Consider the following 144,179-nt stretch of genomic DNA (forward strand, 5'->3'; position numbering starts at 1 on the left):
CCAAAAATCGATTTTTATGAAGAAAACTAATAAAATCTAAAATCGTTAATAACTCCGTAAATAAGCGTTTATTTGAGAAAATAAGCTCGATCTGTGATCACTCATACTACTGACCAAAAATCCATTTTTACTAAGAAAACTCATAAAATCTAAAATCGTTAATAACTCCGTAAATAAGCGTTTATTTAAGAAAATAAGCTCGATCTGTGATCACTCATACTTCTGACCAAAAATCCATTTTTACTAAGAAAACTCATAAAATCTAAAATCGTTAATAACTCCGTAAATAAGCGTTTATTTGAGAAAATAAGCTCGATCTGTGATCACTCATACTACTGACCAAAAATCAATTTTTACTAAGAAAACTCATAAAATCTAAAATCGTTAATAACTCCGTAATTAAGCGTTTATTTGAGGAAATAAGCTCGATCTGTGATCACTCATACTTCTGACCAAAAATCCATTTTTACTAAGAAAACTAATAAAAACTAAAATCGTTAATAACTCCGTAAATAAGTGTTTATTTAAGAAAATAAGCTCGATCTGTGATCACTCATACTACTGACCAAAAATACATTTTTACTAAGAAAACTAATAAAAACTAAAATCGTTAATAACTTCGTAAATAAGCGTTTATTTAAGAAAATAAGCTCCATCTGTGATCACTCATACTACTGACCAAAAATAAATTTTTACTAAGAAAACTCATAAAATCTAATAACTCCGTAAATAAGCGTTTATTTGAGAAAATAAGCTCGATCTGTGATCACTCATACTACTGACCAAAAATCAATTTTTACTAAGAAAACTCATAAAATCTAAAATCGTTAATAACTCCGTAATTAAGCGCTTATTTGAGAAAATAAGCTCCATCTGTGATCACTCATACTTCTGACCAAAAATCCATTTTCATAAAGAAAACTAATAAAAACTAAAATCGTTAATAACTCCGTAGATAAGCGTTTATTTGAGAAAATAAGCTCGATCTGTGATCACTCATACTACTGACCAAAAATCCATTTTTACTAAGAAAACTCATAGAAACTAAAATCGTTAATAACTCCGTAAATAAGCGTTTATTTGAGAAAATAAGCTCGATCTGTGATCACTCATACTACTGACCAAAAATCCATTTTTACTAAGAAAACTCATAAAATCTAAAATCGTTAATAACTCCGTAAATAAGCGTTTATTTAAGAAAATAAGTTCGATCTGTGATCACTCAGACTTCTGACCAAAAATCGATTTTTACTAAGAAAACTCATAAAAACTAAAATCGTTAATAACTCCGCAAATAAGCGTTTATTTAAGAAAATAATCTCGATATGTGATCACTCATACTTCTGACCAAAAATCCATTTTTACTAAGAAAACTCATAAAATCTAAAATCGTTAATAACTACGTATATAAGCGTTTACTTAAGAAAATAAGCTCGATCTGTGATCACCCATACTTCTGGCTAAAAATCCATTTTTACTAAGAAAACTCAAAAAATCTAAAATCGTTAATAACTCTGTAAATAAGCATTTATTTAAGAAAATAAGCTCGGTATGTGATCACTCTTACTACTGACCAAAAATCCATTTTTACTAAGAAAACTCATAAAATCTAAAATCGTTAATAACTCCGCAAATAAGCGTTTATTTAATAAAATAAGCTCGATCTGTGATCACTAATACTTCTGAACAAAAATCGATTTTTATGAAGAAAACTCATAAAATCTAAAAACGTTAATAACTCCGTAAATAAGCGTTTATTTGAAAAAATAAGCTCGATCTGTGATCACTCGGACTTCTGACCAAAAATCGATTTTTACTAAGAAAACACATGAAATCTAAAATCGTTAATAACTCCGTAAATAAGCGCTTATTTGAGAAAATAAGCCTGATTTTTGATCCTAACACTTCCGAACAAAAATCTTTGTTTACAAAGAAAACTCATAGAGTCTAAAATCGTTAAAACTCGGTAAAAAAGAGTTTATTTGGAAAAATAATATGTATGAGGTTTTCCTACCTTTTAATTAGTCGTTGTTATTTGTTAATATTAGACTCCTTTAAATCTACATTTTCTTGCTAGTTGATGAAATTCTTAAATATTTTTTTAACACATTTCTTTAATATTTAAACACTTTTATTTTTTCGCATTTTATTACATTAATTGCCCATTATTTTTATTACACTTTCTTTTTTATTTTGAATAAAGAGCTTTTTCTTATTTAGACGATTTGATTTTTTACATTTTAATTTATATTTTTTATTTGGCATTTTAGCATATTTGTATTTGAATTAAATTAAATTTTATAAAAAATATCAACAACTATACAAAATTGGTAGTAATTTCATTGCTTGTAACAATTGTTAAAAAGAACTTAAAAATTGGAAAATGATAACATGCAAATGTAATATTAAATGGTTGGTTTACGTGGTAAATCACTACACGCGAACTGTCAAGTAGAGTCGAAGAGACTCCGTTTTGACCTATTAATAATAATAAGTAATATTAAATACTCTCTTTATTTGAATTATTTAATAATTTCTCTTTAGCTTGCTTGCACTATTTCCTTTTCCTCTATAAAATGAAAAAGAAGTGTTTTAAATAATAATAAACAACAGCCCAATAACCATTTCCTTATTATTCTCAATAAACAAAACAAACGCTTTTTGACAACCGTCACAACAATTTTCAATATGGTAACACTTCTTTATAATACTTTACATTAAATTTTTTACTATTATTTTGGAAAAGAAATTTTTGTTGTCGATATTTAGTTATATTGAATTTAATTACTTTACTTGACATAATAATATACATATTTGCATTATTTTTTACACCTACACATTTTATACACATACATTATTTACTTTACATTAATGACATTTCTCTATTTATTATCAAGTTGTGCTCTTTTAGCTTATTGGCAAATGCATTGTCAAATTTACTACTTGTTGCTTCACATTTACAACAACACAATAACAAACATCAAACAAACAAACATCAAAAACCAAAACAACATACATATGTACATTTGTATGTGCGATTGTGTACACACTTGTACGAATGGCCACAACAAAAGAAAATAAACGACCATCAATCACATTTGCTAAAAATTGCAATGCATTTTTCTCTAATTTACACTAAACTTTTCATAAATATTTTTTTTAGAATATGATTAAGCAACAATTAAATTATATTTTTCCGCAAAAATATTTTTAAAAACTCAATTTTTTAATAATTTAATTTTCAATTTATTAGCACAATTAACGAAAACACAACCGAACTGTTTAAAAATGATGCGGGAACTAAAATGCATAAAGAACAAGTGATAGAATTTGCTTATGTTTGTTGTTGTTATTTTTGGAAGTTTATTAAAAGAGAGAGGATTAACTTGTAAAGAGATTAATACAAATGAGATTAAAGAAAAATAAAACGAGTTTAATAGCAAAGAAGTTAACAAGATGGCGGCTTAGATGAAATTGCAATTTGTTTAATATTTAAACGCTTTTTTCAGTTATTTATATAAAACTTTTTGAAAATATTTTTTTGGATTATGATTAAGCACTATTTAAATTATATTTTTCCGCAAAAATATTTACACAAGCTTAATTTTTTACTAATAAAATTTAAGATTTATTAAGACCATATACTAAAACACAACCGAAACGTTTGAAAATTACGCGAAAACTAAAATGTAATATCATTTGGACATGTTTGTTGTTGTTATTTTTGGAAGTAGAATAGAGAATTGATTAACAAGTGAGAAAATGTAATTGAGTAAATGAAAGTGTAAAAAGCTGAGTAAGTTAATAAAATGGTGGCTTAAAGAAACTGCATTGAATTTAATAATTTTGTAACACTTTTTTCACAAGTTTGCATTAAACTTTTTGCAAATATTTTTTTGAAATATCTTTAGGAACTATTTAGATTATGTTTTTTTCCAAAAATGTTTAAACAAGCTGAATTTTATGTTTATAAAATTAAACATTTATTGAGACAATTGTGTGTAAAGAGAAATTGTTTTCGTATTGTGTTTGCTGTTTGCTGTAATGTTAACAAGAAATTAGATTTTCCTTTTAAATTTAAATAAAAGAAAGTTTGATAATTTATTTAAATTTTTGTCAGGTTCCTTAAGCATAGCACTTCAGAAATATGTCTGACAGCATCTAATTTATTCCACAATTCATACTGGAAAATGCTATCATTTAGAAATCCTGTAAAGTCTTTCGTACTTTATGATAAATTCTACATATTCTCCAATGTATGATCACTCATACTTCAGGCCAAAAAATGAATTTTTACGAAGAGAACTTATAAAATCTAAAATCGTTAATAACTCCGTAAATAAGCGTTTATTTGAGAAAATAAGCTCGATCTGTGATCTCTCAGACTTCCAACCAAAAATCGATTTTCATAAAGAAAACTCATTAAATCTAAAATCGTTAATAACTCCGTACATAAGCGTTTATTTGAGAAAGTAAGCTCGATCAGTGAACACTCATACTTCTGACCAAAAATCGATAATTATAAAGAAAACTCATAAAATCTAAAATCGTTAATAACTCTGTAAGTAAGCGTTTATTTGAGAAAGTAGGTTGTTTTGTGATAATGATGACTAGAATGTAATATGAGTTTAACTTACCTTTTTGATAATCGTGGTTATTTCTTAATATTAGACTCCTTTAAATCCTCATTTGCTTGATTGTTGATGAAATTTTTGAATAATTTTTAAAATACTTTTTTTATAAATTTAACCACTTTTATTTTTTACATTTTATTAGATTTATTGCCCATTGCTCTTTTTTATTTCTGAAAATATTGACACTTAAGAGCTTTTTCTTATTTAGCTGATTTGCTTTTTATTATATTTTTATTTATTTTTTAACTCACTTTCATTTTTTATTTATTTTTAAGCTCAACTATTTAAATTAAATTTATTAAGAATATCGACAACAATAATAATTGGTCTGTAGTCTATTCTAGTCTCTAGTATAGTCTAGTCAAGCCTCTGGTCTAAGTTTATAATTAGTGTATAGTCAAGCGGAAAATTAGTTTAGTATTTTAAAACCAACAGAAGGATTTGTTTTTTATGAGTTAGCACTAAGTACCTCTTACAACATTTAAATTGTCCATGTCTGTCCTCTATAAGAGGAAACAGAAGTGTCTTAAACAATATCATGTGTTGCAACAACAACAACTATTTCCTTACCATTCCCTAAAAAAAACAAAGCAATTGCTTTTTGATAACCGGCACTGTGCCGGCAGCACAACAATATCGAAACACTTTTATTAAAACTTTATATTAAAATTTTTACTATGATTTAGGAAAAGAAATTCTTTTTGTCGATATTCAATAATAAATTTAACTTAATTTACAAGCCATATTTATTTTACTTGATATTATAATAATATATTTATTTTACTTGATATTATAATAATATAATTATTTTACTTTTTCCACATACACTATTTACATTTCTCAATATATTATCAACTTGTGCTCTTTTACCTTTCTGACAAATGCATTGTCAAATTTACTATTTCTTTACTCACTTGTTGCTTCTTATTTGAACTTACAATGTCATAACAACAACAAAAATAACTTCAAACAAACAAACATGAAAAATCAAAACAACTTACATACATACATTTTTATGTGCGAATGTTTGTACATTTATACGAACGGCCACAACAAAAGAAAATAAACGACCATCACATTTGCTAAAAATTGCAATGCATTTTTCTCTAATTTACACTAAACTTTTCATAAATATTTTTTTAGAATATGATTAAGCAACAATTAAATTATATTTTTTTGCAAAAATATTTTCAAAAACTCAATTTTTTAATAATTTAATTTTCAATTTATTAGCACAATTAACGAAAACACAACCGAACTGTTTAAAAATGATGCGGGAACTAAAATGCATAAAGAACAAGTGATAGAATTTGCTTATGTTTGTTGTTGTTATTTTTGGAAGTTTATTAAAAGAGAGAGTATTAACTTGTAAAGAGATTAATGCAAATGAGATTATAGAAAAAAAGAGTTTAAAAGCAAACAAGTTAACAAGATGGCGGCTTAGATGAAATTGCAATTTGTTTAATATTTAAACACTTTTTTCACTAATTTATATAAAACTTTTTGAAAATATTTTTTTGGATTATGATTAAGCACTATTTATATTATATTTTTCTGCAAAAATATTTACAAAAGCTTAATTTTTTACTAATAAAATTTAAGATTTATTAAGACCATATACTAAAACACAACCGAAACGTTTGAAAATTACGCGAAAACTAAAAAGTAATAGCATTTCGATATGTTTGTTGTTGTTATTTTTGGAAGATGAATAGAGAATTGATTAACAAATGAGAAAATTTAATTGAGTAAATGAAAGTGTAAAAAAGTGAGAAAGTTAATAAAATGGTGGCTTAAAGAAACAGCATTGAATTAAATAATTTTGTAACACTTTTTTCACAAATTTGCATTAAACTTTTTGCAAATATTTTTTTGAAATATGTTTAGGAACTATTTAGATTATGTTTTTTCCAAAAATGTTTAAACAAGCTGAATTTTATGTTTATAAAATTAAACATTTATTGAGACAATTTATCAAAACAGAACCGAAACGTTTGAAAATAACGAGTTAACTAAAGTGTGTAAGGAGTAATTGGTATCGTAATTTGTTTGCTATTTATTGTTTTTGGAAAGTTTAAAGAGAAATTAAAATGAGAAATGGAAGTTTTATATGTAAAACAACATTGTTTTAATTTTCACAAATATTTTTTTTTTTTGGAATATGATTATAAACTATTTAAATTATATTTTTATGCAAAAATATTATCATATTATACATTTTTAGAAAAATTCACTGAAACACTACCGTACCGTTTGCAAATGCCTCATAAAAAAGTAATTGAAATTGCATTGTAATTGTTATTGTTTTATTTGAAGTTTGAGAGTTTAGGTGATAACAACTTGAGAAGTTAGTGAAAAGGAATTAAAGAAACGTTATGTATAAAAGGACTTTTTATTATTTAACATTATTAATTCATTTAGAAATAAACCAGAATTTTTTACTTATTACTTGTATGACTACAGAAATCGATTTAGTTTAGTTTCAAGCTTTTCTGAGATTCTTATTTTTGTTTCAACAATGTTCTTACAGAAACCAAAGCAGATCTGCGTAAACATTTTAATAGAGTTCTTAAAATGTTAACGAGAAATTAGATTTTCCTTTAAAAATGTAAATAAAAGAAAGTTTGATAATTTATTTAAATTTTTGTCAGGTTCCTTAAGCATAGCACTTCAGAAATATGTCTGACAGCATCTAATTTATTCCACAATTCATACTGGAAAATTCTATCGTTTAGAAATCCTGTAAAGTCTTTCGTACTTTATGATAAATTCTACATGTTTTTCAATGTATGATCACTCATATTTCAGGCCAAAAAATGGATTTTTACGAAGAAAACTTATAAAATCTAAAATCGTTAATAACTCCTCGACCTGTGATCACTCATACTTCTGGAAAAAAAAATCCATTTTCATAAAGAAAACTAATCAGAACTGAAATCGTTAATAACTCCGTAAAAAAGCGTTTATTTGAGAAAAAAAAGCTCGATCTGTGATCACTCATACTTCCAACCAAAAATCAATTTTTATGAAGAAAACTCAAAAAATCGAAAATCGTTAACAACTCCTTAAATAAGCGTTTATTTGAGAAAATAAGCTCGATCTGTGATCACTCATACTTCGGACCAAAAACCCATTTTTCCTTAGAGAACTCATAAAATCTTAAATCATTAATAATTCCTTAAATAAGCGTTAATTTGAGAAAATAAGCTCGAACTGTGGTCACTCATTTTTCCTTAGAAAACTCATAAAATCTAAAATCGTCAATAACTCATTACTCATTCTTCAAACCAAAAATCGATAATTATAAAGAAAACTCATAAAATCTAAAATCGTTAATAACTCTGTAAGTAAGCGTTTATTTGAGAAAATAGGTCGTTTTGTGATAATGATGACTAGAATGTAATATGAGTTTAACTTACCTTTTTATTAATCGTTGTTATTTCTTAATATTTGACTCATTTAAATCCTCATTTGCTTGATTGTTGATGAAATTTTTGAATATTTTTTAAAACACTTTTTTTATAAATTTAACCACTTTTATTTTTTACATTTTATTAGATTTATTGCCCATTGCTCTTTTTTATTTCTGAAAATATTGACACTTAAGAGCTTTTTCTTATTTAGCTGATTTGCTTTTTATTATATTTTTATTTATTTTTTAACTCACTTTCATTTTTTATTTATTTTTAAGCTCAACTATTTAAATTAAATTTATTAAGAATATCGACAACAATAATAATTGGTAGTGATTTAATAGTCTGTAGTCTAGTATAGTCTAGTCAAGCCTCTGGTTGTTTTAGTCTAGTCAAGCAAAAGGATTTGTTTTTTATGAGTTAGCACTAAGTACCTCTTACAACATTTAAATTTTCCATGTCTGTCCTCTATAACAGGAAACAGAAGTTTCTTAAACAATATCATGTGTTGCAACAACAACAACTATTTCCTTACCATTCCGTAAAAAACAAAGCAATTGCTTTTGATAGCCGGCACTGTGCCGGCAGCACAACAATATCGAAACACTTTTATTAAAACTTTATATTAAAATTTTTACTATGATTTAGGAAAAGAAATTCTTTTTGTCGATATTCAATAATAAATTTAACTTAATTTACAAGCCTTATTTATTTTACTTGATATTATAATAATATATTTATTTAACTTTTTCCACATACACTATTTACATTTCTCAATTTATTATCAACTTGTGCTCTTTTACCTTTCTGACAAATGCATTGTCAAATTTACTATTTCTTTACTCACTTGTTGCTTCTTATTTGAACTTACAATGTCACAACAACAACAAAAATAACTTCAAACAAACAAACATGAAAAATCAAAACAACATACATTTATACATTTGTATGTGCGAATGTTTGTACATTTATACGAACGGCCACAACAAAAGAAAATAAACTACCAGCACATTTGCTAAAAATTGCAATGCATTTTTCTCTAATTTCCATTAAACTTTTCATAAATATTTTTTTAGAATATGATTAAGCAACAATTAAATTATATTTTTCTGCAAAAATATTTTCAAAAACTCAATTTTTTAATAATTTAATTTTCAATTTATTAGCACAATTAACGAAAACACAACCGAACTATTTAAAAATGATGCGGGAACTAAAATGCATAAAGAACAAGTGATAGAATTTGCTTATGTTTGTTGTTGTTATTTTTGGAAGTTTATTAAAAGAGAGAGGATTAACTTGTAAAGAGATTAATGCAAATGAGATTAAAGAAAAATAAAACGAGTTTAATAGCAAAGAAGTTAACAAGATGGCGGCTTAGATGAAATTGCAATTTGTTTAATATTTAAACACTTTTTTCACTAATTTATATAAAACTTTTTGAAAATATTGTTTTGGAATATGATTAAGCACTATTTAAATTATATTTTTCTGCAAAAATATTTACACAAGCTTAATTTTTTACTAATAAAATTTAAGATTTATTAAGACCACAAACTAAAACACAACCGAAACGTTTGAAAATTATGCGAAAACTAAAAAGTAATAGCATGTCGATATGTTTGTTGTTGTTATTTTTGGAAGTTTATTAAAAGAGAGAGGATTAACTTGTAAAGAGATTATGTAAATGAGATTATAGAAAAAAAGAGTTTAAAAGCAAACAAGTTAACAAGATGGCGGCTTAGATGAAATTGCAATTTGTTTAATATTTAAACACTTTTTTCACTAATTTATATAAAACTTTTTGAAAATATTTTTTTGGATTATGATTAAGCACTAATTATATTATATTTTTCTGCAAAAATATTTACAAAAGCTTAATTTTTTACTAATAAAATTTAAGATTTATTAAGACCATATACTAAAACACAACCGAAACGTTTGAAAATTTCGCGAGAACTAAAAAGTAATATCATTTGGATATGTTTGTTGTTGTTATTTTTGGAAGTTTATTAAAAGAGAGAGAATTAACTTGTAAAGAGATTAATGTAAATGAGATTAAAGAAATAAATTAAAAGCAAAGAAGTTAACAAGATGGCGACTTAGATGAAATTGCAATTTGTTTAATATTTAAACACTTTTTTCACTAATTTATATAAAACTTTTTGATAATATTTTTTTGGATTATGATTAAGCACTATTTATATTATATTTTTCTGCAAAAATATTTACACAAGCTTAATTTTTTACTAATAAAATTTAAGATTTATTAAGACCATATACTAAAACACAACCGAAACGTTTGAAAATTACACGAAAACTAAATTGCCTAAAATGTAATATCATTTGGACATGTTGTTGTTGTTATTTTTGGAAGTTGAATAGAGAATTGATTAACAAGTGAGAAAATGTAATTGAGTAAATGAAAGTGTAAAAAGGTGAGAAAGTTAATAAAATGGTGGCTTAAAGAAACTGCATTGAATTTAATAATTTTATAACACTTTTTTCACAAATTTACATTAAACTTTTTGCAAATATTTTTTTGAAATATGTTTAGAAACTATTTAAATTATGTTTTTCTGTAAAAATATTTGTACAAACATAATTTTTAAATTAAGAAATTAAAGATTTATTAAGACAATTTTAACAAAAAACACAACCGAAACGTTTAAAAATCATGCGACGACTAAAGTACATAAAGTGTAGTCGGGTTTTTATTGTGTTTGCTGTTTGTTGATTTTGGAAAGTTTAAAGAGAACTTAAGAAAATGCAGTTTTATATGTGAAGTTTGTTTTAGTTTTGTTGCACTTTTTGTCCTAATTTATATTAAACTTTTCGCAAGTATTTTTTTGAAATGTGATTAAAAACTATTTAAATTATATATTTCTGCAAAAATATTATCATAAACTTTATTTTTTCATTATATATTTACAAATTTACTACGACACAGTCGTACACCATATGAAAGTGATGCAATAACTTAAGTTCATAATTTGTTTTATATTTTCACTATGTTAGATTAAACATTTCACTAATATCTTTTTAGATTATGAATAAGCAACATTTTAATTATGTTTTTATGCAAAAATATGTTCATAAACTTTATTTTATAATTATTTAATTTATAAATTATTAGGACAATTCACTGAAACACAACCGTACCGTTTGCAAATGACGCAATAACTAAAATGCTTGATAAAAAGAGTAATTGAATTTACATTGTAATTGTTATTGTTTTATTGGAAGTTTGAGAATTTAATAAATATGTGAGATTTAGTGATAACTTGTTAAGAAAATGGCGATCTAAGGTATTGAAAGGGAATTAAGAAAATATGTATAATATTTATCAATATTAAATGCTAAAGGATCAGAGATATAATATGTTATTAAATAAAAAAAAAAAATTATAAAATGGGTGATCAAGAGGCCTAGATATCTTGAAAAGCTAATATGAGGTCAGATTCAGCGTATTCTTTAGAAAAGTATAATTCAGCCCCTGGTTTTACTATATTGATCATATTCCGGAGTGTATTTTATTAAGAGCGTCATCTTTGCGGACCTTCTGCTAATTTTGATTAAGATTTTCAATGTTTTGATAGATATATAGATATATAGAGAGATAGATAGATAGATAGATAGATAGATAGATAGATAGATAGAATAGATAGATAGATAGATAGATAGATAGATAGATAGATAGATAGATAGATAGATAGATAGATAGATAGATAGATAGATAGATAGATAGATAGATAGATAGCTAGATAGATAGATAGATAGATAGATAGATAGATAGATAGATAGATAGATAGATAGATAGATAGATAGATAGATAGATAGATAGATAGATAGATAGATAGATAGTTAGATAGATAGATAGATAGATAGATAGATAGATAGATAGATAGATAGATAGATAGATAGATAGATAGATAGATAGATAGATAGATAGATAGATAGATAGATAGATAGATAGATAGATAGATAGATAGATAGATAGATAGATAGATAGATAGATAGATAGATAGTAGATAGATCACAAAATGATGTATTTTCCTTTTTTTTCTTCTATTACCTAAGTGTTGGTACAGTATTTTTCTTCTGATCCAACAACATAACCTCATTGTTGCACTTTTCTTAAAGAAACCACATATAGGATACATTTTTTACAATAAATCTAAACCTCTTATCAAAATGAGTATGGAGACCCTCAAAACTTCTTCCGCAAGCAAAAAAAATATTCGAATCACTACTGCAAAAGTGTAAAAAGAATAGCCCTGACTTTTTTTTAAATAAAAACACAAATTTTTTATTTATTTTTTTTAATATTTTTCATTTTGAATTTATTTTCTAATAATTTCTTTTTTTCTTTATTATTTTTATATTCAGATTTGTTTTTTTTTTTTTATTTATTTTCATTTTACTTCGTCACCTTAAGGTTGTGGTTTTTTTATATTTTGTTTTATATAACCAACATTATATTGTTTAATTATTAATTATATGTTTTAAGTTATTATTTATTTAAATTTCTTTTGTTTGTATATGGATTGGTTTTAAATTTTGTTTTTTTTTTTTTTTTTTTTTTGTTTTGTTACCAATAAAATGTTTATTTTTATGGTAATAATTTGTGTAATTTGTGGTTGGTTTACTGGTTTTTATTTATTATTATTAAAGTTAATATTTATTAATATTTTTTTATGTATTATATTTTTTTATATATAAATATTTGTGTTTAGGCTTTTTATTAAATAAAAATAAAAAAAAGTTTTGAGGGGGAAAATGAAATTTTGAAAATAGTGGTTTGTTTTTTTTAAGGATTTATTTATTTATTAGGAAAAAAACTTAAGAAAAATAACAATTTTATTTATAAGTTTTTATAATTATAAAAAAATTTGTTGTTGGTTAAACTTAAAGCAACTTAAAGAAGAAACAATTGCTACTTAGGTAGGTACAAAAAAAAAAAAAAAAAAATTACAATTAAATTTAGTTTCCATTAAAGATTATTTGTTTATATTTAAAAAAAAAAAAAAAATAATTATAAATTAGATTAAAAAGAAAAATTGAATGATTTTTATTTTCAAATAATTATTTTGTTTAATTATTTATATGTTTAATATTTAGTTATATTTAGGGAGGAGTGTTTTATTAATAATAATAATTACAAAATTTTATTTTATATTTTAGTTTTTTTAAATACATATTTTTTATAGATTTTTTTTTTGTGGTTTGTTGGTTGTTTTATTTTTATTACAAAAAGTTATTGAAATTTGTTTTTTTTTTATGTTTAGAAAATAATATTTAAATATATTTAAATATAGTTAAAGAAATAATAATAATAATAAAATTATATTAAGCTAAAAAGTTTATTTGTTTTATTTTTTATTTACTTTTTTTATAATATATTTTATTTATAAACTAAATAACTATTCATTTTGTTTTTTTTTTTTTTTGTGGTATATTTTTACAATGATCAAATTGTTTTTTGTTTATAACTATTTTACTTTTTTTAAATTTTTTTTTTGTATTTTTTTTTAATTTTTTATGTTTATTTATATATTAAATTAAAGAATTTTTTGTTAAGCTTAGAACTTAAGGCAAAATTACCAACTATTTTTTTTATTTTTTTTTTTTTTTGTTTTTTTTATATATATTTTTTATATTTAAATAATTATTCATAATTTGTTGTAGTTATTTTTTAATTTATTTTTTAATTTATTGAAAAAAAAAGAACTTAAAAAAATGTGTTTTGTATTTGTTGAATTTTTAATAATTATAAATATTTTTTATATTTATATTTAAGGTTTATTATATTTAAATAAAAAACATAATTATTTATTTTCTTTTTTTTTTAAATATAATGCAGTTTAAATTGTTTGCAGCATAAAATAGTTCAGTATTTGTTTTTATATTTATATTTTACAAAGTGTTGTGTCGCCTATAATTTGTTGTCTTGTAAATTTATAAGAATAATTTCCAATTTAAATTATTTTATTTGTTATTTAATAATAATTTTATAAATTATTTATTTTTATTTAAATTTTATATATTTGAAAATTTCTGTTACATATTGTTTTCTTTTCAAAATCTTTTTCTTTTTTTTTTCTTTAAAAAAAAAGTTGTCTGTGTATGTTTCCGGGGTTTTGTATTGGTTTTTAGTCTTCTCTTTCTATTTATAACCTTTATTAACAGGTTTTTTTTTTTTTTTTTTGTTGTGTGTTTATTAAGTTTTAAAACTTTTTAAATTTTTATTTTCTTTATATAAATAATCATATAATTTGTTATAATTTTTTATATTTTATATAAATTAGTTAGTGTTTTTGTTTAGTTTTATCTATAATTTTGTAATAATTTTTACAAAATGTTTATTTTCCATGAATTTTGTTTAAATGTTTTAAGTTTTAGGTTTAATAATAGAAAACAGCCAACAGTTGTTTATACATTTAATTTTTTGTTTGTTTTTTTTTTAACAAAATTAATATTTTTACATGATGTTATTGAAAAGTTAATGGTAAATGAAAGCAACTCAAAATTGATAAAAAGAAAATTTGTTTTAACTGGAACTGTAAAAAAATTAAAAATTTTTTATTAAAATCAGACCCGCAGGATTAATTTCTCAATAATTTATAACAAATTTATATAAATTTTTCTCTTTTTTCTTAACAAAAATACTTTTTTCATGAATTTAACAAAAAAAAAAAAAAAAAAAAAAAAAAAAAAAATGGGTTCGCAGGACCATTTTTTGTTTAACACATGGGTTCGCAGGACCATTTTTTTTCAACACTTTAGTTTTTAAGAAGAAAAAATATACTAAACTGTTTTATAAACAAAAAGTTATCTTTTCAAAAAAATCTTGAAATATTTTTTCTTAAAAAAATAAAATTTTTAAAATTTTCAAACTATTTGCTGAAATATTGAGTTTATTTTTTAAATTTCTGAAAAAAATGTATCACATTCTGAAAGATTACTTTTGGAAAAGTATGCAAATTCCTAAATAATTTCTTAACAAAAGTGGTTTGTTTTTAAATTGACAAAGAAATTCATTCGAAGGAGCACTTTATGTCTTCCGAAGGACCCTTTTTTTTTGTTAAAAACTTATGTTTTTTATAATTCAAACGAAAATCTATTAATTTAAAAAGAAATTGTTACGGAAAGACCATTTTTTGTCAATAAAATTCTATACAATCCAAAATTTCTTAATCTTTTCAAATAAAACGGCTTTAGTAGGACCGAAGGACCAATTTTGTTTTGTAAATTCTTTGAAGATATCTTAACAAAAGTAGTTTGTTCTTAAATTTAAAAAGAAATTCTTTCGAAGGATTATTTTTCTATGAAAAAAAAAGAGTTTTTTTTTCATAGATTAAAAGAAAATCTTTTAATTTAAAAAGAAGTTCTTACGAAGGACCATTTTTTGTCAAACACTTTAGTTTTTCATAAAAACTCTATCGTTTTTTCATAATTTAAAAGAAAATCTACTAATTTATAAAGACATTTTTTCGAAATATAATTTTTTCTCCATAAAATTCTATAAAATCTAAAATTTTTTATCTTTTTTCAAACAAATCGGGTTCAGTAGGGAAGTTAAACCTGTTTCACTTAAATAGTGAAAATTTTTGAATAAAACTTGTCAAATTTCTTGCAAAAAACTTTACTTTTTGTTTAAAATCTATAAAATCTTTCGTTTTTTCTTATTATTTAACAAAATTACATTCCGAAGGACCATTTTTGTTTTTGTCAAACCGTTAAGCGAGTGAATTTTATTGAATTCTTGTATTTTTATCAATAATACTTTTATTGTTATTTAGGAAAGTAATCCAACTGCTTAAACCTATAAAATCAAAACATTTTTCTTATTTTTTTTGAATACCACTGTAATCCGAAGGACCATTTTTATGTCAATTGTATAAGTCTTGTTCAGAAATTAGAGATCAGTTTATATTAAATTATGAAAATTACTTTTATCTGTTTAGGCACAAACTAGTTTTGGTTTTAATGACCTTTTTTGGGAAATAAAAGGGTTCGAAGGACCATTTTCTAGCAATGAAAACTGCTGACATAAAACTTTCTAGTTATAAAACCATGGATTTCTTTTACTTTATTCTTTTGTCTTTAAAAACCAAGCAAGTTTTACCCAATTACTTTTGCTTGCTCTAGAAAATATTAAACCCTTATTGTTCCGAAGAACCATTTTCTTAAAAAGTCTTAAAAGAACTTTAACTCCTTGTCTCAAAGTCTAGAAATATATATTTCAAATGTGAAAATAATGGCTATTTGTTTAAGCACAAACAAGTTTTTAATAAAATTTAATTTTGTAATGAAATAAAAGGGATCGAAGGACCATGTGAAAAAACGTTTTAGTTTTAAATGATGGATTTCTTTTACTTTCTACTTTTGTCTTTTAAAACTAAAAAAGTTTAACCTAATTTATATTAAGCTGGTTTTCCTGAACAAAAACTGATCCGAAGGACCTTTAAGTTGCTCTTAAAATTTCTTATTTTTAAAGGTTTTGTTCTAATTTGAAATTCTATTCCAGTTAAAGCAAAAATCAAGTTTAATTATGTTTTAACCCAAAAAAAAAGCAAAGTATTTTAATGTACAATGAGATCAGCTAATAAAATGAAAGAACAGCAACAAATTATTTTAAATTATAAATAAAAAAAAGGGAATGAAATTATAAAGTAAAAAAATCATTCTTTAAAACATAATTTCTTATACAAAACACTTTAAATGAGAACGCAATATCCCTTTAGCCAAGTATAAATGTTTGACAGTGTATTAGATAGAGAGAGAGAGAGAGAGAGTGAGGATAGTTTAGTAATTAGAAATTTAAGAAGTTTAAAGAGTAAAAACATGTTCTTTTTTTATTTTTTCTTTGTTGTAATATATATAGTGTTTTTTTTTTGTTTGTTTATAAATATATTATTTATTTGTTAAATTATTTTAATATATAATTTTTGTTTTGTTTATGTTTCATTTCAAAATTTTATTATTAATAATTTTTACAGTTTTCATTTTGTTTGTCTAAGTTTAAGAGAGGCGAGTAATGAGTGAAAATATATATAGAGAGAGAGCTAGGAGTAGCACTCGTAAATAAGCTTGTTTTTTCTTTTTCTCTTCTTTTACAAATTTCCCTTTTTTTTAATAACAAATAAATGCTCGCTATTTTTTTTTTTTCTTGGAATAAGAATAATTTAGAAAGTGAGTGGGGGAAAAAGTTTTCTACTATTTGTCTTAAAAATAACGATTGTTATTATTGTTTGTATTGAGGTTGTTGTTATTTTTCATATTACCATTAAATGAAAGTTGTTGTTGTTGTTGTTGCTGTTGGCGTTGTAAGTGCTGTTGTTGTTGCTGCTGCTGATGATGATGCTGTTGCTGATAATGTGTTGTTGTTTGCATTGTTTGCTGAGTTTGTGGCGTTTGCTGCTGATGTTCTATCGTTAAATCGTGAGTTTTATAAACATTACGTGCATAATTGTATTGTGGTTGTTGCTGTTGTTGTAGGTTCATATGTTGCTGATTAGTTTGATAATGTTGTTGCTGAGAATTAGAGTGCTTAGAGTGACTTCGTATACTTGTTCTTGTTTGTTCTTCAGCTGATGACAAACGATTAACAGCAGCAACTTGATATTGATGATGTGTTTGATTGTGGTGCTGTTGTTGTTGCTGTGTATTATGATGCTGCTGCTGATGTTGTTGCTGTTGTGTCTGTTGCTGAGTATGTATGGCATGCGTCTGGGTTTGTGCTTGATAGCGATGCTGCACCCCAGACGCTTGAAGTCACAACTAATCTTCATCACTTAATGCCTCATATTGAGCCGACAGCAGAGGTTTAGGTTCATTAGCCGAACCCGCTTGACCACCCGGACCACCACCCGATGTAGTGCTTACCACCGAATTGGGACCACCATCATGACCCATACTGCCACTGCCGCCGCCACCATGCAACACATGTGTGGGTTGTTTATGAGCCGAAGAACCCGAAGTGGGTGGCATTTGATGGGCTACATTTAAGCTCATTTGTGGAGGTGGCGGTAGACCAGCCACCGAACTGGGTACATTCAAAGCGCTATAGGGATAAGCATAAGTGGTGGCAGCAAATGTTGTAACGGGGGCCGGCTGATAGGAGCCACCACCCATACTAGAAGGATGCGAATGTGAGGAATCACTGCTGGCAGAGCGGCGACCACCATCGCGATCATCATATTGATTGGGTGTTTTGCGCGGTTCATGAGGATCTTTCATGCGATGATCGTTGTGATGATCATGATGATCATTGGAAGGACCTGGACCGGCACCGCTGGCAGCACGATGATCATCCTCGGTGCGCATTACCTCTACAATACGATTTTGTACATATTTCATGGTATCGAAAGTGTGATTTGGTACCACTGGTGGCCCTGAGCCACCACCACTGCCTCCTGCCGAACTAGAGGAACCCCCCGGACCCGGATTAGAGTCATAGGCTGAGCCTCCTCTCATAATAGAACTGCCTGCTTGCTGTTGATGTTGTTGCTGCTGCTGTTGCTGATAATGATAGTCCTGGGCTTGTATCATAAACTCCTGCATGTATTTACTGCGCGGACTATGAGACTGGGGCATTCTTATTATGTTGCGTTCATCACCGGGCGTTGTAGATCTACCGCCCTGGCTGTTGGGAGTGCCCGGATTGGAATTTGAATTCACACCCTGTTGTTGAGCAGACGATGGTACACCTTTTGGTCCGGCTGCCGCAGCTGCTGCTGCCGCTTCTGCCTCTTTTTGTACACGCCTACTCATTTTCCACACATCGGTGGCTATAATGCCCTGAGGATCTTGCATATAGGGCATAAAGTTGGTTGGGTGTGGTGGCGGTGCCCGTAAATGCATTGGATTGTGATAGTCATTCGATATAATTTTATCGGTTAATTCTCCGAATGTAATGTTTTTCGTACGCATTTGTGATGACTGGGATTGGGGTGGTGGTGGCTGTGATGATGTTGGCGGCATGCCACTATGTCCGCCACCGCGTGAGTTACGTGATGAGGGTGGCTCGTGATGACCTCCACTGGACGAAGACGATGATGATGCCACAGTGCTACGATCATTGTCTAGATCAATATTAATGACATTGGGCGATGATGATTTGCCATTGTTTTCAGCCGCTTGTAGAGATGAAATTGTGGCGTTTGTAGGATGACGCGGTGGTCCAATATCTCGGGCATTATACTGTACAAGAGAGTTGTATATTAGTGTTTTGTAAACTATTTTAACACTTACAAAAATAACTAAGAAATTATCAATTATCTCATTATTTCATTTAATTACTTCAATATCTATTTCATAATTTCATTTTTTTTTTAAATTAAAAATCTACTTACAAATCCAGTTCTGGTTAAATCTCTGTTGGGTTCAGTGCTGGTTTGACTAATTTGATGTTTGATTATAGCATCGATTAGATTCTGGGCGGAAAATGTACCCTCTGTGGGTGGTTGGCCAGGATGAGTCCTATGATAGCTGTATTAATTAGTAAGCAAATACAAAATACATACAAAATAAATGAGAAAAACGATCACACAACGAGAACGAGAGAAAATACACAAGAAGCAAACAAAAAAGCTCTAATTACACAGGCCAAACATTTTTTGACCAGAGATCAAAGTATACGTTTCTAAAGGATTAAGTTTCGCTAATCCAAATTTAATAACGTCTCAAATGTGACACACAGCTCAATCATTTTGAAATGTATACATTGGTCTATGGGTTTCGACTTTTTCAAATTATGTTGGTCTGTGTTATGAATGAAATGTTTTAAACGAAATATAATAAACAAACAACAAAACACAAAATGAAGAATAAAGTCTCCTACGTGACTGAAACAAAATGCTAGCAGCAGTCTTTTACACAACTTCTCCCAATACATATTATGAGTGAGAAACGCAAAAAAATAACGAAAAACTACAAATACTTACGGATCTCGTTCGCGATCTGGTATCGTACGTGGTGGTCCTGTCTCTGGTGGGGGAGGTCCACGTATATAATGTGGTTGTCCCGTTGCCGCTGCCACTGCTGCCGCTGTTGCAGCATTACCCGCATAGATACGCTCCATACGCCTGCCATCACGCTCTCGCTCTTCAGCAGCACGCTCTTGCTCACGCCTCTCACGATCTCTTTCACGATCTCTCTCGCGATCCCTTTCGCGTTGTTCTCTCTCACGATCTAAACGTTCGGCATGCATACGTTCCATACGATCTCTCTCTTGACGTTTCGCGTCACGATCTCTCTCAATGGCCGCATTATGCATGCGCTGGTCTCGCTTCTGTTGTTCCAGACGTCGTTGCATATCGGCATGCTGCTGACGGTACTGATGCTGTTGAGCGGCTACAGCGGCCTGATGCTGTTGTTGTGCGACTGCTGCGGCCGCCTGTTGATGGTGATGTTGCATTTGTAAAGCGGCCATATGTTGATCACGATTCATTTGATAGCGTATGGAATCGTGGTGAGAGGGAGGTGGCGGTTGTGGTTGACCGGCATTAGGTGGTGGTGGACCACCACCTGCAGAGCCTCCTGGCGGTCCAGAGGGAGCGGATGATTTGTCATCTTTTTGGGAGGGCACTGGCAATTGGGGTTGCTGCACAGCAACGTCAACGAATGACGAAAAGGCATCGTGACCGGCTAAAGAAAGAAAAGGATCCAAATGAGCATTCCATCGACCACCTGAATCTCTTTCTAATTGTTCTCCGGCATTCTTACCTGGCGGAAAATTGTGCGCCATCACTACATGCATACGATTTTGGGGTGGCGCAGCAGGTGAGGGTGGTTTAGAGCCTGTATTGTGGCGTTGGATAACACCTTGCCTTGGTGGTGGCGGTGTACGATGAGGGCTGGGAGTACTTCACAAACAAGTGATAAGATATTTAGTAAAAAAGAAGACAATTCTAAATAAATATAAAACTTACCTATTGGCATGTTCTGCCGGTGAGGCTCGACTCGAGTATTCGGTGCGTCCTCTTTCCTTGTCGTAATATACCAGTCCACTGGCTGAGTTACGGGGTGAAGGTGATTCCTTGCCTGAAGCAGGAGTACCAGCTGAGTTTGCACTACCACTGCGTGGCACATTTCTTTGCTGTTGTCCCTGCATTTGTTGCGATGTTATATAATCGTGCATTACAATTTGCCGAGTGCTCAAGACAGGCGGTTGTTCCACTGCATAGGGGGCTCTAGAGAAGGGTCCCACCGAGTAGGTATTTTGGGGTGGACCTTGTGGTGATGACTGTTGCGGTGGTGGGGGATGATGCTGCATTTGAGCTGGACTTTGACGTTGTGAGGATTTGTAGGCATATTCATAGGCTCGTTTACTGTCCAAATGCGAGGGCAGGTGTATGGGCGTGCCCTGAGTTATCGAGCCCAATTTATTACTTTCAGCGCCCGAAGCACCCGAAGGGGGTGTCTGTCTTAGTAGATTATCAAACTTAGGACTTAAGGTTGCTCCAGCGGGGGCGGAGTGCACAATTATCTGTTGAGCGGCATTATTGACGGGGGTGCCATGGGTTATGGAACCTTTAGGTCCCACCAGTAATTGCTGTTGTTGCTGCTGCTGGGAAGGTGAGGGAGCCTGATGCGAATGCGGCGGTGGTGGATGTATTAATTGTGGACTTAATTTCGGCGGCATCTTATTGACACTGCCACCCATAGATTTGCTGTGTTGACCCGACAATTGCATGTGCGATGGTGGTGGTTGTGAGGGAGGTGGTGGCTGCTGTGAGGATTGTCCTCGTTGCGAGGAACTACCCAATCCTGGACCACCAGGCTGTTGAGTTATAGACATGGGAACAGGTACTTGTGACACATAAAGGGAACCCGGTGGTGGTACTTTACCTACTCCCACAGTGGCTGGGTGAGGATGATAAAGGTACGCATGATTAGGCGGAGCTGCAATAAGAGGTGATGGTTCTGAACCACGATACATGCTGGGAGCATTGCCCACGTGTTTAACACCCGAACTGCTGCCAGGCTGCTGATGACGTGATACACCAACACTGCCACTATCACTGCCAACTCCCGACGCGGCCGACGAGGAGTTATTAGATGAATTGTGTGGTGAGGGTCCATCTCTGGAGGGTTTCTTAATCGACAAGTCCAGAGTCTGAGGCTCAGGTTCGTTGTTACGTGATGCACCATAGATTATGCTGTCAGGGGAGGGTGCCACCACATGGGGTGGAGTCGATGTTTTGCCCGACTTCATGACGGGTGTAATGGTGGCCTTGATATCATGCTGCTGATGATGCAGCATGCCATGCGAAGGTGGAGGTAAATGTTGACCTGGCATATACGTATTCACCACCGATAAGGTGGCTAAATTTTCCGGATGACCCGGAGCCGTACTAGCAGTGGAGCCCATTTGTGTACTAGTTGGTGGTGGCTGTTGCTGGACTATTTGTGATTGTCGTACATTTAGATTTTGTACGCTATTGCCCGAAGAAGCTGAACCACTGCCGCCCACAATCAAGGGCTGGCCATGAGCCTGTTGTTGATGTTTGATCGAGCCATCATTGCGATATTCCCGTACAATGGTGACATCGTTATTGGAATTATTGTTGCTGTTATTGTTTTTATTACTGCTGATGTTGAGGCTGTTGTTGTTGGCTGTGCTGCTGCTGCTAATTACCTCATTGCGTCTGTTATTGTTGCTGACACTGCCGCTGTTTGGCGCTGAATCCAAGGTCAGTTGTATGGGCGGTTTGCTCATATTTACCATGTGTGGATTGGAAAGTTGATTTGTTTGTGTAGGTGGCTGGGCTGGTGGTTTGGAAGGTGGAGGACCCTTTTGCTTGAGGGAATGTTCAATTACCTTGTAAAGATAGTCTTGCAAATCACGCGACATAGCATGGCCCTGTTTATTGGCATCCGGTCCTGCGTTGGGCGATGAAGACGGAGCAGACGATGGTGGCATTGGACCATTTATGGATGAGGTTGGAGGTGGTGGTCCTAAACCTGAGGCGGCTGACACTACCACAGAACTACTGCTGCTGCATGTAACAACACCACCACTGCCACCACTACTCGTACTGTTTAGTATAACCTTGGGACTTTGACGATTGGCAGGAGAATTCTCATTCTCTTCATCGGCGGTTTCTGTAGCCGAGGAGTCATATTCCTCGGAAGTCTTTTGTTTCTTAGGCGCATGACCGAGTGGTGGCAATAAGCGTTCATCTGCTTTGGTAATGGAAACAGTATTATTACTAATACTACCAACCCCACTGACTGCGGCTGTCGCCGCTGAAGTAGTGTCGGGAGTAGAAGAACTATTGATGATTTCCATATTTTTATTAGCCACCAATTGGCCAGAAGGTTTTTGTACGAGATCCTTGCTTAGCGAATTATGACGCTGACTTTCGGGACTTTCCACCGAAGCAGTATCACTGCCACCCGGCTCACGTTCATCACATGACGATGTACTAACATCCGATTCATCACCATCCGTACGACGCTCTTCATCAGTCAGATTAACATGCGGATCCAATTTTCTTCGTATACGCATAAGACAAGCCGAACAGCAACGAGTTGCCTGTGCAGGTATTTGAAATTCTTGCATTATGGGATCACGCACTTCGGGCGCCAGTTCATAAAGGCGTGCCGGTATATTGCGCAGACGTTTGGCACGATCTTTGGGATTTGGACAAGTGGGTAGAGGACAGTTGGGATAACGTGTTCGTACCGATTTACATTGACACGTATTACAAACTCTAGCACCGGCTGGTATGGTATCATCGGGTATGCCATATTGTTGACCACGACCCTTTTTCAGGGGGCGGGTACGAGGGCAATTTTCCGCTTTACAAACAAAACAGGTGGCAAGTTTATCTGGAAATAGTAAGAGAATGAGAAATAAATAAATATTTATTTTACTTTTAAAAAATGTATGAACAATTTCTTTAAGAAATCATTATATTAGCCTCAATAAATAAAAAAAAAACTTAAGGGAATTAACTTTGTGGTTACTTTCTTTTTATAAACTTCCTATTATGATGAGAAGAAGGAAAATATTAAAGATTCCTTTATTATATAGTATTTTTTCAAAATTTTCCTTAGAGAATTTGTTTACTTTTAACGCTGACTTTGATCTCTTTTGGACAAAGGAGAACAACATTCATATTTTCAAATTAAATTTGTTGTAATAAAAAGTGAAAAAATTAAATTAATTAAAATAAAACATTACAATAAAATGAATTTTTAAATATGTTTGTTCGCCATTCGGGGGATGGATGGATGGATGGATGGCTGGACGCTTGGTTGATTGTTAACAATGTGAGTTAAATGCTTTGTATGAAAGATGTGCTATGGCAGATAGTAATCTGAGAGTTCGTTATACCAAAAAAAAGGTCCTGAATATATAAATGTAAGTATGATAGATATGTTATGTCCTCCATGGCCAGCAACAGCATTCAAAATGAAAATTGCAAATAATTGTGAGTGGTTTATTAAAAATTAAACCATTTTTATATGATGGCAACAAAAATATGCAAAGATGAAAAAATAAAAGGTCTAAAAATAGACAACGGTCAGGCAGGCAGTTAAGGAAAAAAGCAGGGAAGTTTTTACGTGAGGTCATCTTTGGAAGAGAATGAGCTGGAAAGATTTATCTACATTTTAGTAGGAGTAAGCTATAGTCTTAAGGTTTGCAGAATGGAAATGAAATAGCAATTGCAAAATCTATGGAAATATTTTTATACCCTTCACCTTCGTGAGAAGGGTATATACATATAAGTTTGTCATTCCGTTTTTAATTTCTATAATATAATTTTCACACCCTATAAAGTATATATATTCTGGATCCTTATAGATAGCGGAGTCGATTAATCCATGTCCGTCTGTCTGTCTGTTGAAATCAGTATTTAGAGGACCCCAGATATCGGCGAGATTCGAATCTTCAATAATTCTGTTAGACATGCTTTCGAGAAGATCGCTATTTAAAATCAGCAAAATCGGTCCATAAATGACGGAGATATAAGCAAAAATCCGAGACAACCTCTGAAAATTTCATGAAAATAGACAATTTTTTTCATGTTTTGATTAATAAGCAACAACAACAACACTGCTTATTCATTGAGTATTTCGTTTCACATGTTTGGATGGCTGTGTGTTTCATTGGCATGTGTATATTGTTTTTGTTTCTTGGTGTATTCAGTTTCGTATGTTTGGATGTCTGTTGGTTTGATTGCGTTGTGTATTTTGTTTTTGTTTTTTTTTTCGAGTATTTCGTTTCGTATGTTTGGATGGCTGTGTGTTTCATTGCCTTGTGTATATTGTTTTTGTTTCTTGGTGTATTCAGTTTTGTATGTTTGGATGGCTGTGTGTTTCATTGGCTTGTGTATATTGTTTTTGTTTGTTGGTGTACAGTTTCGTATGTTTGATGTCTGTTGGTTTTACTGCCTTGTGTATTTTGTTTTTTGAGTGTTTATTTCGTTTAGCGTTGTTGTTGTTCATTTTGTTTTGCTATTGCTATAATAATGATATAATCGGGAAAATTAAATATGTACATAGGTACATAAATTTAAATTTAATAAAATTTATATTTTTTAAATACACTATGGTGAAGGGTATATAAGATTCGGCACAGCCGAATATAGCACTCTTACTTGTTTATATTTAAAACCCTCCAGTAATTAAACATTCCCTTGTATATTATAGAGTTCGTCCTACACATTGTCTGGAGTTAAATGTGTTGCTGACAGTAATACATTATCATGTTACCAATAGTCAGCTATCAGTTTAAATGTAGAAATTTGTTCGGTTGACAAATTTTATATAAATTTAGTTATAAAATTGGTAATTTTTTTCTTTTGTTTACATTGCATTGTTAACTTTTTTTCTAGAGGTTTTTACCAACACATCTGTTTTTGTTTACATTTTTTATTTTGAAGGTTGCCAGAAATTTAACAATGTTGCCATGTAAACACGGCAAATTAAACAATAGAAATTTCTAATTATTTTGTCTAGATTTGATAAATTTTTGTTATGCTTACACAGAAAAAACTGAAAAACGATTTCAATTACCAAAACCTCGTTTTCAATTATTTTATTTATTGAAGTTCAACCTATAACAAAAATTGTATATTCAATTACTACTTATAATTGATTTCGTATACAAAATTTTTATTTTTTTATATTTTTGTTGTTGTTAAATACGTATTTGATTATACATTTTTATGATTCAAATACAAAATGAATTGAACCCTTTTAAAATTTTTAATTAATCGTTTAATTGAAAATTTTTTAAAATTATTTTTTACTGTGTAACATTAAATTCTTATCATAATAAAAAATTATCAGGTGTAGTCACAATTTATTAGCGTTATACGATTATGATAAAGTTGTCAAAATAATGGTTTAAATTACTAATTAATAAACAAAAATACATTAAATTTAATTGTTTAATATTTGCCCTCAACTGCAAAAAATCTTTACTTTTTAATTAAAAAAATACCAGCTCTTTTCAAGCTTGAAAAAATCTCCTCCTGCCCACACTTCAGCAAAGTAAATAAAACCCCCCCAGCCTCAGCACATGCAACAGTTTACTTTAAAAAAGTCTATTAGCTTTATAAGTAACCACCACTTACTTACACTGACTTGTGCAGACACTGTGGTGGTAAGTTAACAGTTTTTTTTTTTTTTTTCATTTTAATTTTCATTGAAATCAGAGTTTTTATTAAAATTTTAATGATATTCAAATAAAAAAAGAAGAAAGACACAAGTAAAAGAGAATTTCTTGGCCAGAAGAAATAAAAAAAAAAAACGAAAAATACACACAATATGTTAAGTGCTAATGGTAAGAAAATTAAACACAGAGAAAAATGATGAATTACTAATAAGTATGTAAAAGAAGAAAATGTAAAAAGCCAGAGTTATAGCGATTTAAAATTACGCTTCTAATTAGAATGTTTTCAAACATAAACACATTTTTGTAATGTAATTGAAAGATTTGAGTAAATACACTTTAAAAAGGCAATTAATAGAATTTTATGGTTTATATTTATATGACAGGACATTAATCGGTTTATTTTTAATCGTTATTTTCTATTAATTAAAAAAAATCGACTTTTCTTTCATATGTATTCTTTGGCATCACTATTAATTCTTCTTTCATAATATAAACAATAGTGTTGCCAAAAAGCTAAAAACATACATAAACATTAAAAAAGGTTGCCCAATCAATCAATAATAAAAGCAGTAATACCAGCAGCTACTTTAAGCTGCTATTTAATTGACCATCTCTATATATACAATTGTGTATTCCTTTTATAAATACCTTAATTTTCATAATCAATTATAGAAATTTTATTTATTTAATGATTACGATAAGAAAAACTCCGTAACATTAACACCCCTAATCAACTTTTTTTTTTTTTCGTAATAAATGTAAGTGTCATGTAATTTAATAATAACTACACACAAATCTACACAAATATTTTGTTTTATTTACATACAACTATCATATGTAGAGTATATATACATATTAAAAGTAAACCAATCTTAAATATGATGATGATTAAAATCTCTTGACAAATGGACAAATATACAAATTGAATTGACATTAACATGACACAAACAAACAACCAAGCATATGCGAGCAAAAAGAACAACATGTATAAAATGGGTAATATTTACTTGAAAACATATGTATTTACATAATGATTTACATGAAAAATTTTGTTTTTGTTTTGTATTTTTATTATTTACTCAACTGTCAAATAAACTGCCAATATAAAAATTGATTAACTCAGAAAAAAAAATGGTAGGTATGCCACAATCAGGAGAAAGAGTTTAATGAAAAAAATTGCGTTAAAAAAAGTTTGTTTAATATAAAAAGGGAGTGAGAGGAGAGTATAAACATGAAAATGAGTAATTGTAATTAATTATCAGTTTAATAATGGGAAAGTTTGTTTGCTTTTTAATGCAGAGTGTAAGTATTAGAGTTGCCAGAAAAACTGAAAAATAACTTTATTCCCTAAACTTTTAAATGAATTTAAAGGTAAAAATTTTGATTATTTCAATATTTGGTCGCACTTGTCAAAAATCATGACAATTTTCTGCTGTGTTGCCAATTGCATTAGTCAAAGTAAGATTGATTTTTATTAAAATAAAAACAAATTGAAAAAAGTTTTAATATTTAAGATTTTAAGTGAAGAACTAGAAAAATATTGTGTATTATATTTATATAGTAGACAACTGAAAACAAGAATTATGGACTAAATATAGAAAATCTATACCCTTTTCCATATAAATGAAATTTTTCTTAAAAATTTCGAGAAAACGGGACTTTTTCCATTAGCTTGGCAACACTACTGCTGGTAGTTTTTTCTTCTTTTATATTTTATTTTGAAAAACCATAATTTTCAATTATTTTTGATTAAAAAATATATGTAACGTATAAAAAATAAATAAAATTATTGGTTAAGAGAAAGAATTTAAACCGGTGGAGCAAGGGAAATTTGTACATCAGATCGTATGCTTTATATATATATATTTAAAAATCACTCATACCACCCGTATATATTAATAAAATGGTCTACTAATTCTAATAGACTTTTCGATTTCTTAAAATTTAAGGAAAGGCAATTTTCATTGGTAAGAGAAAGAATTTAAAGCAAAGGAAGAGAAGTCGATTACAAACGTGCCCATCAAGACGTATACTTCTGATATATGTATGTACATATATTTAAAAATCACTCATACTACCTGTACATTTTCATAAAATGGTCTACAACTAGTAGGGTGCTATAGTTGAATTGAAAGTCGACTATTCGACTTTTTTAATTTTTAAAAAGTCTACTTCTTCTAGTTTATAAAAACATGACTTTTCAATTTCTGGCTAAATTTCGAAGCTTTTTAAATTTTTTTTTAATAATTTTTCTACAAAAAGTCGATTGTTGGAATGTTGATTTATAAAAATTTAGATTTTTTCAGTAAACTTACTTCAGTAAACCCGAAGAAATTGGACATTTTCACGATATTTCCTTTTTCTGTATTTTTTTTTACAAATTTCCCTATAACCTCTTAATTTATCAAAGAAACAATTTTCTCCCTTTGCCAATGTCTACCTACATATTTATATTTCTGCTGTGGTTGTCATTTTAAATATCATTTAATTAACACGATTTTCCATTAATACACATTATTTACACATAAATGATTTTTCTCTTTGCTTTTTTTCATGTTTAAAAAAAAGTAAAGAAATACCACCACCAACCACCCATTTTATACTCCTGCTTAAAAAAACATTGATGGACATTTATAAACCCATATCGGAATAAAACAATAACAACAATATTGTCAATATCAGCAAATTTGTCATAATATGCTAGAGTGTGAAAAATAAGAGCAAGTGAGTAAAAGAGTGAGGCTAAAGAGAAAGGAAACTATAAATGTGTGAACTCAAAAAAGTGCAATATTTTGCTTGAGGTTAAAAGGTTGAAATTGAAATCTCTTTGGTTTAATGGATAGAAATAAAAAAAAAATAAAATTAATTTGATTGAGAACGATTAAAAAAAGCGCTATATTATAGAAATAGTTTAAAATTTCAAAAATTTAAAAACCATTAAGAAATTTAATATAAATTATTTAAAACTAAATGTTAATGAAAAAATTAAGGAAAGTAAAAAAATGTTTAAAATTCGTTATTTTCCTAATATAGGGTATTTTTAAATAATAAATAGAAATATGTATTGTTTTTTTATTTATATTCTAAATAAATAGAAAATATGTTTTTTGTTATCCTATATGTTAGAGTTTATATTTGTCTATATAGAATATTTGTTTAGACTACAAATAAATGGATACAAAAAATATTTCTAATTAAATTTATAGTTTGTTAAATTGGATATTGTTTTTTTAATAAAAACAATATCAGACAAATATTAGAAAATAAATAGAAAATAATTTAGTTGAAATGTTAGAATAAAAAATGCAGGAAAATATGATTTATTTTAAGAATATACAGACCATTCTTTAGTCAGATTAGTCAGATTTTTTTTTTAGTTTTAAAATCTGGCAAGTGTGATAACAAATTAAAGTTGACATTACTGCATAAAGTGTTGCCATGATATTGTTTTTTAAGTAATATTGCCACGAGAAATGTTTAGAAAAATGTACCTTTCAAAATAAAACTATTTTAACTAAACAATTAAAAAAAAATAATAATTTAAATTATATGTATGTCCACTTGATTGAAAAAATTTCAATAAATTATAAATTTTCTATTAAAAAAACATAGCAAATTAACTTTAATATCCCCCTTTATCACAAAAAAAAAAAAAAGTATGTTAATGCTAATATAAATAATTTGTTTATTAATTGATTTTAATATGTATTTACAACAACAACAAAAAACCCTTCAATTATATTAATATCACGATTATAATTAATTAATTTTCATATTATAATAACTGACCTATGTATAGTTTATTTTTTTTTTATAAATATTTTTTACAAAATATTCATTGTCCATTCACTGTGAAAAATAATATTTTGTGTCAACATCATCAATGTCATCGTCATCATCATTGACGTTTTCTATGTGATGACGAAGCGAGAGAGAGAGAGAGAGAGATAAGTATCATACACAGTTTCCAATATTTATATATTGACACATAAATTTTCAGTTTATAAACATAAAGGGTGCTTCATTAAAAGTTAGAACTGTTTCAATTGGCAACATTGTTTAATGTTGCTGTTATTATAATTAGAGACAAATCAATTGTGTGTAAGCTTCTTTAAATGATTATAATTAAAAGTTTTAAATATCTTTCAGGGACTAAAAATTTATCTCATCTAGGCCGGTGTGTATCATGGGTGATTAACCGCATCAGGTTGCAACAGATAGTCAAAATTGAACCAACTAATTGTTGTGAATCGTAGAAAAACTTGACATTAAGTTTTCACTATTTTAAGGTTTTAGACTTTTCAAGACATCACCCTTTATGTGTTTATACAGTTGTATGTCTATAAATATATATAACGTTTAATTCAATTTTGTATCTCCAATCTGCTGATTACATTGTATTGTTATTTGTTTTATTGATGAATTACATTTTAATTTGATATTAAATACAAACATATGAATTTCCCGCCTGCCACCCCAAACCTACAACCTCTTCTCAACTCTTGTGCATATTTAAGGAGTAGGAGTGTGAAATATTAGGTAGAAGCATTAATTTTTGGATGATTTAGTTTAGGTAGCAACTAAATCAGATAGATTTGCCGTTTTCTTCTATCTATCTATCTATCTATCTATCTATCTATCTATCTATCTATCTATCTATCTATCTATCTATCTATCTATCTATCTATCTATCTATCTATCTATCTATCTATCTATCTATCTATCTATCCCAATTGTAACAAACTGGCATCACTGCTGTAACGAGTGATGCCACCTAAGCGTTTCCATAGGTAAAACATTTAAAGGAATATTGGAGTATTTGCGAATGTATTATTTTTAAGAAAAGAAAACTTTCTTTATAAATTTATTTTAAAATTTTCTTATTTTAACTCACAAAATGTTAAGAAACTTTTGCTAACCCCCAATATTATCATAAATATGTAAAATTTTAATTGTAATTGCAAATTTATAATTATAAATTTTGTTATTATTTGTAAACAATAGATATTGATAATGTTATACATTTATCCAAACATACATAAACTATAGTCATATTGATTTTTAATTTAATTTTAAATTGATTTTGCTTATTATTTTAATAATAAACAATAACATGATGTTTTTTGTTTCAATGTAGCAAATAATTAAATTAAAAATTTTAAAATGTTAATTTAAATAAAAGCAAACAATAATTATTTTTTAATAATATATTTTTTTTATATTCCCTTAACAAAAAACAAACACTTTATTTAAAGTACTAAGGGGGAGAGAAATTAAAAAAAAAGAAGATAAATAAAATATATATATGGCAAGTGAAAATATGTATTAATGTATTTTTATTATAATTAATTAAAATGAAGCAATTTTCATTATATTTTTCCCATAATAAAATAGAATAAATATAAAAAAATAAAGCAGAAATGAAATCATGAGGAATGGGCAGAGGTTACTCTTGTTGTTGATGATGAGCATAAGGCTACAAATGAAATTATAATGATGGCCTTAACTTCAAGCTCTTAAAATTTATATGAAAAATATACTAAAAATATTTTTTTATATTAAATAAAGAACCCTTTTAAAAAAAAAAAAAACAAATGAAAATAAAATCAACAGCAGTAGAAGCAACAACTACAGGGTGAAACTCATTAAAAATTTAAATATGCGTTACTAAATTAACCAAATTAAATTAAGTGAAATGTGAAACAAACTCAAACACAACGAAAAAAGAAGCAAAGATATTGTTTTGGGGTGTATATACAAATTCATGTGAAATAATATAAAGCATACATATATTTTATTTATTTATTAAACCAAACAATTTAAAAATTGTAATACTTTTGTTAATTAATTAACTTAAAGAAAAAGAGTAAACAATTAATAAGTGTATTGTCTGTGATTTCATTACTCCTATTAACCATCTAATTAAGCTTTTTCTTATGTTCTGTCTCACTCCATCTTATGCTTATTTTTTGGGGGGCAGTTGTCTTGTTCTTTTTTTTCTGTTTTATTTATTTTATTTAATTTTATGAATACAAATTGTTTGCAGTTTTTCTTTATTATTTTAATGTATTTTTTTTCAACTTCCTTTAGCATTTCTCTAAGTAGTCTTTTTAAAAAGTATGTGTGTGTATTAAGTCCTTATTTGTGGTTTTTGATATTTTATCAATTTTGGCCGTTTTTTATTAATAATTCAATCAAGAAAATTTGTTTGATTTTTTTTCTGGTTGCTGCTGGTTTGGCTAGCAGTGTATTAAACCACCAACAATAATGGGCGAAGAAAAAAAAATCAAAAGACAAATTTGAAATTTTCTTTATTTAACTTTGGGATTTTTTTTCTCCTGGCGCTGGCCTTGTATAAAGTATAATACTGAAAGGACCAACCTTAAATGAAAATTTTCGGAATTTATAAGAAATATGTAAAATTTCTTGTGAATTTTCCTTTTTACTTAATATTTTAAAATAAGATGTTTTTTGCCATTATCTCTCTATTCAAATTCACTTTTTGCATTAAATCGCTGCGATTAAACTAAACATGATCATTTTGTTGATAACTTATTGAAATAAATACAAAAAACAAATGAAAATGTTGCTTAAATGAAATATTTTCGATATATTTTTACATTAATCTTGATAGATTTTAGAAATTACGATTTTCTTACTTTCTTCTTCATAATTCTTAATTTTTTTCGCAATAAAGCGTTGCCATGTGTACAGCTCTCTTTTTCAACTGTAATCAAACTGGTAACACTGCATTATCTAGCGTTTGTCACAAAACTGTGATGCCAAATTATTGCTGCATTTAAAAATGCGTTTAATGGTTTATTTGGAAAAAGAATCTTGCGAAATGAAATGTAAGGGAAAGTAAAGCTAACGTAAATAGTTCAGAGATGGAATATTCAGAACATTTTGACATTAAGGAATAAAAGTTAAAGTAAGAAGTACTTTATCTAAACTAGTTTATAGATTATTCAATCGACTAGTTCATAGATGAGTTAACAGACTAGTCCATATACTAGCCCACAGAATAGTTAATAGACTAGTGTATCGATTGGTGCATAGAATATTTAAATGACTAGACAGCAGACTGGTTCACAGAATATGCAATCGACTAGTCTACAAAAAATTCCATAGAATAGTCGATAGACTAGTTCATAGAATAGTCCATAAACTACTCCATAGAATAATCAATTCTCTAGTCCATAGCATACTAGACTAGTTCATAGAATAGCCCATAAACTACTCCATAGAATAATCGATGCACTAGTCCATAGAATACTCCATAAACTAGTCCATTGAACAGTCGATAGTCTAGTTTAGAGAATAGTCGATGGAGTAGCCCAAAGAATACTTACTTGATAGACTAGACCATATAATAGTCGAATAGTCAGTGGACTAATCCCTACGTTAGTCCATATCTACAGACCATTAAAAAATGTCTGCTGAATATAGAATTTTTAAAAGGTTGACCATTTCTGTTTGCCTTAAAGAACTCCCCCCGTAAAAGTAAATATCCTGACCTACCCCTGCGGATCTCACAAAAAAAGCAGCTGTTGAGTTTATACGTAAAAAAAATTATTAAATAATTCCATTAGCTCTAAATTTCTTTTACAAGAACAAAGAACAAATAAAGTCGAAAAAATAAATAAAGAAAAAATCAAGCAAAAAGAAATTTATATATTTTTAATAATATTAAACTCAAAAAAAAATGCTAAAAAAAATTATAAGAAAAGTACTTAAGAAAAAAAGTTTTGCTTTAAACAAATATTAAGCAAAAGAAAAAACAAATTATAAAAATTATTACTTAAAAAAACACATAACAAAACTAAAATGTCAAAGTCAACCAAGTTTAGAAACTAACATACACACATACTCAACATAAACTAAGATGTGACAATATAAGAAAAAAAAACCCCAAGATGAAAATAGTAGTAACTATCCAAGTGTAAATAATCTCACTACTAACAATTTAAACAACTCTGAGTGAAAGATTTGTTTACATTTACTTACAACAGCTGATAAAAAAAAATCAACGTATGCTAATTAGTACCTTGGGGAAATGTAAAAAAGTAAGCAAAATAACTTGCTAAATTCTAAAAAATTCACATAAAAAGTAATAAAAAGAAAAAGGCAGCCAAAGAAGAAGAAAAAAGCGGAAAACTCCCTTAACACAACAAGTAAGTGTTTAGAGAATTTTATTTAATTTAGTAAATGGTGTTGATTTTTCATCATCAAGTCTTTAGAAATTTTTGGTGGAAGAAAAAACAAAATATATAATGATTAAATAGTAATAAAAAAGAAATTTTATTAAACCAAAAATTATGTTTATAAAACAAAAATTCATAATTTATTGAGAAGAAGAAAAAAACAAACGGGAGTTATCTGTTTAATTGCTAATAATAAAACAAATGTTGATATAAGATTCCAGCAATATTAAAAGCTTTTGAAAAATTTGCTGCTGATTTGATGGCTATGTTGTTGTTATTGCTGTTGTTGTTGTGATAATCAAAAGAGTGTGCAATTTTAATTGGTAACAATTTAATTACAAATGTAAGCAAAACTCAATAAAAATCCTACAACAACAAAAAAACTTACAACATGTAGCTGTATTATAGTCAGGAATAAAGCGAGAATTAGAGAGTTGAGGTTCTTTCTGCAATAGACAGCAAAAATTTTGAAACTGGCAAATAGATAGACAGACAAACCAAACCAGCAAGACAACTCTACATCTGTAACATCAGTTTGTTATGGAAAGCAAGCAGTTGTAGTTGTTCGTTTTAACAACATTATCCATGAAAAGTAAACACATAAGGATAACTAGACGTTTAGAGTTTATAACAAAATATGGCAGAGAATTGTTAAGGGTGTTTTGAATTTGAAATGGATTTTCTAAAAGTTGTTCATAATACCCTACATTCTAAAAATATAGCAATAAGTTTCAAATATTTCCAGACCCATCCTTGTACTTTCTTTAGTATGTACTCTTGTGTTTTACCAGTCCATTTATTTAACAAGCCTATTAAATGATCGATTCATATTCGACCAAGTCAATAGCTCCAATATAAGACGTACTTCAGTTTAATTAAATTAGTTTATATCTTCATAGCTCATCATCAAGTCGTCGTTAACCCATAATGCAAGAAATAAGGAAAAATCCATTTTATAATTAGTTAAATGCTTTAGGTTTATGAATGAATGTATGAGAAAATGTGAGTGCAAACATATGCAGAGAAGTTATTTGTTTTACAGTTTAACAACATTTTCACAGCAGCAACAGTCAGAAGTAGTTTAAATAGCATTTATTAACAATATTTTAGTTACAAATTGTAGAGTAGTTTTCCATATATTGTAGTAAATATAGAGTAAAAGGATAATCATATATTTGAGCTAACATGTGCAAATGGGAGAAGGGAAGGGAGAAAGGTTTTCAATATGTTAAGAGGTTATAGTTTCAATTATAAATTGTGGTAATTTTAATAATTGCTTATGTTATTGAGCGTAAGATAAACTAATGTTTTGAAAATAATAAAAATTAAAAGAAAATTATACAAAGTAAAATTTTAAAATAAATATGAAGAACAATTAGGTAAAGTAAATAAAGTGAGAGAAAAAGGATTTTCTTTTCGATTTATTTTTCTCCATAAAGTTGCTATCGCCATATTGAAATAGAGAGAGATCTAATATAGTCTAGTCTATAGTCTAGTCTATAGTCTAGTCTATAGTCTAGTCTATAGTCTAGTCTATAGTCTAGTCTATAGTCTAGTCTATAGTCTAGTCTATAGTCTAGTCTATAGTCTAGTCTATAGTCTAGTCTATAGTCTAGTCTATAGTCTAGTCTATAGTCTAGTCTATAGTCTAGTCTATAGTCTAGTCTATAGTCTAGTCTATAGTCTAGTCTATAGTCTAGTCTATAGTCTAGTCTATAGTCTAGTCTATAGTCTAGTCTAGTCTAGTCTATAGTCTATAGTCTAGTCTATAGTCTATAGTCTAGTCTAGTCTAGTCTAGTCTAGTCTAGTCTATAGTCTAGTCTAGTCTAGTCTAGTCTATAGTCTAGTCTAGTCTATAGTCTAGTCTAGTCTATAGTCTATAGTCTATAGTCTATAGTCTATAGTCTATAGTCTATAGTCTAGTCTAGTCTATAGTCTATAGTCTATAGTCTATAGTCTAGTCTAGTCTATAGTCTAGTCTATAGTCTAGTCTATAGTCTAGTCTAGTCTATAGTCTAGTCTATAGTCTAGTCTAGTCTATAGTCTAGTCTAGTCTATAGTCTAGTCTAGTCTATATTCTAGTCTATAGTCTAGTCTAGTCTATAGTCTAGTCTATAGTCTAGTCTATAGTCTAGTCTATAGTCTAGTCTATAGTCTAGTCTATAGTCTAGTCTATAGTCTAGTCTATAGTCTAGTCTATAGTCTAGTCTATAGTCTAGTCTATAGTCTAGTCTATAGTCTAGTCTATAGTCTAGTCTATAGTCTAGTCTATAGTCTAGTCTATAGTCTAGTCTATAGTCTAGTCTATAGTCTAGTCTATAGTCTAGTCTATAGTCTAGTCTATAGTCTAGTCTATAGTCTAGTCTATAGTCTAGTCTATAGTCTAGTCTATAGTCTAGTCTATAGTCTAGTCTATAGTCTAGTCTATAGTCTAGTCTATAGTCTAGTCTATAGTCTAGTCTATAGTCTAGTCTATAGTCTAGTCTATAGTCTAGTCTATAGTCTAGTCTATAGTCTAGTCTATAGTCTAGTCTATAGTCTAGTCTATAGTCTAGTCTATAGTCTAGTCTATAGTCTAGTCTAGTCTATAGTCTAGTCTATAGTCTAGTCTATAGTCTAGTCTATAGTCTAGTCTATAGTCTAGTCTATAGTCTAGTCTATAGTCTAGTCTATAGTCTAGTCTATAGTCTAGTCTATAGTCTAGTCTATAGTCTAGTCTATAGTCTAGTCTATAGTCTAGTCTATAGTCTAGTCTATAGTCTAGTCTATAGTCTAGTCTATAGTCTAGTCTATAGTCTAGTCTATAGTCTAGTCTATAGTCTAGTCTATAGTCTAGTCTATAGTCTAGTCTATAGTCTAGTCTATAGTCTAGTCTATAGTCTAGTCTATAGTCTAGTCTATAGTTAGTCTAGTCTATAGTCTAGTCTATAGTCTAGTCTATAGTCTATAGTCTAGTCTATAGTCTAGTCTATAGTCTTGTCTATAGTCTAGTCTATAGTCTAGTCTATAGTCTAGTCTATAGTCTTGTCTATAGTCTAGTCTATAGTCTAGTCTATAGTCTAGTCTATAGTCTAGTCTATAGTCTAGTCTATAGTCTAGTCTATAGTCTAGTCTATACTCTAGTCTATAGTCTAGTCTATGGTCTAGTCTATAGTCTAGTCTATAGTCTAGTCTATAGTCTAGTCTATAGTCTAGTCTATAGTCTAGTCTATAGTCTAGTATATAGTCTAGTATATAGTCTAGTCTATAGTCTAGTCTATAGTCTAGTCTATAGTCTAGTCTATAGTCTAGTCTATAGTCTAGTCTAAAGTCTAGTCTATATTATAGTCTATAGTCTAGTCAATAGTATAGTCTATAGTCTAGTCTATAGTCTATTCTATATTATAGTCTATAGTCTAGTCTATAGTATAGTCTATTCTATAGTCTAGTCTAGTCTATAGTCCAGTCAATAGTCTAGCCTATAGTGTAGTCTTTAGTCTAGTCTTTAGTCTATGCTATAGTCTAGTCTATAGTCTTGTCTGATTTAGAAAAAAAAAACGGAATTTTCCCAAAATTTAATTATAACAAAAAATTTAACAAATTAATTTAAAATTCCCAGCCCAACTCCCTTTTCTAATTATGTAAATGTTTTCAAACTAATAGATTTCTTTGTCTAGAACCGTTTAGGTGAAACAGAAATTTCCTTTGACTATAGCTTTTTGACATTTAACATTGTAAAAGATTTTCTATAAATAATTTCAATAAAAAATTCTTTATGCGGTTTATTTTGTCAATTATTTAGTTTAGTTGTATTTTTGGCAACCCCCTCCAAATACACCACTTTATACAATTTCTTGTCTGTCTGCTCTTTGAGTTTTATAGGAAAACACTTTTTTTATTTGTAATGATTTTTATCAGCTTGAGTTGATTTTAATTACTGGTCAAAAAGGAAAAAACATATTTTCGGTTACACATTTAAAATACAATCGTCGTTTGAGCATTTTTGATATGCATGTCATACAAATGTATATTGAATAAAAACCTCTTTGTGAAACTAAAAAAAAACATACATATAAAACAACATTTAATTTAAAAGATAATCGTATAATAACTAAATAATTAAGTTAAAAGATAGTGTGGTTATATTGGTTAAATAAATTATAGTAATTGAATAAAATGTTGCAAGGTAGTAGTAGTGTATTGGGAAAAATATTTAATTGAAAATTAAAATCAATAAAATAAATATGAAATAATTTTTATTGTCAAACAAAAATGCTGCCAATTTGTAGACTAACGACAACATTATTACGGTCATTTAAGGCGAGAGTATGTGGCATCTCTGTTTTATAAAAAAAGTAGTGCCAATTAAGCATTTTAATCTTAAGTAACAATATTTGTTAAATTTTTAAGTATATTAGCTGTAGCATTAATAAAATTTAAAAAAATTTAGAATATTTCTTCCCTTATTATATTACTCTCCCTTCTAAATACATTTTACCCCTTTCAATTCAATTTATACATTTATAAAATTCATTTAAATTAGATTTTATACAATATGTTTCTGCTAATAACACAGTACAATTCCCTGGAGGAGAAAATTAAATAAAAAAGCATTTTTATTTTGAATGTCTGTCCAAAATAACATAATGCCACTTATGAGGTTTTTTTTTTGTTTCCCAAACAATATAAATGTACAAAATGTTCATGCATTCGCCAACTCCTTATTTCACAAAAAAAAATCTATCTGCTGTTTGCTCTGCATCCATTATAAAAGGATTCATATTCATGGTAATTGTTTCATTTCATTTGACCAATGATGTGATGCTACTGCTGCACACACATGAAATTAATATTGCAAGGATTTGGGAAGGAGGATGAGATGAGAAGGTGTGGGGAGAGGAGGAATGTATAACTGAGTTGGTGGCAACAATTAGCGTAATTTGAATTTTGTTAAAAATTTTATGAAATTACAAACATGACCAAAAAAAAAACTACAACAGTTTTAATGATAATGGTGTTTTGGGGTAAGAGGACTGGCCGAATAGTTCAGGAGTTGGGACAAAATATTCGACTTAACTTTTGAAATCGATGAAATCTATAAGATATAATTGATATGTAAATGATTAAACTAAACTAATTCTAAAACTGAGATAGGCATAGAGCTCTCTTAAGGGCGCTTCTGCTTAAAAACATATATCGGTAGAGTAACGAATAAGCTCTTCGACTGATTTTGTTTTTTTTTAACATGTATAATTTTACGTACGTGTTAAATCAAGAAAGATTTTAAGGGAGCCCTATGCCTACCTCTATTTTAAAAACTTTTTTCCTAAACCGAATTATTCGGTTGGTCTCTTTACTTAATAACAAGGACACTATATGCAATTACCTATAATTACGTTCAAAAACCAAAGCTAATTTTCACTTTATAAACTTTGAGCATAAAAAATACACCGTTATAACAAGAAAGAAAGCCAAATCGGTCAGCATCGACTATATAATAACCTATAGATTTCTATGGCAGAAAATATGAATAGATCGTGAAATTCGTAACTAAAAAATCATGAGGAAGATGGGAAGCCAAATCTTTCCAAATCGACAGTGGGGGAAAAGCGAACTAGATCTAAAGGGGACAAAAGTGTGAGAACTGTCACAATAAAGTGACACACTCAACCCGACCACAAGAATGTTGCGAAATTTATTCGACTTCGACTCTTTCTGCTTAAATTTCCAGCGAAAATGAGATCGGACGAGAAGCGGAATTTGATTCAAAGACAGTCATCGATAAAACTCATATTTCTATGCATTACAAACTCTACTCTCTTCAAACTTTATAGGTATAAGGTGTAAACAAAGTTCTTATTGTTTGGTTTTTTCATTACCACCATGAACTAGAATGGGGGAAGGGAGTGCATACATATGTTCATTATAATTTGCTAGATGTGTGTGCAAATGCAATTTTTGTTTATTATAACGTTAAAAGTTCCTTTTAACAAAGATGCCAACTACGTCAAAACAAATTGTAAAGAGCTAATATAATGTAAAAGTGTATAATTGTAAGCTAGAAAAAAGCCTGTTTGTCAACACTGATTATTTCGCAATATTGTTATTGTTTTGTACATCACAATACTCTGGCCCGCCATTATTGTGGTATTATTTTCGCGTATTGTGTAAAGTAACCATCACTCCTCATTCCCTACACCCTTATTTGCCCAGACCATTTTTGCAAAAACAATAAGGTTTTTACCGTTACTTCGCTTTACAAAAGCTGCAGTTGGAGAGCCAATGATGGCGTGTGTGTGTGTGGGAGTCTATGAATTTGTTTGGTGTTGTTACTAATACCATTGATATTTCAATCACTTAACAAGTTAGAGCTATATTACAATAGCAACAACAACCAAATATAAGCTATTTTTGTTGGTGTCAGCAGCAGCATCATAGTATGTAGTGTAGTTCATAAAAGAAGTCCTTTTTTGCATTTAAGCAAAAAAGCCACGCTTTTATCATATTTACCCACGATTTTTTTCGAGTTTTTTTTTTGTTATTGTTTGTCGTATTAAACGTTTTACTGTTTCGCGTTGATTGTTTGTAATTTTGTCTAATTGCTTCGGGAAGAATTTGCAAAATTCAAAAGTTAATACATAAAGAGTATGACAACTACTACAACAGCAGCTACAGGAGGAGCAATGTAAAAGTTATGGTTTGAGTTGAGCACGAGTTTGTGTTTGTTGCCAGCATCAAAAAGAATAACTAAATATGAAAATAACAATTTATTTTAATTGATATTTTGTTTGTTAGCCACGAAAAGGAATGAAAGAAAAAAAGTAATACCAAGTCAAATAAAACAAAATTTTTTTCACCCATGGTTGGTGGTAATAAAATAATTCATAATTATTGTTTGTATAAAATTTTTAATTTATTTAATCAATTAATTAAATTAATTGTAAAGAAAAAATTCTAAAGAAATTTGTAAAAAAAAAATAAACAAAATTCTGTAGAAAATTGTTTTCAAAATTTCCAAGGATATTAAAAAAAAAAATAAAAAATAATCTAATTTTTATAAAATTTCTCAAAGAGAAAAGGTATTGCCGAGTATAGGTAAGGATCTGGCGCTTATGATATTCACTGGTGGTAGGTTCAAAAAGTCCCAAATAAGTTGCCAGTATTAGTTCAAACATTTAAATCTATTCAGTCTACTTGGTAACCCAGTTTATAACCCATTTTTTACTAGTTTTCACTTTGAAATATTTAGCTAAAATTCTATATTTTTGGTTTTACAGCCTCCTTTCCTTTTCCCCTTTAAAAGTGTAAATAGTTTAACTGTATTTTTCCAACTAATTTAATTGCTTCTCCTAAGCCTACCGAATATTATTTAACACAGTTTACTATCATATTTATTTTTAGCAGATTTGTTTTTCTCTCTTTCTCTTTTTTATTATGTTTAACATGCATAACAATTTTCCTGTCATCTTTACTGGGGGATTTATTATGGTTTTTTTAACATCAACGGGACCTTTGCTGTTGTATCCCTGCAAACATTTTCTATCGTGAAAGTAATCTGATCTTCTTTTTGTCTGTTGCCCGTAAAAACTGACTCTATAAAACACGATAAAGTGATTTCCTAAACTTTTTAAGTGTTTACAATCTTTTAATTGTCTCGGAAGTCTGTTAAAAGAATCTTCAACTGATCTAAATGTTCTGGTCTTCTTTTCCTCACGGAAACATCCTCCATAAGACACGAGAAAATTATTTCTAAAAGTTTATTAAATGTTTATTAGAATCTTCAAATTTTAATCCAGAAGTGACAAAATGGTTGTGGATGTTTGCCTACAAATATTATATATCGCAAAGTCACTTAAAAGTATCATAATCAGGCGATCAAATTACTCGCGCATTTAATCGCTAAATGATCATTATTCTGTCTTTTATTTCCTCATTCAAGCGTTGTCTATTAGATACGAGGAATGTAACTTCTAATAGGAACTCAAAAGCTTTTTTATGTTTACAATCTTCTAACCTGTCATCCAGAAACTTTGATAATGAAACAAAATATTTTGTTTTTTTAATGTATACTATCTTCCAACTGTCATCCAGAAGTGATATAAATTAACGCATCAAGAAGATCAATGTATTTTGTTTTTCTCTTCCAACTATCATCCTAAAGAATTTTAAACAAATACTTTCAGTTGTTGAAGATCTTAGGCAATTTGGTATAATCTTTAAACTATCGTCCAGAAGATTAAAATGCTTTAGTATTAAGTTATTGTAAAATGTAAAATCTATAGTCTCTTCCAATTATTACCATACAATCTTCCAACTATCGCCCAAAAGTGACTTATACTTAAACATCCAGAAGATTACAATTATTTTGCAAATTAATTTGTTTTTGTGTAACTACTCTCATTTAACTATCATCTGGAAGTGTTTTTAACGCAAATTCTTCAAAAATTCCAAAAATTTTTATTTTCCAAATGTTTGTAGGGTTTAAGGTGAGTGGGTTGTATAGTTTATTTACACTTGTTTGTCTTGTGTCATAAATTTTTTGCTTCTTCTTCTTGCTGTATTTTTTTTATTCTTATTTGTCAATTATATTTCAATTGTGTTAAAAGCTGTAATTTACTTTATCCCAATGTTGTAGTTTTTCTCCTCTTTTAACCACACACACACACACGCACATACTCACATGCATACAAATGTTTACATATGAAATCCAATTGTATTGTGTTGTTGTTAAATCTTGTTTTTACTGTTATAATAGTTCGTGTATAAAAGAGCTTTGGTCTGGTAGCCTTAATACAGAGTGTAAAGAAATTAAGTGGCATTACTATTATTACTAGAGATGGTAGTAAGAAAATGTAAACAAGGTAAAGACAAGAGCTGTCATAGGACATTTTGAAATAAAATATGGGGAAAATTATAACAAAAAACTTAGAAAACCAAAAAAAAAATTTATATTTATTTTAAATTATAAATTTTTTAAATAAAATTCTTAAATTTTTATAAAATTTCTTGTTGAATACTTTTAAATTTCATTGATGTTGTTTACAACATATTTCAGCACCCTGTTGTTGGTGTGTCTGTATAGTAATGAAAGGATAACATACAATTAAAAACACTTTACACCAACGCAAACATAATCCTTTTGCAGAGAAGGGTTTTTTCCTTTTTTTTTTTTTGCAGTATGTCCTTTTTTTAAATACAAAATTGTGCATTTTATTTGCCTGTAGTAAAAAAAGGATCTACAATTTGGATTAACTTAACAATTTTTTAAAGGATTTTTTTTTGTATTTTAATGATAATGGATTTTGTGGCAATGTGGAGTTAAAATGTTGGAAAAAAAAACATGAACAACACACAACTAAACCTCAAAGCCAAAGGTCATCAATTTAAATGCAACAATAAAAATTAAAAGCAGCAGCAGTATAAAGCTAAAATAGACAAATTAAGCTAGTAATAGAAAGGGTAAATAGCCAGCTAAATCCTAGGTCGTATGAAAGATGTTTTAGAATAAACATGAAAAATATTAATCATACGACACGATGTCCCTTTTCAAATAATGCTCAGACATCTATAATGCAAGGATTTTAGAAGAAATTGGACTCTTAATCTAAAGGACAGGAATGGTTTCCATAGTTCTTCTTAAATCTAAAATATTTAAATACATGAAAGGTTTGTCCAAATACTAAACAATCCTCTCTCTAAATATCCCTTTGAATTCTAAAATCGATCCTCTTTTCCCTTTATTAGAGTTAAAATATTAAAATTCCTTTTAAAACTATTAAATTTTCATAATTTTTCTGTAAATTAAACCCTTCTTTTAACCTTAAATTCCATAAAAATATTATATTTTTAAAATTCTGCCACAAATACCCATAATTTTCTTTAGCTAATTAAAATTTATATCGAAATAAAATGTTCCCTTAACCCCGCCGCAACAAAAACAAGTTACACAATATAATCCGACAACAATTATTGTGTCAAAATAACAATCAACAAATCAAAGGCACAATAAATTGACTCTAGAGAGGTTGGTTGATTTTCTTCTTTTGTCAGAAATGACAACAAACATAAAAAACAACAACAACAAACAAAACAATTTGAAATCAAAAGGATAAAAATAACAGGAATAACAAGAGGAAAAAAACGCTAATAATAAAAAAATAACTGTAGGTGGTTAAATGTGTGTGCAACCACAACAAATAAACTCAAATGTAAACAAAACAGAGAGCAAGTACAAAAAATATAAAAAAAGAGAGTTAATTTACTGTTATGTTTGTGGAATTACGAAAACCTGGTGTAGCGGGTGGTATGAGTGATGTTAAAAACAAAAAGCACGTGCTTGTTGGCAAAAAGAGAGCCATGAACACTTAAAATTTAAGAGAATTTGTTTCAGCAATACAAGGGGAATTTAATGGAAATGAAACATTATAATAAAAAAGTATGAGGTTTGCTAATTAAACTCTTTAAATTAAAAGAAATTTTAATATAATTGAACAATTTAGGGAAAAATTTCTTAAAACCATTTGCTACTTTGTTATTCCTCTAAGGACTTATAAAGTTTATTTAAGAGAGAGATAGCTTAATATTGCAAATGTTCTTCAAAAAAAAGAGTAAAATTGTTCTAAAGAGAAACCAAATATATATGGGAGTAATTGTTATTGCTGTACAATTAGTTATGCACATTTACAACCGCCAAAAAACGACGACAGGCAATGGGTTTTTTTTTTCAACAAAAACAGAATCGTAAAGTACAACTAAAGTGCTGTGAACAGGATATAAAGTCCTGTGTAACAAGAGGGGGACGGTAAACATAAAAATGTATAAATAGACAACAGATATGATGGACTGCCAACAGTTTTAAACGAATTATCAAGGCGTAAGCACAAAACTAACGAGATAAATTATAACAATTTATAAAAATTATAACGAAAATATATTTTACTTCAAAAAAATAAAGTGTTAAAAAAAATAAATAATAAAATTAATAACTAAAAAAAAAATTAACAAAAATGTTTACCAACTGGTTAACGGGTACTACGGGTTTGACAAATTCGTCCTCCTCCTCTAACACAAACTCAAATTTAACCTCAAATCGTCTTACGGAAACTAATAATCATCTTGCCAACTCCTCTAGCAGTAGTACTAGTGCTACTGTTCCTACTGCCTCTTTAAATCTATTAAATAGTCATAATTTATCTAGTTTAAATGCAAATATAATGTCTACTCCTCCTGATATTATCTTGGAAGTGGGTCCTGCTCCTTCTACTGTACGTTTTATGGCCCACGGTTTAGTTTTGGGCATGCATAGCGGTTATTTACGTTCAGCCATACGTTTAGATGAACGTGGAGCAGGACCCTCATCTGCTGGTGCTGGTGGTGGCTCTAATGTTTCGGATATTATAGTTTATTTAACTAATGTTACTCCTGAACAATTTGCTCCTTTATTGACTTATATGTATACCGGATATTTGGATTTAAATGTGGAGAATATTTTTGGTGTTTTATTGGCCACGCATGTTTTACATATGCCGCGGGCTTTGGAAATTTGTAGGTGGGTGTTGTTTTGGAAAAAAAAAAACTTTTTGATTCATTTTTAAATTAATGGATTTATTGCAAAATTTTTGGTTTATTCTTCGGCTATAGTTAGTAAAAATCAGATTTTTTTCAATAGACTAGACTTGTTGAAAGAATCTGGTATAGCAATAGAATGGAAAAAGGCGTTTTTTCTCATTCTCGAATTAATATAAAATATTTACAATGAAGAAAGTTAATTTTAGTTTAAAAATACTTTCGAATTCCTGATTTCGTGGAATACTACCAAAAAACTAAATTGAAATATTTTAAGAGAACACCAAATGGTATATTTTGGAATCTAAACAATGGCAAATTATTCGAATACAACTTCAAGGACTACTGCAAAAGAATACTAAAACAAATTTAACTTTTGTACAAAATTTAAGAAACAAAAAGTTTCCGCTTTTGAAAAATTAAACCAAAAGTCTATATAATTGCGTTAAATTTAAAGAAAATTTAACATAACTATTTTAAATTAACAAATATGTAATAATATTTTAGTTAATTTTAATTAAATATTTTTGAAATTTTTTATAATTTTTCAAAGAAAATTTAAATATTTTCTAATTTGATATCTGATAAAAGAACATAACCTCAAAATCAGTAGTTAACACCTTAAATGAAACAAACTCTACCCATAACTACTTCAAATCAAAAAATAATGTTGTTTAAGTCAATTTCAATTTAAAAAAATATAATTTTGCATAATTTTTTCTTTAAAAATGCAATCTTAATGCAAATGAAAATAATAACCTCAAAAACTTTAGTTTAAATACGAAAATACCTTTATTCAACAACAAAATATAACAATTTAAATTTATTCCTTTAAAATAAATAATATTTTCAAGAAATTTTCTTCAAAAACTTAAAAATTATTGCAATTTAAATGAAAATATAAATCAAAACCTTAAAAAAGTATATTTTAATATTAAGTCGTTAACTTTGTTTACTTTTGATATTGAGTTGCCACCACAGTTTATTTCGCTTTACGATATTGCCACAGTACAAGTATAAAGCAATGATGCCAGATGATTGTTATAAAAAATTGTGCAATTCTGATTACAAATTTCTTTAGAATGAAGATAAGTGTGTTAATCATTTAAACAATCCGAAAAACTATTTCAATTTACATTGTTTTTGTTAATACCAATTAAAATTTCAATATTTTAACCAAATTCTATTAAAAAGTTTAAAAAATATCCAATCACGAAACAAAATATGATTTTAAACTCAAAAATTTTAGTTTATCCTAGAAATTAAGTTGCAAGATGTGTTTTTCATAAGTTAAAGAAACAAATACAATAACAGCTCAAAGACCCCGATAATTTTGAACTGAAATATCAAATTTCTTTAAAAACAATTTTGTTCTGCAGCTATTAATTCCTTATAAATTTACATTACAGATCCTATTTAGCTCGTGCCCAAACCGAAGGATACTTTGGAACCAATAACCCTTCGCTAAACACCACAAACACACATCCCTCTCTAACTTCAACAGCCGCAGCCACAACCAGTGGTAAAATAATACGCCCCATTCCCAGTAAACCAACATTAACAAATTTTGGATTTTTACCCATAAGTCATCAGACGTTAAATCTAAATCCTTTAGCACACACAACATCAAACATAACATCAAATCCTGCAGAACAAGAACTTAAAACTACAACCCCCGAAGCTGTACAACAAAAAGATGAGGAAGATGATATCGAAGTAGATGAAATAGATAAACAATCGTTAAATAATGAAAATCAAATACCCACAACAATAGAGGATGAAGACGAGGATGTAGAGGTGTTTATAGATTCCAATTCAGAGGCCGAGGTAGTGGTGGAAACACAAATACACAAATTATCCTTTAAAAAATTAATGGAAAATAAGAAATCTTCACAAGAAAAGGAAACAAAAGTGAGACATCATGAAAGAACCACGCATCATAGAAAATCCTCGCATCATAGTAAATCGGAAAGACGTAGAAAGGGTTCTTCGGGTTTACAGGTGGCTAAAGCACCCATACCCGCCTCTCAACTAGACACATCAGAGGCTAATAAGGTTATAATAGATGTGGCCAGTTGTGATGGTCCGGTACGTTTTAAACGCATTCTAAATACTGCCTATGGTCATAAACCAGATGCTTGCAATACTAGCAATCACCATTCAGGCGCTGGCCTTACAGCACCCTCAATACCCGAACGTTCTTTACAAAGTGTTTCTCTATCATTTCATCAACAAATGGCTAAAACCATTAGTCAGCAGCAGCAATTGCAACAGGCTGAGGAATCGGAAAATAGTGAAACTTCCAATGGTAGTTTAGGAGCTACTGTAAGAAATTCCGATAAGGCTAGTGGTAGTCGTAAGATACAAAGTGAAGTATTTGTTTGTGTTTACTGTAAACATACATTTAAATCACAATATTGTTATCAAAAACATGCTAAACGTCATTTAAATCCCTTAACCCTACAAGCCACTTGTGTGCCCGAGGGCAAAATGACGGCAAAAGAAGAATCTTCTGTAAATGGTGAATTACAAATAACTAAACATCAGAATATAACAGCAACGAGACCGTTTTATGTACGCAACTCTATGCAATATTCCTCAAATGCATCAACTTCTTTATCTAATGGTAATTCAACACTTCAGACATCCTCCTCCGCCTCAGCGGCTACTACCTCGGATTACTTGAGACGCGAAGTTAGACCCTTAGATATGAATGTTCAATATTATCCTTGTAAAACATGTGGCTGTAAGTTTCCTAGTTATTATTTTGTTCATAAACATCGTAAAATGTGTCATGCTGAGGAAGAGGCGGCAGCAGCATCGGCCGCTCAACAGCAGGGTGATAATGAGGCAAATGCTTCTAACAATAGTGTTGGATTGGTGGGGTCGGCGGATAAGTTAAGTACTCAAACTAGTGATTAAATTATTTATAAATTTTAAGAAAATTTTTAAAAATTTTAAAGAAAAACATATCGAGCTTTAGCATTTAATGTTAAAACATTTTAAAATCAAATTTAAATATTATTATAAGAAATGCACGAATTTATGGAAATTATGATCAAAAAATTAAAAAAAATAATAAATTAAACTTTCTTTTAAAAAAAAGTGATAAATTTCTGTTTAAAAGTGGGGTAGAAAGACTTCTGGTAACATGGTTCCATCAAATCAGAACAATAAAACAAAACTACAAACGCGGAAGCTGCTCGACAAAAAGATAAGGAAGATGACATCGAATGGAAGTTTCGTAAATAAACGAACAAAACTTTACTACTCAGTTAAACTAGGCTTAACTTGCTGTTAGATTAAACTCGAAACAAATATAGGCGGACTTTAACCGATGATTGTGTTTTTCAGTTATGGATATAAGTTCAGTTAACTGTGTTAGTATTGCCAACTTTTCACTCAAAAACATAAACAATGAACAGCTGTTTTTTGCAAATAATACTTTTGTAAAATGAAAAATTATGGAAAAATGTTAAATAAACATTTAAAACAATAATAAATAAAACAAAACAAATCAGAAAATTGCAATTTACTTAAAACCTTTCGACGTTTAAAGTTTCTTTTAAGAAATCTTTTGATGTTTAAAGTTTTGTATAGAAAATCATTGACGTTTATAGTCTCGTAGGGAACATCTTCAGTCCTTGAAAGTTTCATATAGAAAATCCTCAGACGTTTAAAATTTTGTATAGAAAACCTTTCAGAAAATTGCAATTTACTTAAAACCTTTCGACATTTAAAGTTTCTTTTAAGAAATCTTTTTATGTTTAAAGTTTTGTATAGAAAATCATTGACGTTTATAGACTCGTAGGGAACATCTTCAGTCCTTGAAAGTTTCATATAGAAAATCCTCAGACGTTTAAAATTTTGTATAGAAAACCTTTCGACGTTAAAAGATTCGTAAGGAAAATCTTTGGACGTTTACAGTTTTTCATAGAAAATCTTTGGACGTTTAAAGTTTTTCATAGAAAATCTTTGGATTAAAGTTTCGATGTTTTAGTCTCGATGTTTTAGTCTCGCAGTGAAAATCCTTTAAAGTTTCTTATAGGAAATCATTGGAAGTTTTAAGTTTTGTTTAGAAAATTTTCTTTAACAAAAGTCTTTGAACGTTATGAGTTTGTTTGGGAAAATCTTGAGATGTTTAAAGTTGCAGAAAGAAAATCTTTGAGCGTTTAGGAAATCTTTGGACGTTTAAAGTTTTGGACCTTTAAAGTCTCGCATATCAAAAATTTCTGGACGTTTACAGTTTCATATAGCACATGTGTAGCCTTTTAAAGCTTCGTATACACAAACTTTAGACGTTTTAAAGTTTTGTCTAGGACATCACTGGACGTTTAAAGTTTTGCATAGAAAAAAGTTGAATGTTTAAAGTATCGCATAAAAAGTCTCTGGATGTTTAGCGTTCCATGCAGAAAATCTTTAGAAGCTTAAGATTTTATTCCGAAAAATTTTATTCTTAAATATTTTAATAAACTGATCATTTATTGTCAATTTTAAAAATCCCTTGGTTTTTGCCACAAAAAAACCAAAAATAAATTGCCTTTATCTTTAAATATCTTCAGTTGTTATAAACTTCTCTACAAAGCAAAAAAAAAGCAAAGAATACTTTTTAAAAATCCTACCATGTGGAAACACTTAAACCAAATATTTGCAGCTATTTTCAAAGTAGAATTACAAAAACAAAGTACGTTAGCAATTATCTTAATATAAATGAAAATTTCATTTAAATAACGAAAAATAAAATAAGAAAGAATGAACGAAACAAGCGGTAAATAGCAGCAGCTATAGCCACAGGGGCAGTATGAGAATATACACAATGTGATAAAATAAAAATTACGTTAAAAATGCCTTAAATTATGCAACAGATTTTTTTTTTTTTTTTTTTTTTTGAGACAGCAAAAGAAATATGTAATGGGTTATTGATAGCCCCGGCCAGTAAACAACAGTCAGGTATAAATATATAAATAAGGGGACGAACACACACAAGTTAAAAAATTAAATAGCATTGCACTTTTTTTTTGGAGAAACATTGGCGGAAACGGTTATAATATGTATGTTTATACATATATGCAAGCTTTTATTATTTAATGTCATTTTTTGGTTGATATTTAATAATAAAAAAAAACAACGTAACAACTCATCTTTTTCCCCCTTTAATTTTAACGGTTGAACGATTGGTTGCTTCGTGGGACTGACCCGGAACATGATGGTACTGTCATCTTTTGAATGTCTCAATGAATAATTAATGCTTGACAAAAAAAAAAAAAGTAAAATAAAAGAAGAAAACTACAACGCCAACAAGTATGCTTTATGTATAACAGAGAATTGAACCCCTTTAAGCTATGCTATACTTTTTTACTTGTTTTTTTTTTTGCATCCTTCGCATGCATGCGTTTTTTATGGTTTAACTCTTTTTTTGGTTAAATTGTATTTATTTTTTTTTATTTTTTTAATTTTAACAAGTACAATTAAGCGCAAAAAAATATTAAAAGGGAGATTTTTGTAGAACTCAAACTGCTGCAATGCGTTGATTTTTATTTTCTTCTTTTATATTATTTGTAAATTTTGATTTGTGTGTGTTTTTTTCGGGGTTTATTCTGTATGCAACACAATCCTTATATTGTACAGTCATTCGGACACATTTATATCCCCTGTGAGTTAATTAAACTCAATTAAATTAATTTTTTTCATTGTTGTTGTTGCTGGTTTTTGTATTGTGTGCCAGCAGCGGTAGTTTATTGTAGATGTCTGTCATTTAGTTGATGTTATTTTTTACACTTCTTTTTTTCTTTCTTGTATGAGTTTGTGTGTCCTCTATGGAACGATTTTTTTTTGTTATTATTATTTTCTGCTGATTTTGTTATGATTTTTTAATTTATATAAAAATATATAAAATAAACACTTAATATTTGAAGCTTATACACTTCATGGCAAATGTACCCATAGCTGGGGTGTTTCCCTTGCTTTGTAAAGGTCATTTTGGAAGGTTTGATAATATGAATTAGTTGAAAGGTTAAACAAGTTCTTTATGAGAATTGTAGTAGTTCGAGAGTAAAACTATAATTTCAATGAGAGAAACTAATTTCGATTAGTAAATCTTTAGTCTTTGGAAGTTTCATTTAGGAAATTTTTGGACGTTTAAAGTTTTCTAGAGAAAATCTTCATAACTTCTGTAGTGTATACCTGATCATTTGGTTAAGACCTTGGACTTTGCAGTTACACCTTCAATAGTGTTTCCTAGTAGAGAGGAGTAGATCTAAAAGAATCTGAAGAAAGTTCAGAGGGTATACCTGATCATTTGGTTACAACCTTATACTTCCGAATTATACCTACAATAGTGTTTCCTAATAGAGATGAGTATTTTCTAATCGAATCAGGCACAGGTACCGGAGTTTATCTAGTTGATAGCAATATAAACTTATAGACATCCAGACGAATGAAGAGTTTTTTTTAAACCCATTGTTAAACTCTATAACAAAATTAATATTTAAATCATTTTAAACTAGAAAACTACTGTAGGTCATTTTCAATTCGTTTTTGTTTTAAAAATTTCCATAAAAGGTTTTTTATTAAAAGTAAATTTTTTTAAATGAAATTATTATATTAATTTATATGCATTGTATGAGTTTTTTTTTGCTAACAATTTTTATAGAAATTAATATGTCAACATTGATAGGATCACGTAGTTTTTTTTATTAAAAATTTGATTAATTAAATTTTACTTTTGTTTTTTTTTTTACAGTCATTAGCATTTTAATGACAATTGACACCATTAGCGTTATAATTTGGTTTTTAAATCAAGAAGAAAAAAACTAGTATAATTTAAGGAAAAACTATTATTAATGAGGAAAACCAGTGAGATTTTCTTATAAAGTGTTTAAAATAACAAAAGAATTAAATATTTTATGAATTACCAAGAAATTAATAAATTAAACTTTCTTTTTAAAAAAAGTGATAAATTTCTGTTTAAAAGTGGGGAAGAAAGACTTCTGGTAACATGGTTCCATCAAATCAGAACAATAAAACAAAACTACAACCGCGGAAGCTGCTCGACAAAAAGATGAGGAAGATCGAATAGAAGTTTCGTAAATAAACTCTCTGGTCGTTTAAAGTTTCATGTAGAAAATCTTTGGACGTTTAATGTTTCGTTAAGAAAGCCAACTGACGTTTAAATTTTCGTTTTTAAATCCTTATGACGCTCAAAGTTTTGTATATATATATATATAATCCTTCAATGTTTTGCATAGAAAACCTTTGGACGTATAAAATAGAAGCTAATGAAAATATCTGGGGAATTGTTTTGTAATTTGTTAAGAAAAGAAATTCTTTCGAAATTGTGCCCTTACTGCAATGAAACTTTTCTATTTAATTCATTCGCGAGTAAATTAATTAATTAAATGGAGTACATGATCCATTATCCCAATACTAATAATGATCCGTTTAGTACTCCTATGTAATGAAGGTATAGATCATGTTTATTTTTTTGGAAACAACACGATCTATACAAATCATGTATTCCCATAATTTTAGCAAGGTATTAGTTTTGGGATTACATTACATGGGATCACGTATTCTCATACTTTTAGCAAGAGAGTAGTTTTAGGATAACTGCGATGTAATGCATGGATGGATTACGTGGTCCTTACCCAGGTGCTTAATTGCGTATGTTTTTTATCCATATATTTCGATTAGTTTTGGACCAGTTCTAGTCCTTTAAGGAGTACTCTTTACACGCGTGTGTAGAGTAGACTCAGTTTTTGCAGGGGTGTTAAATATAATTTAGAATATGATTAAACTTTAAAGGAATAATAAAATTGTCTCGAATACTTAAACTTTTCAATTCATTTGGAATATTTTTGCATTCATTTCATTCGGATTAAATCGGTGCTGACTAACAACTATTCAATTTATTTATCTCTATCTATCTATTTATCTATCTATCTATCTATCTATCTATCTATCTATCTATCTATCTATCTATCTATCTATCTACCTATCTATCTATCTATCTATCTATCTATCTATCTATCTATCTATCTATCTATCTATCTACCTATCTATCTATCTATCTATCTATCTATCTATCTATCTATCTATCTATCTATCTATCTATCTATCTATCTATCTATCTATCTATCTATCTATCTATCTATCTATCTATCTATCTATCTATCTATCTATCTATCTATCTATCTATCTATCTATCTATCTATCTATCTATCTATCTATCTATCTATCTATCTATCTATCTATCTATCTATCTATCTATCTATCTATCTATCTATCTATCTATCTATCTATCTATCTATCTATCTATCTATCTATCTATCTATCTATCTATCTATCTATCTATCTATCTATCTATCTATCCATTTATCTATCAAAACTTCTTCCATGTGTATAAATTCAAAGAGATATTTCCAACTTATGAAGAAAACATTGAAAAAAAAAACTTACCTTTACCATCGATCGCATTCTGATCAACTGTGGATAATGATGATGAAGACGATGTCGTTGTTGTTATTGATGCAGCTACTGCAGCAGAAGAGACTGCTGTTGCAATAGTTGTGGCAGATGAAGAAGCGGCTACCGTTGATGATGTACAGGTTGATGTTATAGTTGCTATTGAGGATATATGAGCCGTAGATACAGCATTTGGTTTGGTAGTAGTAATGGCTGCAGTAGCATTGCTAGTTGCTGACAGATTAGCATTACCACCAACACCACCACCACCAGCTGCAGCAGTGGCTGCAGTAGCAACAATATCATTTGCATTCAAGTTATTATTGTTGCTATTAATATTGGCAGGAATGCTATTTGCTGCTGACGTTGCCGAGGCAGCTTTCAAATTAAGATTATTTGTATTAGAATTAGAAGCAGGAGGAGGTTGTTGTTGGTTATTAATGTTGGTTATATTGGTGGTGTTGGAATTATTGTTGCTGCTGTTAAGGCTACTCGTTAAATTATGCGAATTATCCGTATCAGCAACACGTTTCTTTTTGGGATCACTAAAATGAAAAAGTAATTGTATAAATTATTTAAATTCTCTTAAATAACTCAAGAAAACTTACCTAACATCTGAGTTACAGTCTGTATTGTTATTATTATTATTATTGTTATTTGCCCCCATAAGGCCTTCAACTTGTGCCACTTTAAGTTTTTGACCCAAGAAATTACCAGCCGTAGTTGAGGTAGTCGGCGTTGTAACATTATTACTATTATTGGCCGTTTGTTTCGTCGCCGTGCTACTGGTGGCAGCTATATTACTGCTATTGGAATTGTTGTTGTTGTTATTGGTAGAAGCATTGTCCTTAGTAGCACTTGCGGACGAGTTATTGTTGTTGCTATTGGCCAGTAGTTTATCATTGCTACTGCTGTTGGCTGGTGATTTGTTGTTGTCATTAGAGGAGGCTGTGGCGTTTGCTGCAGCATTAACGGCTTGTTGGGCCATAGCTGCCGCATACGAGGATTTAATGCCATTTGGCGTTGTAGTTGTTGTTAAGGGCGGATGTGTAGTTGTTGCATTTGTTACCACAGATGATGACGATGTTGTTGAAGTTGAAGACGTAGTCGAGAGAACTGTAGTAGATGTTGCAGTTGTGCCTGTTATAGATGTTGTTGATATAGCTAAAGGATCTTCCTCTTTTGTAAAGCTGCTGTTGCTACTACTACTACTACTGCTGGTACTACTTGTTGTTGTGGCTTCAGTTTTACTTCCACCACCACTATTTTTATCACTTGTCGTTGTTGTTGTTGTTGAATTATTAGGATCGTTGGATTTTTTCTTAGTGTTGTTCTCTTTGGAATCCTCTTTATTAGGTTCTTCCACTTTGCTCGAGGTGTTATCTCCCGCTTTCGTTTTGGCAGCTGTTCCGGTGGAAGCAGCATCTGTACTCGATGTGGTTTCACTTTTATCGCCCTTGGAGGCGGAAGTTGTTGACGCTGCAGACGTTGTTGTGGCGGTGGCTGTGGTTGTTGAAGAGGCAGATGTTGTGTTAGTCGTTGCTGTTGTTGTTTTGCTGCCACCACTATGGGACGTTACTTTAGACGCTTCAGTAGTAGTGGTATCAGCTGTTGTTGTGGACACCGATTCAGCCGCAGAAGCAGCAGCTTCTGCTTTAAGGGCTTTTGCACTGGCCGCCGCTTTGGCTGCTTCTGCTGCCGCCTTTTCTGCAGCCTTTTCACGTTCTGCTCTCTCACGTTCTCTTTCCGCCGCTGCTGAACGTCCTCCAGACTTTTGCTGTTGTTCTCTTTGCAATCGCGTAGTTACACCTGTCGTCAGCGAATCAATAATGCACTGAGTCTGTTGTTGCTGAGACTTTTGCAGTGTTTTCGAGGCTCTTGTTCTCTGACGGGATTTTCTTAGCAGCTGCTTGTAGTTCTCTGTCTTCTTGCTGAGGTAGTAGTAACGTACACAGTCCTGTGCGGATTTTCGATCCAAACTGGCAGCAATGGCGCCAAAGTTCTTGGGATGCTGCAGGAATTTCTCTTTGAAAATCTCCTTTTCGCCTGCTGTCCATACGTTAAGTTTGGCCTTTTCTTTATGCACCGCCACCATGTCCTCGACCAGACCATTTTCATTATGATAGACGCATTTTCGTTGATGGGCATCGTACATTAGCGGTGGTATAATGGCATAGGAGCGCATCTTCCGCACCTCCATGGCTTGTTCTTGTAGACCATCCATAATCTCCTCATAGTCTGCTTCGGACTTGATACGTGAACCCACACGATTGAAGCGCTCTTTGTCTTCACGTTGTTTACGTAATTCGGTGAAGACTTTCTCAAAGAATTCGCGATTTTTGGCCTCACGTGCACGGCGCTTAGCGCTCGCTTCAGACTTATCGACACGTTTTTGCCACTCCGCAGACATTTGAGCGTAAGTCTCCGCCACCTTAGTGTGGTGTGCCCAACGATCGTTCTTTATCTTACGTATGTGCTCCAGCAGGGGACCTTTAATGATGGATTGGTGGCGTTGTAAAAGTGTTGCTAGATGTTCTACATCTAGAGGTTGGTTGTACAACGGCAGCAAGTAGCGTTCACCACAGCTGTCCAGTATGGAATGTTGGGAGGCGGCCGTTTTACGGTTCGCCAAATAGATTTTCTGAGCCAGCGTTTTAGAACGCCACGAATTGGCGGCATCTTCCTCGGCATCAGCTTCAGCCTTTAACCTGGCAGCCTCGGCCTGTTCCTTTTGCTTTTTAGCTACAGCCACCACATCCAGCAGGCTCTTTTCCTTTTTGCGCAGTGCTGTTAGGGCATCGTCGGCGCTAGAGAGTTCCGTGTCCACTTCTTGGATTTGCATTAACAGCTTCTCTTTGGCAGTGGGACCTCGCTCTTCGGCATTGTCTGCGGGCAGCGTGGGCGATATAGCCTCCACCTGGGGATGATAGGCTTCTGTGGACGACGACGATGACGTAGTTGACGCTGTAGCTGTAACAGTAGTCGTTGAAACGGAGGACGAGGTATTTGAGGTGACTGCCGATGAGGGCAATGAGGAGGCATTGGCCTTAAGTGTAGAACTTGTAGAAGAATTTGTTATGACATTTAGGGCCGTATTAACACCCGCCAGTGAAGTGGGCGTAGCACGATTTATAGGCGGTGTATTGGCATTTGGTGGTGGCGGTAGTTGCTGCGTCTCAACTTTCAGTTGATGCATCGTCACTGGTTGTGGTTGAGTTTGTTGCTGTTGTTGCTGCTGCATGGTTGGCAGCGCCTGTTGTTGTTGCGGGGGTAAATGAGTGGGCGGCAGGACCGTTAAATGCGTGTGTGGAGGCAATGACGAGTGACCATGGACTGCAGCAGCATTAGCTGATCTTAGGGCATTTGCTTGTGCCTGTGTTAAACCTACAGCCGGTGAAGGTTGTCTCTGTTGTTGTTGTTGTTGCTGCTGCTGCTGCTGCTGATGATGATGTTGTTGCTGCTGCTGGAGATGAAGCTGCTGCTGTTGTTGCTGGTGGTGCTGTTGCTGCTGCTGTTGTTGCTGCTGACTAGGCGGAGGTGGTTGGACATTTTGTAGTTGATGTGTTGTTGGCAGGTGATTGGTAGTGTTTGAGGAATTGGTGACAACATTATTTGCATCACTCAGTCGTAACTTTTTAAAGGGCTGTTGCCCACCTGGATCGGGTGGACCTTGAGGTGGCCCATGTCGATTTAAAGATGCCGCCGCTGCAGCTGCCGAAACAGCATTTGTCAGATACTCGTTGGAATATTGTGGTTGTGGTTGCTGACGATGTGTGGGTGGCAAAAGTATACGTTTGCCACCAATTATGCTACCACTACTGCCACTACCTGGCATTGGAGGTGCTGTATTGTTGATGTTATGTGGGGAACTGGTGCCACCGCTTGTATTCGCTCCCGTTGCTGAATTGGGCGCATTGCTAAGCAATTGCGTCGATCCAGTCGATACGGTTTGATGTGTGGCAGGTGGATGGGCAAAATGCAGCGAGTCCAGACCATGTGGAGCACTAATGCTAACACTGGAGGGAGGAGGTGGTCCTTGCACCACACCAGCTGAGCCAGGCGGTGGTGCAGCAGCTGCCAGAGCAGCAGCCACTCTATAGTCCTGTATCGGTTGTATTCTCGTATAAGGATTTTCACGATACTGGGCTCCAGGACCGGGTATACCGTATGCACTCTGTAGTATGAAACGTTGGGGTGCTTCGCGTACTGCATTGACATCGGTAAATTTGGCATAAACATTTGCAGCAGCTTGTGAACCAGGACCGGGTCGTGGTGGTGATAGAGGACTAGCTGCCGAACGTGACGATTGTTGTTGCTGCTGTTGTTGTTGTTGTTGATGATGATGCTGCTGTTGTTGCTGTTGATGATGTTGTTGTTGCTGCTGTTGTTGTTGATGCTGTTGCTGTTGTTGCTGATGATGTTGTTGTTGTTGCTGCTGCTGCTGATGTTGTTGCTGCTGTTGTTGTTGTTGTTGCTGCTGATGTTGCTGATGCAACTGCTGCTGGTGATGATGATGCATTTGTTGTGCATGCAATTGTTGCTGCTGTTGCTGTAGTGTTTGTTGATGTGGTGGTGGCGGCCCCAGGCCACCACTAATTCCCTTCGTATACGATGACGTTGTATCGGCAACAGGCCTGTAAAATCAAAAGAAGAAGAATAACAGCCGATTATTAGATTTTTTATGAATAACAAGCAGATGAAGATTTTTTATAAATATTTGAAAAAGACAGACAGATTAGATTATTGGGTTTTAAAAATCTTCCGATAACCTAGAAATTTTTATGTTTATAAACCGCCAACCTAAAGATAATAAATAATAATTTTTCGCATAAAGTTTGCAATTTTTGGTAATATAACAGAGATTTTGTTTTATTTGTAGATTCTTACCATTTGCCAATAAGCACGTTATTTCCTTATTGCATTTAGCCTTTTTTCAGAAGTTTTTATTTAATATTTACCATTAATTATAGTTTTCCTTTTCCCCAAGTACAAACTAAAACATTTCCTTGAATACACCATACAGCTGTGATGTTGTTTGTGTGAAATATCATAATACACATTGTCAATATAGCGTTTTTAATAAAAGTGTGTATTTATTTTAGCGGTTTCGCTTAAATTTTTTTATTGTTTTTACATAAAATGTTTATAATGTAAAGTTTTAAAACAATAATACAAATACTAAATGCTTTTTTATTAACTGTAAATATATATTACTTTAAAAATTTAATCAATTTATCAATTTTGCTTTTAAGATTTATCAGCGACTTTTATTTTAACCAAATGGGCAATACTAATCAAGCCATTGTTTGTAAACAAAAATTTGACAGCTTTTTATTTACCACATTCATATGCGCGCAAAGTAAAAATACAGGTTTATTTTTTTCTTTCTAAAATTTTTGGATTTTTTGTAAAAGAAGGAAAATGCCTTACAGAAATTCAGAACCCTTCAACAATTTTAATATTTTTTGCTGCCCTTGAAATTTATTTTTTCTTTAAGATGAAATATGTAACTGGGAAATTGCTGTTTATTCTTAGGTCTTTGAAAGAAAATACTGCCACAATCGTGTCATTTTTAGAACAAGGCTGAGAGATATTGTCTGGAAATTAAATAATCTGACTTAATACGTGTTCTATAATTATATCTATTGATGGTGACATTTTAACAGCGACAATAGTCTTCGCTAGCTTAATTCACTCAAACATTATACCACTATAATGCATAGGTAGGAACAATGTCCTGAAAGCAGTAGCCGACATCACTAAGGGTATGGATAAAGAAAGCTTTTTGTATACCTATAAATCAATTGGTCGGTAAGTGTTTACGCTGTTCCAGTATGGTCTTCTAAGTGGAGAAATATTCAAAGCTGCCAAAATGCTACCTGAATGCAGACCCGTAATCGAAATGTTTAATTGGAGAGAATATTTCTACGTTGTACTGAAGTTAAATAAACGTTTCGCCAAGGCTTAAAAGAATATTTACTCTGTGATACGAATTTGTCTGTTAAATAAATTGAATTTGGAAAGTTTTCTCCTTTATATCGTATTACCTGAAAAATGCAAAATTTTTAGTGTTACAGTTTTAATAACTTATTAGAAATTTCTCATAAACTATTAAATTGTTAAGGATCTATTAGGAAATTTTTAAATCATTCGCGTTTTTTTATAAAAGCAAGCATTTTTCATAAAATATAGAAAATTTATTTGTAATAAAAATAAAGAATTCCAAATTCTTTCTTTTTTATAAAAATATTGTATTTTACATGAGAATTATAAATATTATAATTTGAATTATAACTGTTTTTCCTTTACTTGCCACATTTACAAATATTAATGTAAAACTTTTCTCTAAATATAATTTCAACATACTTTGGTAAAATTAAAGAAAAATCTCATTATTTCTAATTAAAATTTGCAAATGCGACAATTACAAAAACAAATCAATATTTTTTTCTGTAAAAATAACATAACATGTCTTTAAAAAGTATTATTAAAAAAAATGGAATAAAATTAAACATACTCCATCAAATATAAAGTCAAAACATTAAAAAAAACTAAACTAATTTGGGTAAAGATATTCTGGGACGTTTGGCAACTTTAGAAGTAGCCGGTTGTTGTTGTTGATTTTTTGCTTGAGCTTCGGCCAGCATAGCAACGGTACGTCTTAAATCATTGATTTCCTCTTGCATTTTATCATATGTGGGTCTAATGAAACAAAAGGAAGAAAATATGTTAGAAATGTATATTAAAGGCTTAAACATTTAACTTACTTGTCTACCGTATCGATGTTAGTAACAGGTGCAGCAACTAAAGGAGCTGCCGTAGCCTGTAAATTGTTTAAGGGCACCGCCTGTATATAAGGAGCCGTCATTTGGGTAGTTGAACTAACATTTGCCGACATTGTAGGAGGTGTATTAACCGCCTCACCACTGGTTACAGCAGTAATTTTTAAATTAGGATGCATTCTTACGGGTAATTTGATAGAATTCTTTTGAGCTGCAACAGCTGATGGAGCAGGGACTACTGGATTGGTAATATTAGCAGCCACAGAAGGTGCTGCTGGTAAATTACTGGTATTATTTATGGTGGATACCACAGTGGTCATGGCTGCAGTGGCCGAGGAACCCTGTCCTGACATTATTTTCTTTAACATTTGATCGGCACTTTCTTTCTGTGAAGTCAACAACTTCTGCATAGTAGCTGGATCATTTTCGGTGATTTTCTTTAGATACGTTTCATCGGTATCTACCACCACATAGTTGACTACATGTACATGGGAATTTGGTATAATACGGTAAATAGTTTTTGTTTGTCCTTCACCATTGGGATTTTTAATGTCCATAAGACGAGCAGAACTGCCATCCACTTGAAAGACTGCAGTGAAACCATTAACCAACATGGGTTTTTCTATGACCACAGGATCGGCTACAAATTGGGTGGTTTTACGTTTTGGTACCATGGATATCAGTTTATTGACATTACAGTCGGGATTTTCACAACGTCTGTCGGACGTTTGCATGTTTGGGGCGGTGGTGGATGCTGTTTCTGATGCAGACATCATGATTTTTGTTGATTTATTATTAATTTATAATTTATAAATTTTCCTTTTAGTTTAATCAAACAGCTGTTGAGGTGTGTTCGTTTTTATAAAAGGTAAACAATTGCTGCTTCTTGTTTACTTACACAAGTGGTGAGTAAATGTTTACAGTTTGAAAAGCATTGCTGAATCAAAGAGCAAAATGCAAAGGTAGAGAAACAATTAACAATAATTAGGAAATTATGGCAATTGTTTTCCTAATTTTAAAATTTTATTAAATTTCTTGTTAAAACACAAAATTCTTAATTGTTTTTGTTTAATTTGTGGTATTTTTGTTGTGAAAGTACTTTAGATTAAGAAATTCTGTCCGCCTCATCCGCTCACACCGGCAATGTGTTTTTTATAATTTCTCTGCGCCTTTTTTATTTGTTGTTGTAAATTAATGTTTATTTTATTTAAAATATTTGTTTTATTTTCATTTAAAGTATAATTTCTTAGTTTAATTTAGTTTTCTTGTATTAATCTTACTTCTTTCCACGTTTATTAGTTTTTTGCAACTAAATTTCTGTGTTGTTTTTTCTTGTCAAACCGATAGAATACAAACACAAAAGAAAATCAAACAATTGCTGCTCTTCTTCTAAAAGTGAGGTGAGTTTTTTCCGTTATATAGATAACACGAAAGAGTAAAAGGGATAACTATAGTTAAGCTAAAACCGTTTCGCCTAAAATCCATGATGGCTGCCACAAAAGCAACAATTACGTTTGAATGTATACGTTAAAAAGAGAGGTATATATAAAATTTAATTATTTCTATATGTTTAGCTCTTTCAGTTTCGTGTCTAGTTTCATGATGGCTGCAATTTTTGAAACGGTTTATTTAACAACCTGTATGATGTTGCTGGTTGTTAGTGGTGAATTTTTCATTGTGGACATGTTCGTTGAGGTCTTAAATGATGTTGTAATATAACTAGGTTGTGTTGTTAGTTTGATGTTGTTGTGCTTATGCTGGTATGACCGGTTTTTGTTTGACGAGGTTGTGGTTTGATGATTTTAAATTTGTTGCGGGAATTATATGAATTTGGCTTAAAGATTTATTTTTAGTCATTTGGTTTATAGGTTTTTTTTTGCGATTTTTAATTGAAAAGAGATTTTTTGTCAAATTGTTTTATAAGATTACACATCTTAAATATTTGACTAAAACCCCAATTTTTTTTAAATTTTGTTATGAAAAACTCTTAACAAATCATTTCTCTACAATGATTTTTATCAAAAAATTTAATAATCATGTTTTTTAAAAAAACATTTTCAAAATTTATTATTTTATCTTCTTGTTGCTAACGCTGCAATTAGAATACTTCAAAATCATTTTAAGTTTAATTAATTTCCATCAGTTACCAATCAAGATTGATACGAAAACATAGAAAATAATATTTCGATACTTTTTTCAAGTTTATCTGAATAAACAGAAAAATATTGAAATTATTGGTAATTGTAGAATATTATTTTTCTTTTTACCTTTTCACCACTTTGTAAAAGAATTTTTTCTTGACCTTAAACTTCCAAAAAGGAATTTTCTTCAATTTCAGCTTTAAAAACTTTATTACGCAAAATAAAAGTATTTCTAAATTGAAACCCTTTTAAATTACTGCCCTCAAACTAAATTTCTAATAAAATATAAGAAAAATAACTTTAATATCCTAAAAAACCTTTAAATTTCACAATATTCTCAAACAATTTACTACTTTAAAGAAAGTAGTAAAAAAAACAACACCACCAAAAGTACAAAACAATGAAATACGCCCAAAATTTACGACCCTGGGCACGACATCAACTCATAAAGTTAGTAAACAGCAACAAAAAACTAAATAAAAACAAAACACGAGAAAGAAAAAAATTATTACAAAAGTTCCACAAAAAGAAATGAGAACATTAATATAAAGAACAAAAACAACAATGAGGAGAGAAATAAAAAAACATCTAAGGAACGCAAAAAGAAATAAAAGGAAAAAATAACAACAAAAAATAATTGCGACGTTGCGCAAATGAAAAAAATCCTGCTAAAGTAAAAATATACCAAAAAAGAAGGATAAAAACAACAACCAACACCGTCATGTATAGAATCGGTTTGCATGGATGGTTGAATAAAACATACAAATAAACAAGAGGCAAAAGATATACGGTTAGAGAAAGGGAGGGAATAAGGAAGAGAGTTGATATAATAAAATAGGATATGATTGAGTACCAGGGACGGTAAATGAAATTATCAAATAGTATTAAACAAAATTAGATAATTGTATATTTTCATTCCGTTTCAATCCGTCTTCTAGACTGGTCCATAAAGTAGACAATATAATTTTATAGGCTAGACTATTAACTAGTCCTTAGACTAAACAAACGGCTAGTCTATAAACTAGAGAATCGACTAGTCTATAGTCTACACAATAGATTAGGATATAAACTAGACAAGAGACTAATCCATAGAGTAGACAACTGACTAGTTCATAGACTAGACGAAAGACTAATAACTAACTAACAAGTCCATAGACTGGGCAAAAGACAAGTCTATGAACTAGACAAAATACTAGTCCATAGATTAGATCGAATTTTACTAAAAATGTACAATTGTACCAACCCTGTTGAGTAGATATACTAAGCACAGTGGGAGAGTTTTATTGAGGAAATAAAAAAACTAGAACTTTCGAAAGGATCATATAATTTTAATACCATTTCGGAAAGAATATTAAGATTTTTAATAGATAATTTATTCTAAAATTAAGAATAATAATAATTTATTTACCTAAATTTACTTTAAATATGTACATCTCCCACTGTGCCTTGAGTGGGTGTTTGGTGTATAGGCCTTGTGAGTAAGCTTTTACACACACATATTCACACGCACGCATCTCCACTAAACACTTGATTTTAAATGGGTTAGTCTAAGACCATTTTTTTCGTATTTTTTTTTCTTTGCAAGTGAGAACAAAAACAAAACCCAATAGAATAAAAGAATAAGGAGTAAACAACACACACAACTTCAACTAGAAGAAGAATTACATTAAAAAAATAACAACAAGCTCAAAAAAAATATAAAAGCAAATGGCAAAAAATCCATTAAAATACCAAATGGAAACTTTTTAAGTTATTAACAAACATAAAAAAGTACGTAGAAAAGAAATAGAATAAATTAAAAGTCTTGTTATTGAAGCAAAAAAAAAATGTTAAAGAATTTATTTTGTCATTTCTTCTTTTTACCATTTTTCTCAGCATATGTTTAGTTAGAAAAAGGGTCCTGAGAGAGAAGAGGAGTAGACTAAAAGGGAATTCATTAATAATTAAAAACAAAAACAAAAGATGAAAAAATTAAAACAATCTGAGTAAAAGGCAAACATTTTAAATTTATATTTTTTTTGGCAAATAAATTGATCAAACTTGATAATCTCACATATTATAGATTAAAATGATGATAGTTCTATTAATAATCTTAGAAGTTTTGAAAAAAGGCTTTGCTCTCTGATGTGGCTAGAAGAAACGAACGGCAAAAGGTCATCGGAGCTACGGACGTTAATCTTTAATAGATTATAGCCCAGATTATAGACTAGGCAATAGTTCAGACTATAGAGTGGACTATAGTCAAGACTATAGACTAAATTATAGACTAGACTACAGTAACCTCGACTATAGACGATTAGATTACTATAGACAGGAATATACCTGGATTATAGTATAGACTTTACAATGGACTATTGTCTACAGACTATAAACTAGACTGTAATCCAGATTGTTGGTTATACTAAAGACTAGACAATAGTCCTAACTATAGGTGTGTCTGTCAGTTAGACCGGAGGTTTAGGATTCGATTACAACCCGAGATACTTATAAAGGACCACAACTTTCACGATAGGGGCCTCAGAGTATTCCTTCAGATTTAATGTAACATTTGTTTGTACATCCTCCTGTCAAATTAACTAACTATAGATTAGACAAAAGTCAAGTCTATAGACTTGACACTATATTATAGTGTAAACTATAGATTAAAGATTAGACTATAGACTGAACTATAGATTGAAATACAGATTATAAACAAGACTGTATCCAGACTACATATTAAACTTTAGTCTAGACATAGACTATATTCCAAACAATAGTCTAAACTATAGTCAAGACTATAGACTAGACAATAGACTTTATAATAGATATTATTCGAGACTATAGTCCAGATTATATTCTGGTCTATATCGTAAACTATAGGCTAGACTGTACCCCAAATTACAGAATAAATTATGTTGGGCCTTTTCAGGTCGTACCTGGTACCAGAGTTAAAAAGAGTAAGAACGGTCATGCATCCGGCTTTGTGACAATACGCTTTATCGCCATACAATAACTGGCGATAATATAGATCTCTACCTTTTTTTCTGATTTATACGAGTTATACCTACAAACTTTATTACCTACAATAAAATCAATACCAGTATAGAGAACCTTCTGTGGCGATATTTCGAACACAGTTTCATTTTTTACAGCAGGACAGGCTGATATTATTGTATCGCTATTTTGCCTCCATATGGACCATGATATTGTTTTTCTCATAAAAGAAAACAATATATGAAATGTGTTTTTTGTTATTATTTCGTATATTCTCCCTTCTTCTTGTTATTATGAATGTTTTGACTATGTTTTTTTTTGTATTTCTGTTGCCTTGTTAGTACGTAAGAGGACGTGCGTACTTTTTTCCCCAATTGCCAGTACTTTGGTCTGGTTGTTATTGTTTTGTTGTGTACGAGTGAAATTTGGCAACATGATAGGAAAAAGTATTATTTTCTTTTATCTTACATTATTGCATGCAGCAACTTGCATCATCATGCTGGATTTTAAGTGTGTCTATTTTTCAAGTCCTATAAGATTTTTCTTTTAGGAAAATTAATAAAAACAGCAACAATATATACCAACAATATACTTTCAAAATCTTAATTTGTAACGATAGAACTTATCAATTTATGTAAATACCATTTTAACAAAGTTCAATGTATGATATTTGTTAAATTGATTACAAAAAATTGTTCATTATTTGTTTTTTAATATTTATTTTAACATTGCCTTATTTATTTTCCTTAATTATAATTCTATTTTTATAACAAACCCCAAAAACCATTATGATTCCAATATTTCACATACACTAAATAGATGAGTGTAGCTGTCTGTTTATTTAATCAGTCGCAGGCCAAAGTAAATGTCTTACCTGAAAAGAAAAAGAAAATAAAAACATACACAAATTAATTAGAATTCATTAATAAAATATAAATGAACTTAAACAAGAAAAAAGTAAAATAAAAAATTTTAAAAAGAAAAACATGTGAGCCAATTAAAAGTAAATCAACAATGGCAAAATATTATTAATGCCAGCAACAACGACGACAATAATAAACAATAAAAAAAACGCAACAATAACAACAACAACGACGACGACGACAATAAACCCCATCAACCTATAAATGCCAACAACTGATAAAATTTTATAAAAAAAAAATATAAAATTAAATAAACAAACGTTCAAAAAAAAAAAAAACTAGAACATTCAAACATGTGTATTATAGCAACAACAACAATACTAATAATACAAAAAAATCATCTGTATAAAAATAAAATACGTTGATGACAAATGTCATTTAAAAAACATGACGTTATCATTAAATAAATAAAAATACTCTCCCCTTACTATAAACACTCATACATTGTAGGTACTCATAATCTGTTAAACACCCCAAGTCCGCACCCCCCTTACACACACTCTTTTAACAGTTAGAAATATAATAATTACACTAATAACTATAAATAAATTAACTATAAATTAGAGAGCTAGGAAAGTTTTACGTTTATCTTTCTAATTTCTAGTTAATAATGAAACGTGGTGGTAATTATTTAGATTATTAGGGATTTTATTTTAAATTGCAGTTAAATTTGATATAAGTTATTAAATTTAATCAGTTAAGAAAACATAAAAGTCCAGGCTATAGTCCAGATTTTAGACCAGATTATAAACTTGATAAAAGTCCACACAAGTCCTGACTATAGCCCAAGCTATATCATTCTGATTATAAATATTCCATACTTTAAAATAAACTATATCTCCGACTATGGACTAGTCTATAGTCCATACCATAGACTACACTATAGTCCAGATTATAGACTATATATCAGGCTATAGTCCAGACTATAGATTAGGCTATAGTCCCGACTATAGATTAGGCTATAGTCCCGACTATAGATTAGGCTACAGTCCAGACTATAGACTAGACTACAAACCAAACTATAGCCTAAACTACAATCTAAGATAAGACTAATGTCTAGAGGAGACTGTAGACCAGACTATAGATTTGATTGTATACCGTAATATATACTACACTATTGTCCACACTATAGACTGCATTATCGACCAGTCTATAGACTAGACTATAGTCCAAACTATAAACTAGAATATAGTCCAAACTGTCGAGTAGACTATATTCCAGACTATAGACTACACTGCAGACTACCCTATAGTCCAGACTATAAGCAAAACTACAATTCAGACTAGACTACTGTTCCGGGTAGACTGTAGTCCAGACTATAGACTAGATTGTATTCCAGAATATACTATCGACCAGACTATAGACTTAACAATAGTGCAGACTATAAAGTAGAATATAGTACAAATTTTAGACTAGACTATAGTTCAAACTATATACCAGACTATAGTCCAGATTACATTATAGTACAGAATATAGGATATAGTTAGACTATAGACTATAATATAGTCCGCACTATACTATAATCCAGTATAAAGGGGATTATAGTAGTAAAATGCCGGGCATTTTACGAGTAAAAAGGTGGCAACAATAACAAAGTACTCAAATAACAGACAATAAGATGAAAGTGTTTTACTTCTATCTTAACTGCTGCTACTTTTTCTTTAACTACTTTGCTTCATTTATATAGTTGCTGTTTTTTGTTGTTGTATTTTAAAATGACACACAAAGTTTAAAAAGTTTAGGTGCAAAAGTGCAAAGTGTGAAGGAGTTACAATTACATTGTCTGAATGTTGAGCATGTATAGAGAGAGGTAAGTAAGTGTATAGAAAATTTGGCAACATAGCTTATTACATTTTCCTTTTATTTTTAGTTTTTATTTTTTTTACAAAAGCTTTAAATGTAATTCATGTTACATATAATTTTTTTTTACTACTACACATTTTTTCTACTTGACTCAACATAATTTAGTATAGTTTTACTTTTTTTGTTTTCTTTTCTATGGACATTTTTTTTTAGATTTTACAATGAAGGGAAGAGAGGGGTGTAAAAGGAAGAAAAACATTTTTGTAGTAAAATGCAGTGAAAAAAATGTTTAGTGTTATTTTTTTCTTTAAATACCACTTTTGTTAGTAATTTTTTATTTTGTAAAGAAAGCATTTTTTATGCTGTTCTAGTTGGATTTTTTTTTTTTTATAAAGAATTTTTATATTGGCAATTTTAAACACGTGTGCTGGCAACGTTGCATATTTTGGTAAAGTGTTTAGAGGTTTTTGTAATTTTTTTGGGAATTTCTTTGTATTAAGGGATTAGGGAGTTTTTGATAACTTTATGAACAATTACCTATCTAGAGTTACGAATTATTGAAATTTTGGCAAAATCTGCTATTAATTTTAAAAATAATTAAAAAATTAGAGTTTTTCAAAAATGTCAAAATTTGTTTTTTTTTTTTTTAATTACATCCTCTACCTTATTCATAAACATTTATCAAAGGTTTATAGAACAAATTTTGTATGAAAATTTGATTTATAAACCTTTGGTAAAAGTTTATGAATAAGACCCCCTATGTATAAATATATCTCAACTTTTTTAAGAATTTTCCCGGGAAATTTGTTCCTTAAACATCTAGTATGCTAACCCTACAAGTGTCTGGTACAGAAAACAAAAAGTGCAATTTAAGATATTTTTTCGTTAACAATTTGGAATATTTCTTTTTTTGGCAATATAAAATTTCATCATAGGTCATGTGTTGTAAATGGCTTTAGATTGTTAAGTAGAGTTTAAATATTTAAGTATAAAATTTATTATTACTTTCGTTATTTTAGCAGAGTTTTAAATGAATTCAAATATTAAAAATTCTTTTTGAAAACAAACACTTGGCAATCTGTCTTAATCATTTTCTAAGCTCTCCTCTTATCTCAGTAATTGTTATGTTGTTGTCCTGTCAACAGCTGTTTTTGGATAGTACCGTTAGAGCTTGATTACAATTGCGACCACTAACGGCAAACGGCAAGAGAAAAGTAAAAAAACATACTAAAATTAGAAGAATAACGGTAATTTAGAACTAGGTCTCCAAGATTTTGATTTTTACCTAAAAATGTACGACTTGGGTTACGTAACATACCATTGTATTGTCAAAATCTCTTATTTTGTCATAATTTTTTTACATTTTTCTTTGAATTTATCTGTTAGTTCCTAATTTCGTTATCCCCAAAACAAATTTTGTTCGTAGTGGTCTCAATTGTAATATCAAACTTTTATTTCTCTGTTTTGAAATCTTAAATAAAATCACTACAACATTTATGTATAAATAGGGTATTTACATTTAATCTTTTCTTTTTTTCTCTTTTTTTTCAAAATTTTTTTTGTTCTATTATTGCACATTTTTATGTCATGTTTAAGGTTCTTAGTCATTGTCATTAGAAAGAAAATTTCTTTTATGTTTTAGCGGATTTTTTTTTTTTTTTGCAAAGTATTTACATGATATGTATTTAATTTGGTTTAGAAGCCATTTATTGTAAGCGCTTTGCCAAACACGTAAAAGTGCAATTAAATTTTAAAATTTTAATATTTATGTACATATTTGTGTTCTTTTTTCTTCTGAAAACATATAATAAAAATATTAAATTTAAGTAAATAAGCGGAAATATTTTTCGTATTTTTATACAAAAAGGTCATTAAAATTTTGCAGATTTCATTAAATTAAAGTAGAAAGTTAAATTTAAAGACTAAATTATTTAAAATGTTAATAAAATATACAAAACAATTCTCCCGCTATCTCTTCATTCAATATTAAAATACTTTTTACTAATAAAAATCTTTATTTTTAGTTAATATTTGCAATTTCTTACATTTCATTCCCAAAAGCCACTATTATTCCCAATATACGCAACACTAATACAAAATAAGACAACTGTGTATAGCGTTGCCATCCCATTGCATTTTCTTCTTAAAAAAACAGTTGCAACTCTGTTTTTGTTTATATTTTTCAAGAATTTTGTTTAATCTTTTTCTTATTTTTGTTGTTTTTCTGTTAATCTTTTACTGCAAAATTCAATTTAGTTATTGCAAGTAAACTTTTCTATTCAAGACAAGATAAGACAGGATTACTTAAAGAGCATAAAATATAAAACAGATACAAAAATAATGAACTATTAGTATTTTTTACAAATTCTCTTCAGAATCTAGTAATAAAAAGATTTGAAAAGATTATAAAAAATTTTCTCTTCATAACACTATAGGATTTAAAGAAAATTTCAATAAATTAAGAAAATTATTTCAAAAAATAATTTTAACTTAAGGTTACTTATATATTTTTTTTTAATAATCATTTTTCTTGGAATTATTTTTCTAAAAATTTTATAAAAATTCCCCCTTTTTGCCAATATAATTAATAAAAATATTCCTTTGAAATTCTTAAAAATTAATACGCAATTTCTAAAGAATAATAAATATATTTCTTATCAATTTAACAAGATTCATCATTGCCAATTTATTAATAAATAATGAATGACTGACTTTTTGTATATACTATATTTTTTCTTTTTTTGCTAATTTTTAAAATAAATATTTAATGAACTTTTTCTTCCGTATTAGAACAAATACACATTTAACAAAAAATAATAATTTTGCCCCATTAAATAAATATTAAACAATAAAATTCAAAGGAATTTTGTGGCGAAAAAAGTACAATAATATTCATTAATAAAAAAAACTACATATAGAATAACAACAAATAGAAAGTAAAATTTATCAGATGTGTATAGTATTTTAATATAAAAAGCATTTGAAATATAAATAAAAAATCTAAAATATTGTAATTTTTTTTATATTAAAAGAGTTGCCAGAGGACTGCAGAAGTTTTCTTAATAGTCCAGTATATAGTCCAGACTACAGTCCCAACCATAGTAAAGATTATAGTCTAGCCTAAAGTCCCAACTATAGTTTAGCATATAGTCCAGGATATAGTCAAAAAGTAAACTTAATCCGGTCTAGTCTATAGTTGGAATGGTCTAGTCTATAGTCCCAAATATGGTGTAGTCCCAACTATGGTCTAGCCAGTAGACCAAATTATAGTCTATAGTGCCAACTAGAGGCTAGTCTATAGGTCCAACTATAGCATAGTCTGTAGTCTAGCCTACAGTCAAAACTGTAGTCTATTTTATAGTTCCAACTTTAGTCTTAATATCCTATAGTGCAGGCTATAATTTATAGTTCAAATTATAGTCTATATACTATGGACTAGTCTGTAATACAGACTATAGTCTAGTCTATAGTTTAGACTACAGTGTAGTTTAGATTATAGTCTAGTCTTTAGTCCAGACAATAGTCTAATCAATAGTGTAGACAAGAGACAAGTCTAAACTCCAAATTATATTCTAGTCTATAGTCTGGCCTATAGTACACAAGAATAAAATCTTGCCTATGGTTCAGACTATAATCTCGACTATAGTGGATACTATAGTCTACAGTCCAGACAACAGTTTAATCTATAGTATATTCTATATTCTATTTTATCCAAAGTCAACAGTATAGACTAGTTTCTATACCATAGTATTGTGTAGTCTATTATCCAGAGTCTAGTCTATAGTCCAGGCTTAAGTTTTGTATTTTTTTTTTTTTCATAATCTATAGATAAAAATAACATATGGCAACTCCTGATAATTACCAGAAGCGTAAACAATGAAAAAAGGAAAAATCCAGTCCATCATTCATATTACAAATAATTGTATTATCTGTCAGTCAATGTAACTGTCATTTAAAATATAAAAAGTATATATGTAAGTGTGTATATAAAGTAAATATGTAAATAAGTCGTTATAAACCAGCAAACATTTGGATTTGAAAATAAAAGTCAAATTCTTAAAAAACAAGAAATAACACTATAGCGATAGGTAGATTTCCTCTCGAATTGGTACCATATAGTATTCTAAAAAACAGTCTTGACTTTGGTTCAGATTCTAGTCTGGTAAATGAGATCTCTAAAACTTTTAAATCAAAAAATTTTCAAACTCAATAAATCCTGAATTGATTTGAATCAACATTTTTTTAAATTTTCCTAAAAATTTTTACTTAATTTGATAAAAACGATACCAAAACTTAATGCTTTAAACATCTGCAGCTACAAAAAAAGTGTATGTATGTAAATAAAGAACAATAATGAAAAAAGAATATTAAAACAAAAAAAAAATATATAATGAAAAAACGTTGCTGCCTTGCTACTACTACTTCCACTATTATAATCAACTACTAACTATTTATAAAAGTTTGTTTTTTTTTTCTTCTTTTTAATGAATAAACGTATACGTCTGTATGTGGAAAACAACAAGAAGAAAAAAAAATAAACATTAAGAAAGAAAAATCGATAAAAACAATATAAAACAGAAAATTGCTGTTGCTGACATTTTAAATATCAGTAGCAGCAGCAGCAACAACGAACATTTGCTTATCGTATTTTCTATTTTATCATTGTTGCTGCTGTTGTTGTAAGTATATGGCAAAGGCAGACATAATGGAGATATATTCGTATACAAACAGATTTACATACATTTTCACACAAATCCTGACTACAGAATGATTTTGTTATTCATGTTACAGACAACAACAATTTGCTATACATTTGTTATATATTGTTGTATATGTCCATATGTAAGTACATAAAATTTCATTTATATAGTAAATATATACAACACACACACCTTATACATTCATACATACAACAAACATACTCTCTTCTTCTTTCTACAAATTACTAAAACCATAGGGAATAGAATATTCTATAAATTTGTATGTACTATATGTACATATGTATGCATGTGTAAGTATGTGCTTATATCCTTTATATAAAACCGGCTTGTGGGAGGCTCATTCCACCTCTCCCTATGTTTTTATGTAGATGTTGCTGATTGCTGTTGTTGTTGCTGCTGTATAACAAGGTCTGTTGACGTTGTCTTTGTTGTTTTCCATTTTTGTTTGATTGAGAGTAATATGGAAAAAAATAGCAGCACAACAATAACAAAACTATACTGTATAGAGTAAAATTAGTTGTCATTTAGAGCGCATGTGCGAAAATAGGGAGAAGGATGTCAATAGTGAGGAAGTGTTCATAATTTAAAAGATTTAGGTGACAATGATGTATACTGTAGGATAGACTTAAGTCTAAATTGTAGTCTGTAGTCTACAGATTAGATCAGATTATAGTCTAGCTTATACACCAGAAATTAGTCTGGTCTATAATCTGGTCTATTGTCTAGACAATAGTCTAGACTAGAGTCTATTCTAGAGTGTAGTCTATAGCATAGTCTATAGTCTAGTCTATAGTCTAGTCTATAGTCTAGTCTATAGTCTAGTCTATAGTCTAGTCTATAGTCTAGTCTATAGTCTAGTCTATAGTCTAGTCTATAGTCTAGTCTATAGTCTAGTCTATAGTCTAGTCTATAGTCTAGTCTATAGTCTAGTCTATAGTCTAGTCTATAGTCTAGTCTATAGTCTAGTCTATAGTCTAATCTATAGTCTAGTCTATAGTCTAATCTATAGTCTAGTCTATAGTCTAGCCTATAGTCTTGTCTATAGTCTAGTCTATAGTCTAGTCTATAGTCTAGTCTATAGTCTAGTCTATAGTCTAGTCTAGTCTAGTCTAGTCTATAGTATAGTCTATAGTCTAGTCTATAGTCTAGTCTATAGTCTAGTCTATAGTCTAGTCTATAGTCTAGTCTATAGTCTAGTCTATAGTCTAGTCTATAGTCTAGTCTATAGTCTAGTCTATAGTCTAGTCTATAGTCTAGGCTATAGTCTACTCTATAGTCCAGACTATAGTCTACCATATAGTCCAGACTATAGTCTACCATATAGTCCAGTATATAGTCTACGCTATAGTTCAGACTATAGTCTACTCTATAGTCCAGGCTATAGTATACTCTATATTCCAGACTATAGTCTACTCTACAGTCCTGACTATAGTCTACTCTATAGCCTGGAGTATAGTCTACAATATAGTCTGGACCATAGTCTACTCTATAGTCCAGACTATAGTCTACTCTATAGCACAGACTATAATCTACTCCATAGTCCAGACTATAGTCTACTCTATAGTCCGGACTATAATCTACTCCATAGTCCATAGTACCAGTCTATAGTATACTCTATATACCAGTCTATAGTATACTCTATAGTCCAGTCTATAGTCTACTCTATAGTCCAGACTATAGTCTACTCTATAGTCCTGACTATTGTCTACTCTATAGTCCTGACTATAGTCTACTCTATAGTTAAAAAGCAAATCGATAGTCTTTTGTCCAGGCAAGAGTTTAATCTACAGTCCAGACTATAGTCCTGCTACAGTCCAGACTATAATCAACTCTATACACAAACTATACTTTAGACTATTTTATAGTCTATAGTTCCAACTATAATCTAATCTATACTACTGACTATATTCTAGCTTTAAGTTTACTATACAGTCTTGACTACCGTCTTTTCGATACTTCAGGAAATATTTCCAAATAAATTACTACGCCTACTTCCCCAACAAATTCTTTAAATAATGAAAAGTACCACGTTGTTTTAAATTTCTATATATAAATACATTTTATATACACATAATCGTACATTTATATTATATACAAAAAAACCCATCAACTACATCGAGAAATACGATAAAAATCCATTATATACTTTATACTTTTTTCTTCATTTTAACGTCCTTTAATATATACAAAATACATTTAAGCCCTGGGAATTTCTCTTCATTTAAGTTGTAGTGTTTTTTTTTTACAAAATCATCATGCTTTCTTTCTTTTAGACTTTTTGCCAGAAATAAATAAATCAACATACCATAAGCTTCTTAAAGTTGGAAATGAAATAAAATACGAAAAAATAAGTTAAATAGTTAAAAATATTTTCAATATTAAATAAAGAAAGTTTTGAACAGGGGGCTGCAAGTAGTTAGCGGGTGTAGTGTAATACAAATGAAATTGTTAAGAATGTCAAATATTTTGTAAAGCAGCAGAAAAAAAAATAAGTTTTCAAGACTTATTTTCTAGAAACTTTTTTAACCAACCAATACATGAATATATCGAATTTTTCATACAATAAAGTTAGTTAGTGAAACTTTACATGTTTTCAAAGTTTTCTGTACAAAAGAGGAAAAGAAAAGGAACAAAGTTTCTTTTAATATATTATTATTAATTATTTTAGAAAAGAAACGTCGTGCCAGAGAAATTATATGGAAGGAAAGAAGTTTAGCTGTTTTTAAGTAAAAAACATATGCTGTTGGAAAATTATAAATATTTTCGAAGAAAAGAAGTGAAAACTAATAATATGAAGTTGAGAGTGTAAAGAAAGTCTAATTAGTTGTGAGTGTTAAAAACTTCCATTTAAAATACCTAAATTCCTTTAAGTTTTATAAAATAGCAAGACATTTTCCTACGGAAGTGAATTTCATTGCAAAACGCCATAAAATAGGTTTTGTAGGCGATTTTGTGTATCAGGCAACATCTTAATCGTTACAAACAAATGGCAGCACTGTTTTAGGGAATGTTTATGTTTACAAAAAACTGTCTGTAATAAAAGAGAGTGTTACAAGGAGTGACAATAGAATTATGAATAAAAATTATGAAAACTTATTAGTTTCATCAAATTTTAAATTAAATTAACTTCCACTTGTCAAAATTCAACAAAAAATTATTTGAATTTCCTGATACTAACTATTTTTTCCCAAAAATTTTAATTGACATTGTACAGTATTAAAACTTTCAGCGGTTTTGGCAATTTCATTGACAACAACAAGAAGCAGTCGTAGATAAAAACTTTATATACTTTTAAGTTATTCCTGTTTATTTGTACAAGAGTTTGTATATAAATGAGAGTTCGTAGAAAAACAAACATTTTCAATGCAAACAAATTTCAATAAATTTTATTTGCGGACATGTTATTTGTTGTTGTCTTTATATACAATATAAATTTGTGTACATAAATATTTATGTATATATGTATGTATATGTATAAATAAACCAGCTGAGAATTATGGCTTTAAAAGTCTTTGTTGTTGTTATTTTGTTAAATTTAAGCTCTTTAATGAAAATTTAACACAATATGAAAAAGGCAATGTTGTCAATTTTCTCTTTATGTATGAAGATGTAAACGTTAAATTAAGCAAAATTACTAATTTTTTAAAAAATAACTAAATCATATACCATTTTTAACAGTTTTTGCACTAACACCAAGAAATTTCTTTTAATGGCAGCCGTTTGTCGTCGCGTGGTTGCAATTGTAATTAAGCAGCAAAAGCAATGTGAAGTTAGAAAAAATATCCATATGGCATCATTACTCTCAAAACAGTGATGCTTATTACACTGAGCTTTAAAAAATGGAAATTTCTTGTATTCTTTTAAAATAACTGATTTATAAAATGCTCGTTTAGTTTTTTTTTTTTTTGTTAAATATTAAACAAAACATGTGTTTCAATAAGATTTCTCGTTTTTTTTTTGTTTACTTTTCTCATCATTTCTTCTTAAATAAACAAAGTTCTTTTTCAACTTAATTGCTATTATTATCTTTCGTCAGAAAACTACACATTTTAAACAAATTGTTGTGATTCCAGAAATTTTTAACTTGTAAAAAGTACGAAACACATGTTTATTTTTCGCATAAAAACTACAACGCATATTATCGGTTGTTATGCAAAAATGATTATGTACATGTTGAAACAAAGAAGAGAATTCCATAGAATTCAGGGGTCATGCACAGTATGGAAGATTTAATAATAATATTGAAACACAGTCAGTCGGAACTTGGTTGTTTTTGTGATGATTTACGACAATAATGTCTACATGATAGATCCATAGATTAGTCTATAGATTTGTCCATAGACTAGTCAGTCAATATGAAAGTCCAAAAACAAGTCAATAGGCCTTAGTCAAGGGGCTAGTCTATAGATTTCTCCATAGGTAAGTTTATAGATTTTCCATTGACTAGCCAATAGGCTTGCCCATAGTCTTCTAAATAGTCTAGCCTGTAGATTTGACCATTTGGTTTATAGAGTTGTATATTGGCGAGTAGGTACCTATAAGGACTAGTTTATTAGTTTCCTATTGACTATGGATTAGTATATTGACTTGGCGATGGACCCAGTCTATTTACTAAAATAGGCAAGTTAATTAGATATTCTATTAACTACACTATGGATTTTATTGGCTTTTGACTACATTTTGGACTAGTGTCTTAACAAATCTAGGGTCTAGTCGAGTACTGTATTATTTTGTTTAAATTTAGAAAATAGGTATTTCTCCTCTAAAAATTAATAGTATTTTCTAAAATTTCTTATTTTCCACCTTTTCTATTACTTTTAATTTCAAATAATACAAAAACAAGTTCCAACTAGTTAATTGATTCCCACATCTATTTCTTATAAAATTTTGAAATATTTAATCAAACAAGAAATTTATAAACGATTTAATTAAATGATTTATAATTTGTTTTTAAATCATTTAATACTTACTAAGAAAATCTATTAATCATCAAGTTAAATAAATAAATATGACCATAACTTAAATAATTAAACAGAAATTTAAATAAAAATGAAATATGACCGGTTTGAACTGCATTTATTAAAAATAAATAATAAAAAATCAAGAAAACCAGTTTCAAATTTCAATATTTATTCTGATATTATTATTGAAGAAAAAAAAATCGCCCAAAAAAAGGTGCAAAGTTAAACAACACTTGATATGAGCTGACAATTTTCGTAGCTGCAAAAAAACACTAACGTTGTTGTTGTTTGCAGTCTTTCCAGTTTAATTCACAATAACTTGATCTTTATGTTGTTGTTTTTGTTGTTTGCTTTACAACAAGTAAGTCAGGTTTTATATTTATTCATTTATTTTTGTTATTTTTATAAAAAATTTGAGTTGCTGCTTTTTTTATAAAACACCACAACAAACATTTCACCGGTAGTTGGTAACAAGATCTCAACAAAAACAACAAGAAAAAAATTTAAGAAAAAAACACAAACAAGCCAGTGACAGCTAGCAACAACAATATGAAACCAAACCAAACAGTGTACTCTGCCAGTCATGCCAACTAACCAACCGACCAAACACCAACATTAAAATTGACAACATTTTACTCTGCGTGTTGTAGAGATGATGATGTTGTTCTTGTTGCTGTTGTTGATGATGATGATGGCATGTAAAGGAGGCCACCATAACAAAAAAAAAAGTAATGTACAACAATAACAACACACGCAAAACACAATAATGTCTTTTGTTGTCATCAACATCATAAATTTTGAAAATGTTTTTCTTGTAAACCATGCATGCATCATGCATGCCTACTTGTATTAAGTTTACTCAGTAAATGCGTGTGTGCATTGATTGTTGAGGTTTTTTTTTTTGCTTGTTTCTTACTCCCCTTTTCCACTCCCTTTGTAAAACATAACGTGTGTTAGTGATTGTGTATGGCTGAGTCAGAGTTGCACTTGTTGTTTAGTGTTGCATAAACAAGAAGAAGAAAAAATAAATTTTTTTGTTGACAGCCTTTTTTATTTCAGTTTTTATTGTTTTTATTTTAGGTTTTTTGTTGTTATTGCTTAGTACTTGACACTTAAAACCTTATTTAAACATTTTTGCATTTTTTTTTTTTTTTTTTTTGTAAAAAATATAAGTTTTTTGTTGGTGTAATGTAAAGGCAAACGTTACGGTTCTTTAAAGCGATTTATGGACAATCGATGATACGAATTTTTTGTAGAAAAGTGTCGAGAAGTGTTCTAGAAAATCGAGTAGTTAGAACGCCCATTTTATATGCTCATTAGGGTGATAACCAATATTAGGCCCTAAAACTACGTGGTAGCCAGTAGTGTTCTAAATAAAACCTTTTTCTGTTTTGGGTACTAACTTTGGAAGAGGTAGGTATAAACTTCAGCCCATATCCTTACTTTTTCTCCCTGTAAATGTTGTGGGTCAAACAATGATATTAATTCATATCGAAAATTTTGTTTAGAGTAAATATCGAAAACTTTAAAGCATTTGGCGCGGAAACTTTTTTAACGCTCGGGAAAGTGATATATTTATTCGATGTACTTTTTTATACTCTATGAAGAATGTATAGCGCCGATTTGAAATTTTCAAAAATTGTATAAGTTATTACCTAATTGTCCATATATTATAGATAGACAAAATCAGTCAACATTTTAAGGCATTCTTAAAGTTCTCAGTAAGATATTGTACTTAAAGCTATGTACATATATACATATGTATTTATAAATGGTTGTCAGATCTTACAGCATTGGCAGAAAAATGTTCAGAAAAGAACTAAATTTCAGTTCACTAGGTGTGAACTGAAAATGTTTGTCTTGTCACATTACATTGCCCTTGCCAGATAATTGTCTGGCAATATTTATTGTCATATGTGCAAATTTTATGCATGTGAAAATGAAATCATTGTCAGATAAATCTTTTCTATTGGCAACACGATTCATTAAAAGAACATATGCAGCTAAAATAAGATCTAGCAACTTTTGTCTTACAAGAATCTGACAACAGACAATTTTTGTTGGCATATACATAAATTTATGGTCTAACGATAGTCCGGCAATGAAATTGTAAAGTTTTCTTACAACCGTCTGAACAAACAATTGTTTATTGCTTGTACAATGCCAGATCTGCCAACGTTGTAAGACCTGACAACCGTGTACAAAAAGGAAAAACATTATAATATTTAAAAAATAAAATTGTATCTTAAATTCCCTACACGTGTGTCTAAACATATTTCTCTTTCTTACTTCATAATAAGTTACAATTTTATAAAAAAGACGAGGGAAAACAAAAAGAATTTCTTTAAAATTGCAAAATTATTCAGTATCAGTACCATTAGTGACAGAAAATTTAAATATATAACGTTTTTGTTGTTACTTTCGCTTTATGTTCATTAACTGGAAACTAATGCAAAATGGCGCCATATAGAACCAAACCAAAACTAACATTTTCACAGCTTCACACAATGATTTACAGCATATTTTATAAAAGGAAGTGGTTTGGGAGTGGGTTAGAGGGGGCGGGCGTAAGTTTATATAATCATTTTGGTTTATTTTTACTGTCATCGTCATCATCATCAGATTGTCCTACTTATTCAGGCATACACATACATATTTGTATTTGAATGGGTTCGAGAGGTTAGAGTTTAGATTTTTGCCATAAATATCAGCATTGTACATATGTTATCTTTTTGCAAATATATTATTTATTTTGGGGTTTACACATTGTATTATTTTTATTTCATATATGGGTTTTTCACATTTTCATTAATATATACAAAATATTACGGGTTACAATCTTTAAATGTTGGTAATGTTTAGGGGGTAATATATTTTAACTGTTGGCGAGATTAGATAATGTGAAATTTTTAAATTTATCAGATTACAACTGTATTTTAAGTGCGTCTATTGGAATCTAGGAAAATTTATTCAGTTTGAAGGTTAAATAACAAATTTTGAAGTCTGAACACGAAAAATTGCTTTATGTTGGTTAAAAAAAACGCTAAATTGGTAATGCTGTACAATTCTCAAGATTTTTTTAAGAATGGGCAGCACTGTTTTAATTCCTATTTACTAATGGGTAACATTGTTAACATTGTGAGTTACCAGATTAAAAATAAGCACATCTAGCGATTTTAATGGAAATTTAAGGAAATTTCATTAACAATCAAAAAAATTTATTCCTTTAATTAAATTCTTACAAAAAAATTTAAAACTTTAGCTTTAATATGACTTTATTATTAAATAAATTCTATTATCTGCCTATTAACATAAAAAAAAACTTAAATGCGTTAGAGCCTTGATTTAATTTACTTGTTCTAAATACTAAAATTGTACATTAAAAATTTATTTATGTTAAAAATTTATACATTTACAAACACTATAATTATTGAGTGAGTGCGTTTAACACGCACCTCATTTGCAATTATTATTATTATGTTTTTTTTTTTTTTTTGCAATTCCTCTTGAATAATTTATGGTTTATAATTTAAAAACGTTCAGTTTTTTTTATTATATAAATTATTAACTAATAGTGTATAAAGAGTAAAGTAGAAAGAAAAAATTGCGTGAAATAAAATAAATGCTGTTTTTCTTGTTATTTTAAATAAATTAAAATTTAGGTTAATTGCTAGGGGAATTAAATTTGCAAAAATACACGATTAATTAGTTGTTCAGAAAACAATTCAAGTGTTAGGGGAATAATTGTTAATTTGTTTACACAGCAAGGCTTAAAAATCTATTTAAATTTGAATCATTAGAATAAAATGTTTACGAAAATGAAATTAGCCGCCATTTGGTTACTTTTTAACGTAACTACACTATTATGTTTTCACAGTTTTCTTACAAAAATTGTTTTTACCGGCAGAATATCTATAGTTTAAACCTTAACTCAAAGGTCCTTAAGAGAAATTAAATTTTCGCCAATTGTCATTTAGCATGAATGACATAGTCTAGAAGACGAAGCATTTTTTAAAACTTTCGATATGGCAGCACTATTAATGTTGTGATAGTTTCAAAATAATTGTACTTTTTATTATTTGCTCTTAAAATGTTCAGCTTTTTTCGATATTGCAAATTAAGCCAGCTATACACGGTTGTCAGATCTTACAATGTTGCACATCTGACTATGTCTTGACAATGAAACTTTGTTAGCAACAGGTAAATTATCAGTTCATACGGCTGTAAGAAATCCATACAATTTTATTGCCAGACAATTAAAAGACAATAAATTTATTTTCCTACAAATATTGTCAATTGACACTGTTGTCAGATTGCACCGCAAAAGTTGTTAGATCTTATTTTAGCTGCATATGCTCTTTTAATGTACCGTGTTGCCAATAGAAAACATTTATCTGACAATGTTTTCATTGTCAGCTGTATAAAATTCGCATATCTGACAATAGAAATTGTCAGACAATTATCTGGCAATGGCAACGTAATGTGTTTACACGCTTGTTATATGTCTGACAATATTATTGTTTTACCAAAAATTGACAAGGCTTTTTCTAATAACATTGCAAATCCAAACGGTTGTTAGAAATTTTCTGAATATTTTTGTGGCAACGTTGTAAGATCTGACGTGTATACATAGTTTAACCTGAATCAATGAAAATTTCAAAATTCTACTAATTTAAATATATTTTAGAAATCGAATAAACAAAAAATATTTTAATTCTTTTTCATACATACTCATGTGAAAGTAAAGAGAAAAGGACGACCTGACACATTCATGACGTAAATGTAAATTTTACAAAAATTGCAGTGAGCTTACCTGTAAATAAAAAGAAAATAGAAAAAAATTATTATAATTTACACAATTGTTTAGTACAAGATTAAAAATAGATTAAAATTTTAAAATATTTTCCCTAGAGTAAAAAAATTGTGACAATTTAAAGCAATTAAAATTAAAACAATAGCTAAAATTATATAACATTATTAAACAATTTCGTTCTATTGTAAATGTGATTCCCGTAATTTATTTTAAATTCTTTGCATATTTTATAAAATTAATAATGCATAGCATTTATTATTCATTTATTTTGTTGTTTATGAACAAAACAGCTGATTTGTAATTGTCAAGCAAAATAACTGCAAGTGGCAGCATTGTTTTGTTTTTATTTTTACGCCTCAATAACGGTAACTCATTAGTAGTGAGAGAGGGAGCATCAAAGGCAAGAAAAGGAAATGTTGCCCATTTATACTAAACAAAAATCGCTAGAAAATGTTAAAATAACCTAAAATGTTAAAGAATTAATTCAAATCACATAGATTTTATACAATTATTTCAATTTCTTTAGATTATGATTAAAAATCTTGAAAATTTAGGTTTATTTTACAACTTTTATAACAAATATAGTTTTCTATTAAAAAAAAATTTGTGGGAATAAATAGCAAAATGACTTCAGCGGCGTACCAATCAATGTCACCTAGCTACCCAACTATTACAATCTAAAGATTCTTTAACTAATTTTATTGTTTTTAATTTTATATTGAAAACTTTTTAAAAAAACAATCCCTTAGCTTGGCAATAGTTGCATTTTTTCTCATATTTCTCATTTATATCTATTAACAACAATCGAACAATATCTACTACGAAAAGACGTTGGAATTTTATTGCATTAAAATGAACAAAGAAGAAATATAATTGTGTAATTAATTTTATAGAATTTACAATTGCATTAGCAATTAATATAGAAAAAAATATCTTTGAAAATTTAATTAAAATTTAATTATATTTTTTGTTTAAACAACTTAAGCTAAAAACTCATAGACTTAATTTCTTCTCTATAAATAATATAAAAAATGCTCAGTTTTTATCTTGTTTAAATATAAATTAGGTAGTTTTTACCTTTTTCTTCTGAAATCTTATATTTCCCGTTAATTCTGTTTATTTTTTTCTTATTGCTAAGTAATTCTTTGTAATTTGTTACTACATTATAAAGTACATATCTTTTTAGTGTTTAAAAAGATTTAATTATAATTGACTTGTTTGATCTTTATTAAGTTTAATTTGATTAGTAAGAGCAAATGTTAATAATTTAATTAGATTTGTTTTATTTAATTGATGTTGTCTAGGTGATTTAACAGATATGTAATTTATTACAGAGTATTAACGCTTAATTGACAGCATTTTGTATGATTTAATTTTCCTTTAAATAACGTTTAAGCAAAGAGATTTATTCAGTTAAAATAAAAGAGAGATTAATACGAAAGTCAGGTATGGAAAATTTAAATTATGAAATGGTACTAACTTAAAGCAAATTGAGTACTTTTTAGAATTTTTCGTAAGACTTAAATTATAGATTGAAAGTAGTCAAATCGCACGAATTTGGAGGACAATTGATCAAAATCAAGTTGTCGGCAAATTTTGATTTAATTTCGAAAGCTCACCTAGCGCTATTCTATGGAAACAACATCTTTGTCATATCAAAACCATCCCAATTTTCGAATAATGCCAGAAACTTTTATTAAATATGGCTCGGTATTAAAATCAATTTGAATATGTGTAAATATTGTACATTGCTCCTTCGGGCTTAATTTTTATTAATGAGTTTTTATTGTAAAAATTATTTACGTTTTTTTCTTTATAAAGTCTAAAAACCCATTTATAAAACACATTTAATACGTTTTAAAGAATTCCAGATTTTGGCATTTACATTAAACAAATAATATTTATAAAGTAAATATTTAAACTTTTCACTAGAGATATTACAAAGTAAACACTAATATCGCTAAACAAATAAATCGTAAAATATAAAATGTGAAAAAAAAAAAACAATAAACAAATATCATCCAAAACAAAAGAAAAAAAATTGCAATATGTATTATAATAATGAAAAACTTATACACACAGAAAATCCCACAACTATAAAAAAAAATATAAAAACAAATATTATCGTCATTGTCACTTCCGTATGGATCTTGAAATAAAGTTTTGGTTTAGCGTTGTAATAATTATTCAAACCCCCAACCCTGGTGCAACACTCACCATAGTGCAGCAATAGCAAACTTTGTATTATAGCGCCCCCTTCTCTTCGCTTTTTCGGTTTGTTGTTGGATTTTCTTTTCAATTTATACTTTTTGACCCCCTTTTGTGTTGTTTTGCACAATCCACAACCGCTAAATGCTGAATTGTGTAAAACAACAACAACAACAATATATTGATTTAATGCATTTTGTTTGAAATGCCTAAAAATGGAGGAAAAACAATAACAATAAAACAGACCAACTGACAGAATGACTGCCACAGAGTGGAAGAAAAAAAAAGTAACAAAATGAGTACAATGACTCATTTTTTGTTTATATGTTCACACACACATACTAATACTAACAAGAAATACAAATATTCATTAACTTTAAGCGAAAAAAAACAACAAAAAAGCTGCAATCAGAGATGGAAAATTTAGTATACACTTTTTTGTATAACGAAAATGTCTGGAGTAACTTCAGTACATATAACGAACCACGTTTTTAGCATACTACTTGGTTTCTAGACTAGGGAATAGACTATTGGATCAACTTGTCAATAGATCATAGATAAACTGGTCCATAGACTAGTCAATAGGGTAGTCAATAGTCTAGCCAGTAAACTACTCAATAGACTAATGAATATACCAATTTATAGACTGGTTCATATATTATTCAGTCAGATTAGTTCATATACTTGTCAATAGACTAGACCTTAGACTAGTTAGTAGACTCAATAGACTGGTGAATAGACCAGTCCGTAGTCCATAGATATGAATGGTCAATAGATTAGTCACTAGACAGGTCAATAGACTAGCCAGTAAACTAGTTAATAGACCAGTCAGTAAACTAATCAATAAACTAGTCAAAAGACTAGTTAGTAGTCAGTGGTGAATAGGCCAGTTCCAGACCAGTCCGTAGTCCATAAACTAGTCAATAGAATGGCCAATAGATTAGCCAATAGACTGGTCAATAGACTAGTGAAAAGACTAGGTAATTCACTAACCAGTAAACTAGTCAAAAGACTATTTAGTAGTCAGTAGACTAGTCAATAGACCTGTCAGTAGACTAGTAAATAGACTAGTCAATAGACGTTTCAATACGATGGTCAGTAGACTAGTCAGTAGACTAGCCAATAGACTAGTCAGTATACTAGCCAATAGACTGGTCAATAGACCAGCCATTATACTACTCAATAGACTAGTTCACAGACTAGTTATTAAACCAGTTAAAATATTAGTTAGCAGATTGGTTCATAGACAGTCAATAGACTAGTTTATAGAATAGTCTGCGAATTATTCAAAGGACCAGTTAGTATACCAGTCAAAAGACTAGTAAGTAAACCAGTCAATAGACTAGTCAGTAGACTAGCCAATATACCAGTCAATAGACTTTTCAGTAGACTAGCCAATAGACCTGTCAATAGACTAGCGAATAGATTGGACAATAGACCAGCCATTAGACTACTCAAAAGACTAGTTCATAGACTAGTTAGTACACTAGTTAAAATATTAGTTAGATAGTCTACAGCCTAATCTGTAGAATCGTCAACTCACTACACCTTAGAGTAGTTAACAGATGAATATAAGATAAAAACTAATTAATTACTTTTCATCGTATAATTTTAAAACTACAGTTTTCCATGTCTGATTGCAATAAAACTGCATTGTATACAAAAACACACATTTGCACCAATATAAGCTTCCCCACCTACAGTTATTCGTGTAAAAACTGGTATTCAGTGTTGTGGGACGAGAAAAGGGGAAATAGCACGTAAAGTAGAGGGAATAATTTTATGCCATAAGTGGGCGTTATAAAGTACTTTGTGTCTATAATAAATAGAAAAAAAAATACAACTTGAAATATATTTTTTCATAATATTCATAACGTTTCATATTACATCAGAGTATGTGAATTGTTTTTTTTTCACAAATTCTAATATAATAACAACAAGAAAGAGTATTAGGTGCTTTTTTACCGTTTACATGACACGTTGGAATTTCAAAATGTTTTTGAATGAAAAAAAAAAGTTAGTAGAAAACACGTAATTTTTAAATTACAATAAGTAAGTGATGAGGGAATGTGTATTTAAATGGTGAAAAGCAATAAAATACTAAAACGTTTGAACTATTCAAGGTACCTTGGCAGCCATTACAGCATAAGGTTGCGTTTTTTACACTGTCATTAACCTAATTCGACTTTTTAAGTGCTAGTTGTGATAAAATATCATGTTTATAAAGACACATGAATTAAACTTTAATAAATTTGTAATATTTTTAATTAAATTAAGGAAAATTTCTAAAATAATGATTAATTAATTAAGTTATTAAATAATTTTTAAACTTTTATTACTAAAGAACCGATTCCTTGACTTTTTACCTCAAATACAAAAAAATTTTTAGAATATAATTAAAACTTTTTAAAAATAACATTATTTATAAATTTATTTCTATTTTTATGTCAAGAACTTGTCATTTTTTTGCCTTTTATTTATTACTGACCCTGAACTCAGCATTAAAACAACTATTCAGAAAAAAAAAATATTATAAATTGTTATTGTACAATGAACAAACTTCAGTCATCCATCAATTAACAACAACTCAGCAGAAAAAAAGACAAAAAAAACTAAATAAATAAAATTATAAACTTTTATACAAATAAACTGCAAAAAAACTCAAGTCAAATAAATTTATTTATTAAATAAACTGTTTTTTACTTTAACCACAACAAATTGAGTTTGTCTGCTCAAAAAAAAAAAAAAAAAAAAAAAAAAGAAACAAAACAACAACATGAATAAAGTAGTTTGCAAATACAACAAACAACTACTTGATTTTAATGACTTTTCAGAATAAATTAAGAAATTTTTTTTTTCAATTTATTTAGAAATTAAACAAAACAAGAAATCACCTTAATTAAATAAACTTAGATACAAATAGAATAGAAAATATATAGAATTTTAAAATTAAAAAGCCACAGGATATATTAAAGGTTTAAAAAGCGAAAATTTTTAACTTTTTTAAAAAATAAGATTTAATTTATCTATTTTTAATTTGCTTTATTATAGTCTATAGCCTAGTCTAAAGTCTAGTCTATAGTCTAGTATATTGTCTATTATATAGTCTAGTCTAGAGTTTAGTCTATAGTCTAGTCTAGAGTCTAGTTTATAGTCTAGTCTAGAGTCTTGTCTATAGTATAGTCTATAGTCTAGTCTATAGTCTAGTCTACAGTCTAGTCTATAGTCTAGTCTATAGTCTAGTCTATAGTCTAGTCTATAGTCTAGTCTATAGTCTAGTCTATAGTCTAGTCTATAGTCTAGTCTATAATCTAGTCTATAGTCTAGTCTATAGTCTAGTCTATAGTCTAGTCTATAGTCTAGTCTATAGTCTAGTCTATAGTCTAGTCTATAGTCTAGTCTATAGTCTAGTCTATAGTCTAGTCTATAGTCTAGTCTATAGTCTAGTCTATAGTCTAGTCTATAGTCTAGTCTATAGTCTAGTCTATAGTCTAGTCTATAGTCTAGTCTATAGTCTAGTCTATAGTCTAGTCTATAGTCTAGTCTAGTCTATAGTCTAGTCTAGTCTATAGTCTAGTCTATAGTCTAGTCTACAATATAGTCTACACTATATTCTATTATTCAGTTTATAGTCTAGTCTATAATTCAGTTTAGTCCATTGTCTAGTTTATAATCTAGATTATAGTTTAGAAATAGTCTAGTCTATAGTCTATTCTATAGTCTAGTCTATAGTCTAGTCTGTAGTCATATCAATTATCTAGTATACAGCCTAGTCTATATTCTAGTCTAAATCCTAGTTTTCATTCTAGTCTGTACTCTAGTACATAGTCTAGTATATAGACTAATCTATACTCTAGTATCTAGTCTTGTCTATAGTCTAGTTTATAATCGGCTTTGTAGTCTACGGGAAAATGAATTTAGCACTTTAAAACCTACTCTTTTTCATTGTAAATTAGTACTATTACAAAATTTAAGTTTTCCATGCCTGTATTTTCACAACTACGAGAACAACTCATAGAAGTAAGTGTGGACAATTCAACAATAAGAAAAAAAATCGAAAAAGTGTGTCAATTCTTTAAGTGATTAAAATAGTATAAAACAAATTAATGGAAAAATTTATTTTTTTTGTGCATTTATATGTTTTCTAAATATTTAAATTTCAAATTGCATGATTTATTAGCCGTTTTTTTATAGCAAAAAATATTTAGCTGATTTTAAAAAACCATTAAAAATTTATTGGGCAATAAAGGTATAAAAAACTTTTCCAAAAATTTATAACACAGGCCAATTTTTTTAAATATATTTTTATGACTAAACACACCCTCTAAATTAAAAAAAAAATCTAGAAATATTTCCACCAGCACTTGTGGAGAATAAGATTTATTTATAATTTTAAAACATTAATAAAATAAAATGTTTTTTGTTCTCAGCAGAACTAATTAAAAAATATATGTTGATATAGAGATCAGACTAGAGAAGGAACTAATTTGTGGATAAATGGTTTAAGAAAAAACTTTTCTAAAGTCAAGAGTCTATTTTAAACAAAGAAGAGATAACAAATTTGATCTATAGAAATCTTGCATAAATTTAATAAATTAATCTTTTTAACTTATTTTCTTTTAATTTTTTGCAAATAAAATATTCATATTTAGCTCATTTTTGTTTTATTTATAATTTTAATGTCTTGTTTTTTTGCTAATCAAATAAATTAATTGTCATATACAAAGTTTATGGCAAAATGCCATGAGAAAAACAATTTAGTCGACACAAAAATAAAAATTAAATAAAAATATAGATAAAAGGAGAATTTAAATAAAAACAATTTAGGCACGAAAAGTAATTAAATATTTTAAATTAGTTATAAACAAAAGCGAATTTCTTAGTCTGCGCAATGACTAAACATATTAAGAAATGTTTTTTAATTCATTTCATTTTAGAGATTTAAAGGAATAGAAGAATAATAATGGTATGACGAAGTCAGAGAGTGGTAAATAAACTGAGAAACCATGTTTACATTACAAAATAAAATTTACATAAAAATCAAAAAGTTACAAAAAAAAAGAATGAACAAATTTATAAAAATGTAAATCAAATTACACAAAAGAAATAGAATAAACAAAAAAAGTATTGACAACTTGCTATACATAGAGCATAATGCTAGAGATTTCAAAACAATATGAAATATGGCAACAATGCAAATTCTTATAGAAATAAGATAATAACAAACATGATTTAACAATATTTATTTAAAATTAAAGTTAAGAAAAAAAAATTTTTAACAATGAAACGTAATAACCTTGATTTTTGTATAAAATGTTAACTAAATTTAGTGAAAATGTGAACAATAAAACAAGTGTCTAATGTTTTTTTATAGTTTTTTTGTTGTTGTTAACTTTATGAAAAGAAGTTCATTTATTAAGTTTATTAGTGTTTTTTGTTTAATTTTTCTTAGAAATCTTTAAATAACCTTCATACATGAGTGATTTTGCAAAAAAATCTTTTTTGTTTGTTTTTAATTTCAGTTTCATTGTTTTGTTTTAATAGGCCTAAAACAAATAATAGCAAAGTATTAAAAGTAAAAGGTCGAAAATATCATAAATTTTTATGTTTTTTTTAAACTTTTGTTTTACAAACAATTTATAGTACAATTACAATAATTTAGGCTTTATCAGGGCCACTAGGAAATGATAAATAGTTTTCTTAAGACAAGGAAGACAATTTTGTACAGAAAGTTGAGATTTTTTTCTTTATAATTATATATATTCGTAACAATTTTTTATATTTTCTACTAATTTTTCTTTTAAATAATTGAAGGATAACCTCTTTTAGTACTAAATAATTTAAATTGGTGCTTTTTTAACTACAATTAGGTGTCAACACTTTTGTAACGGGATTCTTTAATTGCTTTGTTTTGGTGCCAGGCATGGAAAATTTAAATTTTATAATACGTAGTATGCACTACTAAACAAATTTTCCGCTAGACTAGACTATAGACCAAACTAGACTATGGAGTAGACTATAGACTAGAATATAGACTAGAATATAGGCTAGACTGTAGACTAGACTACAGTCTAGACTATAGACTAGACTATAGACTAGACTATAGACTAGACTATAGACTAGACTATAGACTAGAATATAGACTAGACTAGACTAGACTATAGACTAGACTATAGACTAGACTATGGACTAGTCTATAGACTAGACTATAGACCAAACTAGACTATATACTAGACTATAGTATGGACTGGAGTATAGACAAGACTACAGACTTGACTATAGACTAGACAATAGACTAGACTATAGACTAGACTATAGACTAGACTATAGACTAGACTATAGACTAGACTATAGACTAGACTATAGACTAGGCTATAGACTAGACTATAGACTAGACTATAGACTAGACTATAGACTAGAATATAGACTAGACTATAGACTAGACTATAGACTAGACTATAGACTAGACTATAGACTAGACTATAGACTAGACTATAGACTAGACTATAGACTAAACTATAGACTAGACTATAGACTAGACTATAGACTAAACTATAGACTAGACTATAGACTAGACTATAGACTAGACTACAGACTAGACTATAGACTAAACTATAGATTAAACTATAGACTAAACTATAGACTAGACTATAGACTAGACTATAGACATGACTATAGACTAGACTATAGACATGGCTATAGACTAGACTATAAAATAGAGTATGGACTGGATTATAGACTAGACTATAGACTAAACTATAGACTAGACTATAGACTAGACTATAGACTAAACTATAGACTAGACTATAGACTAGACTATAGACTAGACTATAGACTAGACTATAGACTAGACTATAGACTAGATTATAGACTAGACTATAGACTAGACTATAGACTAGACTATAGACTAGACTATAGACTAGACTATAGACTAGACTATAGACTAGACTATAGACTAGACTATAGACTAGACTATAGACTAGACTATAGACTAGACTATAGACTAGACTATAGACTAGACTATAGACTAGACTATAGACTAGACTATAGACTAGATTATAGACTAGACTATAGACTAGACTATAGACTAGACTATAGACTAGACTATAGACTAGACTATAGACTAGACTATAGACTAGACTATAGACTAGACTATAGACTAGACTATAGATGAACTAAATTTTAAGTACCCCCTACCCAATTGTCTCCCTGTAATGTACAAGGTAGACTATATACTAGACTATAGACTAGAGTATGGACTGAAGTATAGAAAAGACTACAGACTTGACTATAGACTAGACTATAGGAGAGACTATAGGAGAGACTATAGACTAGACTATAGATAAACTAACTTTTTAGTACCCCCTACCCAATTGTCTCTTTGTAATGTACAAGGTATCACCTCATTGGGAAACCTAGTCCTAGCTTAATTACTTTGGAAATAATACCTGAGTCATATGATCTTACTTTTCACATAAAAACCAACAAACATTATTGTCATCTCTAGCATATTTAACCACATAGAATAAATGCGGTATATTTGCTCTAACAATTAATTTATTTCAATTTAAACACAATCATTATAATCATTGTCAACAATCATCTACAATTCGAGTATAATGTTCTATTCTAATGCAATATTTATTTATTTGTTTATATCATCTATTGTATTTTCCTTCTTTTTTTTGCTAGAAAATGTGTAAAATAAATTAAAATTATTTACAGTATAAAAAAGTAGATGAAAAATATGTAAATAATAGCAGAATAAGAGGAAGCAGAGCTTTGCATTTTGCATAAAAGAATAATCATGTCAATAGACGAGCAAAAAGTGTGTTGATTAAATTTAATTTCATTTTCATTGCAAAAAGCTGTATACAAATTTAATCTATAATATTAAATTGACTTTGTTTAAAAAGGTATTTAACACTATGATGAAAAAAAATTTATTGCAAATTTATTAAGAAATGTCGAAAAAGGTATTATTTTTCCCTTTTTTTCATAGTAAAATCAAATGGCAGCCTTAACGATATTTTCATTTAAAGTCCATGCGGCAACCTTAGTGACAATTTCTTTTGCAATTTATGAATTCTCACAATAAAATTAATAATAAATTCTTAAAAATTGTATTATTCTGAAATTATAAAAGAAAAACATCAAAAGTGAATAAATCTACAAAATTTTTTTTAAATTAAAAGAACATTTTGTAAACGCTTTAATAATTTTATGTTTCCTTTAAACCTAAAAACTCATTTGTATATTCCTCTTTTGTGTTCTTTATTAAGGCACTAAAATATAATTTTTTCACTTTTTTATTATTTAAACACACACAAAATTGAATTTCCGCAAACCACATCAATTGCACTCTAACAATCTATTAATTTTCTTTATTTTTTTTTTTATCATTTTGTTCCATTTTTTCATCCATACATTTTCCAACGTCATCATCTATTATATTGGCAAAAATGTTGGGTTAGAGTGTTTTTGAAGTGCTATTTTTTTTCTTTTCTGAAATAGCTTAGAGACATATTGCAACTAACTGCAGTAGTAAAAATAATTTATTATGGATTAATATAAAATGTGAAATCATATAAACAAATATTGAAAAAAAAGGGGGAGGGGGTAGAACAGGACGACAAAACAAGTGCATGAGGGAAATATTTTTGAGAATGTATAAGTCAGGCACACACAAACACTCTTAAATAGAGCAGTGAATATGCAGAAGAGATGAGGAAAGAGGGAACTAATATTGATACTCAGTGCTGGCAATTTTTTTTTTCCGTCAAATCATATCACAAAAACGGCGAGAAACCGTTTTAGCAAAAGCCGCTACAAAAGGTAGACTATAGACTGGACTATAGACTGGACTATAGACTAGACTATAGACTAGACTATAGAGTGGACTATAGACTAGACTATAGACTGGACTATAGACTAGACTATAGACTAGACTATAGACTAGACTATAGACTAGACTATAGACTAAACTATAGACTAGACTATAGACTAGACTATAGACTAGACTATAGACTAGACTATAGACTAGACTATAGACTAGACTATAGACTAGACTATAGACTAGACTATAGACTAGACTATAGACTAGACTATAGACTAGACCATATACTAGACTATAGACTAGACTATAGACTAGACTATAGACTAGACTATAGACTAGACTATAGTCTAGACTATAGACTAGACTATAGACTAGACTATAGACTAGACTATAGACTAGACTATAGACTAGCCTATAGAATAGACTAGACTATAGAATAGACTATAGACTAGACTATAGACTAGACTATAGACTAGACTATAGACTAGACTATAGACTAGACTATAGACTAGACTATAGACTAGACTATAGACTAGACTATAGACTAGACTATAGACTAGACTATAGACTAGACTATAGACTAGACTATAGACTAGACTATAGACTAGACTATAGACTAGACTATAGACTAGACTATAGACTATACTATAGATTAGAATATAGACTAGACGATAGACTAGACTATAGACTAGACTATAGACTAGACTATAGACTAGACTATAGACTAGACTATAGACTAGACTATGGACTAGACTATAGACTAGACTAGACTATAGACTAGACTAGACTAGACTATAGACTAGACTATAGACTAGACTATAGACTAGACTATAGACTAGACTATAGACTAGACTATAGACTAGACTATAGACTAGAACTATAGACTAGACTATAGACTAGACTATAGACTAGACTATAGACTAGACTATAGACTAGACTATAGACTAGACTATAGACTAGACTATAGACTAGACTATAGACTAGACTATAGACTAGACTATAGACTAGACTATAGACTAGACTATAGACTAGACTATAGACTAGACTATAGACTAGACTATAGACTAGACTATAGACTAGACTATAGACTAGACTATAGACTAGACTATAGACTAGACTATAGACTAGACTATAGACTAGACTATAGACTAGACTATAGACTAGACTATAGACTAGACTATAGACTAGACTATGACAGACTATAGACTAGACTATAGATCTAGACTATAGACTAGACTATAGACTAGACTATAGACTAGACTATAGACTAGACTATAGACTAGACTATAGACTAGACTATAGACTAGACTATAGACTAGACTATAGACTAGACTATAGACTAGACTATAGACTAGACTATAGACTAGACTATAGACTAGACTATAGACTAGACTATAGACTAGACTATAGACTAGACTATAGACTAGACTATAGACTAGACTATAGACTAGACTATAGACTAGACGATAGACTAGACTATAGACTAGACTATAGACTAGACTATAGTCTAGACTATAGTCTAGACTATAGACTAGACTATAGACTAGACTATAGACTAGACTATAGACTAGACTATAGACTAGACTATAGACTAGACTATAGACTAGACTATAGACTAGACTATAGACTAGACTATAGACTAGACTATAGACTAGACTATAGACTAGACTATAGACTAGACTATAGACTAGACTATAGACTAGACTATAGACTAGACTATAGACTAGACTATAGACTAGATATAGACTAGACTATAGACTAGACTATAGACTAGACTATAGACTAGACTATAGACTAGACTATAGACTAGACTATAGACTAGACTATAGACTAGACTATAGACTAGACTATAGACTAGACTATAGACTAGACTATAGACTAGACTATAGACTAGACTATAGACTAGACTATAGACTAGACTATAGACTAGACTATAGACTAGACTATAGACTAGACTATAGACTAGACTATAGACTAGACTATAGACTAGACTATAGACTAGACTATAGACTAGACTATAGACTAGACTATAGACTAGACTATAGACTAGACTATAGACTAGACTATAGACTAGACTATAGACTAGACTATAGACTAGACTATAGACTAGACTATAGACTAGACTATAGACTAGACTATAGACTAGACTATAGACTAGACTATAGACTAGACTATAGACTAGACTATAGACTAGACTATAGACTAGACTATAGACTAGACTATAGACTAGACTATAGACTAGACTATAGACTAGACTATAGACTAGACTATAGACTAGACTATAGACTAGACTATAGACTAGACTATAGACTAGACTATAGACTAGACTATAGACTAGACTATAGACTAGACTATAGACTAGACTATAGACTAGACTATAGACTAGACTATAGACTAGACTATAGACTAGACTATAGACTAGACTATAGACTAGACTATAGACTAGACTATAGACTAGACTATAGACTAGACTAGACTAGACTATAGACTAGACTATAGACTAGACTATAGACTAGACTATAGACTAGACTATAGACTAGACTATAGACTAGACTATAGACTAGACTATAGACTAGACTATAGACTAGACTATAGACTAGACTATAGACTAGACCATAGACTAGACTATAGACTAGACTATAGACTAGACTATAGACTAGACTATAGACTAGACTATAGACTAGACTATAGACTAGACTATAGACTAGACTATAGACTAGACTATAGACTAAGACTATAGACTCGACTATAGACTAGACTATAGACTACACTATAGACTATCACTATAGATCTAGACTATAGACTAGACTATAGACTAGACTATAGACTAGACTATAGACTAGACTATAGACTAGACTATAGACTAGACTATAGACTAGACTATAGACTAGACTATAGCCTAGACTATGACTTAGACATAGACTAGACTATAGACTAGACTATAGACTAGACATAGACTAGACTATAGACTAGACTATAGACTAGCCTATAGAATAGACTAGACTATAGAATAGACTATAGACTAGACTATAGACTAGACTATAGACTAGACTATAGACTAGACTATAGACTAGACTATAGACTAGACTATAGACTAGCCTATAGACTAGACTATAGACTAGACTATGGACTAGACTATAGACTAGACTATAGACTAGACTATAGACTAGACTATAGACTAGACTATAGACTAGACTATAGACTAGACTATAGACTAGACTATAGACTAGACTATAGACTAGACTATAGACTAGACTATAGACTAGACTATAGACTAGACTATAGACTAGACTATAGACTAGACTATAGACTAGACTATAGACTAGACTATAGACTAGACTATAGACTAGACTATAGACTAGACTATAGACTAGACTATAGACTAGACTATAGACTAGACTATAGACTAGACTATAGACTAGACTATAGTCTAGACTATAGACTAGACTATAGACTAGACTATAGACTAGACTATAGACTAGACTATAGACTAGACTATAGACTAGACTATAGACTAGACTATAGACTAGACTATAGACTAGACTATAGACTAGACTATAGACTAGACTATAGACAGACTATAGACTAGACTATAGACTAGACTATAGAACTAGACTATAGACTAGACTATAGACTAGACTATAGACTAGACTATAGACTAGACTATAGACTAGACTAATAGACTAGACAGAATAGACTAGACTATAGACTAGACTAATAACTAGACTATAGACTAGACTATAGACTAGACTATAGACTAGACTATAGACTAGACTATAGACTATGACTATAGACTAGACTAGTAGACTAGACTATAGACTAGACTATAGACTAGACTATAGACTAGACTATAGACTAGACTATAGACTAGACTATAGACTACTAAGACTATAGACTAGACTATAGACTAGACTATAGACTAGACTATAGACTAGACTATAGACTAGACTATAGACTAGACCCATAGACTAGACTATAGACTAGACTATAGACTAGACTATAGACTAGACTATAGACTAGACTATAGACTAGACTATAGACTAGACTATAGACTAGACTATAGACTAGACTATAGACTAGACTATAGACTACACTATAGACTACACTATAGACTACACTATAGACTACACTATAGACTAGACTATAGACTAGACTATAGACTAGACTATAGACTAGACTATAGACTAGACTATAGACTAGACTATAGACTAGACTATAGACTAGACTAGACTAGACTATAGACTAGACTATAGACTAGACTATAGACTAGACTATAGACTAGACTATAGACTAGACTATAGACTAGACTATAGACTAGACTATAGACTAGGCTATAGACTAGACTATAGACTAGACTATAGACTAGACTATAGACTAGACTATAGACTAGACTATAGACTAGACTATAGACTAGACTATAGACTAGACTATAGACTAGACTATAGACTAGACTAGACTATAGACTAGACTATAGACTAGACTATAGACTAGACTATAGACTAGACTATAGACTAGACTATAGACTAGACTATACTATAGACTAGACTATAGACTATAAACTAGATTATAAACTAGACTATAAACTAGATTATAGACAAGACTATGGACTAGACTATATACTATAAACTAGATTATAAACTAGACTATAAACTAGATTATAGACAAGACTATGGACTAGACTATATACTATAGTCTATTCTCTTCTCATGACAACTGCATCTTAGCGAGGCTGCCAGATCATCAGTGATGCCAATACTGCTAAATTTTTATGCTCTTCTCAGACATATAGACATTTATAATGAAAATTGCAAATATCCTCTTAAATTTTCCTCTATTTCATTAAAACACAAACCTACAAAAGTTTTCTAAGAAATATATTCCCATATGTTTGTGTTGCCATAATTCTAATCTCTACTTATTCATTGCCTTTGTATAATAGTGTGACCCCAGCACATGTGTATTTATTTCTAAAATAGTATTAAAGTATTATTTCTACTTTTTTACGTTTTACAGAGTCAATGAATGTATTAAGTATTTCAGCAGTAGTAGTAGTATTTCGACTGTCTCTTAGCAATTTTGCAATTGGGCAAAGTGACAACAATAGTTTATTGTTTCGTTTGTTAGTTTTATTTTTTGCTTTTAAATTGCTGTTGTTATTTTAGTTTCGTATTTTATTTTTCTATTATTTTAACACCTCGCCGTTTAGAAAAAAATAACACACAAAAAATGTGAATGTATTATTTCATTGTCTTTATAGCACCTTTTGCTAAAAATAGTTTAATTTTGTTTTGTGGTGTTCTGTTTGTGTAATGACATGCATTTTATTTTATAGGGTTTCACATAATACCTGACACTTGTAAAAATATTTAGTATGTATTTCGTTTTTAAAGTTTTATAACAATGTTGCAGCAGCTAGCATTTTCACATTCGATTGGCACTTGGCAGCAATTAATGAATTTATAATGAAAATTTTATTTTTTTTCTAATGTAAAATTTTTAATGATTTCTATTTTTGTAATGAATTTTATTAAAAATTAATTTTTAATGATTATTATTAAAATTTTATCAATTTACTCACGTTTAACATTATGTATTTTGAGAAAAAATTAATATTTACCTGAAAGAAAAAAAAAAACATTTTTTATTAGTAAATAATTCAATTTAAAACTCTTAAATAAACTAAAAATCAAATATTTATAGCAAATTAATAAAAATAATCCATTCAAAATTTCATCAAAATTTGACATCACTTTTTTACCCGCTACACCATTGATCCCACTAAAAATTGGAAAACAAATCACATTGTTAGGGGTTGCCACTAATTATAGCCTACACCACTTTAGTGGGGAGGGTATATTGGGTTTGTGCTGATGTTTGTAACGCTCAATAATATTGGTCCTATACTGTCCGTCCATGTAAATCTTGTAAACAAACTACAGGTCGCAATTTTGAAGATAATTCAATGAAATTTGGTACATGATCTTCTATTGTCTCAGGGACGAAAATGGTTAAGATCGATCCATTATTTCACCTAGCCCCCATACAACTAAACCCCTGAATAAGGCTTGTAAACATTGTTATTAAACTACAGGTCTCAATTTTGATGATAATTCAATGAAATTTGGCAGACGATCTTCTATGGTACAGGAGATTAAGCCTATTGAAAAAGGTTAACATCGGTGCATTATTTCACCTAGCCCCCATACAACTGAACTCCTGAATAGGGCTTGTAAAGCTTGTAATCAAACTACAGGTCGCAATTTTGAAGATAATTCAATGAAATTTGACACATGATCTTTTATGGTACCGGAGACGAAGCCTATTGCAAATGGTTAAGATCAGTCCATTATTTCACATAGCCCCCATACAACTGAACACGACGAATAGGACTTTTAAGTTCATAATTATGTTTAATATACTCGTATCTCGACAAAAAGCTGCAAAACCAAGTTCTATACTAGCCTTGAATGAATTTTATAATTATAGGGTCTTATTTGACCATAGCCCCTATACAAAGCCCCCTTCAAAATTTGACTTAAATGTCCACAATTTTATTCAACAATAAATGTCTTAAGTATCTGAGGCAAGGTACAATTCAACATAAATGCGTTATTGTGAAATCTAAATCACATTTTATTTTTGTAACATGGTCGGTAATTATGGTCGGCCTCGCCCGACTATAATCTCTTACTTGTTTTAAATTTCGTTTCCAATGTTAATAATTTTTGCTCTCAGATTTAAGTTCGTAAAAGAACTATCTATTTACCTATCTATCTATCTATCTATCTATCTATCTATCTATCTATCTATCTATCTATCTATCTATCTATCTATCTATCTATCTATCTATCTATCTATCTATCTATCTATCTATCTATCTATCTTTCTATCTATCTATCTATCTATCTATCTATCTATCTATCTATCTATCTATCTATTTATTTATTTATCTATCTATCTATCTATCTATCTATCTATCTATCTATCTATCTATCTATCTATCTATCTATCTATCTATCTATCTATCTATCTATCTATCTATCTATCTATCTATTCTATCTATCTATCTATCTATCTATCTATCTATCTATCTATCTATCTATCTATCTATCTATCTATCTATCTATCTATCTATCTATCTATCTATCTATCTATCTATCTATCTATCTATCTATCTATCTATCTATCTATCTATCTATCTATCTATCTATCTATCTATCTATCTATCTATCTATCTATCTATCTATCTATCTATCTATCTATCTATCTATCTATCTATCTATCTATCTATCTATCTATCTATCTATCTATCTATCTATCTATCTATCTATCTATCTATCTATCTATCTATCTATCTATCTATCTATCTATCTATCTATCTATCTATCTATCTATCTATCTATCTATCTATCTATCTATCTATCTATCTATCTATCTATCTATCTATCTATCTATCTATCTATCTATCTATCTATCTATCTATCTATCAATCCATTTAATGAAAATTATATTTTTTTCATTATAACTTTTTTTGATAATGGTAATGAATTTGATAATGAATTTTCAAAAACGAATTTAATTAGTATTTATAATTGTCGAAAAATATATTAAGGAAAATTTTTCGAAGATTCGAGGTTTAAAAGCTTTTAAAACCAGTTCCCGTAGCCCAAATTGGCTGAAATTTTGCAGTCATAAGTACATCTGATGACAATACAATAATATGTTCGAATATTCGAAATTAAGTTCGAAAATTCGAAGTTATTTTCGAAAAATTTTTTATGTTTTTAAATTAATCTGTGTGTCATAAAACCTAAAAAAAAAAAAATTTCGAAAATTCGAACTCGTGTTCGAAAAATTTTTAAAGCTGTTAAAACTAGTTCTTCTAGTCCGAATGTGCTGAAATTTGGCATACATGATTTCACTTACTGACAATACATTATAATGTTCGGATATTCGAAATTAATTTCGAAATTCGAACTAATGTTCGAAAATTTTTAAAATCCATTAAATAATGGTAATGAAAATTTATTTTGAAATAATTACTAATGACATCGTTTCATTAAAAACCATTACCATTAGACAAAATAATGCTAATGAAAAAAAAAAAATAATTATAATTTTTTCAATTTAATGCTAATGAAATCGTCAATTAATTAGTCGATATAATTAACTACTCCCATGTATGCTATCTATCTATCTATCTATCTATCTATCTATCTATCTATCTATCTATCTATCTATCTATCTATCTATCTATCTATCTATCTATCTATCTATCTATCTATCTATCTATCTATCTATCTATCTATCTATCTATCTATCTATCTATCTATCTATCTATCTATCTATCTATCTATCTATCTATCTATCTATATCTATCTATCTATCTATCTATCTATCTATCTATCTATCTATCTATCTATCTATCTATCTATCTATCTATCTATCTATCTATCTATCTATCTATCTATCTATCTATCTATCTATCTATCTATCTATATCTATCTATTTATATATCTATCTATTATATATCTATATATCTATCTATCTATCTATCTATCTATCTATCTATCTATCTATCTATCTATCTATCTATCTATCTATCTATCTATCTATCTATCTATCTATCTATCTATCTATCTATCTATCTATCTATCTATCTATCTATCTATCTATCTATCTATCTATCTATCTATCTATCTATCTATTTATATATCTATCTATCTATCTATCTATATATCTATCTATTTATCTATCTATCTATCTATCTATCTATCTATCTATCTATCTATCTATCTATCTATCTATCTATCTATCTATCTATCTATCTATCTATCTATCTATCTATCTATCTATCTATCTATCTATCTATCTATCTATCTATCTATCTATCTATAAATCTTCTATAAATATAATTTATAATGATTATCATTAATTTCTATTGTGTGTATGTAGGTATTTTGAAAAATTATTTATCTTCATTATTAATTTCTTTTTTGTTTTATTTTATCCGGCAACAATTAACATTTTGTATAAAGCCCCTTTAGCAATAAACAATGTGGACAACAATCGTTGAAAAAGGTAGGGGGTGTAAAGTAAATAACAAGAAAATACTATAAGTATTTTTTATACAAATATAATCGAAACAAATTTATAATATAAACAGCCAGTCAGTCATTTGGCCAGCCAGCTAGTTAGGCAGGCAAACAAAAACGTCAATGTATCGTTTAAATATTTTGTTTTTTTTCTTGCTTTCAAAAGCTTTACATACTATACAAACATATACAAAAAATTATTTAAAATGTTGTTGATTGTGTTGAATTTATATTTATGTATATTATATGAGTTTTTTTTCGTATTTTTTCATTCGCAACCTTGACCGTTGAAAAGCAATTTAAAATACTAAAATTAAAAAAAAGAAATAAAATAAATACAAAATGTTTGTATGCATTGTATCAATAATAAATATAAATAATGACTCTCTCATCAACATACTTACAGAGAGCGTGAGTAAAAAATTAAAACACACATGTTGCAAACATACCTTCCTTCATTGATCTACTATTAATACTTGTACAAAAAGTAATTATTTTTTTTTTTTTTGCTGTAAGTGTGTAGTGTGAGTATTCAATTATTTTCCATAACAAAACTGACAGAAGGACAGACACACAGTTGAAAATAATCGTACTATTTATATTATCGGCTGTTTTTTTGTATTACAAAAAAAAAATACAAAACAAAAATTATCTGTGTTTATAGAACTGTCTACATTTCGCAAGTGTTGTTTATATATAAAAAAATATATATAATTATAATGAAAATAATAATAAAAATGCATTATTAAACAACAACAACAAAAGCTTATAAATAAATATAACCATGTGAAAAAAATATTTTATAAATATTACGGAAATTGCGTTTATTTATGATGATTGTGCTGTGGTCTGTAGTGTGAGTGTTCCACAGAGATTGTGAGTTAATGGACTTTATCTGTAATTATAATTTATATTTTAATTATATGAACTTCCTTTTTAAGGTGTTTGTTTTCTGTTATTGTTCTCTGTTTTTCAAAGAATGTGTGGTGTTAAATTTCATGGGGGAAATGGGAGGATTTTTTAATTCAAACATTGCTTATTAACCCAGTAATGTGTTTGATGATTAATATTAAAAGACATGTTAGTTAAATAGAACACAAAATCCATTTTAGATGAAGTTGGCATCACTTTCTATATTTAACAACGTGGCATCCTTGTCAATGTATAGAAATATAATTTTTAATAAGAGGAATTGATAGCTAGATATTAGATAGATAGATAGATAGATAGATAGATAGATTAGATATCTAGATAGATATATAGATGATAGATAGTAGTCGATAGATAGATAGATAGATAGCTCGCTCGATCGCTAGCTCGCTCTCTCGATCGCTCGATCTCTCGCTCGCTCGCTCGCTAGCTCGCTCGTAGCTCGCTCTCGCTAGCTATCTCGCTCGCTCGCTCGCTCGCTAGCTCGCGCTCGCTCGCTCGCTCTCGCTCGCTCGCTCGTCTTTCGCTCCGCTCGCTCGCTCGCTCGCTCCTCGCTCGCTCGCTCGCTCGCTCGCTCGCTCGCTCGCTCGCTCGCTCGCTCGCTCGCTCGCTCGCTCGCTCGCTCGCTCGCTCGCTCGCTCGCTCGCTCGCTCGCTCGCTCGCTCGCTCGCTCGCTCGCTCGCTCGCTCGCTCGCTCGCTCGCTCGCTCGCTCGCTCGCTCGTCGCTCGCTCGCTCGCTCGCTCGCTCGCTCGCTCGCTCGCTCGCTCGCTCGCTCTCGCTCGCTCGCTCGCTCGCTCGCTCGCTCGCCTCGCTCGCTCGCTCGCTCGCTCGCTCGCTCGCTCGCTCGCTCGCTCGCTCGCTCGCTCGCTCGCTCGCTCGCTCGCTCGCTCGCTCGCTCGCTCGCTCGCTCGCTCTCGCTCGCTCGCTCGCTCGCTCGCTCGCTCGCTCGCTCTCGCTCGCTCGCTCGCCTCGCTCGCTCGCTCGCTCGCTCGCTCGCTCCCTCTCTCGCTCGCTCGCTCCCTCCTTGTCCCCCCTCTCCTGTCTGTCTTCCCCGCCGCCCACTTTGCACTCTTTTTCTCGCACCATGTTGCTGGCAACACAATTTGACGGTAGTTGCCATTTTAACACTTAACTGAAATCGGTTAAAAATATACAAAAACTTTGGCGTCTTCATCTAAAATAAAGAAAAAATAAAATTTGGCATTTATTTTTCTTATTTTGTAAACTTTCCAATAAAACAATTATGCCGCAAAATAGGTAAATGTTTTTTTAACAAAAAAATTATTTATAACAAAAAACTTTATGTTATATGCAATTTATCTACATTTTTTGGCTGTTAAAAGTCTACATTTTTATGTTTTAATTTTTCATATTTTTATTGGCAACTTTTAGCGTTTTGTAAATTTATTATGTCTTGCTGTTTAGCTGAATTGTTGCCAAAATTTTTCGACATAACGAAGCGAAACCGTCACATTTAAAAATATAATTTTTTAATGTTATTTCAAAGAAATGAAAATGAATTTTAATGAAATTTCTTTCATAACATGAAAGAGAAAAAAAAAACTAAACTAAAACAAATTAATTAAGGTTGGTGAGGGTGAATAATTAGGGAAAAAATTTAATTGAATAAAAAAAATACAAAAATAATGTTAAAAAAATCGCAAAATTGTTTTGACCTAATTTAAAAAAAAAATATTATGTATTCCAGAGATTTTTCTTAAGTAAATATTAGATTAAAGTTGGCAACTCAACATAAGCAATTTCTTTTTATTTACTTTGAGTGTGGCATCATTGTTAAAGGAAGTTAAAAGTGATGCCAATTATTTAAAACTGGCAGAAAAATTTTTATTTTGTTTATTTTTTAATAAAAATATTTAGATATTTTGTAAAATTTTCATTAATTTTATTACATAACTAAAGTTAACAGTTTCTAGTGCTTCTTTTCTTTAAATTTTCCCTCAACAACCTTTGACCTTTTGTATGAGAAAGTTGTTTAATCACTGATTAATAACCACAAGAAAAAAAGACCTTAAATAAAACTGTTTTTATTAATAATTGTGGTTTCACGTTTGTCAACTCTTCTATTGTTTATATAAATAAATTTGCATAATTATAAAAATTTATTGTTTTTTTTTTTCATTTTCAAATAAAAATTATAAAAATGAGTAAGTGTGCATTTTTATCTAATAAAATTTAGTATAATTTAAAAATAGTTCATTGGCTTTAAGGCCATTTGATAAATCAGAGACAGACAGACAGTTTGACAAAACCTAAAATGTATAATTTATGTTAATTAAGAAAAAAAATGTGCTATTTTAAAGTTTATTTAAATAAATATCACGTATGGCTCATCATCATCATCATCTGATGTGTATAAACAAATTGTAAAACAGAAAAAAAAAAACGTTTTAAATTTAAATGAAAATCTTAATTTATGTTTTAAATGCTTCGTTTGTTTTTGTACCGTTATTTATTAACAAATGGATACGGGTTTAATATAAATTAAAATATTACTAATTCGATTTTTTTTTAAGATTTATAGTTATTGATTTAATCTATGCATGAATAAACATTTTTAAACTTTCCGTCATAAATTTGTTTGAAAAAAATGTTTGCTTTAGAATAAATTAAACTGGTTATGTTTTAAAACAGAGTTAAATTTAAGTTTTTGTATTATATTGATGATTCAGTCAGGTTTAGATACAGTTTTAATTTAGATTATATTGAGGTTTTTTAAAGGTTACCATTTATAGCGCGCTTTTCGTGTCAAATTAGCCTTATATTCGGTTCGCCTGGTGTCTCTCCCCTTGACTTTCAAGGTTTACCAGACTTTTAGAAAAGTGGCGTTTGGTCTATAGTCTAGACTATATTCTTGATTATAGATAAGTCTATAGTCTAGTCTAAGCCGGTAACCTTATATTCGGTTCGCCTGGTGTCTCTCCCCATGAAGGTTTACCAGACATAGAAAAGTGGCGTTTAGTCTATAGTCTAGTCTATAGTCTAGTCTATAGTCTAGTCTATAGTCTAGTCTATAGTCTAGTCTATAGTCTAGTCTATAGTCTAGTCTATAGTCTAGTCTATAGTCTAGTCTATAGTCCAGTCTATAGTCTAGTCTATAGTCTAGTCTATAGTCTAGTCTATAGTCTAGTCTATAGTCTAGTCTATAGTCTAGTCTATAGTCTAGTCTATAGTCTAGTCTATAGTCTAGTCTATAGCCTAGTCTATAGCCTAGTATATAGCCTAGTATATAGTCTAGTCTATAGCCTAATATATAGCCTAGTATATAGTCTAGTCTATAGCCTAGTCTAGTCTATAGTCTAGTCTATAGTCTAGTCTATATCTAGTCTATAGTCTAGTCTATAGTCTAGTCTATAGTCTAGTCTATAGTCTAGTCTATAGTCTAGTCTATAGTCTAGTCTATAGTCTAGTCTATAGTCTAGTCTATAGTCTAGTCTATAGTCTAGTCTATAGTCTAGTCTATAGTCTAGTCTATAGTCTAGTCTATAGTCTAGTCTATATTCTAGTCTATAGTCTAGTCTTTAGTAGTCTATAGTCTAGTCTATAGTCTAGTCTATAGTCTAGTCTATAGTCTAGTCTATAGTCTAGTCTATAGTCTAGTCTATAGTCTAGTCTATAGTCTAGTCTATAGTCTAGTCTATAGTCTAGTCTATAGTCTAGTCTATATTCTAGTCTATAGTCTAGTCTTTAGTCTAGTCTATAGTCTAGTCTATAGTCTAGTCTATAGTCTAGTCTATAGTCTAGTCTATAGTCTAGTCTATAGTCTAGTCTATAGTCTAGTCTATAGTCTAGTCTATAGTCTAGTCTATAGTCTAGTCTATAGTCTAGTCTATAGTCTAGTCTATAGTCTAGTCTATAGTCTAGTCTATAGTCTAGTCTATAGTCTAGTCTATAGTCTAGTCTATAGTCTAGTCTATAGTCTAGTCTATAGTCTAGTCTATAGTCTAGTCTATAGTCTAGTCTATAGTCTAGTCTATAGTCTAGTCTATAGTCTAGTCTATAGTCTAGTCTATAGTCTAGTCTATAGTCTAGTCTATAGTCTAGTCTATAGTCTAGTCTAGATAGTCTAGTCTATAGTCTAGTCTAATAGTCTAGTCTATAGTCTAGTCTATAGTCTAGTCTATAGTCTAGTCTATAGTCTAGTCTATAGTCCTAGTCTATATCTAGTCTATAGTCTAGTCTATAGTCCTAGTCTATAGTCTAGTCTATAGTCTAGTCTATAGTCTAGTCTATAGTCTAGTCTATAGTCTAGTCTATAGTCTAGTCTATAGTCTAGTCAATAGTCTAGTCTATAGTCTAGTTTTAAAAACCGGTTGAAAAATCGAGTCGATCACCCTACTGTTTACACTCTGTTACAAAGGTGTTATTCACAATAGAGAAATTAAACTCTTATTCTTATTTGCCAACTTTTCTTTAACATTTAAGAATATAATTTAAAATTTATATTATAATATTCAACATATTTTATAATAATTTTATTAATATCAGAACAAAAAGCTTTATAAAGTAATTCTTCAATATCCTAACAATGACGTGTGTTTTTTATTACTAACAAAAAAAACAAAAAAAAAAAGTGCTCTCAAAAATAATAAATTAAATAATGACTTAACAAAAAGAAAACAACAATTCATAAAAGACCTATTACTCTGTAATCTTATCAAATATTATTTTGTTGATGATCTATTCAAAACATTAATAATTTATAATAAAAAAAATATGATAACAATGAAGTTCAAATCTTATCATTTTGAGGAAGGATTTTCAAAGTAAATAATTGATTGATAAAAGCTAAAAAAACACACACAACAAATGAACATTATTTTTTATATATTTAATAGAATTTATTATTATTTGTTTCGTTATCTAATCTCAATGAAAAAAGTTATAAAACGTAATCTCGTGCTGGTTTATAATTCATTGCACTCAGACTAAATATATTTATATATTTTTTTTTGGCTAGATAAGATTATGTGAATTATAAAATAAAACAAATTTAATAAGAATTACGTGACCCATTACTAATGCATACAAATGAAAAAAAAGTAAAGAAATTTTGATAAAATTAAACATGTAAATAAAAAATTTCAATTCATCTTAATCAATATATGCTGCTGGTGATTTACGTTCAATGAACTATTTATAAAAATTGATTTTAAAGTAAAGTAATTTAAGAAAGTTGTTTAAAAATAGTTAATACGAATGAGGTATGATTGGCATCATTGGAGTTTAAATAGTGTTGCCAACTGTTTAAAAACAAAGTAGTCAGAGAAGCTTAAAAGAAGTGAGATTGTAAATTATTTTTAATGGACAACATTGGACAAGTCTATAGACTTGTATGTTGACTAGTTTGAAGACTAGGCTGTGGACTAGACAGTGCACTAATCTATGGACTAGATTGTTGACTAGTCCATATAGTAGACTATTGACTAGTCAGTAGACTAGACTATTGACTAGTCTAAGGCCTAGTCTGATGACTAGTCTAAGGCCTAGTCTGATGACTAGTCTAAGGCCTAGTCTGATGACTAGTCTAAGGCCTAGTCTGTTACTAGTCTATGGACTAGTCTGTTACTAGTCTATGGACTAGTCTGTTGTCTAACCTATGGACTAGTCTATTGACTTGCCTACTAGTCTGTTTACTACTCTATGGACTAGTCTATAGTCCTTTATGTTAACTAGTCTATGCACTAGTTCGTTAACTAGTCTGTTGACAAGTCTATAGACTTGTATGTTGACTAGTTTGAAGTCTAGGCTGTGGACTAGACAGTGTACCAGACTATGAACTAGACTGTTGACTAGTCAATAGACTTAGGCCTAGTCTGGACTGTAGTCCATGAACTAGTCTGTTGTCTATCCTCTGTTCTAGACTCTTGACTAGTCAATAGACTAGACTATTGACTTGGCTAAAGCATGGTCTGTGGACTAGCCTATGTACTAGTCCGTTGTCTATCCTATGGACTACTCTGTAGACTAATCTATGTACTAGTCTATAGTCCTGTATGTTGACTAGTCTAATAACAAATCTATGGACTAGTCTGTTCGCTAGTCAATGAACTAGTCCCTTTACTAGTATATGGACTAGACTGTTGACAAGTCTAACAACGAGTCTGTTAACTAGAGAATTCACTAGTCTATGGACTAGACTGTTGACTAGTCTCTTGACAAGTCTCAAGGACTAGTCTGTTAACTACTGTATGGTTTAGTCTGGTGACTAGTCTATGGGTTAGTCAGTTAACTAGTGAGTTGACTAGTCTATAGATTTGTCTGTTCACTAGTCTATGGATTACTTTATTGACTAGGCTGTCAACTATTCTAAGAACTAGTCTGTTGCCTAGCCTACGAAGTGGTCTGTGGACTAGTCTATTGACTATACTATTGACTTTTATATTGACTAGTGTATGGATTAGTTAATTGACTAGTTTATGGATTAATTTATTTACTGGTCTGTTGTTTAATGACTATTCTGTGGATTACTTTACTGACTAGTCTTTCTAACGATTTATTGACGGATAATGCAGAGAATAATCAAATAGAGATTTATTTCTAAAATGTAATATGGCAACATTGTTACAAATATTAACAGTGTTGCTAACGATTTCACATTGCTATTCAGTTTCCTCTGTTTTAAAACCTACATTCTCAGCACAACTGTAAATACCTTAACTAAATTTAACAAAAATTCAATAGAAATTCGAACAAACATTTCGTTTTATGGCGCATTATAGCAAAACCAAACGACACAATGCCAAAAGTTCAAAATTTAGTTAAGTTTAGTGGCTGGCATGTCATCATCATCATCATCATCATCGTTTCAGGGCATGATGAGAATAATGATGTTAAAAAGAAGGCACAAAAACATGACTACTACAAAAAAAAACACTCAAACAAGGAAACATATTTTTGGTTATGACGGAATTTATGATATACACGTGGAATTCATTGGAAAACAGGAAAAAAATGTTCTTACACTAAAACGCAAAGAAAGAACAAACTTATTCATGAATTTTAAGAAAACAGAGGGATGCACACAATTATTATTACAGCAAATTTGCCATGTTGCCAAAATTCCATTTGTTGTTATGTTGCCTTCCGTTCGCCTCTTACTGGGGTTAGCGTGTTGTTGTGTACTCTTAAAGCGAAAGGAAATGAAAGATTGTGCCACTTTATGCGTTTTTTTTTTTCGGGTTTAAAAACAAAATTTATGGCACTTTGACAAGTTTTTTTTCATATCTTGCTATATTTAGTTTAAAATTTTTTTTGTTGTTATTGCATTTTTATTTTATGTCGTCTAAAAACAAAAAATAAAAACTTGTAGTAATTTTCAATTTATTTATTTTGTTTGTAGTTTTTTGTAAAATTAGAAAAAAAAGACAATTTAAAACAAATAAATCATTTGCAGCGAATAGTTGGCTGGTTTTTGTTGTTTTTCTATGCCGTAAACATTATTCAGTTTTTGGCAAAACAATTTTCTGAAATTAGAAAACAATTAGGCAAAAAAAAGTAGGAAAATTCTATTTTATTTATTAAAACAAAGCATGGCATTTGTTAAAAAAAAAATACAATGTATTTTATGTTTGTTCATTTAATGTTGGGCTCTTGTACAAAAGACTTTTGAGAGACTAAGGGTATTGCGTCATTTTCTAAAAATAATAGGCTTAAATTAAAGGAATAAAATTGTTTATATTGCATAAAATTCATTTTCAATTCTTAATTTTTTGTCTTTTACATTTAAAAAGTTCTGAACCAAATTTTACGCGATAAATTATAAAAAAAAAAACGTTAGGTTTGGCCATACAGTAGCTCTGCTTGCATTGTTACGGGTTACCACACTTCTTAGATATAAATGTGGCATTTATAGCGATTTTAGGTAATAAGACGGATAAAGGCAATTTTCAAAGGATATCAACAACATAAATAAGGGACTTTATAGTGTAGTATATAGTTTAGTCTATAGTCTATTCTATAGTCTAGTCGATAGTATAGTCTAATCTATAGTCAGTCTATAGTTTAGTCCATTCTAGTCTATAGTCTAGCCTATAGTCTAGACTATAACCTAGTCTATAGTCTAGACTATAACATAGTCCTATAGTCTAGTCTATAGTCGAGTTTATAGTCTAGTCTATAGTCTAGTCTATAGTCTAGTCTATAGTTTAGTCTATAGTTTAGTCTATAGTCTAGTCTATAGTTTAGTCTATAGTCTAGTCTATAGTTTAGTTTATAGTCTAGTCTATAGTCTAGTCTATAGTCTATTCTATAGTCTAGTCTATAGTCTAGTCTATAGTCTATTCTATAGTCTAGTCTATAGTCTATTCTATAGTCTAGTCTATAGTCTAGTCTATAGTCAAGTCTATAGTCTAGTCTATAGTCTAGTCTATAGTCTAGTCTAGTCTATAGTCTAGTCTATATTCTAGTCTATAGTCTAGTCTATAGTCTAGTCTATAGTCATCATAGTCTAGTCTATAGTCTAGTCTATAGTCTAGTCTATAGTCTAGTCTATAGTCTAGTCAATAGTCCTAGTCTATAGTCTAGTCTATAGTCTAGTCTATAGTCTAGTCTATAGTCTAGTCTATAGTCTAGTCTATAGTATAGTCTATAGTCTAGTCTATAGTCTAGTCTATAGTCTAGTCTATAGTCTAGTCTATAGTCTATAGTCTAGTCTATAGTCTAGTCTATAGTCTAGTCTATAGTCTAGTCTATAGTCTAGTCTATAGTCTAGTCTATAGTCTAGTCTATAGTCTAGTCTATAGTCTAGTCTATAGTCTAGTCTATAGTCTAGTCTATAGTCTAGTCTATAGTCTAGTCTAGTCTAGTCTATAGTCTAGTCTATAGTCTAGTCTATAGTCTAGTCTATAGTCTAGTCTATAGTCTAGTCTATAGTCTAGTCTATAGTCTAGTCTATAGTCTAGTCTATAGTCTAGTCTATAGTCTAGTCTATAGTCTAGTCTATAGTCTAGTCTATAGTCTAGTCTATAGTCTAGTCTATAGTCTAGTCTATAGTCTAGTCTATAGTCTAGTCTATAGTCTAGTCTATAGTCTAGTCTATAGTCTAGTCTATAGTCTAGTCTATAGTCTAGTCTATAGTCTAGTCTATAGTCTAGTCTATAGTCTAGTCTATAGTCTAGTCTATAGTCTAGTCTATAGTCTAGTCTATAGTCTAGTCATAGTCTAGTCTATAGTCATAGTCTAGTCTATAGTCTAGTCTATAGTCTAGTCTATCTAGTCTAGTCTATAGTCTAGTCTATAGTCTAGTCTATAGTCTAGTCTATAGTCTAGTCTATAGTCTAGTCTATAGTCTATAGTCTATCATAGACTAGTCATAGTCTAGTCTATAGTCTAGTCTATAGTCTAGTCTATAGTCTAGTCTATAGTCTAGTCTATAGACTAGTCTATAGTCTAGTCTATAGTCTAGTCTATAGTCTAGTCTATATAGTCTATAGTCTAGTCTATAGTCTAGTCTATATCTAGTCTATAGTCTAGTCTATAGTCTAGTCATAGCTAGTCTATAGGCTAGCCTAAAGTTTAGTTTATATCCAAGTCTATAGTATATTCTATAGTCTAGTTTATATTCTCGTTTATAGTCCAGCCTATAGTCTAGTCTATAGTTTAGTCATTAATCTAGTTAATATTCCAGTTTATTTGGACAGTGTTGCCAATATATTTAAGAAAAAATAAAAAATAAACTCGTCTGCCTTACCTATGGATTGGTGATGCACCAGCTGGTAACCTTTGTTGATAGGCTGACATATTTGCTGCTTGCTGTTGTTGTTGTTGCTGTTGATTAGACTGTTGTGTATGCTGTGAATGATGTTGGGGTGGTTGATTGGACGTAGGTCCATTATCAGTATTTTGTGATTGTTTTTGTTGCTGCTGCTGCTGCTGCTGTTGTTGTTGTTGCTGCTGCTGCTGTAATTGATGATGGTGATGAAGTTGCTGTTGATGATGTTGTTGTTGTTGTTGTTTGCTGATGCTGCTGTTGTTGTTGTTGCTGCTGTTGTTGTTGATTTTGACCACCATTAGGTGGCGGTTGTGGACCACCGACCTGTACTGATGAACGTATGGCTGCTTCCATTTCATGCCGAAATAACAAATGTTATTAAATGTTATTACTTTAACAGCTGATCATCAACAAAGATCTCATGATGCAACATTTTACAAATAGAGTGAAAATTTCTTTATTGATTTAAATTTTTTAGAAAAACTAAAGTACTATATTTAAACACACGTGTGGCAGCTCTCTACTTTTTTCACTAAAATCGAAATGATTTTAGGCGAAAAGTTATTTAACACTACAAGTAGGGTGAGTATGAGTTGACAGCCCCCAAAAGGTTGTTTTGCAGCAATTTTTCTTTTATGTTTAAGGGTTAAAGGTTATTTTTGTTATGTTTAATTTATTTAACTTTTTGGAACATATTTTCTTTAGATATTAATATATTTTTATTTTTATATATTTTTTTATAACAACTGAACAGCACTGTAAGCAACTGGTATAAGATTATTAATTTTATTTTTAAATTACAAAATGCTCTGCTTTTAGCTTTTTTCTCTTAATATTTTCTTTAAATTTATAAATAATTTTTTATGTAGATTTTTACACTTTTATATTTATTTAATGATGTTGTTAGGTATAATATTGAATATTATTATTATTTTTTTATTAATATTAATAAATATTTATTTTATAAGCTGTTATAATTACTTTTATTTATTTTTATAGATAATTTTTGTATTCAGAAACTTTTTAGATAAATTTATATTTTTAGCATATGTTTACACTTATTTTTTATTTAGCTTTAAGCCTTAAAAACTATTTTTTAAAGATTTTTTTATAAATATAATTAAACCCCTTCTTTTGTTGTATATTTTTTTAATATTATAATTTCAATATTTTTCTTTATTATATTATTAATTAAAATTTATATTTTATTAATTTAATAATATTACGATTATTATTATTATTTTTTATATTTTTATATGGATTAAATTTAAAAAAGAACACAAGTTTTCTCCAGTATTATTAATTTCCACATTTTCTTTTTCTTTTAAATATTATGATTTTATTTTTATATTTTTTATTATAAAAAATTTTGGAGAAATCATTTGAAATATTTTTTTCACATCCTGTAAGTAAAGAGAGGAAATTGAAAAATCTAATTAGTAAATTTATAAATAAAATAAATATGTTAATAATGATTTTAAATTCAAAGAAATTTATTACAAAAAATTGTTGGAGATTCGTAAAAGTTTATTAACAATTCCAAACTAGGAAAATTTGCTTTATAGTTTTTAATTAATTTTTAGAGTGTAAAGTCACTAAAATTTTACATTTTTATAATTTCTGCTTTGTTTCCTTTATTTTTTTTTCTTATAATTTATTACAATAATTATTTCTAGTTTATTTTCCCAAGCATTGTAAATAATTAAAAATTTAAACATTTTACAAAATATTTTCCAGCCTCACGGTATAAAAGATGAAAAAAAATAACCTGAAAATAAACAGAGAAAACAAATGTTATTAATATAAATTTATAACAATTAACAAAAATATAATTAAAAATTGTTAAAATAAATTTCTAGTTTGTAATAAACAAATTTCGTACATGAAAATTAAACTGAAAACTATATTAAGACTAATAAGCACTTAAATTTTTAAGAGTTTAAATTCCTATCCAAACAGCTGTTTAAGTTTATAAAAAATTTGCCAACAGCTGATTATGTAAATGATCAATTACATTCGTAGTAGCAGTTGCTAAGGTAGTATTTTAAAATAAAGTATCAAATTACCCAAAAAATTAACGACATGTGCTAAAAAATTTTGATTTTAATATCAATAAAGAATACTTTGTAAAATACATTTTCTTAAAAAGAAATAATAACTATTACTTTTTAATGTGCTTTATTACTTTGTTTTGCATAAACTGTATGTTAAAAATCCCGCTTTATTAATGCTTCTTCTTTTCTTAGTATGGCAACACCAGTTTTATTAAATTTATAACGGTTCTAGGTTACCATATTTGTCTACAGTTTGTTTGGCTGTCACTCCAGACATGCAAATTCTGTACTTTCTATTACTATTTTTAATACTTTTCAGTACTTTTTCTAGTCTAGTCTATAGTCCAGTTTAAAGTCTAGTCTAAAGTCTAGTCTAAAGTCTAGTCTATAGTCTAGCTTATAGTCTATAGTCCAGTCCATAGTCTAGTCTACAGACTAGTCTATAGTCTAGTCTATAGTCTAGTCTATAGTCTAGTCTAACCTATAGTCTAGTCTATAGTCAAGTCTAACCTATAGTCTAGTCTAACCTATAGTCTAGTCTATAGTCTAGTCTATAGTCTAGTCTATAGTCTAGTCTATAGTCTAGTCTATAGTCTAGTCTATAGTCTAGTCTATAGTCTAGTCTATAGTCTAGTCTATAGTCTAGTCTATAGTCTAGTCTATAGTCTAGTCTATTGTCTAGTCTATAGTCTAGTCTATAGTCTAGTCTATAGTCTAATCTATAGTCTAGTCTATAGTCTAGTCTATAGTCTAGTCTATAGTCTAGTCTATAGTCTAGTCTATAGTCTAGTCTATAGTCTAGTCTATAGTCTATTCTATAGTCTAGTCTATAGTCTAGTCTATAGTCTAGACTATAGTCTAGTCTATAGTCTAGTCTATAGTCTAGTCTATAGTCTAGTCTATAGTCTAGTCTATAGTCTAGTCTAGTCTATAGTCTAGTCTATAGTCTAGTCTATAGTCTAGTCTATAGTCTAGTCTACAGTCTAGTCTATAGTCTAGTCTATAGACTAGTCTATAGTCTAGTCTATAGTCTAGTCTATAGTCTAGTCTATAGTCTAGTCTATAGTCTAGTCTATAGTCTAGTCTATAGTCAAGTCTATAGTCAAGTCTATAGTCTAGTCTATAGTCTAGTATATAGTCAAGTCTATAGTCTAGTCTATAGCCTAGTCTATAGTCTAGTCTATAGTCTAGTCTATAGTCTAGTCTATAGTCTAGTCTATAATCTAGTCTATAGTCTAGTCTATAGTCAAGTCTATAGCCTAGTCTATAGTCTAGTCTAAAGTCTAGCCTATAGTCTAGTCTATAGTCTAGTCTATAGTCTAGTCTATAGTCTAGTCTATAGTCTAGTCTATAGTCTAGTATATAGTCTAGTCTATAGTCTAGTCTATAGTCTAGTCTATAGTCTAGTCTATAGTCTAGTCTATAGTCTAGTCTATAGTCTAGTCTATAGTCTAGTCTATAGTCTAGTCTATAGTCTAGTCTATAGTCTAGTCTATAGTCTAGTCTATAGTCTAGTCTATAGTCTAGTCTATAGTCTAGTCTATAGTCTAGTCTATAGTCTATAGTCTAGTCTAGTCTATAGTCTAGTCTATAGTCTAGTCTATAGTCTAGTCTATAGTCTAGTCTATAGTCCAGTCTATAGTCTAGTCTATAGTCCAGTCTATAGTCTAGTCTATAGTCTAGTCTATAGTCTAGTCTATAGTCTAGTCTATAGTCTAGTCTATAGTCTAGTCTATAGTCTAGTCTATAGTCTAGTCTATAGTCTAGTCTATAGTCTAGTCTATAGTCTAGTCTATAGTCTAGTCTATAGTCTAGTCTATAGTCTAGTCTATAGTCTAGTCTATAGTCTAGTCTATAGTCTAGTCTATAGTCTAGTCTATAGTCTAGTCTATAGTCTAGTCTATAGTCTAGTCTATAGTCTAGTCTATAGTCTAGTCTGTAGTCTAGTCCATAGTCTAGTCTGTAGTCTAGTCCATAGTCTAGTCCATAGTCTAGTCCATAGTCTAGTCTATAGTCTAGTCATAGTCTAGTCTAAAGTCTAGTCTATAGTCTAGTCTATAGTCCAGTCTATAGTCTAGTCTATAGTCTAGTCTATAGTCTAGTCTATAGTCTAATCTATAGTCTAGTCTATAGTCTAGTCTATAGTCTAGTCTATAGTCTAGTCTATAGTCTAGTCTATAGTCTAGTCTATACTCTAGTCTATAGTCTAGTCTATAGTCTAGTCTATAGTCTAGTCTATAGTCTAGTCTATAGTCTAGTCTATAGTCTAGTCTATAGTCTAGTCTATAGTCTAGTCTATAGTCTAGTCTATAGTCTAGTCTATAGTCTAGTCTGTAGTCTAGTCTGTAGTCTAGTCTATAGTCTAGTCTATAGTCAAGTCCATAGTCTAGTCTATAGTCTAGGCTATAGTCTAGTCCATAGTCTAGTCGATAGTCTAGTCTATAATCTAGTCTATTATCTAGTCTAGTTTAAAGCCTAGTCTAGTTCTGTCTATAGTCTAGTTTAAATTAGTCTAGTCCTGTCTATAGTCTAGTCTATATTCTATATAGTCTAGTCTATAGACTAGTCTTCAGTCTAGTCCACTGTCTAGTTTATAGTCTAATCTACAGGCTATTCTATAGTGTAGTCTATAGCCTAGTCTCTACTCTATTCTAGTCCATTATATAGTGTAGTGTAAAATATAGTCTATTCTATGGTCTAGTCTGTATTTTGGTTTATATTCTAGTCTATGGTCTACTCTACAGACTAGTCTATAGTCTAGTCTATGGTCTAGTCTTTAAGCTATATAGTCTAGTCTACACTCTATTCTGTAGTCTAGTCTACAGTATATTCTATTGTCTAGCGTGTAATCTTGTCTGTAGTATAAGTCTAGCGGAATATTAGTTTGGTACTTAAAACTAAAATGTTCTATTTTTATTATGTTAGTTCTATTTCAAAATTTAAATTTTCCATGCCTGTCTCATTCATTCTATCTTTTAAATGACAGTGCTGCCACATCAAACTTAAACAAATAAACGGTATAATTTTATAACTAGGACAAATACCTATAAAGAAAGAAATAATTGATTTTCTATATATTTAAACAATAAAAAACCTCAGAATATAAATATTAATAATATTTAAATATTTACATTTTAATTTATCTTTACGCCAACAAAAAAAAATATATACACAATAAAAGATATATTTATTTAGGACCTGTTTATGTTTGAAACAAAGGAAATATAAAAATAACACAAGAATAAAAAAATTTTCCATTAATTTATTTTGCTTAAAATCATATTTTTTCCATATGTATAATATTTAAACCAGATTTTCAAGAATTAATATATTTTGTGTATTTTTTGCGGTTATTGTAATCTTTTATTTTTTGCAAAAAATTTCATCATTTTAATAATCAGGTTTTTGTTTCATTTTTTCCCCACTTTTCTTCTATATAAAAAGTAGCCCAAATTTGAATATTCATTATTTATTTTTTTTTTTTGCTTTTTTTCAAAATCTCGTTTTGTGATAAAACGTGCCAAAATTTTTATGGTTATCGCTTGTTTTAATATGTAAATTATATATTAGTCTGTATGTTTATTTAATTTTAAGTGTTGAACTTTGTTTTAAACAAATAAATTTGCGAAAAAAAAAATAAAATAAACAAAAACAATTATTCGACAATCAAAAAAAAATGTTATTTATTTTCACACATTTTTTATATTTGTTATTAATTGTGGGTATTTTATGGAAAAAATTTATTTTGGGTGTTTTTATGCGCATTTCTACGTCAATTTAAGGAATTTAAATCTTATTTGTAAAGATAAATTAAGTTGTTAGTAATTTGGAAAAAATACTGCACCCCAATAAATTAATTACATTTTTTATATTATACTTTTAAATTTTATTTGGAAAAAGTTTACTTTTTTAAAAAATTTTCAAATTCCTTAAATAAATAACCGTCACGGTTGCATAAAAGTGCTAAAATTATAAACACGATATTAAATAATATTTTTTTTCTTTTCTTTGTTGATTTTTCCTGTTTTTTTAGTTCCTAATTACTTATTGAACTCAAATAAAATTAAAATTTGTAATATGTTGACTGGAATAATTTGCACTTTATTAAAAAATAATTAACGTAAGTTTGTTAAATTTTTAAATAATAGAAAAGGAATGTAGAAAAAATAAATAAAATGAAATAACGAAAAATTTAATAAAATTAAATTTTTATCTAATAGTTTTTATAATAAAATTATAGATTTATTAATAAAAATATACAAATTTCCTTTAAAAATTATTCTCTTTACCCTTATAAATCCACTTTTTAAACTATTTTCCACTTTTAACTTCAATTTTACTATAAATTTCTTTTGTTAGAACGTTTGTCGCTTAACGCTTAAATTGTATTATAGAACTCTTGGCAAATCATAACAAATGTCGCCGCCCGGTTGGTAACCGCAAACATTTTAACACACATTTCTTTATAATAAAAATACAACAAATAAAATCCAACATATTCATGGGGATTTTCCAAATACTTTATTTACTTCTTTCAAAAGAGGATGATTCATTTTTTAACACCAAATATTATACCAAAAGATATTCTTGATTATTTTAGACCACTAAACAATTTTATACTTTCCAAGAGTGTTGACAATTTAGTAAATTTAAAGCGATTATTTTAATTAATCTCAAGGAAAAAGGGAACTTTTCAGCAGGCATTGAAAATTACGTTCTTTAGTACTGTTTAATATTGAACTATTTCTGTACTTTTTCTAAATTATAAACTATTGATATGTAGTCCACATAGTAGTCAAAACAGCAATCTGTAGTCTAGTCTATAATCTGGTCGATAAACTAGTCTATAGTCTATAGTCTTATCTTTAGTCTATAGTCTGGTCTATGGTTTGGTTGGGTAAGGTTGATAGGAGGATGTATCTACATCAAATACACCTAAGCCACTATCGGACCTGTTGTGTGCTTCTTTTCATAGAGAATGTTTGTTGATAAAAACAAAAACCTTATATAGTATTCACTAAATGTATTATCGTCCGATGTTCAGAAACTCAGTTTCCTGGACGTAATTCCTAAGAATTTTCCAATCAATGTTCGTGAGGGATATTATATCGGGAATAATATCACTTCCAAGATATTTTTATTTCGGCAATGGCAAAGAAAGTGCTCTATAGTTTCAATGTCCGCTCTACATACTCTACATTCGTCTAAATTCGCAGTCTAGTCTATAGTATAGTCTATTGTCTAGTCTATAGTATAGTCTATAGTCTACGGAATATGGAATAATATCACTTCCAAGATATTTGGATCCAATTTCGGCGAAAGCCTGACAATGTCAAAGAAAGTGCTCCAGAGTTTCACTGTCCTCTCCACATGCTCTACATTCGTCTGAATCCGCAGTCTAGTCTATAGTCTAGTCTAGTCTATAGTCTAGTCTATAGTCTAGTGACTAGACTATAGACTAGACTATAGACTAGACTATAGACTAGACTATAGACTAGACTATAGACTAGACTATAGACTAGACTCTAGTCTATAGTCTAGTCTATAGTCTAGTCTATAGTCTAGTCTATAGTCTAGTCTATAGTCTAGTCTATAGTCTAGTCTATAGTCTAGTCTATAGTCTAGTCTAGTCTATAGTCTAGTCTATAGTCTAGTCTATAGTCTAGTCTATAGTCTAGTCTAGTCTATAGTCTAGTCTATAGTCTAGTCTATAGTCTAGTCTATAGTCTAGTCTATAGTCTAGTCTATAGTCTAGTCTATAGTCTAGTCTATAGTCTAGTCTATAGTCTAGTCTATAGTCTAGTCTATAGTCTAGTCTATAGTCTGTCTATAGTCTAGTCTATAGTCTAGTCTATAGTCTAGTCTATAGTCTAGTCTATAGTCAAGTCTATAGTCTAGTCTATAGTCTAGTCTATAGTCTAGTCTATAGTCTAGTCTATAGTCTAGTCTATAGTCTAGTCTATAGTCTAGTCTATAGTCTAGTCTATAGTCTAGTCTATAGTCTAGTCTAGTCTAGTCTGTAGTCTAGTCTGTAGTCTAGTCTATAGTCTAGTCTATAGTCTAGTCTATAGTCTAGTCTATAGTCTAGTCTATAGTTTAGTCTATAGTCTTGTCTGTAGTTTAGTCAGTAGTCTAGTCTATAGTCTAGTCTATAGTCTAGTCTATAGTTTAGTCTATAGTCTAGTCTATAGTCTAGTATATAGTCTAGTATATAGTCTAGTCTATAGTCTATTCCATTATCTCGTTTGTAATATAAATCTAGCGCAAATTTAGTTTACTACTTAAAACCTAAAATGTACATTTTTTTAAAGAAAATTTCAGTTTCCCATGCCTGATCTTAAGCCTTTTAATGACAGCAACATGATTGTCAAATGTGTCTACTCCTAGAGTTTTTTTTTTTAATAACAATCCCCGAGTACTTGTATTTTAGAGCTTTTTGAACTTTTCTCAGTTTCTTTGATGACATCAAAATGTTGTACAACAACATTGTCTATTGCTGATGAAACATTTTTCTAAATTAAAGTTTGGCAACATCAATGTTGTTAAATTTTAATAATTGAACTTTAATCAAGCGATTTTTCTAACTATATTCAGGAAAATTTCATAAAACTTCTAGCTTTTTAAATATTTCTTAAAAATAGTTGCTTTTTTAATAAAATTTTATTAAATTGAAATAAATAAAATGTCTCCTGTCAGTTATTTTAAATTTAATTTAAATTATTGCATTTTTTTTATAATTCATCATTCAACCCAGCCACAAGTCATAAAATTTTATAGAAAATAATAAAAATAAAAGGAAAACAAATCAGCATTTTATTAAAGTCATAAAATCAACATTTGCAATAAAAATAATAAAAAGAAAAAAATCAAAAAATAAGAAAATGCCAACAAAAAAATGGCAATAAAATAATGTCGCCTTATTTTATTTCTTTAGTCTGTCTTTTTTTTGTCTGTGTGTAATTGTAAGCCGCCTTTTGCCCTCAATTTAATGCATGGAAGAGGTTGGATTTCGTCATAAATGTTTATTTGCAATAGAAAAACAATAAAATTCTTTGTTAGTCACTAGAAAAATTTTTTTTTTTTTTAAGTCGTTTTTGTTTTTTGTATAGAAAAAAATTTAAATGAATTTAACAGAAAATTAACCATTAAACAGCTTTAACACAACTATTTTTTCTATCTTTAAAAAGTTGGCATTACTTTTGTCTAACAAAGATGCCACTCAAAAGTAAATCTCTTATACAGTGTTGTCAATTCTGTTTCCAAATTTTCGCTTTAAATCATTAAGAATTGCAATAATTTTACAAAATTATTAAACTTTTAATAGAATGTCTTTCTGTATAAAAATTTTAGTGTAAGAATTTTATTGATAACATATTTTGTATCATGTTTCTTCTAAGGAATGTATGTCCATAGAAATGTTTGTATAACAGTTTTTATATAAAAAATTTAGTATAACAGCTTTTTATAAAAAGTATGCCTTAAACAGTTTTCGTTTATTTGTTTATTAATATTTTCTTTACAAAAAAAATATGTGTATAACAGTTTTTCTAAAGAAAAATTTGCGTATAGCATTTTTTCTATAGAAAAAATTGTATATAACAGTTTTTTCTATAGGAAAATTTTTATATAACAGTTTTATATATTGAAAAATATTCATATAACACTATTCTACATTAAAAAAATGTAGTATATGAAATTTCTCCACAGAAAAATATGTGTATAACAGTTTTTTTAAAGAAAAGTAAAAAATTGGGTATAACAGTATCATTTTATATGAAATTTTATGTATAAAAACAATTTTTTAAATTATTTGTATAATAAAATATGTATAACAGTTTTTATTTGCAGAAAATATTCAGTATAACCGTTTTTTCCACTAATAAATTAGTGTATAACATTTCTTTTATATAGAAAAATTGTGTATAACACTTTTTTATATACAAAATTTTAGTATAACAGTTTCTTTTATAGAAAATTTTGTGTATAACAGTTTTACTTCAATAACACATTACCTATCCGGAAAAAATCTGATCCGTTTAAATTATATCTTCATTATTTTGTTGCTATTATCTGACCCAGTTTTTAAAAATTTTATTTATTTTTAATTAAAAAAAAGTAAATTTATTTTATTTTCATTTAAAGGTGTTAAATAAATAAATTTAGAAAAAAATACTTTTTTATTATTCACGCGAAACATTTCGCCCTAAATAAAATAAAAAAAATTATAAATAAATCTAAATCTTTTTTTGCGAAATAATAACAAAAAAAATTGTATAAGAATAGAGGTGAGAGTATAGCAACAAATTTGATTAAACAAAACTTAACAATATGCAAAATAAAAAAAAAATTAAAAATAATACAATAAAAACTAAATACAAAGAAAGAATGTGAAATAAATTGTTATTTGCACACACAAAGAATTTTGTTGTTGCTGCTACTTTTTTTTGTGTTTTTTAATTAAATGAAATTTAAACAAATTGAAATAAGAGAGAAATGCCGGATTGCCAAATTTCAGCAAACAAACACAGCAACAACAACAACAACATTTTGTTATTGTTGCTGATGATGACGATGTTAAAATGTTGTTGCTGCTGTAGAATATTTCTTTTATTCTTTTATTTTGTTTTAGCAACAACAAAAACAATTATAATGAAATGAGAAAGCTTAAAAGGCAAAAACGCGTAACGAGTTCAAAATACAACAACACTAATACATACTCTGCGAAAGTGTGTGTATAATAAACAAAATAAACACACATACCAAACTACCAACATGTTTAGAGAACACACATTTTTGCGCTGTTGTCAAATTTCATTTTTAGTGTTAAAGACACTGTTATTATAAAAACATATATAAAATAGGCTTAAAAATCAAATAAGAAGACAACAACGACGATGACAACAACAACAACATTATTACAAACAATAATAAAGTAACAATTTGTAACGAAAGAAAAAAACAACAACAAATACTTTACTAAAGAGGAAGAAGAAGCAGCATTAATTTATATAAAAAACGTAAATGTGTGTGGAAAAATAAAAAGAAGCAGAAAAAAACATGTTGCCGGGGCGCACATGTACAAATAATGACATGCTTGTTGTTGTTGTTGTAAATTACGACGACGTTGAACGGACGGACTGACGGTCGGACAGACAGACGACAACGACAATGATGATGACGACTTAACGATAAAGACCTACAATCAAAAAAAAAAAATAAACACAATAGTAACAACAACTACAACAGTATCAAAATAACAACAAGAAAAAAGCCGTAAGAGAGTAGAGTAATCGTTGTTGTTGCTATTATTGTGTTCAACCTTATACACCTCCATTACCCCACAAAAGAAAAACAACAAAATATAACCAAAAAAACATGTCAATAAAGCCTGGATGAATGGCTGTCGGCTGGTCATACGTTTGGCCGTTTAGTTTGACTGACATTTTCCAAATTATGTAAAAAAGGATGGTCAAACAAAACTACGGTCGTTTAGACGGTTGGTCAAAGAGTATGAACGAACCCAACATTAGAGTATTTTGTTGCAGAATTTTTAACATATTGACGTGCTTAGTGATCAAACAAAAAAAGGCTTGTACACTTGTAAAAATTCCTTATAAAGGGAAGACCCATGGCGAAACTAATAAGGTGAAGTCATTTCAACAGCTGATTGTTTTTTTGTCCATGGAAATTTAGCCCGAAGTTGTCAAACTCAATATAAAAAAAATTCTCTCTCAAACCCGACGCTGTCAAACTACATATATAAAAAATTTCATGAATTCGCCGCAAAATGAAATGACTTCACCTTATAGTCTATTCGCCTTGGGAAGACCTATAATGTGGTGTGAAAAAGATGTAAAGATAGAAAATCCTTAAATTTTTATAGAATTTTTGGTTTAACAATTTGGCTTCAGAAAACTTGCGTAGAATAATTTTTTCAATGGAAAAATCGTGTATAACAGTTTTGGTTTAACAATTTTGCTTCAGAAAACTTGCGTAAAACAATTATTTCAAGGGAAAAACGGTGTATAACAGTTATACCAAAGTTTTTCTTTTGAAAAAAGTCGCTTATAACAGTTTTCTCTCTAGAAAAAATTTATTTATAACAGTTCTTTCTAGAGAAAAATTAGTACCTATATAACAGTTTTTCTATAAAAAATTTTGTATAGGTACTTTTTTTCAATAAAAAATTTGTGTGTAAAAATGTTTCCCTAGAAAAATTTGTGTATAAAAGTTTTTTCAATATAAAAATTTATGTATAACAGTTTTTTTTATTCAAAAATTTATGTATAACAGATTTCTTATAAAAAAATTTTTGTATAAGAATTGTTTATATACAATAATGAGTGTATGTATAACATTTTTTTCTGAAGAAAAATTTGTGTATAACAGTTTTTTTCTAAAGAAAAATGGGTGTATAACAGTTTTTTTCTAAAGAAAAATGGGTGTATAACAGTTTTTTTCTAAAGAAAAATGTGTGTATAATAGTTTTTTCTAAGAAAATGCGTGTGTAAATTTTGTGAGTTAAACATTAATTAAACATATAAATTTTTTTATAAAAGTATGTATAACAGTTTTTCTCTAATGGAGTTCCTTCTGAAAATAGATTTCTTTGCAAAAGTTTCTTCTGAACTTAGATATTAGAATCCTGAATCAGTGATGCCAAGTGTAGGGATTTTTCCCTTTTTGTAGGGATTTTTTTCAAAAATTTCACGTGTAGGGAAAAAGGGAAAGATTTCTTACTATTGTCAAATTGTGGGGATTTTTCAATTTCATAGTTTTTAACAACTAAAAATATACTCTTTCATGTATTAAACTTTTAAATTAAAAATGAAATCTGTTTTAAGTGTATCGTTAGTAAAAATTCCGCTTGTAATTTCTACAATATATGTACCTACATATCGCTACAAGACTGGCATAATCCAAAATTCGGCTTTCTTGAACTAAGGTCTTCAAAACATGCGGCATACTAAAATCTTTCATATAGATATATGAAATTTCAAATATGTCTATTATTTTTGATGTGAAATCGATTTTTTGTAAACGTAAAAACTAAAACCCACGTTTTTGTGAATATTAGACAACTAAAAATTTAATTTCAATTTAGATGAGAAACATATTAACCTCAACTATCTGAATCTGGATTTTTAAAACCCCTTGATTTGTTTAAAAGTTATTAAAAAAATAGTTAAATGTCATTAAATATTCATATCCACTTTTCTTGAAACGACTTTTTGGATTATGCCAATCCTGTAGGGCGATATATTCTGACTCCTTATAGATAGAGTAGTCGGGGGCTTAATGCAGTAACTCAGGATTGAAAAAATGAATTTAATGTTCTCAAAATTTATAAAAGTAAACCGCAAAAAGTAAACGCAAAAGTAAACCTTATTTAAAATAATTATTTTATGAAAATTTTTTTGTTGAAGGCACATAAAATAAATTTTTATCACGATTCGATATACTGCCATAAATCTTTCAATTGTTTTTTTTTTTAATCTTAACTAAAGAGTCAGGGTTGGAAGATTTGTATGATGTAAAATTGAAAGAAAAAATTAAAAAAAATACATACATATATGTATATTATAAAACGGAGCTAATATTTTAGTTTTTGATGTTATTTTTGTATTTTTTTAAGATAAACTTTGAAAAAAATGGAAAAAAGTAGTGTAGGGAAAAATGTAGGGAAAATAAAAAGTGGGTGTAGGGAAAAAAGGGATTTTTTCTCATAAGCGTAGGGATTTCTGAAAAAAATCTCCTGGCATCACTGTCCTGAATACATATTTATTTTTCTGAAGATACTTGATGTGTAACAGTTTTTTCTACATAAAAATTTATGTATAACAGATTTTCTGTAAAAAAATGTGTATAAGAATTGTTCACATGCAAAAATAAGTGTAAAACAGATTTTTTTCTAAAGAAAAATATGTGTATAACAGTTTTTTCTGAAAAAATGCATGTATAACAGTTCTTTCGAAAGAAAAATACGTGTATAACAGTTTTTTTCGAAAGAAAAATACGTGTATAACAGTTTTTTCTAAAGAAAAATTTTTGTATAACAGTTTTTCTAAAAAAAAAATGTGTGTATAACAGTTTTTCTAAAGAAAATTTTCAGTATAACAGTATTTTCTAAAGAAAATGTTTGTATAACAGTTTTTTCTTTTTTAGAATAAATTATTTATAACAGTTTTTTTTAGAAAAAAAAACTTGTGTTAAATAGGTATTTTTCCTATAGAATTATTATTATATAATAGAAAAATGTGTATACCTATTCAAGATTCTTCTTTAAGAAATTTCGTGTACATATATGTACAAATCTTTTATCTTAAAAATTGTTGTATAACAGTTTTCTACTGTCTAACATTTACTTTTTCAAAGCATTTCAACTTTTTCTCATAATTTTGATTTGTCTTAAAACACTGTGATAGTTGAAAATGTTAATTTCAAAATCAAAACATAAACGAAAACTGGCAACGTTGCTATGGCCAGAGCAGAGATGTACTACATAGCCTGGTAATTTATAAGCAGCAGCGCAACAACAGCAACAATGTATTAAATCAACAGAAATATTAATAACAACATTACGTGCATATAAAATACACACACAAACATGAGGCACATAAAAAACACACACTACACCAAGCAACAACAAAAACAAAATAAACAACAACACTACTACGGCTACTGCTGGCAAAAATTCAAATGAAACATTAAAAAAGCAACAACAACAGGAATGAAAGAAATCATAACAGAAAAAAAAACACATCAAGTGTATGTTAAACGAGAAACAAAAATTAAACCGGCTATTAAGAACATGTTTGATTATAATGGGTCTGAAGGGGGGCGGCTGTTCTCTTTCACTGGAAAGAACACTAAATATTAAACAATAATAATAAAAACAATAACAACAAAAAACAGGCGCTATGTCTTATAAGTGAAACAAAAAATAGACTCATATAAATATGCATGTTGATGTGTGTTGATATGTCAGTAAAAGTGTTGCCATATTGTAAGATTTGTGCAATGCTGACAATTGATTTAATAATGTCAATGTTTTTGGGATTACCTGAAATAATTCCTTATTATTTAACATTTATGTTTCTTAAATTTATTACCTAACATTTGGCAACTCTATTTAACATTCACAATCTTTTACTTTTATAATTTTTGCAGCAACAACAACAATTATTTAAAGATTAATCAAAATAATTGAATGCAATAATAATAATAATAATAATATTAATGAAGTAGAAGAAGAACAATCAATGACAACAACAAAATGAAGAAATAAATGTCTAGAGTGGGCCGTTGTAAATTTGTTTCTGTTAAAACGTGAGTGAATTGTGTTTTTTTTATAAAGTATAATCAAAAATAATGGGAAAATTATAAAATAAAAACGAAATTATTCTTATAAAAATAAATCTTAATAATATGTAATATCATTGACGTAGGGTTTTTTCCGATTTTTCTACGCAATATTTTTATTATTTTATAATTTAAAGAGGGGGAGATGGAAAATAATTGTTTCCATAGCAATGTTATATTTTATTATAAAGTGAAAAGGAAATTTTTGAGCTATAAACCTTAATTAAACATACAAATTTGTTTATAAAAGTTCTACTTTTTTTAAAGAAGTGTCTTCTGAAAATAGGTTTCTTTATAAAAGTTTCTCCAGAAGTTAGATATCATTAGAAAATTGTCGGATTACTTTAGAAAAGTGTTTCCTCTGAAGACAGATTTATTTAGAAGTATTTTCTGAAATTAGTTTCCATAGAGATGTGTTTTCCGAAGAGGGCCTTACGAAGCTTAATTTCTCTAAAAGTATCTTCTGAAGACAAATTTCTTTAGAAAAGTGTCTTCTAAAAACAAATTTCTTATAAAAGTGTCTTCTAAAGACGTTTCTTTAGGAAAGTGTCTTCTAAAGACAAATTTCTTTAGAAGTGTGTCTTTTAAAGACAGATTTCTTGGAAATATAACATCTGAATACAAATTTCCTTTAAAAAAGTGTCTTGTGAAGTATAATTTCTTCTAAAAGTGTCTTCTAAAGACAAATTTCTTTAGAAAAATGTCTTCTGAATACAAATTTCTTTAGAAAAGGGTCTTTTTTATACGAAAAAAGAAAAGTGTCATCTGAAGACAAATTTCTTTAGAAAAGTGTCTTTTGAAGTCAGATTCCTTTAGAGAAGTGTCTTTTGAAGTCAGATTCCTTTAGAGAAATGTCTTCTGAAGACAAATTTCTTGCAAAAACTGTGTTCTGAGTCAGATTCCTTTAGTAAAGTGTCTTCTGAAGACAAATTTCTTTAGAAAAGTTTCTTCTGAAGACAGATTCCTTTAGAAAAGTGTCGTCTGAAGACAAATTTCATCAGAAAAGTGTCTCCTGAAGACAATTTTCTTTAAAAAGGGGTCTTCTTTCAATATAAAAATATGTGTATAAGAGTTTTTTCTTTAAAGTAACTTCTGTATAAGAGTTTTTCTATAGAGTAATTTGTGTATACAGTGTCTCTCATAAGTATTCGAATTTAGGTATAATATGAAAAGAAACCAAATTTAATAATATATTTTGTGTGCAGAATTAATAACTTAATTTGTTAAATTGTCTAGACAGTCCTTAGCTTTGATATCACGCTTTTTAAAACTTTAAAAAATCACATTTACTTAAATTAATTTAGCTTTATTTAAAAAAAGTCCATAAAATTACCTCACAAAAGTATGCGAATTTTCCTGTATTTCATATTTGACTATATTATACGAAACACAAAAATTAGAATCGAATGTTTTTTTTGCTAAAAATTGTTTTAAGGGGTAACTATCAACCGAATGGATATATTTTTGGCCCATTTGGTCCACAATTTTGGGGCATTTGTACCATCTTTTCATGTAATATCATTAAAATGGCGATTTTTAGCAATATTTGTATTTTTTCTCCTTTTTCCCAGAGATAAAACCAAAATTTGTTATTGGGATTTAATATACCCCTTGGAGTATCTAAAAATAATATTTTTTGTTACAAAAATCTGTATTTAAACGTTCCAATATATATTATTGGAATCATTCTTCTATCGCTAATTCAATTTATTGGAACTCAAGTCCATTTTTATAATACCAGGGTCAAAAATTTTCGGGGAAACTTGTCTTCTATATATATTGTTTTAGATATCAGCTGTTATACATTTTAAGTTTTCAATATATTGTGGAAGTGTACAACTCCAAAGCATGCCTCGAAGAAACGCCATTCAATATAGTGGAATCATTCTTTTTATAACCATTGGCCTCTAGGCTGAATGTCACCATATCATTATGGTCTAACTCACAAATATTGATTTCTGTTTAAATATTATCTACTATGATCAAAATAAACCCAAAATTTTGGACATACAGCGTTTTTGTAATGGGTAACATAATCGTGAATGTTATGAGTAGTAAAAACTGAAATCTACTGTATAGGATGACATTTTGTTAAGGCACGTTTTGGAGTTGTATACCACTACGATGTCTTGAAAAATTAAAATATATTAGTGCTAATATCTACAATAATATATACTAGCCAACTTTGTCGAAAAATGTCGATCCTAGTGGTACGAAAAGGGACTTAAGATCCAGATAATTCAATAAGAAACAGAAGAACGATACCAAAAATATATCTTGGAATGTTTAAGTACAGGTCCTTATAACAAAAGTTATTATTTTTAGATACCTCAAGGAATCTATTAAATCCCAATATTAAATTTTGGTTTTATCTCTTGAAAAAGAGAAAAAATGGCAAATATGGTCAAAAATCGTCATTTTAATGATATTATATGAAAAGATGGTACAAATGCCCCAAAATTGTGGGCCAAATGGGCCAAAAATATATCTTTTCGGTTGATAGTAACCCCTTGAAATAATTTTAAGCAAAAAGACCATTCGATTCTAATTTTTGTGTTTCGTAAAATATGGTCAAATATGAAATTCAGTTAAAATTCGAATACTTTTGTGAAGTAATTTTATTGACTTTTTTTAAAAAAAGTTAAATTTATTTAAGTAAATGTAAATTATCTAAATTTTAAGGAGTGTGATATTAAACCTTAGGACTCTCTAGACAATATGTCAAATTTAATTATTAATTTTACACACAATAAATATTATTAAATTATGTTTCTTTTAAAAGTACATCTAAATTCGAATACTTATGTGAGACACTGTAAGTGTTTATTTATTGGGTTTTTTACTAAAAATTTGTGTAGAATAGTTTTTTTCTAATAAAAATTTCCAAAAAAAAAATTTGTCAGTGAAAATGTCCACTTGCTTTTCACTTACTAACTTCTGTATAAGAGTTTTTCTATAGAGTAATTTTTGTGTAAGTGTTTATTTAGAAAATTTGGATTTTTTACTAAAAATTTGTGTAGAATAGTTATTTCTAATAAAAATTTCAAAAAAAAAAATCTGTCTGTGAAAATGTCAATTTTTTTAAATTTCTCTTTTTCTATACATAACAATTTAAAAAATATTTTTTTTATGAAACTCAATTATTTTAAATATTGCTTAAATCCATTAAAATACAAAACCATCAATAATGGTCTAATGAAAAGAATTATGTCACCATTTATTATATAATGATGATGGGAATTCATACAGGTGTTGCTGGCTATTTTTTGTCACTAATGAAACTTTGTAAATGTTTTATAAATTATTTAGATAATAATTGTATAACAATTTTTTATGATGAAAAAAAAAATGTAGTTTAAACCACAAAATTCATAACCGTAATTCATTTAAAAATTTATATTATTTAAATAAATTATGTAGATTACAAAATTATATAAAATACCTTGAATCGTAATAGAATAATCCTGTTATCAGGGGGGTTACTCTTTAATTCAATTCGAAACGCAAAATATAATTGAATTTGTTTCTTAAATACTTTGAATTTCGAAAGCTTTTCCTTTCTAATTGATATAGGGAATAATTCCTAAGAACCAAAAAAGTGTATGTCCTTTCAAACTCATATTTCTATAGAAAAGTATCTTCTACAAACAGAAGTCTTCTCAAGAGAGATTTGGTTAGCAAATAATTGTCTGAAGAAAAATTTATTTACAGATAGATTTCATTACATTTATTCAGAAAACTGTGTTTTGAAGAAGACTCATTTGTGTAGAATTGTCTTCGAAATAACGATTTCTTAAAACGAGTTTCATATGAATTAAGTTTTCTTTAGGAATGAGTCTACTGTTTGAAGTGGAGACATGTCTTCTGAATATGGTTTTCTCAGTAATGACTTCTGAAGTCACATTTCTCTTTTTCATAAAAAAACACATGTCTTAGATGTGTTCTTTAATGTTTTCTTTAAGAAATTTTTCTAGAAAACAATTTTTCTCAGAAAAGTGTTATCTAAAGACCGATTTCTTTAGAAAAGATTGCCCTGCCCGGAAGACAAATTTGTTTGAAAAAAAAAAAAGTATCTTTTGAAGAGAGAATTCTGTAGAAGTCTGTTCATTCTTTACAAAAATGTCTTCTAAAGATAAATCTCATCAGAAATGTATCTTTAGAAGCGTCTTATCTAAGCAGTCTTCTATGGAAGTCTCTTCATAAGCCAGTTTTCTCTAGAAAAGTGTCTCCTACAGACAATATTTCAAAAAAATGTTTTTTCTTTAAAAGTTTCTTACGAAGACAGCTTCCTTTACAAAAGTGCTTTCTGAATAGAAGAGTCAAGGATCACAAGCGCCTTTTAAAGATAGATTTCTTTAAAAAACAATCTTCTGAAGTTAGATTTCTTTAGATTCCTTTGGCAGTTTGATTTATTTAGAAGAGTCCCTGTAGAAGAAAGCTTCCTTTACAAAGGTGCCTTTTGAATAGAAGAGTCATGGATCACAAGCGCCTTTTAAAGATAGATTTCTTTAAAAAACAATCTTCTGAAGTTAGATTTCTTTAGAAAGATTCCTTTGGCAGTTTGACTTCTTTAGAAGAGTCTCTGTAGAAGACAGTTTCCTTTACAAAAGTGTCTTATGAATAGAAGAGTCAAGGATCACAAGCGCATTTTGAAGACAGATTTCTTTAAAAAGCAATCTTCTGAAGTTAGATTTCTTTAGAAAGATTCCATTAGCTGATTGATTTCTTTAGAAGAGTCCCTATAGAAAACAGCTTCCTTTACAAAAGTGTCTTTTGAATAGAAGAGTCATGGATCCCTAGCGCCTTTTGAAGACAGATTTCTTTAAAAAGCAATCTTCTGATGTTAGATTTCTTTAGATTTCCTTTAGCCAATTGATTTCTTTAGAAGAGTCCCTATAGGAGACAGCTTCCTTTACAAAAGTGCCTTTTGAATAGAAGAGTCATGGATCACTAGCGCCTTTTGAAGACAGATTTCTTTAAAAAGAAATCTTCTGAAGTTATATTTATTTAGAAAGATTCCTTTAGCTGATTGATTTTTTTTAGAAGAGTCCCTGGAGAAAACAGTTACCTTTACAAAAGTTCCTTCTGAATAGAAGAGTCGTGGATCACAAGCGCCTTTTAAAGATAGATTTTTTTAAAAAGCAATCTTCTGACGTTAGATATCTTTAGAAAGATTCCTTTAGCAGATTGATTTCTTTAGAAGAGTCCCCATAGAAATATTTCAGTAGAAAATTGTGATTTGCCTTCAAAAAAAAAGTAATTGAAACAGTTTATAACACATAGAAATAATAATAATTAAACTTTTAATGGAAAATTTTACATTTAAAACCAATTAAGACTAAAGTTATAAAAAAAAATTCTCAAGAGATTTTGTAATTGCTGAAAAAAAAAACAACATAAATAACACAAATAATACAAATAACTAGTTTTTCTAGCAATTAAAAACATAAAAAAATAACAGCTTTTTAAAATATTTAACAAAAATCACGGTAAGTAATAGAAAAAATAAATGTTAACAACAGCTGTAAGAAAACAATAATAAGTTAAGCTATTAAACAGCTGTGAATGACACACTGCAAAAAAAAAGAAGACAAAAAAACAAGATTGACAGTTCATCATCATTTGAAGAGGTCGTTGAAGAAAAAAGAAACGAGTGAAAAAAGTATTACTTAAGAAAATAAAAAGAAAAAAATTACAAAAATATATAAACTTACAGCTGTTTAAACTTCCCCCTTAACTATTTGTTTGCTTTTTCATAATATTTTCTATGAAAATAATAATAATGATGATGATGATGTTTGCTCATGATTATCATAATGTTTAAACAACAAACAGATAGATAGACAGACATGCTAATATGACTAGTATACGTTGTATTAAATGTAGTAGTTGTTGTTGTTGTTTTTGTTGTTATTGACAATTTTTTGCTAATGATGCTAAATATGAGGTGAACTCATTTGCCAAATGATAGCCAGACAGACAGACTTAATTTTATGGTTTTTGCTTTAATCTCTTAAAAATGTAGAAAAAAAAAACCGTGTATTAGTATTTGTAACACGTCTTTTTTGACATTTAACGAAAAAAATCTAAAAACAAAATTAACAAAATTTCAAATAACAGCAGCAGCATAATGTGGTCAGTCAACTAACGAGACATAGAGAAGTGTATATTTTTTGCTTTATACTTTTTTTTTTTTTTGTATTCAAGTGGCGGAAATAATTTTTGTGTGGAAATTGAGAAATATAAAGAAGAAAAAAATATCATAAAAAATATTGTATACAAAAGATTATAAAAGTGTATTAGACGATGTTTTTTTTATAATAAAAATAGGGAGAATGTAAAAATAACATTAACCGCAAAAAAATATTAAATACTAGAGAAGAAAAGAAAGAAAAAAAAAACAACAACTGTAATATAGTAAATGGAAATAATAAGAAAAAAATACAACACGCCAAGGTGGCTATAAAAAACTTTTTATAAAAACTATAGAAAAATAAATAAATATAAACTGCAGTAAAACATTTTGCAGCAAAACAGAAAATCGATGCTAATTGCTAAACAAATTTAGAAAGGAATGAATGAATGAATGAACAAACTGAAAAATGTATGAAGCTTTTTTTTTTGGCAGAAATTACAAAAATTTCTTTTGAATTTTATTTTATGGAAAAATTGTAAGAATTTGGTGGATTTTACTTAAAAATAAGAGGGTGCAACTTCCTTAAAGAAGTTCTTTCTGAAAATAGGTTTCTTTACAAAAGTTTCTTCAGAAGTTAGATATCATTAGAAAAGTGTCTCCTAAAGAAAGAATTTTTTACAGTAAAGTCTTCATAAGACGTATTCTTTTATCAAATTAGCTTCTGAATTTCTTAAAAAAAGTGAAGGCAGATATCATCTAAAAAAAGGTGAAAGTTCCTTCCGAAGTAATTTTTTTTTTTTTTTTTTTTGAAAATGTCTTTCCAAGATAGATTTCTTTACAAAATTGCCTTCCGAAGCTTGATTTTTTTTGAAAAATATCTTCTGAAGAAAGATTTCTTTAAAAAAATATCTTCTGAAGAAATATTTATTTGGAAATGTCTTCTGAAGGTAGTTTTCCTTTGGGAAGTGTTTTCCAAAGATTAACATCTTTAGAAAAGAGCCTTCCGATCATTGATGTCTTAAAAAGATTGTTCCTAAGTCAGTTTTTTTGAAAAATAACTTTCCATGATGGATTTCTTTACAAAAGATTTCTTTTGAAATGGCTTTTGAAGGTGAATTTCTTTAGAAAAAAGTCTTCTAAAGACAGATTTTTGGAAGTGTCCTCTGAAGGCAGTTTTGCTTAGGGAAATGTTTTCCAAAGATTAACTTCTTTAGAAAAGAGCCTTCCGATGATTGATGTCTTAAAAGGATTCTTCCGAAGTCAGCTTTTTGAAAAATATCTTTCCAAGATTGATTTCTTTACGAAAGTGTCTTTCGAAGCTTGATTTCTTTTGAAATGGCTTCTGAAAAATGTCTTCTAAAGATAGATTTTTTTTGGAAATGTCTTCTGAGAGCAGTTTTCTTTAGAGAAGTGTTTTCAGAAGATTGAGTTCTTTAGAAAAGAGACTTTCGATCATAGATTTCTTAGAAAAGTGTTTTCCCAAGCTTGATTTCTTTAGAAAGGTCTTCTGTAGAGACCTTTTTTAGAAAAATTTCTTCTTCCAAAGAAGGAGGTGTCTTCTGAAGGCAGTTTTGCTTAGACAAGTTGTTTTCCGAAGTTTGACTTCTTTAGAAAAGAGACTTCCAATCACAGAGTTCTTAAAAGGATTATTCTGAAGACTATTTTTTATAAAACGTTTTTCGTAGATAGATTTCTTTAGAAAAATGTCTTCCGAAGCTTGATTTCTTTAGAAGTGTCTTCTGAAGCGAGATTTCTTTAGAAAAATTACTTCTATAGAGTCTATACAAAAGTGCCTTCTGATCATTGACATTTTAAAAAGTTTCTTCTGAAGATAAACTTAAAAAAAAGCTTTTCAAAGATGAAATTCTTTAGAAAAGCGTATTAAGAAGCTTATTTTCTTTAGAAGCTTCTTCTGAAGAAAGATTTCCTTAGAAAAATGTCTTTCGAAGATAGATTTTTTAGAAAAGTCTCCTCCAGAAGCTTTTGTCATCGGAAGAGCGTATTCTAAAGTTTGGTTTCATTAGTAATTATGTTTGTTTATTTTCAAAGGCTCTTTTAATAACCGAATTCTTAGGAAATTTGTCTTCCGAATTGCGATTTCTTTATAAAAGCTTTTTATATTGACAGATTTCTTTAGAAAAATGCTTTACGTCGATTGATTTCTACATAAAATTATATTCTCTTGACAAATTTCTTACAAACGTATTCTGAAGACAGACTTCTACCTTGTGGCGACAGATTTCTTTAGAAAGATGTCTACTAAAGACTAATTTCTTAAGAAAAATATATTCTGAAAATATATTTCTTAACAAAAATTGTTTTTTGAATGCAGATTTCTTTAAGAAAGCTTCTTATAAAGAAAGAATTCTTTAGAATACAGATTTCGGAAGAAAAATTTTTTTAATAGTATTTTCGGAAGACATTTTGCTTTAGAAAAGTTTCTACTGAAGACAAATTTCTTTGAATAAATGACAGATAATGACTAATTTCTTTAGAGAAGAAATATTTCTTTAGAATAATATCTTCGGAATACATAGTGATTTAGAAGTATCTTTAGAAGCTTTATTTCTTTAGAAAATTGTCTTCTGTAGAGAAAATTCTTTGGAAAAGTGTCTTCAATAAAGTAATTTCTTTAGGAAAGTATCCGAAAACAGATTTCTTTATAAAAGATTCTTATACATACTGATAATTTTCTTTAACAAAAGCTTCTTTGGGAAATATATTACTTCAATAGAGTCTTCAGTTGTCACATTTCTTTGAAAATTTTGTCTTTTGAAACCAGTTTACTTTTTGAAAAAGTTTTCTAAAATCTCAAAAAGATTCTTATTGCAAAATCGATAAACATATTTCCTAGCAATTCTCCAGGCTCTTCAACAAATCCTAAAACAAAATCTTTCTTTTTAACATTTCCACATGACTGACTACCATTTTTTCAAACTCATAAAAAAAAAAAACTTCTTAAGAAATCCCTGGAGATCAAGGTTTCAAAATCCCAACAATAACAGAAAAGGGATACCAAAAAAAAAAACAACTGTTTCATACAAAAAAAGATGAAATAATTGCGTTTCACCTTAATTTGTTCTTATGAAATACAACTTTTTTTTCTCGAATATTTGCTCCTCTAACCCTTTTTTCTGTTAATCTATTTTAAGCGTTATACAATAACAAAGGTATTTTAGACACACATTCTGAATATAAGTAAGTTTTTTTTTTTTTTTTTAAACACATTTTAATTTGAAGAAATATTCTCTTTCTTCGGTTCTTTATTGGTATATTGCATGTTTATAAGAAATTTTCGTTAGAATAGATTAAAGTGTACAAAAAAGAAAACGAAAAAAAAAGGTTGTTTTATAAAATTTGTTATAAAAACCAGTTTATCAGGATCAAAACAAATTTGTTTCAAGTAGAAAATATATACAAGCCGACATACATTCTTTATAAAGAAAAAAACAACCGAAAAAAATACACGTTAATAATTTGAACAGCAAAAAAATAAGATTTTTTCTTTATTAAGGGTTAGAGATTGGAAGTCGTTAAGTCATTGAAATTTATATTATAAGGTTTATGTTGAAAAAAAAAAATCATCGAAAAATTATTAATTATGAAATGAAATTGACCTAAAGTTTGAATAAGGTAGAAAGAAAATCGAAATAGTTAAGTTCCTTCTAGAGTATCTCAGAAAATTTAATATCATAAATATAACTGAAGACATTTTATAACCAAATTTGCTTCTTTTCACAAGACAAACAGATTTCTTTAGAAAAGTGTCTTCCAAAGATGGATTTCTTTAGAAAAGTATCTTTCGAACAGAGATCTTTTTACAAAACTGTCTTCCAAAGATTGATTTCTTTAGAACTATCATCTGGAAAACGATTTCTTTAGAAAAATATCTATTGGAAATAGTTTTCAATAGAAGTGTCTTTTTTAGAAAAGTCTTTTGAAGGCAGATTTTTATAGAACTGTCTTCTGAAGAACAATTTCTTTAGAAATATATCTTTCGAAGATTGATTTCTTTAGAAAATTGTCTTCTAAAGAGAGAGTTCTTCAGAAAATTGTTTTCTGCAGACAAATTTCCATAGAAAATTTTCTTTCAATGATTGATTTTATTAGAAAAGTGTCCTATAAAGATAGAGTTCTTTAGAAAAATGTCCTGTGGAGACAGGTTTCTATAAAATTTGCTTATTTATAATGATATTTATACAAAAATATCTTTCGAAGAATGATTTCTTTACATAAAAGTCTTCTAAAGAGAGAGAGAGAGAGTTCTTTAGAAAAACATCGTCCGGAAACAGATTTATATATAAGTGCCTTCTGAAGAATGATTTCTATAAAAAAAATTTCTTTCAAAGAGTGATTTCATTAGAGAAGTGTCTTATAAAGTTAGAGTTCTTAAGAAAAATGTCTTCTAGAGACAGATTTCTATAGAAGTACCATCTGTATAATGAATTTTATACAAAAATATCTTTCGAAGAATGATTACCTTAGATAAGAGTCTTCTAAAGAAAGTTTCATTAGAAAAATGTCATTCGGAGAAATGAGATTTTTTATAATCTATCTTCAATATACAGAATCATTTAGAAAAGCGTCTTCTGAGGAAAGTTATTGTTAGAAAAGTATCTTTCGAAGATTGATTTCTTTAGAAAAATGTATTCTGAAAACAGAATTCTTTAGGAAATTTTCTTCCAAATAGAGATTATTATCCGTATATAGAAAGGTTTCTTCCAAATACAGATTTCTATAGAAACATTTCCTTAAAGATAAATTTCTTTAGAAAATTGTCTTACGAAGATTGATTTTTTTGCAAAATTCTTTTCACAGATTAATTTCTTCCTTTCGAAGTTTTTTTCTGTAGAGATTTTAAAAAATCTGGACTTTTTCTTCAAATATTTAAAGTTTTCACTAAAAATTCACTTTTCTCAATTTAAGATCCATGTAATTTGGAAAACGAAATTCAGTTTTGAATTTCTAATCTTTAATTGGTTTAAAATTTTTCACTATTTTTCCAACAGAAACCAATTTTTTCTATTTTTTATAAAATTTTATTCAATGTTTAATTTGCTTCCAAAAGTTGAACATTCATTAAATTTTAAAATAAATTTTCACTATAAAAAATATAAGTTCAATAACAATTATAAATTAACTTGAATCAAACTTTTTTTTAGAAAAAACTTTTCGCGGAAATGTTTTTTTTTTTATTATCACAAAATCACAATTTTTTGTTATCACTTTATTACTTTTTTAATCATTAAAAATACCAAACACTTTAAAAAATATTATCAAAATGTTGATTATTGTTTTTAGAATTTTTTGATAATCAAATTTTAAAAATAGCACTTATTGACACAGGTGTATAATTTAAAGTTTATAAATTTTTAAAAAATTGTAGTTTACATTTTTTAAAATTCTTAAATATTTTATAAAATTTAAAAAAATTTTCTCTCAATTGTCTTTAGAATTTGATTTATTCACTTAAAAAGTATTAAGTCTATTAATAATATTTATAAACAAGCTTAACTTCACAAATCACTTATATAGAAATCTGTCTTCAGAAGACATTTTTCTATGGAATTCTCTCTTTAGAAGAGTTTTATCTAGAAATCAATATTTGAATGAAATTTTTCTTAAGAAATCATTCTTCAGAAGGCACTTTTATAGTAATCTGTATCCAGAAGACAATTTTCTAAAAAACAATCACTTTAGAACACTCTTTAAAGAAATCAATATTTGAAAGAAATTTTTCTATGGAAATCATTCTTCAGAAGACAATTTTAAAAAAATCTGTCTGCAGAAGATATTTTTCTTAAGAACTCTCTCTTTAGAACACTTTTATCTAAAGAAATCAATTTTTGAAAGAAATTTTGGAAATCATTCTTCAGATGGTTTTTCTATAGTAATCTGTATTTAAAGATATTCTTCCAAACATATCTTTTCGAAGAAAACGTTGTCCAGAAGAAACTTCTAAAAAATCTGTCTCCAGAGGATATTTTTTCAAAAACTCTCTCTTTAGAAGACTCTTATTTAAAGAAATCAATATTTGAAAGAAATTTTTCAATGGAAAACATTCTTCAAAAGTCACTTCTCTATAGTAATCTGTATCCAGAAGACAATTCTCTAAAGAAATCATTATACGAAAGATAATTTCTAAAGAAATCGTTCTTCAGAAGGCACTTTTATAGAAATCTGTATCTAGAAACCATTTTTCTAAAGAAATCTTTCTTTAGAAGACTCGTATCTAAAGAAATCAATCTTTGAAAGAAATTTTTCTATGGAAAACATTCTTCAGAATGCACTTCTACAGTAATCTATATCCAGATGGCATTTCTCTAAAGAAATCATCATACGAAAGATACTTTTCTAAAGAAATCTTTGTTCAGGAATCACTTTGATAGAAATCTGTATCCAGAAGACATTTTTCTATAGAACTCTCTCTTTAGAAGACTCTTATCTAAAGAAATCAATATTTGAAATAAATTTCCCTTAAGAAATTACTCTTCAGAATGCACTTCTATCGTAATCTGTATCCAGAGTACATTTATCGAAAGAAATCATTCCTCAGAAGTCACATTTATAATAATGTTTATCCAGAACATATTCTTCTAAAGAACACTCTCTTTAGAAGACACTTATCTAACAAAAACCATCCTTGAAAGAAATCTTTCTATGAAAATCATTCTTCTGGCGGCACTTTTATAGAAATCTGTCTCCAGATGACATTTTTCGAAAGAACTCTCTTATTAGAAAACATTTTTCTAAAGAAATCTTATTTTAGAAGACACTTCAAAAGAAATCAATCTTTAAAGGCCTAATTTATAACGAAAATCATTCTTCCAATTTCAATTTTCTAACAAAAACTTTCCTCAAAGTACACTAAAGGGAATTGAACTATACAAAACATTTCTATAGAAAGTGGTCTTCAATAGAATTCGGTCTTCTTAAAAAGACTCTTTTTCAAAAGAAATCAATCTTCAAAATAATTTTTTCTAAAAAAAATAGTGTCTCAGAAAGCACATCTTCAAAAATCTATGTTTAAACGTAATTTTTTTCTTAAATTTTTCGATTTTCTTTATGATTGACTAAAAAGTTTCAAAAATCAGGTCCATTTTTTCTTTAATATCCGATTTTCTTAATAATTTGCTAAACTTCTAATAGATTTGGTACAAGACCAAAGTTTTCAGTTTAATTTTCAGATTTTATAACTAATTTTCTTTGTATTTATTAAATAAAATAACAATTATCAAACACTTACCCTAAAATGTCCTTAAATTTTGTTGTTTCATGATGTAAAGCAGTAAATAATCCACAAGAATTAAGATTTTTTTTTTTTGTTCTTAATTTCCAATAGTAATAAACACGATAAATTACCAACAAAGGAGAAAACAATCGATAACAAACCAAAAAAAAATCGTAGTAGAAGAGGTAAATCAATAAATTTTGGCAACTCTGCAAAACACTAAAAATGACATTGACGTACACAGGAAAGAGAATACACAATACACGTACATACACACACAAACTTTGACATATAGACAAAATATGTATTGGAAAAAACCAACAGTAGCAAAAAAAAAGGAGTAAAAACTTAATAAAATTGTTAAATATTTAAGAAATTATAAAACTTTTATTAAAAAAACTAATCATATTAGTTAACTGTTATATTATAGCCATTTCAATGAAATGCAAAAACAATATAGAAAAAACAGGGTGTGTCTTTTAACAGAAAAAAATCACATTTTTACACAATTTTTTTTAGTTTCATATGAAGAAAATTAAATTATTTAGCTTTTATTTATTAAAAAAACACTTATTTTATTAAA

The 144,179-nt window shown here is 29.0% G+C and overlaps 3 protein-coding genes across 6 annotated transcripts; 1 reads left to right on the plus strand and 2 right to left on the minus strand.

Moving 5' to 3' along the window:
• Positions 1 to 17,017: 17,017 nt before the first annotated feature.
• On the minus strand, positions 17,018 to 115,708 carry LOC119609032. 4 transcript variants are annotated; one of them, XM_037963708.1, is made up of 8 exons: positions 114,793 to 115,708; positions 55,505 to 59,539; positions 54,891 to 55,441; positions 20,983 to 23,887; positions 20,777 to 20,916; positions 19,996 to 20,698; positions 19,405 to 19,531; positions 17,018 to 19,252 (listed from the first exon to the last, which is right to left on the minus strand). In XM_037963708.1, the coding sequence occupies exons 1-8, from the start codon at positions 115,170 to 115,172 to the stop codon at positions 17,831 to 17,833; spliced, it is 10,263 nt and encodes a 3,420-aa protein (XP_037819636.1). In that variant the 5' UTR covers positions 115,173 to 115,708; the 3' UTR covers positions 17,018 to 17,830. The 4 variants fall into 4 exon arrangements, with proteins under 4 accessions (XP_037819636.1, XP_037819635.1, XP_037819634.1 ...); XM_037963707.1 differs by having other exon boundaries at positions 19,405 to 19,540; positions 114,793 to 115,707; XM_037963706.1 differs by having other exon boundaries at positions 19,405 to 19,540; positions 19,996 to 20,916; positions 55,505 to 59,530.
• Positions 45,611 to 49,465, plus strand: LOC119609034. The gene is made up of 2 exons (XM_037963709.1): positions 45,611 to 46,416; positions 47,843 to 49,465. Exons 1-2 carry the CDS (start codon positions 45,875 to 45,877, stop codon positions 49,353 to 49,355), a joined length of 2,055 nt encoding a protein of 684 aa, XP_037819637.1. The 5' UTR covers positions 45,611 to 45,874; the 3' UTR covers positions 49,356 to 49,465.
• LOC119609035 lies at positions 60,074 to 63,033 on the minus strand. Its single transcript, XM_037963711.1, has 2 exons — positions 61,664 to 63,033; positions 60,074 to 61,598 (listed from the first exon to the last, which is right to left on the minus strand). The coding sequence occupies exons 1-2, from the start codon at positions 62,452 to 62,454 to the stop codon at positions 61,448 to 61,450; spliced, it is 942 nt and encodes a 313-aa protein (XP_037819639.1). The 5' UTR covers positions 62,455 to 63,033; the 3' UTR covers positions 60,074 to 61,447.
• Positions 115,709 to 144,179: the final 28,471 nt, after the last annotated feature.

This window comes from Lucilia sericata, unplaced genomic scaffold (assembly GCF_015586225.1).
Source record: "Lucilia sericata isolate MDLA Ls3-8-SP2 unplaced genomic scaffold, ASM1558622v1 Contig000916F_arrow, whole genome shotgun sequence".
Taxonomy (NCBI): Eukaryota; Metazoa; Arthropoda; class Insecta; order Diptera; family Calliphoridae; genus Lucilia; species Lucilia sericata.

Bases quoted from the DNA above. Each gene is read 5' to 3' on its own strand.
- LOC119609034 (XM_037963709.1), top strand. From the start codon at position 45,875: ATGTTTACCAACTGGTTAACGGGTACTACGGGTTTGACAAATTCGTCC. The intron at 46,417-47,842 runs GTGGGTGTTGTT...TTTACATTACAG, and splicing joins CGGGCTTTGGAAATTTGTAG to ATCCTATTTAGCTCGTGCCC.
- LOC119609032 (XM_037963705.1), bottom strand. From the start codon at position 115,172: ATGAAATGGAAGCAGCCATACGTTCATCAGTACAGGTCGGTGGTCCAC. The intron at 55,442-55,504 runs GTAAGTTTTCTT...TTTTCATTTTAG, and splicing joins GACTGTAACTCAGATGTTAG to TGATCCCAAAAAGAAACGTG. The intron at 20,917-20,982 runs GTAAGTTTTATA...TTGTTTGTGAAG, and splicing joins CCGGCAGAACATGCCAATAG to TACTCCCAGCCCTCATCGTA.
- LOC119609035 (XM_037963711.1), bottom strand. From the start codon at position 62,454: ATGATGTCTGCATCAGAAACAGCATCCACCACCGCCCCAAACATGCAA. The intron at 61,599-61,663 runs GTAAGTTAAATG...TTGTTTCATTAG, and splicing joins AACATCGATACGGTAGACAA to ACCCACATATGATAAAATGC.